This window comes from Amblyomma maculatum, chromosome 4, assembly GCF_055883805.1.
Source record: "Amblyomma maculatum isolate TAMU_Amacu chromosome 4, ASM5588380v1, whole genome shotgun sequence".
NCBI lineage: Eukaryota > Metazoa > Arthropoda > Arachnida > Ixodida > Ixodidae > Amblyomma > Amblyomma maculatum.
This window is the reverse complement of record NC_139347.1, coordinates 64,777,156-64,913,318: the sequence shown is the minus strand read 5'-3', so window position 1 is coordinate 64,913,318 and position 136,163 is coordinate 64,777,156. Positions and strand designations below refer to the sequence as shown.

The window sequence follows — 136,163 nt, the reverse complement described above, 5'->3', positions numbered from 1 at the left end:
GTTGCGGTGATGTAGAAACCAGTAGAAGCGTTTAGAAGAACTTAAGTAACTACTTAATACCATCTAAAAAGGTTTACAGCGACATGGTTCGCGACCTTGTTACATACTACCTTTTGGTTTAGTTCTTGCCTGAGCTGTTGTGTTCTAAAGCATTTTGTCCTTTTGTAGGCCTTTATTTTTTTCTTTTCATACCATTACTACTCTTCGTTATTCGTTTTTTTTTTTTTTTTTTTTTTTAACGATAACATCTCACTAGGGGGTTTAGTGAAGCATTCAGCTGCACCCCGAGGAAAACTTCATAAACGCTACGCCCGCATTGTGGCTTTAAGAAGCTTCCATGCCACCATTGTAAAGAAAGGCTCTATGTACTGAGAGCTTGGCTTGTCTGTGAAATGAACATTCTATTTGGACTCCGACTCGCACCCAATATGGTCAAATATCTTGATTTGACACGGACGGGCTGCGTAGGTGTTGTGTATAGCATTCGGCATGCAATGAAACAAAGTGCAGCAATTGATTTCACGCTACAGTGAAAGAAGCACGAGCGTTCGTAGAGTCTTTTGTACTCGAAACACCGGTTTTGTACGCTCACCTTCCGAAAGCAAACTTTAGGTCCTCGCAGCGAAGGTTCATACATAAGGGTGTCATCAGGAAACTTATATTTACGACGCAATCGCAGAGTTTATGGCTGCGCGATAGATGCGCCGATTTTCGATACTCTAGGCGCTACAATTAAAGAGAAGAAAGCAAGTCACATTCTTATCACTCTCTAGGAATGCCAGTGATGGATAGCTCACGATAGTGATGTGGCTGCAGATATATCTGCTTAGAGAACACCGTGCTTTTGAAAAGCCCAGATTTAACTTTCGCGTTTAAACAAGTTCTCCTTCACACTGTATGCAGGGTGGTGCATCCTCTGTACGAGAGCAAGTCATTCTTTCAGAAGGGCGTAAAATGAGTTTTGGTTGCCGCTTCATTTCTCGTTATTTTCTTGCTCTTTGTCATTTCCCTGTTTCTGACATGAAACGGCAGCCTTTCTTGTTATGCGCGGCATTACTCCGAGCAAACGTGCTCGTTTTTGTTCTTCTGGAGGATTGAGTCTCTGTTGGAACGAATATTTAAGTACAACGGGAGGAAAACCACTCCCATTTGAGTAATCTCCGGGCGCACACTGCTTAAAAGTCGTGTGCCTCCAGCAGAGTCATGTGCTCAGCCATTATTACCTCACATACTTTTAGTTTGGGGCCTCATTACAGGCGCTCTAAACACAGTCAAATTAGGAATGTTTAAGAATGGTGCGAAGCGCACAAGTTTTCAACTGCAGGATAATTATGGAATTAATAACTCTATTTCTGCATCGTCGTTGTGCTGTACCTAAGTACAGTTCCGTGGATATCGAGCTATGATACCTAGCTATCAGAACGACGCCAAAGCGGGCGCCTCGGGCATGAATCCTACAAATGACCAAAGCACTCTGGTTTTCGGTAACTAGCCTCGACCTAACTGCTCTTTTTTTTTATTATTGTTGGTGCACAGAATAAGATACTCTCCAGAGTTTCCTTGCCCAAACACACATGCACCAGCTACATTGCCGTGGGACTAGATCTAAAGCGGCTCTTTCGTCAAGCTCGCAATCTACATCTGCCGCTGAAACACCTTGCGATGTTTTTATCCTCGGCTTAGACATAATCGCGACAGATGCTCACTTTCGTGTTTGGGTCTAGGATACCCATGCTTATACTATACGCTGTCTTCCGGATGCACGTGAAGCGCTTTCGCATCTGTATTGTTGTTCACTACGACTGAAGTTATGAGTCTTTTTAGCGTGAATTAGAACCACCGTCTCCGAAGCAGACCGATGTCAAACTGCCGAAATTAACCTTTATTTTCCTCGCTTGCGTACGCGTCGGCTGGCTACGAGTGCGCACAATGTGTGCCATATGCATTAAATACTTTCGTGACACGTCATTAATCACAATAACCAAAAAAAATATTTTTTATTAAAAGGCAGACCTTTGCGAGTTTCCACACTGAAACTAGCTTTGTTTTCCTTCTTGCACCTTTTGTTTGAGATGGTTTGAGATGTACTGTATCGGGCGATTCTCTCAACATCCAGAATTCAACTCTGAGTTTAGCATTATGCGCGCACTATTGCTCTTGCTTCTTTTCAAGGTTGCGGTGCGTATGCAATATGTGTGCAGAAGCCACTAGACATCAAAGATCCTGAAACCCATCAGTTGTGAACGAAGCTGTAAAAATGTCCCATATTTGAAAAAAAAGGGGGGGAAAAAAATCCCACGAAATGGATCAATATTTACCTTACAGATTGACGCCTGGCTTTTGGTGCATCGTAAGAATAGTTGGTCGAATTTTTAGGCAGTTTTGCAACTGATGCGATTCATAAACTCTGGTATATGGTCTTTTTCTCAAGAATATAGCAAGCTCGCAACCTCGTGATCCCCCCCCCCCCCCCCTTTTTTTTAATTTTTTTTTATATATATATTTTTTTTTGTACCTCTCGCACCGAAAAGTTTCAAGTCTCACGACAACGTGCGGAGCCGGTCGAGCGGACTCTCGCCAGTGATTCCGGCTCGCCGGGGGCTCTGTTCATTTCATTCATGTGATAGCCGAACTGGTCACGTTGTGCTAGTCATACTGTTAGGCGTCAAGAATAAATTTACTCTGCCCCACTTCTACTGGCCACCTTTGTACATAAAAGAAAAGCAATCTCATATGATGTTGGCATTTGAATCTCATCCGCATCAATAAACTGTGTTTCTTTTTACGTTCACCCTTCTCTGTCTTTCTTTCAGGAGAAAGCGCTGGTGTCAGGACTCGACAGCTTATTCCAGCTCGAAGCCCGAGCCACGTGCCGAGGAACACACCGCGAAGCGATTAAGTGTATGTACACATGAGACGAATGAAGCCGCGTACAGCGCGTACACTATTTTCCCGAGGTGCCGGAAACGAAGTATGACAGCGAATAGCCGGATGCGTTGCACCAAACGAAAACCTTCAGGAGGGAAACATGGCCAGTTTCACTCACATCAGCGACTGTTCAAAAGCTGCACCCCGAGAGCGACGCGGTAGGTCTCAAGTAATTTTTGGCTAGTCACCAAGAAAGGACCAATATACACTGTAACTCGTCGCAAAGACTAGCAGAGCGCTGCCTTGTCGCCAGGCTGGTACGAGACAATCCAGTGGGTCCCGCCTCTTGCTGTCATCATGGCTGGTTTCAGTGTTGAGGTGAGCATGGTGGCGGTATCGGGTCACTCCGTATACAGGCTTGTCAACAACAGACGGAGAGGAGCTCGCAAGCGTATAGATGTCGAGATGGGTGATGGGAGGATAAGAGGATGGCTTCAAACGAAGAAATACGGTAACCGGTGGTCCGCCGTGACGCTGAACTAAAGCGTCCCGCCGGGGTGGCGCAGTGGTTGCGGCGCTCGACTACTGTTCCCAAGGATTCGGGATCGAATACCGGCCTCGGCGGCCGCTTTTCGATGGAGGCTAAAAGCCAGGCGTCCGTGTGCTTTGCGATGTCAGTGCACGTTAAAGAACCCCAGGTGGTCGAAATTTCCGGAGTCCTCCAGTACGGTGTCTCTCATAGCATGAGTCGTTTTGGGACGTTAAACCCCACAAACCAACCCAACCAACGCTGAACTAAAGCAAAATTTGTGAAAGTAAGAACTGTGTGCCGATTTATGTGGTCCGGTTAGCCGTACGTAGAGATCATATCAGAAAAGGCCAATCTGAAGGAGATCTTGTAAATTGCGGGGGAGGCCTGAACTTCGGCAACAACTTACAGGAATGCACAGGCACCGAGGAGCTGCTGAGGGGATCCACATGACTCAGCTATAGTGCGATGCATTCCCAAACGAATGATGCAACTTTAGGTGCCGCGACATCAGGTGAGGATGCGGTCTATGCATAGCCCGCCATATGGTAGGTGGCGATGCCAACTACCGCACGCATATGGAGGAAAGGAGTCGTGCAAGTCGATGCCGGTGGCTGCGAATGACTTGGCAGAGTATGGAAAGCTAGGGCTCTGCGGCTGCATAATTTTGTATCACAGGACTGCGCAGCGTTTGAGAGGTACAGTTCTGAGGCGACCTGCGCCGTCAGGATGCGCCTAATAGTCGCGGAGGCCGACGGGTTCGTCAACCGCTCCTCGAGGGTGGATGAGGAGAAAAAAAGACAGGAAGGAGTCGCACGCAGTTCAGAAATTTGGGCAATGCCAGAGGATGTGAGGGATGTGGGAACGGTCCAATTGAAAGATAAATGACGTGCTAAGAGAATGCGTTGCAGTTGCATCCCTGGTGGAGCTGTTTGCACAAGAGAAGTTAGGGCGAGGCCAAGGGTATGGACTGAGATCGTTGCAAAGGTCGCAATATTGAACGAAGGTGCGACAATCAGCCTGGTTATTTGCGTACAAAAAGAAATGTTCCACACATACTATTTATCATAGAGTTATAAGGTCTTAGGTTACGTGCAAGCCCATCCAAAAAGGATATAAAGCTCCGTTCATTTAAGCAGTACGAAGGTACCTGCGTAGCATCGGTGTAACGAATCTGACTCGGAATTAAGTTTTCAAGAGGGCTGGATTCTGATCGCACCCTTTTCAAACCACGGAACAAAGGCGGTCCGCGGTGACGTCGAAAAAGGCATACACTGCCTGACGACGCCACGCCACTCGGAGGACAGGCGGCACCAAAAATCGGGAAAAAGCATTTACATGATGTGACACAAATTCACTTTTTTACATAAATAATAAAAGGACAGATTTGCAAGCATTGGGGCTAGGCTTAAAATAAACGCAGTTTGGTCACAGCTCAACTATAAAAAAATTCAAACATATTCCAGACAACAATAAGAGTACTCCACTTTTTAAGCTCATTTATTAGCATTTTCTTAATGTTTTTATATTTGCAAATAGAGAGAGTGCTATGTATAATGCCTATAATAATGGTGTGCTGATTAATCATTTCAGGAATTTGTCATCCTAACCTCTGAAGACCATAATTTGTCCGCGCATGAGGTGTTTCCATTCGTTGTTTTCGAAGTTCATATGTGCTAATCTCTCTCTCTATCTGTCTACATCGAATAGATCCCATTTATGTCTTTCGAATCCCACATAGTTTTAGCAGATGTCACCGTAACTCTGCACCGAGTCGCTTGAATGCGTAGTACACAAACTACGTCCTACCTAAAATCGGTATAGCCAGCCGCCCTGTGCTCTACATGTGATGTATGGGAAGACTTCCAACATTTGGTAACCTCCTGCGCGGCTGCGCGAGCTACAAAAGCCATAACTTTCCCCAAGGACACACGGTTGATAGAGACTCTGGAAACTCGTGTGTATGTGATTACGTGTGTGTGTGTTTGGGGGGGGGGGGGGGGGGGGGGGGGGGAGTGCGTGTCACCGATTTCCTTCATTTTTTCATTCCCCTTCCCTTCTCTGTCACCCTCATCGGCAGTAGCTATGCTCAGCACCAGGCAAACAACTCCTTTTATCATTAAAATATTCCCCTCCCTCCTCTCTCTCTCATATGTGCTAATCTGCGATGTGGGTTTTATAAGGCTATTTAATCTAACTTGCACCGCCGTAATGTTTCGAGACATAGCTTGCATGTGTGCAGTTGACTTATTTCGAATATGCCTAAGGCCTAAATAAAGGCCGGCAGCTTTGTGAAAGCGGTAAGTTCCCGATAGTCCGCGATTGCTCGCTTTTCTATTACAAGGAGAGACTTTTAGATTTGTGAGTGCGTGGTTAACCATACAAGTGAAAATTACCTTAAACGATACGTAGTGTATTAGTGAATAGTATATTTGTCGCTTCCCAGTCAAAACTAATGAGGGAGTAATTACTCACTGACATCCACCCAAGCGCATCCAAAATATTCTCGTGTCAAACCGTGTCAAAAATACGACAAAATATTCTGTAGTTCCGTCGTGAACGTCCGGTTTTTCTGTAGATCTGTAGTACGTTTTTGTAGTTCTGTAGTTTTTCTGTAGTATATTTCTGTTGTTTGTAGTTCTGTAGCACTATGTTGTAACTACATAAATTTCTGATGTTACTACAGAAAGTTCTGTTATCACAACAGCTTGCCCGTCAAGAACCACACAGAAATTCTGTCGTACCAACAGAAAATTTTCTGTAGTTTTTTTTTTTTTTTTTCCGACTGGGTTTGTAAACAGCGGGTGATAATACCTCAATCGGTTTAAAATGCCTACAGCTCAATAAAGGTCACAGTTCCATGGTACGTTTTTTTTTTTTTTTTTTTTTTTTTTTTTTTTTTTTTTTTTGGAATAGAACGCCAAGAAAACGGATTTGTGAGCACTGCTGTAGCTAAGTTTTCAAAATATAAGTTTAGGTTGTTAGGAGCTTTTACACCTTTTACCCTAACGAGAATCAATTTTGCTTTACTAACATTTAATGGTATCCTGTTTGATTTCAACCATGTACTCAAGCCTGTTAACCAATAATTAGTCTATCTGAGAAAAAAAAAATTGGTGTCGTCAGTGTAAACGATTAGGTTTTCGTTGTATAATTACGACATCATTCAGGTATAAAAGAAAGAGAAAGGGTTATGTTAAATCCCTGGGGCACAACATAATTCACTGTTTTTAAGTGTGAAGCTGCACCATTTATGACGGTACATTGCTCTCTTGCAGTTAAATAGCTTTCAATTAATGTCAGAGACACGCCACGGATGCCGTAAAAATGTGAGCTTTTTTCATAGCAGGTGATGAATGCAGTCAAAAGCCTTCCTAAAGTCGAGGGAAACTCTCAGGGTGTATTCTTTTTATTCTATGTTTAGAATTCTGTCCTTTATCGCAGTGAGTGCAGCTTCTGCTGATTTTTTTTTCCTTAAGACATATTGTTCTTTGGCTGTTATGTTTTATGCAGTTGGAAATCGAACAAGTTGTTTGTTGATAATCTGCTCATCTACCTTTGCAAATACCGGTAGTACTGATATGTGTCTATACTTTGTTAGTTCGTTCGTATGGCCGCCCTTGTGTACAACAGCGACTTTGGCCAGCTCCATTTCATTAGGAAAAATGCCTATAGATAAAACAATCCTGTAAACGTGGAATAGTGAGAAAGTGATTATTTCAGCCACAGCCTTTAGCGATTCCAGGTTGTTTTCATCGGCTCCTGATACACAGCCATTATTCAGTGCTATAGAATTGCATCCAACGCTTCACTCTCCTCAGCCGGCGCTAAAAACATGGTGTTTACGAACTTTGATAGGGTGAACTGCTCACATGGTACATCGGCTGATTCCTCACCGCATAATCCTACTGCAATGAAGTGATAATTAAATAAATAAGCTACTTCCGTATCATACAATTAAGCGTCATTTTGATACGAGACCTTTCTTTTTCTTTAAAAATTCTTCGAGAGTATCTCCCTGACAGTTTGCCACATTAGACGTGAATTACATATAATTTCTATGAGCTTAGCAATTTAATATTGAAAGCTTCATCTTTTAATATTGGCATCTAACTTGTTTCAAACTTTTTTAAGCAGCGAATACCCAAAGCTTATTTTTTGTTTGATTCTTATATGCAGCTCACGAGTTGACTACGAGGTTTCCTTTCTTTTTCCATTTAACCAACCGATCGAGTAGAAAACACTTTCAGTATGCGGACATAAAGCAAGAAAAAAAAAAAAGGTCTCGTAGGTTTTATAGCATCTGTTTCCGTTAAGGTCGCGTCCCGCCTTTCATTTGAGAGAAGGTCTTTAAATTTAATATTTCTGAGCCACTCGTGCACGTCCATGCAGCTTGGTTAAGCGAGATTTCGTATCTCTATCGGGTGTCCTTTCTCATAGGACTATTTGCTAATGATTACTTGAGGTATACTACAGGAACAAATAAAAAAAAAAGGTTGAGCAATTCGGCGATTAGCAAATTCCCCCCCATGCACAGTCGCCAAAATATTTAACTGGTGTGCATGACGGCCGCCTTTTCTCTTCTCCTGCGCCTTAGGGTGAATAAAATTTGCCAGAAGCTTAAGATTAAGCAAGGACTTGGTGAGCCTTCGCTTATACTTGGACTTTTGGCAGGTTATCTCATCTGCAAAACTCAGAATCACAGAAAATGTGGCTATCATGCACGGCAGTAAAAAAATTAAGAGGCTGTACGTGTACTATATATGCTCCGGGACTAAAACCGGCAATCGGGATCTATTAACGCAGCAACACATAGACGTTTTTACATTTCGCCTGCCCCGAGATGCAGCCACCTCAGCCGGGATTCGATTTCACGATCTTGCGCTCAGAAGCCGCACGTAACAGGAACTTAATAAGCGAAGGAAACCACGCTCCTGGAAACGTTGATAGATTCAAGCCTTCGGTGCCTCACAACTGTACTGTACCCTGAGGATAAAAGAAAGAGAGAAAGGAAAAAAAGAGCAAAGAAAGAGAAGTAATGGTTCGTTGGAAGCCAGCAAAACCCAATTAAAGAACCTCTAATTTAAAGAACGGAGAGACCCCGTTATAGCGCTCAGTGCTCTAAAAGATTCTACATATATTACTAATATTAACTCAAGACTCCCGTTTCACTGGCCGCGGCCATTTTCGTTCGTACTCTCCTGGTCTTCGCCGCTGCTCGAAGGGGCTCCCGACATGCTTCCGACTATAGGGGGTATTCACTGACGCGCTGTGCGCGGTGCATTGCGGGTAATTGAGGCACAGTCGGCCATTTTTGTGTCCACGGAACGAACAGGGCGAACGTACGTATCAAGTGCTGCCGTGCGGTTCTACAAGCAGTGGCACCCGCAGCTATATGTTTTTTATTGAGCTATCGTAGACTGTAATAGACGCGTGCACAGTGTGAACAACGGAAGCTGAAGAGCTGCGCGAAAGACCTCGGCATTTTAAGGTTCCGGAAGTATACACGAACAACTCCACCCGAACGATACACGTCCCCGAGATGCGACGCCACGTATGGCTGGCACGGCACAATCGCACAATTATCATGGAATATGAGAAATGTATGTCAAAATGGGCTGGACTGGAATCTTCCGGGTGCGCTCTAGCAGCCAGCTCTTGTCACTATCTGTGCATGACTGTTCTTCACGCACTCGAAAGACGCATTTCCGGTAAAAGAGCAGCGCGGCAATGTATCGCTTGCAGTCATGCGCATGCATTCAGCGCGCCGCCAACACCTCCTCGTCGTGTTTTGTTGAAATAAAATCCTTCAAAGAGAACTCGCTAAATTTTGTGTTACCGTACTTGCCTCATTCGATCAGAAGAAGTCGGATGTTCGCATCGTCTGTGTCGGCTGCTTATCAAAGCAGACCGCATGCAGATTCGGCGAAGGAACGTAGGCGGGCAGAGTTGTTTTGCAGAAGGTTTGAAGAACTTTATAAACAAATTTATCTCTAATAATAAATCAAGTTTAGCTTGGCCGAAACTGCGCTGTATTTCAAGAGTTTCGTTGCAAAAGGTTATTTCGAGCCCGCAAGGCAACGAGGTGGCGCTACCGGTGTCATCGCTGTGGCGTGTGGCAGCGGTTTCTTTTGCTTCCTTACCGCCACAGAAGATGCAAACATCCGACTTCTTCTGATCGATTGAGGCAAGTACACCAAACAAGTTTTGTATAAAAGATACTGACTACCAAACGCCATTTCTATGCAGAATATCGGCTACAAAAACTCAGCGGTTTAGTTGGTATAAACGTTGGACGGCACGCACGTAACTGCACAAAGAACGAGTTCGTCTGCTTCAACCGCGGCTCTTAACCCAGCCGATTGTAACGTAGTTGCGTTCTTCGAGTGGTCGGTAGGCTTGCGATTGGTTTGTTGTGATGAAGCTCGTCTGTAGGACAAGGAATTCATGAATGTCGCACATATTTATGCGTGGGCACAGGCCGACGCTTACCGTGCAGTTGTGCATATCGACTGCACACGGGTTGGTACCAGTTTTGTTTCGTACAGGTCTCTGTCCGCATCGCGCCCACTTTGCTGATAAATCGAACTGTCACTCATGATACCGATTGAGTTTTCATAACAACGGTGCTGGCATGAGGCAGAGTGACAGAGCAAACGGATGCGCACGAACAGCTAACCTAACCGCCGCCCCGTACTAGTACTAGTCAAAACAGGACGCAAAGATGGCGTCGGCTGCATACTGACGTCAGCTGTGGCGTCATGTGAATACCTCCTATAGACCAACACCGTGTTTACAAACAAAGGGGGCGCTCGCGGCGTCGTAGCCGACTGGGGGTGAAAAATAGGGTTAGCGCCCATAGGAATACATGGAACCGAAATATTTCTAAGTAGTTTTCTCATTTCACGGGGCACCTGTGATGTCGTTATTCGGTACAAAACAACTATGAACATCCTAGAACAGATAGTCAAAATATGAAATCTCATTACCGAGGCGAAGTATTTTTAAAACACCGCGAAACATGTTGGGATGCGAGTTGGGAGGGCGACCCGAAGAAATACGTGTAGACACAACTTACCGGAACATTTTTCTCATTTCGCAGAGCATCAGAAGTGGTGGCCGGTCGTTAAACGTTGACGAGAGCTTTGAAGAAGTATGCTGCGTTATTTCGGAGGTGGTCTACTTTTAAAACTCCCCGAATAATCTACGTTGTGAATCGGGACACCCCCAAAATGCTCATGTAGCGAATCACGTAGTTTTGTTTACAGTCAGATATGCTGCCGCATGGAGTAAATTAGCTTGATTATACTGTCCCTCAAGTCATACATCCTGGACAGAATTACATTTAAAAGGCAGTACGAAAATACGCCGTACGAAAATACAGGCCGAACGAGAGTCGCGCATTGCAGCAGACGACAGTGTACAGCGGCCGCCTCCAGCTCCGGAACGTCTGCTAGCGACAGCGCCGGTGGTGCGTTGTCATCTGCAACTGTGCGCGGTCAGTTTATCGTGCTGTGAATGGTCCCGCAAGTCGTCAGACTTGCAGTACTTGCAAGGAAATGTAGTGTGCCATGCAACATGATGTCGGGGCGCGATACAAGACGTTCACCAATAAATGAGAAGGGTTCAACGCTGCTGAACCGAGCAAAATGTTGCGGTAAGTTGTGTTTACATGTATTTCTATGGGTCGCCCTCTCAACTCGCACCCCGATAAGTTTCGCGGTGTTTTAAAAATACTTCGCCTCGGTAATAAGATTTCGCACTTCCACGATCTATTCCGGGGCGTTCATGGTTGCTCTGTACCGAATAACGACATCACAGATGACCCGTGAAATTAGAAAACTGCTTTGGAATATTTCGCTTCCATGTATTCCTATGGGCGCTAAGCCTATTTTTCACCCCCAGTCGGATGGATGGATGGATGGATGGACGGACGGACGGACGGACGGACGGACGGACGGACGGACGGACGGACGGACGGACGGATGGATAAGGCTGAACCCTTTGAATCGGGCGGCGGCGCCACAGGCCGCCTAGCCGTGAATAGTAATATGTGGACCTATTCTTGCCTTCCTTTCAGTCACCAATCAGCTAACTTTCGTTTGGTTATTTCTACCCTTTTAAAGTCTATTTTCCCTTCATTATCCTTAAACCCCAATGCTTTGGCTAAATCTGGCCCATTGCCTTGAACTATAGGGCGGAGCCCTTTACAGGAAATTATTAAGTGTTCAGGCGTTTCCTCATCCTCCCCACACACCCTGCACAGCGTGTCTATTTCTTGGTACTTGACTCGGTACGTCTTAGTCCGCAATACTCCTGTCCTAGCCTCGAACAACAATGGGCTGCCCCTAGAATTATCGTAAATGTTTTCTTTGGCTATTTCCTGCTTGAACGTTCGGTACATTTATAATGCTGATTTAGTCTCCATCCCTGTTTTCCACAGACCCCTCTCTGTTTCCTTAACCGTTTTCTTAATTGATAATTCCTGGCTGGTCCCTCTACTGCTGTCCAAATATTTGCTTGCCAATTTTCTTGTCCGCCTTCTCCATCTTGTGTCAACATTCCTCATGTAGAGGTAGCTGAAGACTTTGCTAGCCCACCGCTTTTCTCCCATTTTTCTCAATCGTTGCTCAAACGCTATCTTGCTGCCAGCTTCCCTGCTCTCAAAAGAAGACCATCCCAGGTCACCCTGCACACCTTGGTTTGGCGTATTCCCATGAGCTCCCAAAGCAAGCCTACCCACCCCGCGCTGCTTAATTTCCAACCGTGCTCGGACCTCTGATCTCATACACAGGACTGCATTGGCAAAAGTCAGACTAGGAACCATCCCCCCTTTCCAAATCCCTCGCACCACTTCATACCTATTGTAATTCCAAAGCGCCCTGTTTTTCATGACGGCTGCGTTTCTACTTCCCTTAGCTGCCACATATTTTTCATGCTCCGTTAGGTATTCAGCTCCAGTATTTATCCAAACCCCAAGATACTTGTACTTATCCACTACTTCCAGCATGTCCTCCTGTATCCTATGTTCGCCGGCCTCATCATCATTAAAAATCATGACTGCCGATTTTTCCTTGCTAAACTGCAGACCTAACTTATCTCCCTCTGTACCGCAGATATCCATCAACTCCTGCAAATCTACCCTGTTGTCAGCCATCAGTACTATATCATCTGCATACATTAGTCCTGGTAATGACTGTGGGATAAATTCTCCTTGCTTGAATAAAGAAAGGTTGAAGCCGAGTCCACTCCCCTCTAGTTTAGCCTCTAATCCTTGCAGGTACAGCATGAACAACAAAGGTGACAGGGGACATCCCTGTCTAAGCCCCTTCTTTACCTCTACAGGCTTCGACACCTTTTTTTCCCATTTTATTAGCATTTGGTTATCCTTATAAATATCTTTTAGAAGATTAGTTACTCCGCTTTCCACACCTAACACATCCAGAATACTCCATAAGTCTTCTTGAAGTACACTGTCATAGGCTCCTTTGATATCTAGAAAAGCTAGCCATAGGGGTCTGTGTTCCTTTTCTGCTACCTCGATACACTGTGTCAATGAGAACAGATTGTCCTCTAACCTCCTTTGTTTCCGGAAGCCATTCTGCAGCTCTCCCAGCACCCCCTTGCTCTCTACCCATGCCTGCAGTCTGTCCTTTATAATCTGCATCACCACCCTGTAGACCACTGATGTTACTGTTATGGGACGGTAGTTGCCTATGTCAGCTTTGTCCCCCTTTCCCTTATATATCATGCTCATTCTACTTAGTCTCCATTCATCAGGAACTTTGCCATCCATTAACATTTTGCTCACCACCTCTCTTAACGTTTCCTTAGACTTTGGGCCCAACATCTTTAATAACCTAATAGGAATACCATCTGGGCCTGCTGATGTGCTACTTGGTACTCTCTTCTCAGCCCTTTCCCACTCTCTTTGTCCAATTGGAACAATTGCACTAACCGGTCTATCGTCCTCTACTAAGGCACCTACTATATTTCTTTGTTCTTTAAACTTTTCTGACATCGTTAGTCGTATATGCTCTATTGCCTTTTCCCCTTCTAGCCGAATACATTGATCTGTAACAATAGACCTCTCCTCTAGGCTAGTCTTATTACTCAGGGAATTCAAGTGTTGCCAGAATTTCTTAGCTGCATTTTTATTCCTTTTGTTTACTTCTGACAGCCACTGGGACCCTTGTCTTCTAATTTTCTCATTGATTAAGCAGGATGCCTCCCTTCTACATTTTATGTATTTATCCCGTCACGCTGGCGAAAGAAGCGCCACCGCATCGTGCTTACGTCACAGAGGCACTCTACACGCCGCCGAACGATAGCATATTTCCTATAGGAACGATACTTTTCAATTTCAATTTTGTATTTTTCTTTTTTTTTATTCTTTATTTTTATACACAGATACCGAAAGACAAACTTTTATTGGGGGCAGGCGTGAGATATTCGCCAAGGTGAGCAGCCTGCTCAGTCCAGGAAGCCATGGGCATGAGCCATCTCTCTAGCCCAGTCGACGAAACAACGCTGGTCATCCATAGGCATATATTGACTTTCCATTCATTTTTTATTTTTTTCAATTAATTGATCATTTCAACACTATTTTCTTATCATCAAGCAGGCATCAATCCTGAGTATTTGACACCTTTGAGTTCTTCTTTTTCCAATTCGTCATTTTTCAATTATTTCAATTAATGAACTGATAAATGATCTTAATTAGAATCATCAAGCATCGGCGTTTCATTCTGAGCATTTTGACATATTTAAACCATTCTTTTTCTAATTCTTCATTTTTCATGTCTTTAATTTACAAATTGATGAACTAATTTTAATGGTTTCATTAACTCGTCAACGCTTGTCAGATAACAATCAATCATCGATCACTAAACCACAAATTTACCATGATACAATTATTTTACGCATCTCCCGATTATTTTCGACACGCGGCGTCGACAACTAAAACTACGACTACTAGTATGTTTGGTTATATTTGGGTAAAAAAAAAAGCGCACTGTTTCTGCATTACTTTTGCCTTTTGTCACCACTGCTGTCACGTAACATGACGCGAGAGACTTGCAAAAACGAGTAGCAGCTACGAAAGTTCACAACTCTATCGATTGCAGCGCCATACGTAAACAAGTGGTTCGTCTGCACACAGGCGCAGCAGGGGACACGTGTGGCTAACTGAGAAATCTCAAGGTCTATAGCGTGCTGCTGCTAGGTGCTGCAACGGCAGCGGTAGCAGCGGTGATGGAGCAGTGGAGCTAGGGTGGCTGGAGCATCCTACCGGCCTATTATTCCAAAGGTCACTTTGTCTGGGCATTGGTCATCATTGACCGGATTACAAGATGGGCAATTGGCAGCTCGAAATCCTTAAAATGGGCATATACATGGCGTTCCCAGTCGGTCTTTTTTACGTGTTCAACCAACCGAAGTTCTTCGAGGAGTGGGTGATAACGAAAAAGCGCGAGTGCTTTCAGCCTGCAGACCCTGCCGTGGAACAGCAGCTCAAAGACTGTATCAGCTCATTCAAGACCAAGAAGCGAGAAGAACTTGTAAAAGAACTGACGGCCATTTCCGGCGGGGTTGATGGTCAAGATCCGACAGCAAGTTAGCGGCACGGGCGCGCCGATACATGGCAAAGTGGTGTTAATCTTTGGAAACTCCAAGCCGCCACACGCTGCCGAGATGACCAACAGTCATTACATGTGCATCGTGTTCTCCGTGTGCGGCTTCCGTGCGGCTGCTATGCGGTCTAGTCCATCGCTGTAGCCACAGTAAATGTTTTGAAAAACATATTCGAAATCTTACCATCCTGTGTGCATTTTTTTTTTTTTTTTTTTTTTTTCAAATATTCTGGTGGGTATGCATGCTTGTATAAACTTTTTCGATCGTCACCTTTACCTTCGTTGAGCTAGTGCGGAAACAACCTCGGCCTAAAATTACTAGCTGTTTAACATTGAACATGCAATCGAAATTTGTGTTATGCTGTAGCAGATTCCCCTAAAACCCATAAGCAACCTTTAGCTAGCAATTATTCTGCCAACATTCAGTGCTGCTAATGTCCCTTGAATGAGTTTTTTCATCCACTCAAACATTTGCCCTCAGCCATATGACTGTACCAGCTAGTCAGAATGCAGAACAGTCTGTCCAAGTACTTTACAAATTACGTTTAGTGATATTTATCACTGTGTATGCATTTCGTGGCATGTGTCACAGATTTGATATAAACATTACACCTCTTGGACCATTCGCTTTGTATCTTCGAGACAAAAACTTCACTGCCTGGCACATCACAGGTGTTCAGCAGCAGTAACAGCAAAATCATGACTACTTTGTACCAGTTTTAAAATGCAAGCATTTATCAATTATGCCAGCCGAAGCCACAAGATCGTAGAAAAAGTATGAATGGCTAGAGCTCTTAAACTTGGACAGACGACAATTTAATTGCAGCATATCTGTGTCGATGTTAAGGTGCTCGATAAAAGCTTCAATGCATAATGTAATGCTGAAGCTCGGTGCATGAGGCAGCGTGAGCTCAGTGGTGTTAGAAAGTGGGGTATTTAGTGGCTGATGAACAGTGTCAAAATGTTCATGCATGTTAAGTGCTCTGCATGCCATATTACCACTGTACTGTGGCATGAGTGTTCCAACTGGAGGATTTCACAAAGGCAGTTGATGGCACAGCCCTGGATGCACATGAAGTACACCAACTTGTGAACTTCGAAAACGTCTACGAAATAGAAGTCTCAGTTGGCTCATTCTAGATGCATTCCGGTATATACTGAATTTGATTGTAGATTAACTGGAAATGCAGCCTGAGCATTAAGCTTTGAATACAAAATGCAGGCATCTGCACACTTGAAAATCTAAAAAACAAGCTTCTTACTCTGTATAGCTAGTTCACACTGAAAATTGATGGACGGATTAGAGTTCAAGGTCTGTTGCGTCAAGTAAAATTACAAGGGAAATGTACGTACAAAGGAAAAACTTTGAAAGCAAGTGTGCTTGTTACTGTGTGCAGAAAATGCAATTGGTTTTGCAGGCTCAGGGCTGCAATTTTTGTCCTAATTCTAAAAATAAATAGTACTGAAGGTCTGGGACTGAAGGGTGATGGCAGTTTTACAGGCAGGGAAAAAAGAAATGTACAAAAAAATGAGTGGGTGGAACAGTGTACCTGCAGACCTAGTAGATTGTTCCTACATAGTATTAATTTTCATCATCATCCTTACACGTGGAAACCGAAAAAGTTGTGCCGATGGGTCAGTGATTCATTCCACCGTCAAACAACCATAAGTCCGCCTCGTGCAGCAGAGGCCCATATGGGGGCCAGGCCGGGGCAAATCTTGTACTTGTTAAAAAACAAGAGTGTACCCAGTGGCACCAGGGATCGAACCTCGGTTCTCTTAATACAAAAACTAACTGTACTTATCCTTGGCTTGATTATGCTGACTGTAGGGCAAAGGCGTCTCCTATGGCTCTCCAATTAGTTGTGCCATGTGCCAGCTATGGCAACCTAATCTCATGCCTGCTTAACTTTCTGCCATTCATTGCTGTGCTTGCCACCTCTTGGGGTACAGGCACTTACCCTTAGCGACCATCTGCCTTCCTGCTTTCACATTTCATGGCCATTTCATCTTGTCTTCAAACAGAGTGCCACTGATTCACGATTTGCTTTCCGACATACTCTAGCCACTTCCCATTTCTCAACATCACATCTGCAATCTTCCTTCCATAGCTAGCTGTGTTGTCTTCAATTTACGCTGAACACAAGTCAATAATGCAGCAACAAATTCTCCTCAAAAAAGGCCCTCGGGCCAGTAGTGTTTCTCACTTGTAACTCTGCCGCAGTTAATGCCCTTGTGCCTGCTACTGTGACATCACAGAGGTTGTCATCATGGCTAGTCTCATTTTAATATGATTAATGTCGCCTTCATAGTAATCGATCGGTATCATTGGCGGCTGTTTTTGAGCCGTTAGGCACAGCATCTGCCCAAAGCAACATGGGTTGCACGCTAGTCCATAGTGGAGGGTTCTGGTTGAATGATGACTACCCTCTTTAATGTATACAGAGTGCACACTTCATAGGCACCTTCAGTCACACCTCAATTGAAACATGGCTTCCATAGCTGGATAAACCTACATTTTTGTGTTCAGCAGTCAAGCATCCTATCTAGTTGTGTCTGACTACAGTGCTCTATTTTAAAGGCAGTTAGCATGCTTTCTTAGCCAGGCACTGTAAATTACTGACCTAGTACAAAATTAGTATGTAAAGAAATACTTGCATAAGAACCAAACTTCCGGACAGCTTTGATGTAGCACAGTGTCATGGATGAATCGGCGATGCACATTGTGAATGGCAAACAGAGCATGGCACTAAACATTAAGCATTCTTCAGAAAAAAGAAAGTACAGCTTAAAACATTAGTTGCAGTTTAACTCCGGTTAACCCTAGTTGAACTGCAAAAGCAACGGCGGAAGCTTCTTTTGCTTCATACGTTATTCCCCTGTCACAAGCCGCTTCCTGAGGATTAATCAACGGCAGGATTGGCAGAAAAGCGGCCGCCATCTTGAAGGCTGGCAGGATGAGCGACGCAAAACAACTCGTACTTTGGGCTCCAGGGCACGTCGGAATTGCCGGGAATATGCAGACCGATCTCATAGCTCGAGGTTAAGCAAACTGAGGAAGGTCAGAGGCTGAAGAGACCGAGGCAGTGACTCGTACCTATGCAGACATTTTGGTGCACTACCGGGGAACCAGAAGATGGTAATCTCCGCACCACAAGTTGTTAAACAGGGAGCAGTCGATGCCTAGGTGGCAGCTACAAACAAATTTTTATCCACGCCTGTCTTTATACAGCAAGATACTACATCCGACCGTACACAGGGACACATGTCCCTGGTGTGGACAGTAACCGACAATTTATCATATTACATGGGCCTGCCAGAAAATAGATGCAGTGCTATAATTCACAAAGCCACGCCATAGCAGTGGGAGGCTGCACTGTCCAGATCGGAATCGAAAGACCAGCTATGGCTGATTGAACGGGCCAGCCGGGCAACAAAGGCCGCGGGAGTCCTGGAATGAGGACCAAACCATGGGAGCTCCACATTATTTATTTTTTTTTTTGCATTATATAAAGTTTGCTCTCTTTCTCTCTCCCTCCTGTCACACCCTATCAGTGTAAGGTGCTACATTATTGGGGACACTTAAGCTCATCCTTTTAGGGTATGACGCGGGAGCGTAAGCTACCGGCCTACATATAAAGTTACGCTTCAACTAAGCTGTATGGACGTGCCTGTGTGTCGTAGGAGTAACGAGAATGCGAACGGTTCTGGCAGGCTGATTCTGACATAACCCTCCCATACGAAAGGAACGACCTGAGTTGGCAGCTCTTGCCCGTGGCATAGGGGTAATGTGAATTTAAATGTCATGGCAGGCTTGATTTTTTTATGAGGAGACTGTAGCTACACTTCTTCAGGGCTAGCTGCGGCCACCCGAGGTCTCACTTTGGCTGTCGGAGTGTTGCTTTCGCAACAAAAAAAGAGCATCAATATTAAAGTTGGTCGTTGTTGCATCCTTCCCTCTCCTGTCATCTTCTCTAGCACTGAAATACATGTTTTGGAATAACAGATAATTTTCAATTTGTAAAATAAGCATGTCCTCTTGAGAGCATGACGTAACAGATTTTTATTAATAAAAATCACACACCTGGTTCAGATCACTGCAGAGTGCACAAAGAAACTACTAAAAGGTGACGTGCTTGTAAGTGAATATATTACAAATGGTGGTCCTCCATTTACCTAAGATCTATTTCTCATCGACCAGAATTTCCACCTCCTTGGCCTTCTGGATTTGAAGCACCAGAGATGAGAAGAAAGATGAGCAGTGGCATGATGTACATCCACTGGAATGTAAAAATGGATTATTTGCATAGTAAAACAGGCTTAAGCAAATAAAAAAAAGATATACAAGTCTTGAACCACCTGCCTCCCACAAGGGAAAATTATGAAAGTGATCAACTGCTAAATGGCACTTGGGAAAGTGAATTATTTAACTATGGCAAAGGCTACAGCCAACCAATAAAACTGGTTGGTTGTGTCTATACAGGCTATACAGCTTAAAATGAGCTTTTAGCAAAGTTGTGCATAATAAAGTTGCGCATAGAAGTGCAGCTTAATCAAATTCATCACTACATGCACCATTTAGCACAGGAAGATACTTACATATTTGGCAAAAAAGGAACGGTTATCAGCATTTTCTCCACGTGCTCTTTCTGCCTTTTCTTGCTCCAGGCGTCGAATATATGTTTGTGTGTCTGGTCTGTAAGAAATAAACAAGAAGGTGAGGAATCGCATCGTGGCAAATGTGGTCACGAAACGGTACTGAGCAGTCACTATTACACTGGCTCTTTTATTATGTTATTAGCCATCATATGGGCAGATATGCAGATAGCAATAAGATGCAGGTGAGACACACATTTTATTCACTGTGGCTGAACAGCAATGTGTCAGCGGGGCTCTAAAAAAACTGCACAGGTTTAACACGGCCAAACCTAGTATAACGTGTAAGAGCACTAGTTTGGCATAGAATATCTCTGTAGACGACAGATGTAGACATCATTGTTTTTGCTGTCTTCTTGCCCACTGTTGGGCATGCTGATTTGCACGGCATATCTCGGCCTCTGACAATTGCTACAAAAGGATCAGGCTCAATATACATTTTAAAACAGACTGATATCACCAGGCTTATCAGCAAGATTATCCAGTTAAACCATGTGACACACACATCAATGCTGACATCACACACACGTTTAATGTAAGCGACCACAAATGTCTATAACTTTTTGACAGGTGACATCACAGAAACCGTCGACGAATCATTGCCCGGCCATGTCACCTGCCAACTACCACCTGCCAGCAACACACCCAAAAGGCCAGAAGTCGGGGCTTCGGTCATATCTCCTGTTTTTTTTATTTGCCCCATGAAGTAGTGCTTTCACACTAAATGTGGGCACACTAGCCAGCTGTTGCACAGTATTTAGTACCTGAAGCAGAGCGGTTACAGTGCATGATCTGCATCATTTGCCTCTTTTGCTTTGCCAATCTTCCGAAATGCCACAAAGGCTTCTTCCTCCCCAGTATGCCTTTCAATCTACCATTTCATTCTGGCATTAGTGGCCTCATTACTGCAATCCATTCCAATTCATCAATGCGCAAGAGACAAAGCTTAATTTATCAAATGTGCCTTCTCCTTGAGAATGTCTTGAACATGAGCGTCCTTCTGCTAATCCTATCTCATGAAACTTTTTTTATAAGAGTACAGATGCTGTAACATGTTAATATATTAGTGACAGCTAGTTGCATGCAAGATGTGCCCATCAAGACAGTAGAGCCCACCCTGTTCAAAAGCACCGCATATCGAGACAGCTAGCAAATTCAAGTTGGCAGGGCACACTTTCAGGCCCGCAGGTTTGAACGATATACCATCATGATCATTTGAGCTTATCAGATGACGATCAAGTGATCCTTTTATGCTTTTTTTAGGTGCCCCATTATGACGTACTACTGCAGCTACATGCTTTACAGTGTCGGAAACACCAAAAAAGTTTCAAACACAGTTATCAGTGTAAAAAATTTGCCAGGGTTTAATTCCACTTATCCCATGGTTTTGCATGGTGACTTAGCATCGAGAAGCTGGCGCAGTGATGCCAGTGTACATAAAAGGCCCTATGTAGTGGAAATCATTCCATCGCCCTCCACTACAGCACCTTACTGTCTCTTTCACTCCTACCTTCTTCCCTTCCCATAGGGCGCGGCTCAAGTGTTCTGCGAGAACAGTGAAAAACAGTGTGCCTCACCTTTCCTATACACTAATTTGCTATTTACAGAGTTTGCAAGACACCCACGTTCTGCCCAATGTCAGTGCACTGTCAGTGTCAGGTGGTCAAAATTTACAGAGCCCCCAACTATAGCATCTCTTATAGCCTGAGTCACTTTCGGGCGTTAAACCCTATAATCTAAACTTACTAGACTAAATGTGTTTAGTGGGCTTGTTTTGGGGGAAAGAAAAGCACAGTATCTGTGTGATTCCTCGGTAGGCACCAACACTAAGCAGATATGCAACATTAGATGATTTTCCTAGGCTCCGGATTAGCACTTTTGCACTAAAGACATAAAAGAAGAGACACTGTCGATGGTGTTTGCAGACAAAGCCTAAATGATGTGAAACCAGCCTTGTGTGGCCACAGCACATAAATGACTGAAATATTCGCAGATCAGTATTACTGGTTCTTAGCAGGCATGCCCATAATGCTAGCACCATAAAATCGCAGGCTCTCTGATGTAAGCGAATACCCCCATACACTTTGTTTTCTTTATAGGATACAAATTTGGCCCATAATCACCAGATGGCTTGCACAGATGCCACAGTGGCTGCCATGTAAGCAGATGGAGAGCATTGCAAAGACTCGTGCACTCATCAAAACCGCTTATTTCTACTTGCTCCAGGTTGCACTGTGCAGGCTATGCGTGGTTCAACACAAAGGGGCCCTTGACTACGTCTGTGAGCCACCAATCAGCAAAACAATGGGCAATCTTTAATTCTTATTCTTACCCTGGGCCAACGTTGACTACTGACACAAATAGAGTGCTGTTGAAGTTCACCAGCTTGTGGTCCGGAATATGCGCACCAGTGCAGTGCTGCCCGATGAAGTCAGACACCCCAAGCAGTGCGCCAGATCGATCCAGCGTCAGTGTGAAGTGGTCCTTCAGCTCAGACTCGTAAAGAGAGCACTGCAATAAGAAGAGCAAGCCTATAAAATAACTGATCATGGTATCAGCAATGCACAGTAAAGTTTGGAGCAGTCAGATAAGCACATGATTTTAAGATATAGCATTTTTGTGCAACAGCTGGGCATAGGAATCCAAGAAAAAAACAGTACTTTGAATGAGTGCCATTAGTTCACTATCATATTTCAAACAATATATGACGCTGAAGTTAAAAACAAGAAAGAGTGGCATTATGCACCTAGGCCCATATTCGGAGTTTGCGTCGTTATCGAAGTGTCGCTATCTCACGTGACCTCAAGTAATCTGATTGGTCGAAACGGCGGAACCAGATGTTGCCACTTACGGAACCGGAAGAGGCGGCATCATCATGATCCGGCGTTTCTACCAATGAGATGACTAGAGGTCGTGGAGATTGCGACACTTTCGATAACGAAGCAAGCTCGGAATACGGGCCCTAGAATCTACACGCATCATCTAGGACATATTAGAAAAAGAAAACAACATAAAACACAAACGGTTGTTAATTAAGAAGTGATCTATCGTGGATGAAGAGGGAAATTTGTAACGCAGATCCTCGATTGCGTTAGATGCTTGCAAGGATTTACGTCGCGTAGACCTGGCATAACCATCAGAAAACAGCATCTACTGCGCAAGGTGTAGAACTGTTCGGGTCAGATATCGGCTTACAGCTTTTGCAAAAGATGACACAGCGAGCGAGGCATCATTTTGATCGTGGGCTACCCGCACTTTGTACAGGCCGTTTTGTTCCGCAAGCATCTGCGAAGGAAAAAAAAAAAAAAAAAAGAGACAGAGAGAACAACTTGTATTTTTTTTTTTTTTTTCAACTGCTTTTGCGATCTTAACATTCAAAATCAACGTATACTGACTCTCAGCTTGGCCACATCGGAATCTGAAAGCGGCGTCTGGTGAAAAACGCTTTCCGATGGTCGGGCAAGAGGAACAGAGAGGACACCTCTCGTGACATACTCAATCTCGGAACCTGCAAAGACAACTGTTTGTTTCCCCTCTAACGCTAGCGACGCTCATTTCCAAGAATTTACGTACCAGAGTCAAACGAGTGAGACACTGTGAACGTCAGCTGCTTGTCTTCAATGTCATTCTGCAACAGCAAAAACAGCAATGTGAATATGATTGCGAATGATCGCAATAAAGGTACGCTCGTGTTGCCCACGTATTTCTCTGTCCTTGTTCGTTTGCGCTAGCACATGATTGCAACGCGCCAACTCGGCCAATAATCTGTGTTCTTGGGATAGAGGTGCACCGGTTTCGCATGATGCAAGTAAGTGATAAACACTGAAAACCAGCCAAGCTAAATGAAATACAAGAAGCACGACCAATCAGTGTTCTCTCGAAAAGAAGGTGACCCTACCGCACGAACGCATCCAGCTACAACGATAAAAATCGTGACTGTTAGCATAAAGTTTGGCATTTTTCAGAATCACGTTCGCCGATGCTGGATTGGATATGAATCTGTCTGTAGTTGACTATGACGTGACTGGTTGCCAACTTGCAGTAGTTTTCGAGCTGCATCTCGCGACTCAGTTGCACGGCAGGCACTATTTTGTTGATTTGATTCCGGCGTGGAATAGTTTCGGCACATGAGGTTCTTTAATGTGCACTGAGATCTGAAACGCGGCCACCGCTGTCAGGTTCCAGTCCGCATCCTGGACTGAGGCCAGTTGTCATGTTAGTTATCAGTAAAAGCTTCCTAAGGAGAAAACCTTATACGGTTCGTGTCATGACCCCTGTCCTTGGAACCTACTACGGAAGTTGTGCGCATAAAGTGGGACCAGAGGTTGTGTGGGTTTTAGGGAGAGAGAGGTTAGAGGATTCGTCCCAAATTATGGTCAAGGCTTCTAGTCCTAAATTAAGGTTGGAGTTTGAACCCCGCGTAACGTGTAGGTTTGAGTCCCTTGCTCAACAGTGACTGTGATAGCAACCGTTGCCACCGAAGTGACGAGTGGGGCAATTGCATGAACAGATACTCCTGTGCCATGTCCCCCCCCCCCCCCCCCCCCTTGCCTTATTGTCTCTAGGGTTCAATTTGCTCTTATGCCATCACTAACAGTAACAGGCTTTCAATTGGCGCTAAACTTTCCCATTTCACATCAAAATTGATGCAACCATTCATGCAGTATTGCAGTCAGTGTCATACTAGTATTACACTGCCCAATTGGCATGCATCTGCTAATCTATATAATTAGTAAGAGTGATTTTTATAGATTTATGTGCCTCTGTTTGAATGCCCTAATCACCTCACACAACACGTCACCAAGCGCAGCAAGCGTTTTCGAATCGGACGTCGCTGCAAGAGCGAGCTTTCTCCTTCATACACGTGTCCGAAGTGTCCCGAACTTTTTCTCCTCCTGTGGTGGGCTTTACACATGAACCCATACTCTAAAGCATATGTATTCAGATGTGCAACCATATACGGTACAAAGGACAAAATATTTTATAATTTATTTATCTATAAATAACGCCTTTTTATTAACAAAAACAATTTTATTACAGCGTAAATGCGATCTGACTAGTCTAAACTGAAGCAGTCCTTTGGCAGGCGCTGCAAAATCAGTGGATCAAAATCCAGTTGCTTGGGGCATTGTACGCCAGCAAAATTGGACAATGCAGCAGCAACGAGATGCAGTCACCTGCAAGAAAGAAAAATTAGGCAGAAAAGCTTTCCGTGTGTGGATCTTGATACTGCAAAGGATGTATACAAATGAAGATAACTAAACACACAGATAAGTATACAGTCAGATGGAACACAATTTTACATGGTGAGTGCCACATATATACAATTCTTCTAAGAAAAAAGATAGTTTGTCATTAAAGCATTTCTTGGTATCAAAACGAAACTTTAACCATCAAAACATAAGCTAGATAATTTGGCAACTTTGCTTGCAGATATAGCAAAATGATCAAAACGTTGACTTTGTTTGCTGTTATGAGAGATCAGTGCAGTAACACGGGATTCGATTGACCATCCCCCATGGTTGCCAATTGAGTTTTATTAAGTTGCATCCCACTAAAATGCTTTAGCCTTTTTTTGGTAGCATTTACTTATGCTTAAGAGGAAAGCCATAAGCTCCCATACTCCTATTAACTGCTTCCCACTTTATGAGGACAAGGATAGATGTGTACACAGTGTGTACAAAACTGACAAAAAATGCTGACCAGAGTAACGACACTTTTTGCCCAGCAGTGATGTCATGATGAAACACGCAGCTAAATAAATGACAAAACATAGAAGAGAGACACACACACGCACACACAAGAAGGGAGCAGCATCGTCCTTGTCTCTCTCTCTCTCTCTGTGCGTGCGTGCGCGCACATTTTGTCATCTATTCAGCTGTGTGTTCCATCATGTCTGACCAACTAGTAACATTCTACTGTATTAGTTATGTCATGTCCAATAATTTGTTGCCATGCTGTAGTGATACGTTTCTAGAGCACAGAAGAGCTTTTTGATATTCACTTACACAACTGTGGGATATAAAATAGTGTCATACTCAAAACTCTGCACTGAAAATAAACACACAAACAACAAAAAAAAAAAGACTCATTTAACTTACTAGCATAAACAGCTTGAGACTGCTTTATAAAAGTAAAAATTCAACGAGAGTAGCGCTCTGTCAGAATAAGGTGGGCGGCTTGACGGTTGGCTGGTGGCTTCACAAAAAAAAAAAAAGAAAGGGGAGCATAAAAAGGGAGCATCGAGCTGCAGATGGTTGCTGGAGGACTTAGGTGGTCGTGGATACAGGTGATCTGAGGTCATGCGTCTTTGGGGTTGCCGTTACTGCGTTCACCACAAGAGACCTCCACAGTCTCGCCTGCCAACCACTGCCCTAGCTAACATCGCACATGCGTCCACCCAAACCAATTTTTCCAAGCCAAATGGTGCGTGCTTCCGTCCCTGCCATCTCCAGACGGTAAAACTGTTGTAACCTGAGGCCAGAGACCCGCAAACGTAAATATGTGCCCGACTTCACCGCTTCCACGAAATCATGTTTACAAAACAAAAATAAAAACCACCCGGTGCCAAGCAGGTGTCGAATTCATCAAACCCTTGGCCAACAGACTGGAGGATCGTATATTACCCCTCCGTGTAACCGACAGCTGCGGGGAACAACGAGTATATATGTGGAGGTCGAACTCAGCTGCCGCAAAAGTGAAGGAACAGGGCAAGCACAGACTTTGTGACACACTCCAAGAAAGTGGTGCTATTAGTAGCAAGACCAATAAGGTTTATTCTCATATTCAAGGAAAATGTCCTTCCCAAAATGTGACAAGACCTGCCATGGTGGATCAGTGGCTTTCTCATATGGCTACTGACCTCAAGGTCATAGGACTGAATTCTAGCCACAGCGGCACCATTTCAGTGGAGGTGAAACACAAAGTCACCCAGGCGCTGTGCAATGCGAGTGCATGTCATTTATTTCAAAGAGGTTGAAATTAATAAATACTCATAGCCATTTTTACCTACTGATAACTTGCACACAACGGATAGCAATTGTTGATGGAATCAACAACTTGCGCTGTTGGGTGCTAGTACTCCCATCAATGCGCGTCACCGCAAAGGCCACAGACTACAAGGACAGCGATTCATTGGCAGCAGTGGTGGCACAGCCAGCAGATCTTTCACTGCCGCTTGTCTATGCAGACTAGTCCATGCCATTGTTTACTTCTTCACAGTGTGTTCCTTGTGCTACTGCTGCTGCCACCGACGTGCACTTTTTTCTTGCTCTCTCCTCTTCTTTGCACCTTATCTCGCACCATGCCAAAAAATGCAAAACTTGCAAAAAAAAAAAAAAAGGTTGAGGACATGGAGACTAAGCAGTACGACTGAACATCTAACTGACTCTGTCTTTGGCAAATCCTTGCTAAAGCTGCTGACCCCTGGGCTGGATGTCAAAAAACTGAAAGAACAGGTTGATCCATTGGTGTTTAGTGGTGAGCATATGAACACCCTAGCTGAAGAACTTCACAGTCAAAGTGCATCGCTAGCTGCTGAAAACAAGCAGCTCAATGATGAAATCCATCCAAGACTATAAAAGTGTGAGAGCTAGAGCAGTATTCTCAACTGAGCAGTCAAAATCAAAAGAGTACTGCTCCCAAGGGGAAGACTGTGTTGCCTCATGCGAGTCGTAGGGAAAAAAGTCGGCTGTGCCACTTCGCCTCCTGATCTTGATGTTAATCATGTACCCACCAAAGAAAATGACAGGAAAAACATAATTCCTTGTTTATAGTTTAGAATGAAAAAGGCCGCTTTTGTAAGCAACTCACGAAAACCCAAGCTCTGCCTCAGTGACAATGGAAAATCGGGAACTTCTCCCTTGACCTCACACCAAATAGCAAGGTCGTCTTTTCCAAGGCACTGAAGATTAAGAAAGAAAAAGCTTGGATGTCCCTCTGGACAGACAATTGACAAATCAAGGCCCAAACGACTACTACCAGTCATGTTCTGCATATTCATGGTGAAGGGGATCTGTGAATAATAGACTAAGCTGATTGTTTCATTAGGTGATTTCTTCAAGAACTGACTCAATATGGCTTCTCTTTTAGTCCAGACTTCTTGAATAATTTTTGCTCCGCTATAGTGCTAGAAGCATGCGAAAACACTTTAATGAAATAGGTAACTTTCTTGTTTCACTTACTAGCACCTTTTCAGTAATGATGATGGTATGGCCCAAACCCTGTTCAATGGGTAATCACAGTGGGTTCTGGATCAGGCCTCAAAAGGCGTTCCATACAAGGCCAGTGCATTTTTAACATAAATCCCCGCCACCAGTGTGCAAAGTGTCGTTTGTTTGTTTCTACTGCCTTGATTTTGTAATTTGTGTCACGCACTCCACGGCGCAGTCAGAGTGTTATTGCCAGTATGTTATCATTGTCTCGCATGGCGTGCGTGGTCGGAGGGAGAGGTGGCAATAGATGTGAGCGCTCCAACACAATATGCTGGACCATCTCCACGGCAGTTTGGCATCGGGAGCATGTCGTGTCCTGCCTAGGGGAGAACTTGGCTCGAAGTTGTCGGGTGAGAAACACGCCAACCCTAGCCACAGGAGGCCACTTCCACTGTTATGGTAGATGGTCTCCTTTCTGATCACTGCTCTGTTGGTGCTCTAGAGTGCTAGGGACAACTCACATGCTGCTACCCGTCTCCACAAGGCTGTCTCAGTTTCTTTGATTTTTGTCACACACCTTTCGGCGGCAGGTGGGTTTGTGTGCTGCTGTCAATTCCACTCCGGATTCCTCGAACATTTTTTCAAGCCGCTGAGTCCGCTTGATCCACTTGGTGAGTAGGCAGAGAAGGTGCGCATACTTGAACATCTCTCTGGCCTACCTGCGGTCAGGTAGTGCACTGAGTCATCGCTTGAATAGGAGCTTGGCCTTGGCTTCATGGGCCCCAAATGTAGACCAACCGACGTCCCATTGGATAGTAGAATTGGGGACATATTGGTGTATGCACAAGGCCACACGTCCGGCTTCTCGCTGACAGAGTTCGAGGACCTGTCGTATTGGAGAGGAGAGGCACAGTACCGCTTTTTGCGAATGTCAGAGAGGGCACAGCCCTCAGCTTCCACAGTGCACGCCTCACGTCGAAACGTCTAAAAGTCCAAACGGCTCCGTACATGAAGTAGGTCCATCGCTGCACTGCCTTTGCTCTCAGCTTTGTCTCGTAATCATGGAGATAGTGCCTATCACTTGTGAGCAAGACGCACAGGCATGTGTATGTATCTGCCCATTCTACCTCGTTTTCCTGGAGTCACACTGGTCTTTGCTCTGTAGTGTCGGTGCTGGCGTCATTCCCCGCCATAACCGCTGACTTTCTTGGTTTGCATGTCAGGCCGAGTTTGTTTCCTTCTTCTGAGCATATGTCCAGAAGCGTCTGGAGTTTTTGGCTCGAGTTCACTGGAATAATGATATCATCAGCATTTAAAGGCGCCAGAAGATATCTTTCCTTGGTTTTCCCCTCCTCCATGTAAATAAGGTTGAAGCCAAGGCCATTCGTCTCCAGCCGTCGTGCCAATGGAAAAATGAACAGTATGAAGAGAAGGGGAGACAACGGGCACCTTTGTCTCAAACCTCGCTGCACCTCCACTGGTTTCGAGCAGACGTCACACCACCCATACGAAGGCCAAATTCCCCTTGCACAACTCCTGAAGCAGTTTATCCACTGAGCTGGGACTCCCAAGGTCCTTCAATACTGTCCAGAGTGTTTCGTGTACCCCCTGTCACTGAAACACAGTTATCACCTGATGACAGTAATAATTTGTATTCCCCACTTAAACGTCAAAATACTGCCACAGACCACCTACCATATAAAACAGAATATAAGTCGAGATTTTTTTTTCTTGAAAAAAGCAAGTTACAGTCGCCCCTCGTCTTATATAGCAGACTTCAGCAGAACGTGAAACACAGTTTAGCAACATATGGCACGTCTGCTCACGGGGGGTAAACTGCGATGCGGTGAGGAGGTTTTTCTACACTTGTGTAGCTACATTGTAGTGCCTAGGAGCCATCATGGTACTTGCATGGTTGCCTGTACTCACTGGTGGCTTTTGACAAATAAAATTAGCTCATTATTTTCACTTTACTCGCATAAAAGGCACTAAAAAGTAAACATATGCACAATTAAAGGTCAGAAAAAGATGCTTTAACCTTGCAATTTTTTTACAGTTGTAAAATTTCAGTGAGGCTGATAAAGCTGTCTTGAGATAGTTTTGTATCATTTCGTCTGCTGTAAGTTACCGTGTTTTACTACTTGCAGCATATACTGCACAAGTCATTTCCTGTCTGTCGATCATGCGCGAGAAACTCTATTCTCGGAGCCGTCAGCAGTTTAGCGACCCGTTCCTGGCGTCCAAGAGGACACCCGAAACCACCAGAAAAGCCAATACTCTTGCGAGAGTGGGTTTACCTTCGCTCGCAATATAAAGAGCACAATGAAGACCACCACAGCCACTGTCACATGACTTAACTACCATCCGTTATCTTGCCCAATAGGTGCACATAGCGCGGTAGAGCTCCGCACCACCTAATTTACCGCTGTTTCATGCACCGAGTATCAGCACAGTGACACCATTATGTGCAAAACAAGATGCCAAAAGGCTTCAGGCATTTTGTTTCATGTGCAAGTACTTTTTTTTTTTTATGGTTTCGAATGGGAATATTTTCCCATCTACGTTTCTTTTCCATATGTATGTATTTCCACAAAGATTTTCATGTCTCGCTCCGCAGGACTCGTCACCATCTTTACCAACCTTCTAACTCACACCATCATCTAACCTTGCCAAGCGAACTAGGAAATGTTAAACTACAAATAGTGAATTGCACCACAGCACCATCCCATGCACCGCGCTGCACTATATGTACTGCGATCTGCGACGCATGCGGCCTCCATGGTCCCCGTTTTTCCGATGCTGCCAGGTTGGTACGCCATAATTTGCGTTAGATCTGGCCCAAAAGTCGTGTGGAAAGTGCTGGCTACCATGCGCGAATTACCATCACGACTGCGAACACAATTAGCAAAGCAGTGGAGAGGGCTCAGACGGGAACGCCGCCACTGCTTTCGCTCTAGTCTTGGTTGTTTTAACTCTATGCCTGCTCGTGAACGGACAGCCAAAGCTGTATTGACATTCTGCAGGTGCTTGCTTTTTTGTTTTTCAGTCACTGCCATGTCTTTCTTTATGTGCGCTGTTTCATTTGACCTATGACAAAATATAATTCCTAGTTATCAAGGAATAGAGGCTGTGGAGGAAGTTTAGAGCACCTTTCCAGAAAGAAGTTTGCCAAAGCGAATAGCAATATAACCGCTCATTCAGCGGTACTTTGACATTTCAGAAAGAGCATGTGGGATTGGCGTGGACAATAGTAGGCTGTTCGCGTGCAACCTTTCAAGAAATGCTGCATAAGCAACACGCGTGATGGAACTAGATGATGCACTGAAAAAGAGCCGACCTTGATGGTGCTGCTGAAAGTTCGGAATGAGATTGTAGCTTCGGTGAGTAAGGACACAGCCGATATTGTAAATATATGCACTTCGGTTATTTTTCGCATTTTATTTCCTCTTCTTTTGTCACTTCAAAGTAAGGGGGTCGACCTATATATGGTTTATACAGCAGTAGTCATGGTAGACAAGGCTCGTATGCTTCTAAATTTACTTACAAAGACATTACCTGACCAATTGCAAATCTGTATAGATTAAAATATGCCCCTGCTTCCTTGGCACTGTCAACAGTAACTTTGCATCTGGATGCCTTTACCATTCACCATCATCATCAGAAGCTGATTTCTGCTCAGCCCTTGATGATAATTTACATACTCATTCACTCGAGCCCCAATGTGGTGGTGCAGTGGATACAGGACTCGAAAGTTGCGCCCAAGGGTGCAGAAAGGTTGCCTCGGCCACAGCGACCGCTTTTTGATGGAGGCAAAAAGCATGGCATCCATGTGCTGTCACACAGCACATGGATGCCATGCTTTTCACATGGATGTCATGGATGGAGCACATGGATGTCAGTGCACGTTAAAAAATCCCAGGTGGTGAAAATTTCCAAACCCTTCCGCTACAGCTTATCTCACAGCGTGAGTCGCGTGGCTTTGGGATGTTAAGCCCCACAAACCGAACAAAACCCCTTTTTATTCTAAAGCAAAGATGTCATTAGAGACGACATCAACATTAATTTACTTTATAAAACCTCAAGCATACCTTCAATATTTGAAGTGACATGTATCCAGTCTTGTAGCCACAAAACCATGTCTCGTTTGCTCAAGCCCATTGGATTCAAACCACGGAGGAAGCATGCCTGAACCACAAGACAAATACCAACATCAGTTATGAGAGAAAGAGGTAGTACACTTATACAGAGCGCATCACAGGAAGGTAATAAAATAAGGCATGTACCCATCGCAGCTCAGAAAGATCCATTTGGCCCAGCCCTTCTCGTGCCATAGCCAAATCCATCTCCCGTACAAAGCCCCCATGCTTCCAGAGGCGTCGCTTCCGGCCAAAAAAAAATGCGCTCTTTCCGTGAATCTTGCACAGTGCTACCTGAAAAGCAAACCGTGAACGCAATGGCAAATGGTCCTCAACAGAAATACTATCCTATATACCTTGCTTGTATCCTTACCAGATGACTTCTGCCCAGGCTTGACAAAGAAAGAGGTTTTGAGGAAAAGTACTGCTTGATTGCCAAGACTTCAGCCACTGTAGGGTGCGTTCCACTCCCAATCTGCATGAAGGAACAAAGTTGTAGCAGAAAATCTCCTATGCATGCTCTATGATAGTAGGCACATTGTACAGGCTGCTGGGCTACATAGGTAACACCATAGCAGACAGAATAAATATCGAAATTCCCTGCACTTGCGTGCAAAGCATTTTAAGAGCCTTGGGCGCAACTTTCTCATTAAATTGCTTTTATGGGAACAACAATAAATAATAGAGACAAGAGGGAGAAACAACAAGGCTGCTTTTTTGTTGCGAAAGCAACACTACGCTAGTCATCGAGCCATTTCGCGTGGCACTGCGTGGGCCAAGCTCAAGCTGCACATGCGCGAGGAAGCTGCGTGACGTCATAGGCAGCAGCTGGTGTGTCGGAGTTGCCGGCGCGGCCGCACGCTCCGCCGGTGCCAGAGAAGTGGCGTCATAACCACAGCCGACGCCAGCTCCGCATCACCCTCTCGGTTGGCTCTGTGGAGAAGAGGTGTGTGTGGTGTATATACGGCTAGGAGCGCGCGGCCAGAATTGGCCAACTATGGAGAAGGAGAACCCAGCCGCTGCTCAGCGCGTAGTCTAAGCTTTTGTAAGCGTAGCTATGCAGCTGTTGCTTTTGTAATTCAACTAGGTTTAACCGGAGCTAAACCACTGCCAATTTTTTCTCTTTCCTGCTTCGTTTTCTCTGTCACCTCTGTCATTTACAGTGACAGCCAATGCAGGGGTGCTCAGATCTATATGTGATGCACAATGAGGTCACTCTTCTTACCCTGCCAATCATAACCCCCCCCCTTTCCACAGTGCCACCAAGCAGCCACTTGATGACATCTCTTAGTGGTGCTTCTCTTCTTGCAAATATTAGCATGCAGTTGTCCCACTGCACCTTATAGACTTATTTTCACCATTTTAAAAACAACTGCACTTCCAAATAATGACAATTTTTACAGTTCTACTTTCTGCCACATGATCATTGCAGAAATTGGCAGAGTACAGCGCACCACTTCTACAGAGGGCTAACCTTGGGCAGTCTTGGTGACAAGCACACAGATGTAATAGTTACTTCACAATAAACTCCACAAAAGCCATGCACTGACCAGCCAAGGCAGAAAAAACAGCATTGCAAGTATCCTTTTCTGATGCCAAAAGCATTTGAAATGTGCACTCATCAGTTCCCTCCAGGATATGCCTAATTTTCTTGGTCTCATGTATGAACACATTCACATGGTGACAAAGGTCAATGACATCCTCGATCTGGCTTGTAAATGTTTGCCTGGTGCTGTGTACCTTCGTGCAAGCGGTGCTCGGTGCGAAGCTGCATACCACTGGATGACCGAACACATCCGTAAAGCTAGTTTGAAAGGGGTCCAGTAGGCAGGTCTGCTTCAGAGTTCGTGCACCTTAGCCTGGCAACATGTGTCAAATAGAAATTAACATTGCTGAGCTTGAGAATGACATCCCATGCTCAAACTCGTAGCATGCTCAAACTTGTAGGCGCATGCTCGTAGGATGCAATCCAGTCTTCAACATCCTGATCATTGGTGCTGCTGTAGGAGGGGGATCAATATGGTGTATGGGACCAGCATACACGATGAAAGGCATCAGAGCTGCTGGTACTTGGTCCAGCGTGGTCATTGCAGAGGTACCTGTCACTGGCAGTTTGTGGGTGCGAAGTTCCAGGTTGCCCTTGCGGGTGCAGGTATCCCACAACCGCCACCAATTGTAGAGGGGAGTTTCGTTACAGGGTTTCATGGTAGGGGCGAAAATACCACCACACAGTGTGCTGTGTCCAAACCAACATGTGCACTCCGCCATTTTCCTCCGTGTTCTTCACCAGTCCCACAGAGCTGGTACTAAGTCATTTTCTTCGCTATGATAGGAACAATTCAAACTGGGCATCATATGAAAATGAACAAAGAAAATAATTTTCTATATGGACACCTTCATGGTTTAGAGACGCTCTAATATAACTGCAGTTAGATACATGTTTCCATTTGCTTGCTTTGCAAGCATGAATACCTTAAAGTGCTGAAAATGTCATTTGTTTACATAATAAACTCGTGTGACATCAATCAGTGAAAAGAAATACTGTAAATGACACCTTGAAAGCAGTTCTGAATTACAACGTGGATGTGCAAGGACACACAGAAACTGTACAACTATTCAACAGAAAATGTGATAAGTTCTTCAAGTAATTTTTAGAATGCCACTTACAGAACTCTGAAAATGTGCGAACTTTCTGGCCACTGGACTTAATAATTTTACAGAGCGGTTATGAAGTAACTCACAGAGAACACATTAAGTACACTCCCATACACCACTGATGAACAGCAAATACTCTGCACTCCATGATCATGTTTTTGCTGACTATGTGTTAAACCCATTGTTGTCCTCGTCCCACATCCCAAAAAAAGGAAAGTGCAAGTGACTTCACAGATTGCTTTTGTTTTGTACCTTTTCCTCATTAAATTTACATCAAACATTCCAAAACATCTGCGTTACTAGTCAAACTTTTGGCGTCCTTGCCGTATTAATGTGACAGCGTTAAAGGCCTCACTCTCCAGAAAATTCGGTGTCTGAGTTAGCAGCACTGAAGTGAAATATCACGGGCATGGTTCTGGCAGGTGGTAGTTGGCAGGGAACATGACCATGCACTCAGTGGTTGTAGGGTGGTGCAATATCATGACACCACTTTTAGCATGTGCTGCCAACTCGGACTTTGCCTCTGAGATGGGTGGCAAGATCGAAATCAAGCCTTCCAGGTCCTTTCGATCCTCCATTAGACATGCCGCCCTTATAAGCCACAGAGGCACATTCGTACAAAATAACAGCTTGAGGGGCAAGTTAGTGCTGCATAGTACTGCTTTTGTGACTGTCCTGCTTGGATGATGGTTGTGTTATACTGGGACAATTGTGGTATTAGCTGCTCGGCAAAGAAGAGGTGTGTGGAGATGTACTTGAGTGTAGAATTGGTGACTGTCATGCTTGGACGATGTTTATGTTCTGCGGGGAAGAAAGTGCTACTATCTCCTTGGCAAAGAAGAGGTGTGTGAAGAAGATGTACTTGGCTGTAGAAGAGGATGAGTAGTGAAGAGGAAGTGCGTGTTCAGATCCATATTACAGTTGGTAGTGTGCGCCTGTGTTGTGTTTCTTCTCATGTGATTGTGTTTTTTGCGCCACATTTCTGGGTACATCCGTACAACTTCATTAAAGGAGGTATTTATGTCGGGTGGTCCTTGACAAAACGGGGTACCTTACAATTGTACAGTAATGAGCGTGTGAGATAATCGAGGCACAAATAAAAGCTACTGATTAAGAGAGAAGTGAAGTGAACGGATGCAAATGGGGATCTGCGTGAGGAGCCTGCAGACAAGAACTAGTAATGCTACCACCTTGCCACACTTTTGGAGGCGGAGTTTAAGTGTCCCTCCACTTTTTTTTCTCGCCATCACTGCAGCACCAGGAAATACAGTCAAGGCGCAAAAATTTACGCACTCAGAAAAGTCAGTGCCGCACTACTTTAGCTCAGCTTTTTGACCATACCAGTTGGGAAACTCCGCTTCGAAAAGTGACTAGGTTGAGCAGGCAGTTTTTCCGGTGTTTATGACGTGTGGCCCTATCTAGAAGCTGCCAATAAAAGCTGTTTGCTATTGCCGCAATTACCATCTAAAATCACTTTGTTTTTCTTTTCCCTCTAAGTTATATCTACGACTCTTACGCCTAAGGATTTCTACTAATGCACCGCTTCAGCTGATTTTATTTGACAGGTGATTGTGCATTTATAAACAGTGTGAAAATTTACAACTTAGATATAGTTTACTTTAAAGACCGCGGGCGCCGCCACTATCTGTACACATCAAAATGCTGATGAATCAAAACTGCCGTTTTTTGATACATGGGCCCTATGGGATGTTTCGCAACTGGTAATAAATATTAAAGAGCTTTGCTTTACCTAACAGCCAACACTGTGTTCAAATGCCTGTTGCTAATTACTTACTGTACCTCATGAGCAAATCAAAGACAAATAGAGCTTCGAAAGCTTGGGAATGTGTTATGGAGACATTTTTGTGCTATTATACCTCTGTTTTGATCTTTAATGTAGACCATCAACACCAGTTTTATGCATGCGACAAGACAAACGACAAATTACATTTACAATTGCTTCATCTGAAATTTAAGCTTTGAAATTTTTGTTTCCTGTACACAACATGTTTCATTGTGAACACACCAAAGCAACATTCAAAAGCATCCTGATGTACACACCAGAGGGAAGTGTGCTGCTTTCAAGGAATTCAATCAATCTGTATTTGTCATTATATACATTGCATTGGCTATAGAGGCAGAACCCCAGAACTTGAGCCGGAGTTGTGAAAGGGGTTCGTAGGATTAATAATGTCATGAAAGCAATCACTCAAAAGGAAGATAGAAAAAAAAAATGAACATTACACGGCTATAAAAACATCAGATGTTACTTGGTCAGTAAAAATAAAACATTCAAAATATTTACAGAATGTGCTGCTTTAGCTCTTTTGAAGATTTTTTAGATTTTTATGCTTTCTATGTGTGGTGGTAGTGTGTTCCAATAATTTATTGCAGTACATGTAAAGGAATGAGCGCCATAACTATTTCTAATGTATGGGACCTGTAGAGAAGCTGTAGATGATCGAGTGGAGTAGCTACTGTTTCGTCGCAGATGTTTCACAGAAGGGCAAATCACTGTTATTCAATATTTTAAACATAACATTTTTAATACATTACTGGATGCTATTGTGGACGTTCAAAATATTAAGATGCCGAAAGGTTGAACTAACAGCGTTTTTATTTATAAAATATGGGTATATTTCTGCAAACCTCTGAACATACCTGTTGAACATGTGAGCGCTCCTTTAACTGATTATCAATCGAAACTCTGAGAAATTTTGTTTCATTAACTCTTTGCAAAGCGGTGCTATTGAGAAGAAGGTTGCAAGTTTTTTTTGCACTGAAGATTATGGTTCTACTTTTGGATGTGTGTGGTAGTATTAACTTATTTGAATTGTAGCCATAAAAACAGCTCTAGTAGTGTTCTTTGAGCCAAAGCATCAATGATATCCTCATTCTCAGCTGTTATAAACATGTTGATGCCATCAGCGCATGGTGCACAGTCCTGTGTTAGGCATGATGGCAAGTCGTTAAAATAGGTAAAAAACATACGAAAACCTTGCGCATCCCCTTGAAGTCAAAGCGCCATGCTTTGCTGCTGTTCCTGACCATAGGAAAGAAAGTACACTGAACATGACATTCACTACCAGTGGCATTGTGGAAATGTGCGAATTGTGAATGGGGCTAGTAAAATTCCAGCTGCTCAGGCTTGCATGTGTGGGCATCATCATGCATGCAGCTTCTTATTGGATTGACGACTGTCACCCTAACATGAAGAAACTCCAAAGTACACAAGTGCTTGTCAGTGAATTCAGATTCTCAAAGTTATATCATTTGTTACTGCTTGTTCTGGGGGAAAAAAAAAAGCAACAGATTACCATTAGCCTGTTCCTGAAGAAATACCTTCGTTTAGCAAAAATTTTAACCTTATAAGAATAGTTGGTGCATTAAGCAAGTCCGCTCAATACACAGAAAAAGTGGCTGAAGTCGGAAAAAAATTACTATTTACATGCACAATTAAAACACAAGCTATGACATGCCACTAATGGCTCAGTTGTGGCTGACCACAAAATACTGTACACCATGGCATTTCATTGCAAATATGAATGGAGATCACCTTGTGAAACACACTGAGCAGTACTTTGCCCTCTTCTCCCTTGGGCACCTTGGCTTGGAGGTGACGAAACACATTACGAAAATTGGAGACCTGCATTTAAAAAAACAGAGCTGTCGCTTTTAGACAATTGAAAGTGAAAAAGTATAGATGCGCAAAAGCAAGGGCAGGCTGCTACCTTCTTTTTCTGTGCTGCAACAGAGTAGTCAACACGCTGCTCTAAGCTCCAAAACTGCCAGGTCAGCAGGTGCCTTGGAAAAAGGTACCTGCAGAAAGATAAAAGCATCAAAGCAAGGTGCAATAATCTGTTAAGAGTGAGTGGTGTCCTGCAGAGGCACCACATTCATGGCGGGATTTAAAAAAAAAACTCGCCATCAGCACCCAACTCCTATTCGCTACTGAATAAATGCCTGTTATAATGCCCTCCACTCAATCTGTCCCTGCGCTGCGTCAGCCACTTCCACCCCAACACAGCAAACTTTCTTATATTTACTTCTGGCCTTCGACCAACGATGGCTGTGCTTTGCTTCCCTCACAATTCACTCCTACCGTAACAGACCATTAGTAGTCTTGAGAATGGACCCGGTGCATTGTCTTCCTCTAGCTGTTTGTCTGAGTTTTTATCTTCTCAATTCCTTCATCACCAATTCTAAGTCAGCTGTGTTTGAGTGTGCTACCTCTAGTAGTATGTCCTGTATATTTTTGTTAAATATTACTGAAATCTGCGCTCACATATTTGTTTTGTTAGTTTGTTTTAGTATAAGAAGACCTATGTTTCTATGCACTTACTGTATCAAGATGTTCTATCAGCGACTAACCCAGACGTCTCATTTCACCACCTTATATACATCCTGACCTACATCTATACACTTGCTTTCTTTGCTTAATTTCTACTACAATACTGTCAACCTCAATTGGTCCTCTATAAAGCATGCTGCTCTCTTTCTACCTATCTACCTTAGTTTCAGTTTATATGTGCAAGCTCTTTCGTTAGCCCTAAACTTTCAGTCATATGCGCAAGTACTGGCAGAGTGCAGGTGTTGTATACTTTTTTTAATATGCGTGACTGCCTTTCAAATGATTTCAACCAATTTTTTTTTTTCCTCCTGATAATGTCTTTCTCATGCTTTGGTACTATCAGCACTACTTAGCGTTGGCAGATGCACTTCCCGGCTCACACTTCACACCCTATCATAAACTGATGCAACTTTCCCTCACTGTTCAATGTTCAATTACTTCATCTTTAAAACTACCCTTTCATTTTCCCTGTTTAATTTTCCAAGCACGTGCTATAATGATTTGCACTGTTTGAGCTCATTTCGCATTAACAAAGTAACTTGTACTTTCTGCTCTTCATTTCGATATGAAAGTATGTGAAGCAACTTTGGTCTGTCATTATGAATTTTATGTTTGCTGCCATTCTTGTTTCCGTATCTGCAATGTCACAACGAAATATGTAAGTTACTGCGTAGTCCTATAATAGTTAACTAGTGTTGCTTAATTCTTCCAAGACATTTTATAGGTATTGAGTGCAAAGTAAAGATGGAGCTGATGGGCTTGAGGTAATGGGCCTAATGAATAGCTTTTCACCCTCATCTGCAATGTCTTCCCTAAACATAAAACCACTCTCATCCCGCCGCAAATATGAGTCTATAAAACTCCTCTATTCTATAGTGCATTCTGCCGTTTGCCTTTCAGATGGACAGCATATCTCGTTTTCAGAACCATAGGCAACTAGAAGCCATCATAATCTCAATACCCAACCTTTTCTAGCTCTTACTAACAAACAGTTTCTTTCCTCACACTGTGGAAAGTTGGAACTCATTACATGGAAACATTCATTCACTACCAACTTCTGTTTTTGCATCGGCAATTGAGTCTTAGCATCTTAAGGTATTGTGTGTTGTGTTTATTTATTGTTCCTTTGCCCTTGATATATGCATTGTATCACATTTTGTGTACCTACCCCTGCTATAACCCCTGAACTGGACTATGGTATGTTTAAATAAATAAATAAAACATGGTGCTCCAAGCGCATGCCACACATTTTTGAGCTTGTACCAAAGCACTTAGGCTTACAAAGCATATGATTCACCCAAGGTTGCAAGTGGTCGCTTCATCTAGTCTCATCCATCTACAACCGTGCACGCTATGAAATGTCATTAGCACGATCTTTTATGCCGAAGCAGCTAATTCAATAGCAGATGCTCAAGGTATGGAAATGTTTAATTTCCTCCATTACGATTAGAATGTGACTGTGCTGTCAGGTCCCATTTACATCACACATTTGCTTCACCTAGCTTTCATGGCTGCGCAAAAGTGGTTGTTTGCAAAAACGATGCCCGCTCAGGTAAGTGATGCCGAAAAAAAGAGCCTTAAGCCAAAAAACAATCTCCACAGTATTGCTCGAACCAAATTTGGTCCGAAAAAAAAACTTTTGGACATCATAGAGTCCGAAATGTCAGTCGTGAAAATGTACACGCTCCTATGGGCCACGCGATGGTTCCTGAATAAAGTCCGAAATATTGCGCAAGTCCGAATGATTGGAGTCCAAAAAATAGGTCGGCTACTTAGTAAGCGTAGTTTATCAGAGAATGTTTACATTATGGTAAGGTAGCAGGCAGTGTGTATACAATGTATCTACTGTAAGAAAATATGCGGTTTACATGCTGCCACAATACTACACATTGAACTACTGCATAGTTTGGCACCTTGAGTTAAATTTTTTTCAGAAGACTTTTACAGATAACTACAATGCACTACGGGGAAGAAGCATGGATGCTGACAAAAAGTGTTCACCTTAAATTGAGGTCAATGCAGAGAGCTATGGAACAAAAATTGGCAGGTTGGCAAGAGTAGTGTTAGAGACAGAAAGCATGGAGAGTGGACCCAAAGCAAACATGTGTTAATGATATTTCATGCAAAAACCAGAACAAATGGTCACGAGCAGGCCATATAATGCAAAGGCAAGATAATTGGTGGTCTCTAAGGATGACAGATTGAATTCCAATGAAAAGGAAGAGTATAAGGAGGCGGCAGGAGAAAGTTAGGTGGGCAGATGATATTAAAAAGTTTGCAAGGGTTATGTGGATGCACCTGGCACAGCAAAGGGATAGTCACAGGGATATGAGAGAGGCCTTTGTCTTGCAGTGGCTGCAGTCAGGCTGACGACGACGATGCGCTAGTCCACTGCACACTGCTTAAACATCTCGGTGATTACAGCAGCCCAGCCACTGACATCTAAGGGGATATACGAATGATGTTGCATTGTCATGTGATTGTATGAATCATATTACCATTCATCACTTCTGAACATTAACACTAAAAGAACGGTGGATCTTTGCTCATTCAAAAAGCTGTAATTTTTACGCTATCACACAGACACAAGAACGGCCTTTTCACAAAATAATTTCCCACTGCCATTTTCAAATTCCCCCACACCCATGCAAACTTACAAAGTAGAACTTCTTGTCATGATAAGTCTTATTATGGTCAGCACAGAACAAAAATTCATGCAAAATCTAAAACATAAATTGTACTACTGTGCCAAGGCACTGATAAAAATGAGCTCTCATAAGCAGTGTTGCTGGCTTACACAAGAGGGAACATGAAAAAGTTTGTTCCAGGCAGAGATATCACCAGTAGTGTGGGTGCCACCTTGAGTATATCCCGGGGAACCTGAAAAGCCCAAGAATAAAATTCACTTGCATACTTTATTGAACAGAGCTGTGCTCAGCTTAGCAAATACTATATATTATTCTGCACTCCAATATGCTGCGGCTTTTTGCTAAAAATCTGCTGAACCCTGAGAGGTATATTTATTTAAAAAGATGATGCAACTTAGTTTAGGCTTCACTGCAGTGAACAAGTTGTAATGCTGTTATGTGTAAGCTTACTCTGACTGAGGTTGTAGATTTAGCTCCTGGAAACAATGACTCCCCCCCTCCTATTAAAGGGAAGCACCATATGACTAGGGGCCAGATTTTTCAGTTTAAACCAATGAAAACAGATGAAAGCATGCTGAATTCAGGTTTTGAAACTCTGGATTTAAACGAGAAAGGCCAGTATTCTTGATACACGAGGCATAAGTAGCTGGCTGTTGCATTTGAATAACACTCAAAGTTGAAAGTGAACTAGTTAAAGAAGCCAGGGTCATGATTTTTTGGTAGCATTCTTAGATAAGCAGTGCAGATGAGCAATTTTATGTATTGTTCTGCTACGTTACATGGCTCTTAAATACCTTAAAGCTAAATACTGTTTGTTCACTACCATGACCAGTTGGCTAAGCAGATTTATCAACTGCTTGCAGAACGCTGATACAAAACCGTGCATGGCTACTGTGAGGATTGAATGTTAATTCTATCGATGCCATCAACATGTAGCTCACATGATCTCTCACCCACTTGCTGGACAGGGATACAGCTGAACAATAACACGTCAGCCTAAAACTTAGAAGGAAACTTCCACTGGAGTTTTTGTCTGCCAGTTATCTCGTTTATTTGAGTTATTTCTTCAATGACAACAAAAATTGCTTATACAAGAACAGCTTTCGGTACATACTATGATTTGAATATTATGTACCTGCAAATAAACTGCTTATGCTGATAACAAAATGGCCAAAGTACTCTAGGTGGCTTTCGACCACTCGGGAATGCCACATTAAACCAAGAAAGGTCCGCAATTCATTCGTTGAAAATAATATTGGCAAAAAAAAATTTTGATTCTGAAATGAATACTAAAAAATCCATCGAATTTTTAAAAAATAAAAACAAAAAAAGTCCAACACCTGCATATAAGCATTTTATAAGCCACTTTGTATTAAAAAGCAATATTTTTCCGCCGAGATGGTATACCAAGGCCTTAAGGACCTTTTGTTTGCTAGGCTACACTGCAAAATACTGCAGTTATTAGATATCATTCTGCTGAGCAAGTATGTGAAGCTTTCACAGCTGCATTTTGTCCATTTTACTGTTATGAAAGCACGCCACTAAGGCATTGTGCTGGTTTAAAACTTGATTACCTTCTCCTTCTTCATGCTACACCAAGTCGTGTGTCCTGACACTGTACCAACCTTCTTTGCTTTCGCTAGCGAATGGGTCCCATTACATACAATGAACCATTAACAAAACTACTCAATGTGTCAAAATCCTTGCACACCCTAGACCTTCTTGCAAGTGCGTTTCATGTGCTGTCCAAGATGCCAAATGGTTTCCATCAGTTCTTATGACTCGATTTCATACACACACATACACAAAAAAGAAGGTACATACGTAAGCACAGGATACTTTACATAAGAGCATTCCTGCCTTCATTTGTATTTTGCTTGTGTGCAGACTAAGGATGTTTAGAAAAAGTTACCATAGAAACAAACCTGGTAGTACAGCTCGAGCTCTTTCCTAGAAAGCTCGCTCACGGACTTCCCAGCTCTTAAGTCTTGGGATATCTTCATGTAGTTTCGAACATCTTGGTACAGATCCCTTGTACCTGCGTCATTTTTGCATGTTGAGGTAGGGGTACACCATTACTTCACTCATAGATAATTTCTTGCGCAACACGACTACGGGATGCGAAGGCTTGTTCTTTTTTGTTTTAACCATTTACATTAATTCGCAAAGCATGTAAGGGCAACTAGCAAAAAAGGCGAGGTAGAGATGATGCAAATGCATTAGGCGCACCTACCTCCACAGCCGCGCGTAACAATATTAGTAGTTAATTATAGCTATTTATCACAGCTTGACTTATATAATCCAACTAACGCTTAGAACAAGCCTTAGAAATAGAAGCGAAGGTAGTGGCTGTTGACAATTTCGAATAGTACATCCTGACTATGGTTCCGGTAGAGCTGGGAACCAAAGGAACCTATCAATACTAGAACAGGGCACATCAATGGATCGAGCAACACGTTGGAAGCAGAAACTTACCAATTAGGAACACTTGATGCAGGCGATAAGCGACAGGGAATTTTTTCAATATTTTGTCGTATCCTTCAAGAAAAAACTTGAATTTCGATATCACATACTGCCCCGTTTTGGCTAACGGTTTGACGATGGCATTTGGTGACTGCTTAGACGGAGCTGTGCTGGCCCTCGAAACCGACCCCGCAATTCTGGAAGATAAAATCAAAGACGTTAATGTTGCAGAGAAAGCCCTGAAAAAGATTAAAAGATCGCATCAGTGAGTCGTATGCAAGACTTCAGGACAATATCATTTGAAGCATAATACGGTTGCCGCAACGTAAACGAAATACTTTCAGTAAACACAAAAAGAGGAAGCACAGAAATAAAGTATGGTCAGAGTTGGAATACCGATAATGAGAGGACCCATTTTTGATACGGCCGAAACCACTGCGCGCATTCCGAAACAACCAGCACGGCGCCGCCATAACAAAGAGTAGGCTACAACGCGAAACAAAACGGCAAAACCAAGGGCGGCAAAACTCTCAAATTGTAAAAGCAGTTCTTACAAAATATTTTATTATTTAAAATTTTATTTCAAAGATTCTTTGTACATTTTCAATTAGATTTTTTTATTTTATTCTTGCGCTTTCTTTTCAATTATATTTTTTCTCTCACGTCTTCTTGGCAGCTGGTTCAAATGCAGCCGAGGAACTGTGGAGCAAGCCGGCAGTTTCGGGTCTGCGTTGCCTTGAAATTTGCAGCGTGATGACGTTAGTAGTGACGCTTGTAGATTCGTAGCCGGTCGCTTGCACAGCCATATTTTGGTGTAAAATGCAAGTAATGTTTACGCGCAGTTTTGGCTAAACAGCTAGTCGCCGCTTCCCATTAGTTGTGCTCCTTCGGTTAATTGGTTTCACATCAGTCCCAAATGCAGCGTCCCGTATCGGAAGAGTCTGCCGCCACAATCAAATTGTCCCTGCGGTTAGTAGCGCTCGCGACAAGCTGATAGAGACGACGCTATCGGTACCGGTGCGCAGAGCGAAACCGGGTGTCTTGCTTCTTTTTGTCAGCTACGATATAGAGCTTGGGATTTCTGGCAGGGAGCCGGAGAAGTCCGCGGCACCGATGGCGAAGATTTTCCGTGCAGTCATCATGGGCCCTCCGGGATCTGGGAAAGGCACAATTTCGGAGTGGATTGTGCGAGACTTCGCGCTTAAGTATCTTTCTTGTGGTGACCTGATGCGCCAGAATCTGCGGACCAAGACGCAGGTGGGACTGGAAGTGGAGCCCTACATGACGAAAGGCAAGACCGTCAATTAATTTGTCTTTCGTACTGCTAAGTTTGATGGACTTTCTCTGTACACGTTGTGCAAGGAAGCTCCTAACGCACGGCAGGCCGAAAATTTACTCTTGCTTGAAACATACGCCAGTGCAATTTTCTGGCAATAGCCGACAGCCAAGGGGGTACATCGGTACTGGCGCTTTTGGCGCGACGACGTTAAAGCTCTCGTTTAGCGAAAAGCCCGGCATCGGTGTTGTGAACGAAAAATCGCGAGTGTGCCTCTGGAAGGTGATAGTTGGCCAGTGATTGGTCGGCGGTTTGTGTGACGTCACGAGAGCACATGGCATGATCATGTTGGCAGGAGCTTCACGAAGAGTGAGGTGGGAATTAACCCGGGACATTTGGATTCCAATCAGATGCGCTGCCCATAGGCCACACAAGCATGCTTGTATACGACTTTGGTTTAAAACGGGGCTTTATATCTGTGTCGGGTGGCTTCTCGCAGTATATGATAGTTTATGACACCGTGCTAACGGGCATGTAATAGAGGCACAAATTAAAGGATAGTCTATTTAGTGAGTAGCAAAGTGCATGCATGCGAATGGTTGTTCGCATGGGAAGCTGCAGACGAACGCCATTAACTCTGCTTAATCGTCCCCTAAACTTTAGAGCTCAGCTCTTAAGCACGCGTTTCTAGTTTGACCGGTGGGCGGCCTAATCACAGTTGGCACTGGCCAACATTGAGTGCAAAATCCTGCTCGCAAAATTCTGCTCGACCTCCCACACCCCGCAATGGTCATGTGGAACGCAGACGCTTCATCTGATGAATGGTAGTGTTGGGGTCCTGAAGGACCCCTTAATGGGACCCCTTAATGGGACCCCTTAACGGGACCCCTTAACTTAGGCAAAGCATAACTGTTTCCCCAAATTTTGATGCACGTTCAGAAATATGTGCGGTAGAGTAATGCAAAAAAAAAAAAATAAGGACAGTGTTATTTCATTGTGCCACAGAACCATCAAGTAGTAGCACGTTTAATTGCACTTTCATTTGTTTTCATAAAATTTCGCTGTTCACTGAAAAGTCTCAAATCCTACGTCCTTTCGAGCATGTGCACCTATATAACTCGGATAGCAGCTGCGCAGTCTTGACTGGTTTGCTGAGCAGAAAGTATAGTGTCATGTCTTGCTTTTGGGTGTTAAGAGCAGTACATTTTATTGGCATGAACAAGATCATTTTGCTCCCCAGTGATGTGTATTGCAGGCCACAGCATGTTTTTCATGGCATGAACTGATCTTGGAACATTGTTTGAAGTATATCATTGGCAGCAAGAAGAGTGGAACGAACAGTTTACATTTGAAGATTACTGCGCTGGCAAAGAGATTTACTAATAGCATATAGCATATTTTTACAAGGCACTCAGCATAGCATAGAACTGCAGGAACACTTTCTTAGTAAAATTTAACTATCTCATCAGTATCCCAGTCAATGAATTTAGTGCACTGCATAAAAATTGACTTTGTTCATACATTCAGACCTCCGAAAATTGTTATATTTGGCCATTGCTATGGTTTAATCCAACTAGCATTCTCTTTCTTGCAAACTAAGTAATATATTGCACATGCTTGAAGAGCTTCGAATATGTTGAATAATATCACAAAAATGTTGCATCTTATGATGATAAACAGTATCTGAAAAATGCTTGGTATGGGATATAATTTTCAAACCTTCACAGTTTGAGCGCATAACATGTGGTATATCTGTTAGGTAGATTTCTTGCAGTGTCATTAATGGCAGCATCAATGGCAATCCAGTGTTAGAGGAAGTAGGCCCAGCCAGTGCTGCAAGTCACATGCCTAAGCTGGCAGCAATTAGCATGTGCACATGTGGGAAACGCTACTTGCACATGTCACATGCAACTGAGCGCGGGGTGTACTTTGATCTTGCATTGCCACTGTGAGTGAAACCTTGAAGAGCGATTCGAAATTGCTTGTTTAACATCCTTGTTCGTGCTCATGTGTTAAAGAAGTTTATTTCCTTCATCTTCCAGGCCAGCTTGTTCCTGATGAGCTAGTCACGAAACTTATACTCCATGAGATCAACACTAACTTCAAGAATGAACACTGGCTGCTGGATGGTTATCCACGCACAGTGCCACAGGCAGAAGCACTTTATCAGGTTTGTGTGTAAACTTTCTTGTTTGAGGAAATACTTGCTATTGCTTTCATTGAGAGTTGCTTAAAGCTGAAGGCATCATACAAAATATTTTTACATTTATAGGTTTCACATGTAATGGCAGATGATTTTTATGTTAGGTGCAAGCAGTTCCATAGTTTATGCTTTAGATATTGTATGGGCTCAGTATGTATTGCATAAGTATATACAGTAATGTTTGTAATTTTCTCATCTAAAGCATTTTTTATATTGCTAGATTTTTCTTGTATTTAAACGTCAAGGGAACACATAAATTATCTAAGTTGTAGTAGTCACTGCATATTCTGAAATTCAGCCCACAAGATGGAAATAGCCAGCAGGTACTTTCAGGTCATGAATAGGAGCTCTGATGTCAGGAAAGTAAATAATTGTACCTTGTCAGTACCATAGCCAGATTTTGCAGTACTCATCTGTGGAACAGAAAATTGTGGGCTGACATGAAGGCACAGAATAAAATTGCAGACAACAAAGGGAGCAACTGTGGAAAGGAAATGGGGGTCAAGGAATGAATGCAAGCTAATGACAGCATGGCTTAAATTAAGATATGGAAATGAACATGGACAGGGCATGTAGTACGGAAAATATGTAGCTGATGGTCCCTTAAGGTAACTAGATTCCAAGCAGAAGCAAATGTGGTTTGAACTAGGATGCAGAAAATAGCGAATCGTAAGGAAATCAATGGGGCATGGGTAGCCACAGCCACAGTTTGTGCTGTACAGTGGTGCAACTACTGCACCATTTGCAACATGCATCACCAAATAAGGAATTTTGGTGCATGCTGTTACAAAGTGCAACTCGCACAAAATCAATGAGTGGACTGCCATCTAAAGCAGCTGTGGTGTAGTTGCAAGCATCTTTTTCAGGCAGATCACAGAACAAAATGCAGCACCGTGTGGAACGGCACCATGTAGTGCCATGGTACAGCCGGTGACTGGTCTGGTCATGCATGTGCTGGTGAAGAAAGCCAGCAATCTAGCGTCTGTGCTCCAATGGCGGTACGGACTAAGTTGTGGGGTGCTTGCTTGTGGAAGCTGTGTTTTTGAGGTGACTGGTTTCACTAGGCACAATTTCCCTGCGTCCGAATTCATAAACTACATATTTTTCAGCCATATGGGTCAAGAATGAAAGTAGATTATGTATACCAATAATTTTTGGATAAATTCTGAGTAACAGTTCTTGGTCCTAATTTTTTTTTTCACTTGCTATGTAACGGTAATCATCAATATATATGCAGATCTTTTTTCAAGGATTATAGTTTCTCTCTTTTAATACTTTGTTGGTACGTTCCCGGTTCATACGATTTCCCATTTTCTTACACTCAAAATCCTGGACAGTAAAACACTTCCCATAGAGTTACATTTTCTTCTCCCTGCGTTCCCAGATAACACGATTTCCTGGCTACTGCGTCCGAAATTGCGACAAATTGTGATCATATAATACGTTTCGCGATCAACTGGACATGTTCTAACGAGCGCTGCGCGACATGAAAAACTTATCAGTGGCGCTCACTCGCCACAATTGCTTTCCTGCAATGCCTAGATGCAAAGGGGCGAAGCATCACATACACAAAGAAAGAGCCAACGAGCGCACATACCAGGCGCCCGTTTCTGTGTGAACATGACTTCATTACAAGAAGTGCGGCGAATTCTTTGTGGTGCTTTGACATAGGGGTGAACCATTTTATAGTTAAAACTATTCGTTTGCATGCGAGTGGGCCGGGTTTGGGAGAAGCAGCATCAACAAAAATGCGATGACTGTGAGCCATCGCGATGGCTTCTCCACATGTCACTAGTGTAAGAGGGCGAAGCATTCGGAAACAACCAAGGAAGTGATCCCAGCTCGTCATTGCCGTCTACAAAATGGATTTGTTACTAAATGTCTTCCGCGCTTAGGACAGTGCAGATACGTACTGAAAATGAATTCTACGAGAGCTAAAAAAAGAAGTTTTGCATACTTGATGTCTATAAATGCTAATCTACACTACTATGCAGTGAGAGTCTCAATCCTAATGCCTTTGTACCTCATTCAGCAGTTAAATATTTCAAACCGAGGCAGTTCGGATCATATGTTTTCGCACATAATACGTATTTTCCCCCGCAGATTAAAAAGCGTATCAACGAGGTTTTACATATGTCCCTTTGGTTTTCTTGGCAGTTTGACTTTTTTGTTGTGAGTGCAGGACAAATCAAACTTCAGAAGCAAAAAATTTTGCTTTGCGTCGGAAGCTTATAGCATTTCTGTCCATATTTTCATGAAAGTATCTTGCAAGGTTCCAGAGTTGTGTTCACCATTATTTATGAAAATACAGCCCATAGGTTTTGTGTGGCAGCTTAAACTACTTATAACAAGCGGTGTAAAAACTTGAAAAGCAAATTTTTTCCGTCGCACGTCGGAAACTTAGTCTGTTCCTGTCAACATGCGTGTAGTGGTACCTTATAATAATTTTCATTTGCCTCCGAATTAAAAAAATATCCAAGAATTACATACTCGAAAAACAGAAACAAAAAAAAAACAATTCTATGCTCTACCTCTTACAAGGCAAATTCACAGTAATGTCTGTATGATGTTTCATGCCTTTGTGAAATGCAATGAAAATCTATTGAAGCGAGGTAGAAGTATTAGTACAATTAATTCTAGTTTTGTTTTGGACAGCTTCTATTGATCTCTTTTTGCTGAGTGTGAGGGCACCCTCTCTAGTGCCTGTTTCCTTGCTGAACTCCTCCTGGATCACAGAACAGATTCTTGAGAGCTCGCTGGCTCACATGAATCACTTTTATTGTGCTGGGAACAAAGACACACAAGTGTTCGATGACGGTGTACTGCAACAGCAATGCCACCTACTCTTAAAGAATGTTCCATGCATGTACTGCTATGGTTTAAAAAAAAAAGAAACTCCTACTTGTTTTGTGTAGGAACTGATACATCTATCATTTTTCAGTTTTTGTTTAATTAGGTTTAGGCAAGACCACCTTTGTGGTCACTGAATTATGTGAGCGGCGCCCTGCCCTTTAGTACCCTCCTACTGGGGATATGAAACTGCCACTTATGCAGTGCCTGAAGTGACTACAGGGTGCAATCTTTGGTAGTTGAAGGGTCATCCTTTTATGTATAGAAAATGGTACCAGTAAGATAACCTAAGTATTTGAGGCTTTGCATCACTGTTCATAGGAATAGCAATGAAACGTCATTGCCATTCAATGCACTGCGATGTATTACAAAGAATTTATTTGAAAATCACATTGGTCAAGGGTATAACGAGACTAGAGAGCAGCAGCATTGGAGACGCATTTAGGATGGTTGAAAGTGGGCTTTTCATGAGGTATACCTAAAAATGTCGTCGTCATTAAACTGTCGTCAACAGGCAGGGCAACAGGAAGGAAAATTTGTCTGTCCTAATGAGATGAATGGACTGGTAGCGCTACTTGCTGAGAAGCAATTAAATATTACTGGTGTAGTGACTAGTTTTTTAGTTTTCTGGGTAATGTTGATACAGGTCCATGTTGGCTGGGTTTGGTCATCTAAGTGTGGCGCTCCGTTATGAAGGTAGGTTTCTGTTTGTCACAATAACCAATTGAATACCATTAATGCTACTGAATTGCATAACTGCTGCTATTGACATATGCTTACAGCAGATGGCAAGGCTGTGCATGCTTCACTGTTGAGTTTACACACTTGACTTCTGGTGATTTTGGGTACTCTCTTCTGATGTCGCGCCCTATAGAAACCAGTACTTTCGTGAAAGCAGTGTTGTAGAAAACTAAAGAACGCGAAGGCATGTTTTCTATAACTTTAAGCTAAGGTACGGAGCCTGAGGCCATGTGACTCTTATCAAGAAAGAAAACATGAGTGGAGAACTTGGTGCTCTTGTTAAATGTATTCTCAGGTGTTTGGTGACCATAGCCTTTGTTCTTTATGTGTGCCACTATCCTAATGTTTTTGTAAGTGATGTTGCTCAGACTGCAACTATAAACAGAAAATTGTATGTACATCCAGAACACAGACCTGTCCTGTGTGTTGAACCTGGCTGTGCCTGAGGATAAAATCACGCGGCGAATCGAGGGCCGCTGGATACATGCAGCGAGTGGCCGCACATACCACACGGAATTCAACCCCCCCAAGGTTCCCTTTAAGGATGACATCACTGGCGAGCCACTTGAGCAGCGACCGGATGACAAGCCTGCTACGGTAAGCACTACACCAATCTTACAAGGCAATAAAAGAACAGAGGAAGAAAAATGTTTCTCTCACTAATAATTAGAGGCGGAAGCTTTTGTGTAGCAAAAAACTTCAGTAATTTCAGTGAACTTTAGTGATGTTTGCTCACTCTAAAAGCTGATAATTTCGAGTTTTGTGGCTTCATTAATGTTTTTCTTGAGGATCAATGAGAGATGTGTTTATTGCTAGCAAATTTTGATCTAAAGATAGAAAATGTTTTTTTTTGCCACTTGATTCAAGCTCATGAAGTTAAGAATGAAAAGGGTTCTGTGATTGTTATTCAGTAGAAAATCCTAGTCTCATACATTCCTGAAAAGAAAAAAAAGTACTGCTCTGGTGTCATTGCAGTTAGCTTGTGAAAATGGGCAATAGTGGTGATATATGTATTTAGTTTTTAGCCTTTTCGTAGCTTGTGTGAGTTTTATTCAGGTTAAGGCAGCCTCTTTGTTTTCTATGATACTAGCCAACTTCAGTAAGTCGTCAATGACCTCTTGAAGTTATCATGATGCAATGGCAAATTTCTCACTCTGTTTTTATTTCTATACACTGTGGGAACCTTGCCATTCTGTCTGCACGCCTTGATGATAACACAGCGGACAGCACTCTATCAGGTCTACTGAGAATAATGGTGGTCAAGCCTTACTGCAACTTTTCAAAGGGCTGAAGCTAAAAATGCCGGTGTATGAAACTTTCGACAACAACTTGCTGAGGGTTTGAGTGATGCATTAACATTGTAGACAACTTTCTGTCACTGGAGCAGCAAGTGTAACAGTGTTGTTTGTGCTCTGTTATGTGCCGGGGCTTCTGATTCACCTTCCACATTCCTTTCGCTGCTGGCATCACTTCCAGTAACTGTATATATGGCATTATTTTTACTAGTTTCTGTAAATGGAGTTTGCCAGTGCTAGGAGCTACTTCATAGTCTTATGGCAGGAAGCTCACAGTCAGCTGATGCATGTAGTCTTTTATCATATATATAGCAAAGCAGCTGCAATGACGCAGGACCTTCTCAGCATGTTCAATAACAACTGCAGTAGGAAAGAGAAAACTTTCCAGTTTAGGGTGGAAAGAACATTGCTTGACGAAAAGACTGACTTTGTCCAATCTGGGCACTGTTTCTTAGTGGCTAAGTCACAGGCAGAATGGTTGCTGACAAGTTTATTGTAGAGCCAACCCCGCCTGCTCCTTAATGCTACCACCACCACCTCTTGACGGCTGCAGGTGCGGGCACGCCTAGCGGCCTACAGGAGCCAAACTGAGCCCCTCCTGGCGTACTACGACAAGAAGGGACTGCTGCACGAGTTCCATGGAACCAAGTCGAAGGAGATCTGGCCACATGTCTATAAGTACCTCAGTAGCATCCGCAAGCCTGTCCAGGCACTGAGCATCGACTGAACAGGCATGTTCGAGGCATGCATCACTCTCGACAGCTGCTTAGAAAAGAACCGCAGTGTCAAAACAAGGACAGGCATGCAGTATGCATGTGCATCCCTCTTCAAACATTCCATGTCAGAGTTACTTGTCTCTTAATGTAGAGAAAAACAGTCTGACAAGAAACAAACAGAACATATTGGATTGTACGATGTGATGTTTCTGTCTAAAATGGGCGATAATGCGAAAAAACCGCCTGGATTAATGGCTGCCCCGTCACAATTGTTATTCATGGGCGTAAGCTCCAGAATTTTGTTGTGACTGGCCTGGCAATGTGCCATTCTTCCCAATGTTTGCAAGTGCTTTTTTTTTTTTTTAAGATGTTTTTGCGACAAAGACAATTTTCAGCACAATTTTTATCTAGCAGCAAAAAGGCAATGCTGCCTGTAGTTTTATTTCATTTTGTATTACTCTTATTATTATTGTAGGCTGAGAACACGTGCAAGTATACCTATGGGCTTAGGTAGATTGTTTTTGTAAGCGCTCAAATGGAAAAAAAAGACCTCTTAGCACAAAACCTTATTTTTGATGTGTAGGGTAAGGCATATCTGACTGCTGCTTGGCAAGTTCGGACCTAAGTGGCTCAGCTTTCAAGATGGTCTTGGTTGTGAAGTTCTTCAGTAAACTAGGCAATCTACTTCAAAAGTAGCTAATGTGTTAAGCACCTTGCAATCTACTTTTCAGCATAGATGTGTTGCAAACTTGAGCAGTAAACATTTGCTGTGGGCCTCATATTGCACTCTTTCAGACTCTGGGCTTGGTAAAAGTAAGAAAAAGGTGATTCCGAAAGAGCTATAGAAATGTAGTGAATGGGCTTGTTAGCAGACGTTAATGCTAAGTGGCAGTGTGACGGACGGGACACGAACACGAATAAGTTGGCCCTTGGTGTCTGTCTCTTTCTGTTTATGTCCCATCCTTGATGTCATTTTGGTATATACCATAAGCTACGTTGCGTGCAAATTGTAAGAGAATGTGCTATGAATTAAAACAGTGTTACATCATGCAGCGGTAAAGAAGGTTGTAGGTTTAAATGCAATTCCTTATAATATTTTGCTTCAGATATTCCTATACAGCTGCTGATTATCATTCAGTGGGAAGGAAGAAATTTTCAGATTTTCGTAAAAAACAGGCCAAGAATCAGCAGAAAATTTCCACACGATTTTTATTCTGTCTCTACTGTATCCTGTTATAGTCAGTCGATTGTGGATATATTGAGTATATCTTGATTGTTGCCAATGTTGAGCAGTAAAAACTTCCCCTTGAAAATCTCACTCGAAAGATAGATGAAATATTCTATAAATTAAATGGTGCACTGCGCCCCTGCAAGCGGTGTTTTTCGTGTTAAATCTCTTTTTCTTTTTTTTTTTTTCCACTAGAGATATCGTAAAAGACACTGCTGCTAGCTTGTAGGCTCAGCTTAGCAACACGCAACATGTAGCAGGCTACCAAAACACTTGCGGAGGGCATGCTTCCCTAGTGTTGGTACACCATACTCCTACTTGTAGGTTGGTGGTATAATCTTACTCATTGTTGTTTTTTTGTATATCGAACTATTTTGCAATCTCTTTCGAGTTTAATTTGTCCAGGATCAGCTGTGTATGCATGTGTCTCGATCCTCGTGTGCCCATATATCTCTAGAAGTACTCTGAAGGTGTAGCTTGCACTTGTTTTGCTAAATTTCTTTCACATTTTAGCACTTCAGAGCACTTATGTTTGCTAAGCAAGCAAATGAAAACGTGCAGTTTAACTGCTGCCATATCAGAACGGCTGTAAAACGCAAAGATGTCCATTTTAAATCTATTTTCCTGAATTCATTTTGAATGCTTGTTTTGAACGCGTTTCTATGCATGATGTTTCAGGTCTCTCTACATTTTTATTGCATCTTCTTTAGAGGACACGGCGCCTTGTACAATGAGAAATTCTATAGCGATCAGGCCATGTCTACCGATATGCTCACAGTACATGAGTGGGACGTTAAAGTATCCGCGCTGTCTATTTAGATACTGCAATGTGAAACCTATGGTGGTTCAAATTAGTACTTGCACATGCCGGATGATGTTGCATGCAGTATTTTCACTGCGCACAGCATATTGTGTCTGCACCGTTTACTACACAGCTGAGATAGGAAAATGATTGTGTTAGGTAGCAGGCGTCTAGGGGGGAAAACAAACAGTTTGCACTGATGAATCAGCACTTCCTGAAATGCTTTTCGTGTCATGTGGCTGATATTTTTTACGATACGAAACATACATTAGTAAAATTGCTGAGGTACGAAAATTACTTTCTCTTTACTTTAGGTAGCCAGAATATTCAGTGTGCAACGATATAAAGGATTTCGTTTGTAGTACATTCAATTAAATTTCATAATTTGTTGGGCTTTTTGGTGACCCACAAATGCTGCATTGTTTAGCAACAAACTTTAGCCGGCTGGTTATGCAGCAGTTCATTGTCTTTATTACTTTATTCACAAGGATGAACTGACTGACTATTTATTTTAGCTCGCATTGCACACCTCTAGTAATATTTAAGGTCACTGTGGCCATCTCAATCTTTATGAAAAAGATCTGCAAAATTTTTTCAATACTAATTGTGCACCCTGGTTCGAAGTCCTTCTATAGCGCTAGTAAAAATGTAGTTACTATTAGTGCTTAGAATATGTGATTCATATAGAATAGGCTTGTATGGAACCAGGTGTATAGCGTGGGTGCCTTATCAGAAGGGAAAATGGCACAGAAAGCTTCTTGACGCTAGATGGTGAGAAGCAGCTGTTGAGATTTTACAAGCTATGGAGCACATGTGGTTGTAATTGTCTGCGTTTGTCGTGTGTGTTTTCATTTTGTACATGATGCAAACTATAGTTACATATTTACAGTTGAGGAGTCAAAGTATGCTTTCCTTTTCTTTTTGTTTTGGTGGAGTTTGCACGGGCCTGACAACAATTTTTACTCTTGATTTGTTTTAAATCCATTGCTGTGACATGAGCAGAACAATGTGAATAGTTTATGCTCTATTTGTGGCAGAATTTTAATGTTTCGAGAGTTATCACAGTTTTGTTAATTACTTTGGGTTTGACTATGCAAAACTTGTGACTTTGCTCTGCAGTTGATATATTTATGCAGTCTGCTCACTTGTGCAGCACATTGCATTCCTTGCAATCGTTATTGCTTCTTGGCACATTTTTCAAGCTTACGTTTGGAGGGAGCGCGGCGTAAGAATATGTCAGTGTTTTACACTCGCCACGGCAGAGTGTGTGCACTCGTGGTAGTCACACCCTAGAACATGTACTGGCCGCAGTACCATAGGTGTGAGTATGGCGAGGTGGCAGTGCAGAATCATGACCCACTGCCACTTGACGTTGTATGCTGTACAGAGCTGCAGACAACAAGAAACATATGCCCTTCTTTCGGTCGTGTTTCAAGCTGTGTTTGTCTGCATTTTGTGTAGCCTCAGTGCACCATAATGCATGAACGTTCTGTTGATACAGCTGAACATTTTCATGAACCTTCAGGGCCATTCGCCATTCCTCGTACTTCTTTGGTATATTGACAGATGGCTCCACAAGCAGAAGGTTAGCACGGCAATCAAGGTCTGGTTGCTCCGTTGACCTGTAGTTTCAACACCTAAATGGTTCTTACACCACGAGGAGGAGCAAGTGCTGTCAAGTCCTTAAAAGAAAATAACTTTTTGGCAGTTAAGCCACTGAAAGTGAAGCCAGTTATAAGTTTTTTGTGGTGAGGAATCTAGTTTGCCATGTGTTTTGTGCCTCTCTTTTACAGGAAGCAAGGCTTATCCAGTGCAGTTTTGTATTTTTTTTAGCCACCAGAGGGCAGTGTAGGTGCTGAAAGACTGTTATATTCCAGATTTTGTGACAGATGTTTATTTAAAAAACGTCAACAGCTCAGTGTTGAGCTTTGAGACTCTGTGTTAGGTGCTCTAGGTATAGTGTTCCAGTGTTCTCCTTTTGTGTGATGTGCAGTATGGTCCACTGTTAAAGGGAACATGAGGTTGTGTTACTACCGCACTTTACAAAGCACTCCTGAAAGAGCCAGCAACAAACGATCGTACAAGTTGCAAGCGCAGTAAGCACGGCTGACTGCTCTTCCCGAACATGCACTTGGTGCCATCCATTTTTGCCAGTAGTCGGCGGCAGTGCTTTGCAAAGTATTTAGGCCACACGATCTCATGTTCCCTTTAACAGTGGACCGTACTGTACAAGATGTGTGCATAAAATCCCAACATACTATCTACAGTATAGTAATACTAACTTTAGAACAAAATGGCTTCATGCATCAAACTGTGTTTTGCCTCCTGATATGTGCGGGACAACCTTCACCAAAGTTGTTAGGTTAGATTTTGGTGACAAAAGTGTGTCCCAGGGAAATTAGTTGGCGAATGTGATTACTAGCTATGGATGGATATATCACGCTACCGCTATGAATTCAACAGAACAAAATGAACACATGAAAAGCACGTGATAGGTTTTGTTGTGTTTTGCGGTACCGGTAATATCCACACCCAATCGTGTCTTTGTGCTTTAAGTGGTTATCGGTAAATAATGGTAATGTTACTGCATCATGCTTTTGTTGACAGCTTAGCCTGCCTTTTGGGATTGAGCACTCAGAAGATAGATTAATCAAGGCCGCTGAAAAGCAGAAGTAGCTTAGGTGCATTTTTGGCTGGTCATGTTGCACCTTGAATTATTTATCTGAATTGTCCCTTTGAATGTCATTAAAGCTGAGCAGAACAAGGTGCACTAAGAAAATGACACAAGCATTATTTTGCACCTTTTTTTGATACGCATACCTCCTTGGCATTGCTGCTTTGTACCTTATATGCATTGCGCTTGTTGATGATCTGGCTTAGTCATTGGCATTTCGGTGCATAAATACTTTGCTCACATTCAGTTCAATATCTGGCTTTGGCACATCTTCGCGAGTACCTGGTTTTAACTTCCACGTGGCAGTATAATGCTGCTAATACAACTGCCTTTCAAAAAATGTTTTTAGCCCTGGACATAAAAGCACCTCGTGGTCTTCCCCATTTGTAATGCTGTGTAATGCTGTGCTGTTATACAAATGTAGATTGAAGCATGAATGCCTCACCGTGAAGTTAAGACATATCTCATTCTCACATCTTGGTGCTGATGAAAATCAACATAAGTGAGTAATTTTATTATTGAAAAGAGCTGACCTAACTTGGACAGAAACTTTGATGATGTCACATGGTCAGAAAATGACCTAGCCATGTACTTTGTCACATGTCCGAATCAATCATTTTTCAGCATCACTGAGCGATGTTTTACCATTGTTTTTACGAGAAATGTTCTCTGAGTCTACTCTGACACCACATCAATCGGTGTAAGGGTTGACATACAATCAATGTTTATTTTTGATTTAAGCTTTATTTTACCTGTTTGTGTGCTATGATGCACCTACTATTTGCTTTTAAAAGCCAAGCTTGACGTAGACATACTTTCACACTACATAGTATGTGTTATTTGCTTGTGAAACAAGTTTTTATGAACAATCATATACTGACAGTGGTGGGGTTATGTCACTTTTGCCTAATGCACTGATGCCTACATTTATTACTCTAGTGCACTCTATCGGTCATTGCTACTTTTAGTCCCCGTGATAGAAGACATGCTAGGAGAGCAAAGCAGTCAGCATGTTGCTCCACATAGTCTATCATAGGCCACTCTGGAGTAATCTGCCTGTTTGTCAAATGTAATTGTAGGATGCGGCAGCTAATTTCGGAAATTGCTTCTTTGTGCGTCAAAGTTGGGCTTCCTTCTTGTGATTGTATGAACTGGTCAAGACGAACAAGAGTTCAAATGATGAAAGCGTATTATGAAGTTGATTCAGCTGATTTTTGTAGGTCTAGTATCGCTGAAGCTGAATAACTGTTGTGAAAAAACAGTGCTTCAAGTGGTGCGACATGTTGCATATGCCTTTCTTGTTTTTGAGAGTGCTGATTTCTGCACTGACGTGTTGCACTGTGTGAATTGTATTGCCTTGAAAAAGACATTTGGCTTTACAATGTAGAGTCTTTGTCAAAAGTGTAGAGCCCAGGGGGTCTGCCTCTGAGCCACTTCGTGCATCTTGTAATGCATTTCCAGTGTTCCAAATCTATTGGTGGTAAGAAGACTTTTTGTCCTAGCCTCTGCAATGGGAAGGAACAAGGGCCACTACACGGCTTGGAAGCAGACCCCTTGGACTCTACACTTTTGACAAAGGCTGTACTATAGCTTACTTAGCAGGAAACAAGATGATGAAAGGTTTTCAGTATTTTATGCCTTTTTTACAGAGGCTGCACTTTTATGAGAAAGTATTGTGCACTGAAGACTTATTTAGAATCTTGTTTTTGTTGATGCATGTTCAGAATTTTTATACTGGTCTTCTACTTTTTTACTTCATTATGCAGGACGGATATTTTCAGACTTGGTCCTGTTGTAATGTGTTTTTAAAGCAATGCACATTTTGTAAAATGTTGTTAGCTCTGTCTCGGTAAATTGCATGCAGTCTGTCTGATACATATTAATGCAAGTGTCTTGTGATAGTTCTTAATAAACCAGTTACAAGTGGCTTTGGAAGAGTTTGAATTTTGGATGAGTAGCTTTGCAAAGCAGGCAAGCACTTGCAGCATCTTGTTACTGTTTCATTAAAACTGTCAGAAAATCTTACTCATTTCTCAGTAATTTTGTGGGGTATCTACAAATTGTCATTTAGCTGTCAACTGCTTTTCAACCTTCAGTGATGATGATTCAGCCATTAAAGGGGCTTTATTGTATCTGTATTGAATGGATCAACAGAATCTCATTGTATGTCAATAAGTAAAGTTTATTATTTTTTTTTTTTTCAAAGGGTATAGGCTACTTGTCAGGGCATGTTTAAATTGGGATATAAAAAGCAGAAAGGATGTGGTGATACCAAAAAGGCACTATGGTTAACTTCAAGCACTTCTGAAAGAACTGGACTATCCTCCTTATTTTTCTGTTGTCCTGTCTGGACAGTGGCACTACGCATGTCCACTGCTATCTGGTCGAATCTGTGCAGTCGTTTAATGTCTAAATGGTAAGACCAGAACTCATGCCTGGGCTACCGTGATGGATGAAGGGATTTCATTAGTGCCTCCCTTTAAATGGGTTAGGTTGTGCTAACTTTCCTAATAAATTTTAGTGTTGACTTCGTCATTTTGTAGCCTTTTCTAGCTGTCAGTCTTGTTCAGACCTTTATTTTTTGCCATTCTAAGCTTCTTTCTTTGTTCTAAGCTGCAGCTGGATGGATGATAAAGTCGGCTCCTTTGAAACTGGCAGTAACAGGCAGCACCAGGCTAACATCGCCTTGTGGGATGTGTTACCAGCTATTAGCAAAAAAAAAAAAAAAAAAAAAGAAAATCGTCAACAGTACTTAATTTGCAGCTGGGGGGACAAAGCAAAACATCGAGCAGCGTAGCACTGTTTTGTTACGGCATTACTATTCATCGTATACCAAAAATTATGAATTCTTTAATAGCAATACTATTTAAGCCCAAGGTTGTTCCGTGTTGTGCGCAGCTGCATGTGTTCTCAGTAATGATGTCATCATGACTGGATGTGACATCATCATGACATCACGTCTGGTCATGTCTAATAACCGGAACTGATGTCATCATGATGGAATGTCCGGTCATGACCGATGACTTCACCAGGCGATTCACACATATGTGAAACTGACCCCACCGGGCATCCGTGCTGCACCTTTCATTTGGTGCTTCCTCAAACGTTGCGCTACACAGCATGCAGAAGTAGATGCAGTACAGCAGAAATTGGGTTTGTTTCAAATTGGTTTACAGGGAAGAAAAGGCGCAGTATCTATCACACTTCTCCGTTGACGACAACAGATAGAAAGGGCGAGTTTTGAAGTATAATCATCAATAACTTAGTCTAATCAAATGGCAAACAGGATTGCTGTGTTATTAGTCTTACACAAGAGTGTAATCTGGCCCAATTTTTTTTTAACAAATTTTATTTTGTTGGGGGTCACAGTTGGGATGTTTGAAAAGAGGGGCCCTGTTGTTTAAACCTCTTTGTATTTCTTTTCTTGTATGGTTTTCATCAAAGAGAACACAAGTAATTCTACTTTAGAAAAGTGGTATTATTTAGTCACAGCTCCTGTATCCAGCGGCAAATGTATCTCAACGGAAGCTCTAAAACTAATGGCTTGCACCTTCTAGTGCGGCATCCTTCATGGTTGACAGGTACAAATGGACCGACTACAACATCAGGGGATTAGGCTTACACCATTGGTTGGAGGCAACCACTGAAGGACGTTTGTCACATCATTCATGGAGTGTCTGGCTATGGGCGATATGTTATTTGATTAGAGATGGACTTTAAAAAATACTGTGGACAATTACGTTCAGTTCCTGTTTGTAAAATCTGATTCCATAACTCTTTCTGGGCATATTGATAATTGTCTGGCAAGGAAACATTCTGACCCAGAAAGTTGCATTTGAACATTTACAGCCATTAAACTCAAAATGACGTCTGCACCGAGACGGACGATGTCAGTGTTTTGCAAAAAAAAAAAGGGGGGGGGGGGGGTGGATGCGGAGCAGTTCTTGTGTTCGAAAAACTCAGATGCACGCACACAAAAAGGTCATGCGGGCTGCGGCCTGGCTAGACGCAGTTTTGCAGCGTTAAAAGCACGGAAGTTTAAGGCCAAATTTAGTTTTTCAGAGCGAACCAAACGCGAGAGGAGTGCGGAAATACTCGAGATCTGGCTGCACTGCTGAACGAGGCTGCAATGCAAAGCGCTTTGGATGTCCGACGAGCGAGCGGCGTGGTGTTCGGTAGTGTTCCCTAGTGCTCGGAGGAGTCGAACTCCATCTAGTGGTATCCATAGCGGCGACGATGTACCCCTCTTCTCCACGTCCTCTGCAAGCCGTGGCGCGCGCGCTGGCTTATCAAGTGCGCGTTTTTGAGAGGCCGGTTTAGCCTTGGCCCGGAACACAAGATAACCCGCCCCCCTCCCCATCCCCTCCCTGTCTCAAGGCCGGGGTCTCCCACCACTTCACTGGTCGACAAGGGTATGGCTGAGAACCGCTGGACTGTGAATGGCAATGTAGGCTAAGGGATCCGCATAATCATGGCTGATGCAGTTTGCTTACAAAACTGGCCACTAATGGCGAGACCAGTACTTATCTTTTTTTTTTTTTTTTTTTTCATTTTCTGCCGTATGAAAGGTCCGTTTTCTGATGAAGTAGCTTTTTTTTTACTATTGGAGTACAGGAATCGATCAGCGTAGATCAAATTCATTTTGTTCTTGGTGTTCTTTTAAAGTTACTCTATGCTGAAGTTTATATAAAGGTCTAAAAGTTGCAGAGACCTATAAGTGTCCCTAAAACACAGTAATCACGATGATATGCTCAGAATGTCAAAGTGCAGAACGACTAATATTATTTTTTGCCTTGAGCTTCGGTGTCGTTCGGCGTTAGTGTGCTGGGTAGCCACATGTGGCAGTATATATAACTGGTGCGAGAAAAGGTGTTTTCATGCCGCTCACACAAGTAGCCTTCAAGGTTTAATGGTGATTTATTAAAAATAAAATGCCTACGAAACACCCAGCGACGAACGGCGGCTCCCCTCTACTCGGCCGGAACATTAGCAGCCGCCTCCGTGGGAGAGATTTCGTTACTCATGCCCTACCCTCGCCAACATTTCCCTTCGCGTTGTCGCGTATACCTCTACTGTACCTGCGTATTTTTGAACCGAGTGCACCCATGTCCCGGATCGTCTGAAAAAGCGCTTTAACCACTATCGTGAAAGGAAATGAACACCCCAGTGAAGATCTAAAGTTTGGCAACACACTCTGTATATGACCAGTGACTTGCGTGGTGTAAGTAAAAGTGAAAGTGGATTCGAAGTGCTACTATACGCTTTCAGAAGCAAAAGCCAATTGTTATATGCAAGCAACGTGATCAGAGCTGCCCACTGTGTTCTTGACCGTTCTCACAGATAGTCTTACACTAGATGGTGACCCCCTGCACTGTGCCGTCTACTGTTCAGAAACGTGCCGTGCTCCTATCTCGCTTTCCTCTTCCCACTTTCGCCTTATCCTCACATTCCACTTTTGTCATGCTTCGTCTGTACCTATCGTTTTGCTCCGCGCTGTCATCGCACTTTCATCCTCCGCTGTGCTCAATGGCCAAGCCGCGTACGGCGCCGACTGGCCTGCGCTGCTCTCCAAAAGGAAAGAAGAAATGTTGCGTGCCGCGGCAGTTGCTTTCTATAGTGACTGCCACACTGATTAGCTGTGACAAAAACTAGTCCGTTACGTTTGACCTAAATAAAATACGAAGCATGATACGAAATTATAGCTTCAGAAATATTGATGGCTTTGGCATGTTTGATGTAGTTATACTAGAGATGTGCACGGGCTAGGGCCGGCCCGAAAGCCCGTGCCCTGCCCCACCCGCGGGCCGGGCTCGGGCCGGTCCTGGGTATATCCGACTATTATTCCGTACGAAACCGGAACAGCGCAAGAGACGCGCAGGAGGCTCTCTAGAGACGCGACGTCCGGTGAAAACGTGATGCTGCGGCACTCATTTCGAATTGCAAGCGGTATTGCTTTCTAAAGGACACAGAGCGACGGGCAAATGACAGGCGAGTACACAGCAAAGCGCTTTTCCTGTCTACTCGCTTGTCCTTTGTCCGTTGCGCTGTTTACCTGTGTACTCGCTTGTCGTGTTTGTCCTTTGAGCTGTGTATTTTCGCACCAACTAGCCCAACTCTCCATTTTAAAGCGGTACGGTACGTATTGCGACTCGTTACGTACATCATTTTATCTCGCAGCTGGGTGCTAAAGGAAAAGGTCATTACTAACTCGGTCGTTATTTTTTGAGAGCGACGCAGTGAAATAAAGTGTGCATGAAAGGTTACAGTAAAGAAGACAATTTGAATTTAGTGCCGTAGTCATTGCAACACGTCATCAGCGGATATTGAATCTACCAAGCTTCCTGCGCGTCTCTTGAGCACGTTTCGGTTTCGTTCGGCGAAAAACGTCCCATTTTCCCGCGCTGCAGGGCGTTAGGAAACCGGGTTTTCTTCGTTTCAAAAACTTATATGGCATCATCTTGTTCACGGCTTCGAACTTCCCTTTGGGACTAACCACCCAACTGAGATAACTTAATTACTGGAATTTAGTTACTGTATAAATAGAAGAGTTCTGCAGCAAATTGTATCTGCCGCGCGGCTGTAAATTTGTTCGTGCAAGTATTTTCTTTCTATTTCAATCTCACTATATCGAGGAATTTTTGAACGTTGTTGCTGAAACACCCAGTCTGTCACGCTCCCAAGATTTTTCAGCGGCTTTGAGCACCGAAGCTTAGGCCGACGGAAATAAAAGGGACAGGAAGAGGATAACAAGCACGCAGAAACGCTGGCAAACAGACGCGGAGGTGTCACGACTTTTATTTTCGCATTACGCATCCTTCAATGCAGATTTCTGTAGGATAAAAATGAAGATACTCATTGGCTAATGTTCACAGTCATATTAAAATAAATTATGTCCTTTGTACTCAGTGCCAGCGATGGCAACGGTGGTTGGTTTTCGAAAATTTGTGTCCTAACCCCATAATGAAATCGAGACAAGATTGTTTTTTTTTTTTTTAATTTTTCTGTACATCCTTATGTTGTCCGAAGTGAGGTTGCTTTGTGTGAATAAGCCTGTTACTTAGCACAGTTCTCAAACTAGAAGTAACGGTTGCTAATACAATTGCTTATATTTTGACATATGTGTATGCGTGGTTTGGTTTGGTTTGGTTAAACTTTATTTCCCACAGTAGGGGTCCTGAAATACACTCGGCTAGGCGCCAGGTGTAGAGGGCAGCTCTGAGGGGGGATTTCGCCCTGAAACAGGGCTGTGAACCCATTCCAATATGGTTCGGATTACTTCGATCGTGCGTTGGAACGAATATATAAGCGTACTGTCTTATGACTAACAAATCCGCAGTGAAATCTGGCACTGCTGCAGAAAGACGAAGAAAACTGCAGGTCTATACTGGCGATATGCAACAAGTTATCGTGCACGACGAACGTTTCGTCATGCATCTTTGTCACTTCTGAGAGGCTCCATGAATCAGCTGAGATGCTGCGTAGACCCCGCGTGCTTTCCATAAAACACGTTGCTCAACTAACGTCACAAATAACATTCCTCGTGTCCAGTTTCATTGCCCATAGTGTGCTTAATGTGACTGGCGTAGTCAATGCGTACGTTATAAACGACTTCAGTACTTTCAAGCGCGACCTCTTTCAAGCTTTGGGAGCTTTAGCATAGCTTTACTTTCTGCTGTTTCCGTCCACCTTAAATGCCCGCCTCTTCGTGCATGTACGCTGTTGGCTGCTGTCGGTGAGAGCTTAAGTATGCGGAAGCTGTGTGATAGAGTTTCGCAAACTCGAGAGAGAGAGAGATTACTTTTATTTGCACAACAGAGTGACTATCCCGCTCTTCGTGGGTTAGACCCGGAAGGTAGGACAGTCGCCTTAGTTGCAGGCCGGTAGTTGAACTTCGACGGCATCTTCGGCCAATCGAGCAATTTCTCTTTGGGCTCTTGGGTCTGAGCTTCGCAGAAGGGTCTCCCGCCAGGTGTCTTTAATTATATTTTTAGCCCTGCCTGGTGACTTCGCACATTCCCATATGTGATCTAGTGATCCCCTTTCCTTAGATAATGAACATAGAGATCTGATCGTATTTTCGACCATATGTGGTTCACTAGAACTGGGTTCGGGTATGTATTTGTATGTAGCTTTCTTCATGCTATTGCTTCCTCTTGCCTGCAGGAGTCATAGCGACGACCGCGGGTAAAATCCTCGATCAAAAGAGATTACAAAGAAACGTTGCTCCGCAAACTCTGGCATTCATTACAGGGATATACTGCAAAACATGTCTTTCAATCTCATCTCGAAACGCTGGCCGCATGACAAACTTTGTCTTCCGGGGGCCCATAGCCAGAAAGAGCAATATGAAAATTTATAAGGAGGAGGCCATGGCAGGAAATGTAAAAGCCTACTCGAAACCTGACAAAACTGACTTCAAGCAATAGAATATCGAACCTAACGAAACACTCTGGTAAAGCGAACGACTTGCAAACTAAACATATGAATCTACCTTCTTGGTTGTTTCGCTGTCCTCAAATTGTCCTTATTTCTACAGAAAATGAAGTACTGGCATGAGCAAGCAGCGCTGGTTGTCGAGGAATCATGTTTTTTTTTTTTTTTTTTTTTTTTTTTTTTTTTTTTTTAACTGTTGAGGGTCGTCGAAGAGTTAGAAAAAAAAAAAAGGAGAGTATCTTAGATGTCTCTGAAGAGGAGAATGAAGAAAGCCTACCCTTCCTCTCCTATCATTCGCCTCTTGTGATTTGCCTCTTATCGGCGTTCGCGTTGCAGTGCTGCATAAAATTATAATTGGTTTGCAGGAAAGGAAAGTCGCTGTATCTGTCACACTTTCTCCGACAAGTGTGAGTTTGGACGGTACACCATCGCTCGTGTCGCGTGGCGTTCCTTGGCGCGCGTTCAATGTGGCATCGCAGATGGCAGGAACGCTAGACAAAAACACATCTCGCGGAAATGACAGATCTCGCGCACAACTCTTGCAAACGGGATTTCGTTCCGATCGAACACCAGCCGAAGCCTTAGGCCCGGCTGGCCGCACCGCAAGGCTCTCCGGGCCGCTGCAGCCTGTGGGCTGCGTGTTTGGGGCCGTTCTGTGGAACTTGTTAATTGTGGTCTTTAACCTATAGTATGTACAAAGAAGTATTTGGATGGTTGGCTTGTGTGGTTTAACGTCCCAAAGCAACTCAGGCTGAGAGAGACGCCGTAGTGGAGGGCTCCGAAAATTTCGACCACCTTAACATGCACTGACATCGCACAGCATTTAGAACACTGCGCGGTTATTTCTCTCAACAGGAGGCCAGCCGATACCGACTTCCTTATGAAGAGGGATTTGTGCACGCACACATGAAAGGGCTTACTCGCAGAGCGCATAACAACTTTTATTTGCAATATGATATCAACAACACGCCATAAAGCGGTCCCAGGTGATAGCTGGGAGTCGCTTTTAAGGTATAATACAAAGTAGGAGCAGCGAAGTTTTACTCCCGGTCATGATGCTTGTCAGCTGCGTCAGGCGAGACTGTGCCACAAAGTGCTGAAAAAACAGGACTGCCTACGAAACAGAATGCAAAAGCTTGCGGCCGAGTTAACGCGGAAACGCATCCTGTATTTCGAATTCGTTCAGCGCGGCGCCATACAGTGATGCGTTTGGCACTTCGCCTGCTGGGAAGTCGAAACATCTTGCGCACGCTTTTGCTTCTAGGGTAAAAAGGCATTACTCATCGAACTCGGGCATCACTTTATGCAAATGCGAAACTCCTCAAGCTTGTGGTCGCACGCAACTTGCAGAGCGCGCTCATTCAACCATTCACACATGTCTTACGGTCGGCAGCTGAAAAGAAAGCAAAAAAAGTGAAGTGGAAATGGAGTGTGACACGACGATATTGGATATTAGGCACCTTATCTGTGACTTGCCTATATAGGATGATTGCTATTGCTAATGTTGGCTAAACGTCGATTTACTGGCAACCTCAGTTCAATGCATAACGTACAGTTGTAGCTATAGCTTAGCGACGAACGACTCAGGTGGCTTAACTACCCCTAGTCGAAATGGAAGACAAGCTCATCCCCCACTTGCTCTCGTGCCCTGATTCTCAACCGAACGTGGCAGTCGTAGCAGTTAAGACACTCAAGTATCATACAGATTGTCCAAACTGTTCACCGGCCAACAAAGTAGAACTAATATGACACAGTAGCTAATCAACCATGCCTAAATTGCACTGCGGGCTGCATGGAATAAAGGAAAGGTAGCGGGAAAATGAGAACGGAGGAATGCATCACAACAACAACTATACAACTTATGCTGCCAACCACTCCAGCTACACCAGCTTGCAGTCATTTGCGCGCCCATCCAAAAAAAAAAAAAAAGAATGGGGCATCTCTCCTTAATTTGCCTGCCGACTAGACAAAAGTTCTTAGTCGACTTTCCATTCTCGTGTGGCGACATCCAACGTGTTTACATCCAATACTTCATTCATGATCTCATTTAAATAGAAACAAGAAACAGTTCTCATCTATCCTCTTCGGTTCAACGGCCAGAGTGGTGTTCGTTATGCGACCTTCTTCACCAGCTGAGTCGTTCTGGTTCCTGTGCTATTCCTGGATGCAGTGGCGGTGCCGTTTGCCGTCGAGTTGTCCGGAGTGTCGACGTAATCGTAGTAGTAAACGTAGTCGATGTACTCCACGTCGTTGTTGCTGTTCGGTGGCGTCTGTTGGCCTTTGGCCGTAGAGTTGCCTTGCGCCAGCGTCAGTGAGGCGTCCTTCTGTAGGGTCGTCTGTACTTTACTCGGAGAGTTTCCGAGGGGTTGCTGGGAAGTTTCAGCCGAAGTGGGAACCGGAGTGGTTGGCGACGTCGTGGCGCTAGTAGTTGCGGGCTCGGTGCTCGTAAGCAGAGGCACCGTTGATTTGGCAGACTCTACTGGTAGTGTCTGGAGCGTCGTTTGAGTTTGAGGGTTAGTGCTGGTCACGTCTGTACTCGCTGCGGATCCCGTAGTCGTCACTGTCGTCGGTTGGCCGGTACCAGTGGTTGTTGTACCTGTGGTTTCAGTAAACGTGACGGGCCTTGTCGTTTCGGCATTTTTCGTTGTGGTTGTCTGCTGTACGGTTGTAGTCGACGGCGCCGCTGAGCTAGCCGTTTCTCTCGGAGGGGACGTCGTTGTACCTATTGATGCAGCCCCTGGAACATTGATGTTGGTCGTGCCAACGAAGACGTTCTCCGTCTCTCCCGCAGTTTGAAAAGAGCGAGTAACGGCTTGAGTTGTGTCTGGCTGACTAGATGTCTCTGATGGTGCTGCTGTTCTTGTGGTTATGACTCCGGCTGTGACTTCTTGCGTAGAGGCTGGCGAGGAAATGGTAGTTGGGGAAGTTGTGGTTCTGCTCAGCGTCGTTGGTGTCAGTGTGGATTGCGGCACGGTTGAAGTGGTCACCGTCGAGGCGGGCACGCTTGTTGTCATTCTGTCCTCGGGTTTCTCTGCCGAAAGATTCTCAATTGCGAGATTCACTTTTGCTCGCGACTGCGATCCCGCGCTCTTGACCAGCGTGAGGGTTGTGTCCGTTGCTGTCGCCTGCGTTGTGGTTTCCGTGGTGCCTTCGGTCACCGTACCCGTGGTCCCTCCGGTGGTTGCGGCGGTTGGAGTAGCAGTGGTAGAGGTAACCTCTGCACGCGTAGCCTCTTGCGTAGCCGCTTCGGTTCTAGAAAATGCCGTCGTCGTATCCTGGGGTTCCTGTTTCGTCACACGCGGGATCTCTACAGCCATTTTTGTAACCAGCTCTTTCTGGAAGTCCTGGTTGTCGGGGTCTGGTGTTGTGGCTTCTGGATCATCTTTCGGCGCCGGCTGGTCGGCCTGCAGGTCGGCGACGAACAGCGAAGACTCATTGCTGTCTTTTTGCTTGGTTAGTTGTTCTTTAACCAGCTCCATCATAGATTCGGGGATCCTCCGTCGGTCGCTAGCCCTGTCTTGACCGAGTGATGTCAGATTACGCTTTTGACCAGGAACGTAGTAATCGATATAGTCGTAGTAATCAAAGACGTTGTCAACCAGAGACCTCAGGATCGTCGGCAAGTTACCGCTCTTCTTACCGCCCTCACTTTGCTCCTCCTTCGTGGTAACTTCTTCGGCTTTTTCGGTCGTCACAGGAGTTGTGGGAGTGGTTTGACGAGAAAGCTCTGTCGAAGGAGATGGTGTAGTTCCAAAGATAGATTCTGGCACTGTAAGACCCAGCGATCTAGTTGTAGTCTCATCGTACATTTCTGTAGTAGGTTCGCTGGGTGTTTCCGTTGTGACTGTTGAAACAGCGGGTTTGTTCGTGCGGTCAGAATCGAGGGCCGATGTTCGGATCTGCTCGGTGACATCTTCCGACGTGATCTTCCGTGTGGTAGTTTTGGGGCTTTCCGGAACTCTGGTCGTCGTCGGTCCCGCTTGAGAAGATGGCACAACAGGAGCATCGTTCAGGAAGAACTCTTCATCGTCCTCAATAGGCAGCACTGTGAGGTTCCTGACCGGTTCTTGTTGCAAGGAGTCGCTCTGGAAGCCGGGTCCGCGGATGATCTCTACCGGGGGTTCGGTTGGCGTCCTCTGCACAGGTGATGACGTCGTTACTGTGCCGTCAGTGGTGCCGAATGGAGTGGTGTCCTGCGTTGTGACACCGGGACCCTGCGTAGTCAGCATCACCACCTCTACGAGGTCGTCCATGCTTGTGGGGCCGTGGAGGGCGCCATCGACTGCCCCCGTTCCGTTTGCGGCAGCGCTGGCATTAGCGGCGGCTTCGAGCGCTTTGATGCGGTTGAGGATGATTGCATCCAACAGGGTCGTGTTTTGCACCTCCAGGAACCTGTAACGAAAAATTGAGCCTTTACTTTTCGCACTGATAGGGCGCACTGATAGGGCGAGGTGGAGAGAGTTCGAAATATGCAACTATTAGATTCAAGAAAGTCCAGCTTTCTGGGACAGCGGTTTTAATTGTGAGACAACGGTGAAATTTCGTAAGCTATACTGTTGTGAACATAATAATGGAAACGATCCAACATTCGCATATGCGTAACAAAATTTTCATTCTCTAAAGTTTGTCCTGCGCTCGTACCGAACTTAACTTTGCCATATAAAACCAATCAAGTCCAGCTCTCCCGGGCGCCTTTCAATTTTGAGGCAGCTGTGGGATATTGTAAGCACTGTAGTGCTATAAAAAAAATCAATGGGCAGCGTTTTTGAAAATAACTGTAAGGCATCTGCGGAGTACTGTAAGATAACTGTGAGGCAATTGTTAAATATTGTAGGATACATGCTTTTATGAATATATTGTTACGTGGTCCGGCGGCTGTTGTACAGACGCCCGCTGCAGCTTGCACAAGGCTGGTACCCTGCAAAACCCGGCTATTGTGTGGTATACAAAGAGCGCAACTGTCATTAACTCCCCTCGCTGCTCGAAAAAGAACGTAAAGTTGTGCTACTATAACACCAGACGCATTTTAAAGCTCGAAGCAAACTTATAGTATCAGCTGTCGGAGGTGTATACGAAGACAGACTGTGAGACTATACTCGCTGAGAAAGCTCACCCTTTCGGCGCAATAGTTTAAAATTTCATCGGGCGTGCTGCTCCATCGACAGACAGTGAAAGGATTTTAAATCTTACCATCAGTTTACTGCATGTGCTTCAGTACCTGTGCTCAGTTTTATTGCCTACAGGCGTTCAGCAATTAGTCTAATTTGCTTTTTTTTAACTAATATTTTTATCACTAAAACAAAGCGTTTCACATATTTGCAACATACAATAAATGGTTATGCCCAAAAGCGTTGTACCTCGTATTTTCAGTGATTAAGCATTACAAAGTTAATTATTCCCTTCCCTTCCAATGCACTGTTTCACGCTGTGTTGAATTACATGGAGGCAGCATGGCACGTGAGGAGCGCACTCCATAACGCAGTGAGCGAAGTGAGAACAAAAGGTTCGCGGTGAAGAGTATAAGAGGGAAGGAAGGACGTGCCTCTTGAGGACGAAAGGTATCTTTCTCAGCTCCTTGTCGACGCTGACGTGCGGCGTGAAGGGCTTGAGCTGCGTCTGCGTGGGCGGCGGCTGCTTCTTGTGGCGCTGGCAGATCATGCGCGGGCAGCAGGCCGGGAACGGCAGCCGCTTGTCTTCGATGATGTCGCACAGCAGCGTCGGCCGGTTCTGCAGCCGCGGGCACCTGCGACACAGAGGGGAAAAGGCGTACAGTATATGTACACGACTGCGCGTAGAGCGGTCACATCATGACCGTGGGGACCATGGGGGACACTACAAATAAGTTGCACTTTCAGTACACACGTTATCTGGATTTCACTTTCTAGTATTTCTAGTATGCTTGAGACGATTGCCATTTCATCTGCGGCAAAGCTAATCTAGCAAGGCGGTGGGAAAACGAAGCTGGCGAAGAAACAGGCATTTATACCCGTCGGATAAACGATTCTACAGCTGGTTAACTGACCTGTGACTAATTTTTTGCGCTCAAGATGAGAGGCGAGATTCTGGTATCCGTCGATAACAAATATTTTGTATATGATTTAATGTTTTCTTAAACATGTTACCGGAAATTGCTGATTTGAAAACGTTGCAATTAACTTGTAATGATCAACACTTTCTGCAGAAAATGTTGTCGGAGTTCGGAAAAGAGCAATTTTTGAAGTTGAGAGCGTTTCAACCTGATATCCTCAATTTGATTCTGATTTATATTATAATTATAGGAAATAAAAACCCGACGCAGCTGAACGTAAACATTTTACAGGCAGTCTTAAAACAATGATTCCCGCTTTGAACGCGCTAGCAGATGTAGTTTACAAATCATTTTGATATGGTTGTCGGATGAAATTTTAATGATTTCGTATTTATGAAAGAGCACTGAACAAGAGTGGAGGGGGAGCCCCAGTTCGTAAGCCGAACCAACGTTTCGACAAGTGGGTTTGTCTTCGTCTGGGCCCAGACGAACAGGCGAAGACAAGTCTACTTGTCGAACTGTTGGCTCGGCTTACGAACAGAGGCTCCCGGTCGTTCCTTGTTCAGTGCTCTTTCACACTGTGATGTCATCTTCTTTCTCTCGTTCTACTCTGGATCTTCGTACTATTTAGTAATTTACTAATATCTCATCTCCCACCTGTATGGATACTTAATCGTTTGCTCTTTTTAAACGCAACGAACTTCGTCAACATTAGGGCATGCCCAATTAAAGCATTTCTCATTCCCCACGCAAACGACAAACTGCATTTGAGGTCAGCATATAGAGCTCTTCCTTAATTATAGACGCAGTTTGATGTCATTCTGTGCGAGCTATAGTTTGAAACCACTGTCACTTCATAAAAGACATGTAAGGTTTCATGCTGCTCGCACAGAAGCACTGTGCTGGCAGTTTGCGTTTGACTCCAGTCTTTGAAGCGTAATTTCCTCTCCTCAACGGTAGGGTCCCGCAACTTCTTTTAAATGCGCTCTTATTCATTTTTACAATAATTCCGCTATCTGTCGCCAGGTGACGCTGCTCAGAGGACCCTATCGTTGAGAGAACGAAATCACGCGTCCTTTGAAGCCGTGGAAAAATGTCTCCACCTGGAACTAGGTATGGCGTTGTGGAGGGTAACAGCATGGCAGCTAACACATGCTACTGTGACGTGTCTAATGACGCTTATTTTTCCTCGCTGCTCTTTGTTCGAAAGCCGGCTGTTGCATCTATGAGCGTTGAAGCGGGATTGTTATGGCGGCGCCCGGAGACATGCTCGCATAGGTTTGTGTGCCAGATTAACGGACGCATCCTGCACACACATGGCAGCGAGTTAGGGCCTGAATGGGCTCTGGAGGCATCCATTTAACCCGATGTACGGCTACGCTGGAACGTGTCTGCAATTATGAATCTCCATGTCGCCAGTGATAGTGGAAAACGTGCCTTTCTATCTTAAAACCGTTCGTATAGCTCATCCCTTTTGCCGACAAAACTTGACAGTAACGCCAACCGTGTCTGTCCTTGAATTTTCTTGCATTAAACTCAGCCAGACTTTGGGCCTTTGCTTCACGTTACGTGTACGAGCTTCATCGGGTAACCTACTACTTTTGTTAATTTTGTGTGTGTGTGTGTGTGTGTGTGTGTGTGTTTGTTTGTTTGTTTGTTTGTTACATGTATTTTTATCCGAAAGCGTTCTTTTTTCTTCTTCTTTTTTTTAGTCTTAGTGCCTGCTAAACGCCAAAAGAATAACAGCGATAAAATAACAGCGGTCATGTCTCAAAGTTGTAAGCCCTAATATACGCGAAAAAAGTAAAACAGCAGTAAAATCCAGGCATCGCTGTAACTCGCACAATCCATAAATGCTTATCGCTAAGATGGGATGATTAATAAGGGATATAAGCGGAAGAAAGTTAAATTCGCGGATCAATGGGCCAAACTCTCATAGCATATACTGCAGTTCCGCGCTTTCCACGATGGCCGGCTATTTTCATCCCCTAGCTGCCACGGGGGCGCGCACACGTACTCGTGGAGCGTGCAGCGTGTCCGAAGCTCAGCCACGCCCATTACTGGCCAAACAAGGCGAGTACGTGCTCACGCGCCGCGCATCGTGCGAGCCCCGGACGGTCGAGGGGCAAGACCGATCGTGGTGTCTTTTGTTCGCCATCGACCATAGACCGGGTCTCGGCAGATGAATCGCCGATAAATGCACGGCGGAAGCGAACGGCAGCCGACTCGCCTCGCGTATCGCACACTGTCCAGCCAGCCGTATTCGCGCACGCTTCGTGATCGTCGTTTTAGCTTGTGCGTTTCGCCCTCACCTTTGCGCCAGCGGCCTCTCGAAAGTGGCTGGGACGGGTGCCGAAGTGGCTGGGACGGGTGCCGCACCCGATTGCTGAGCGTTGCGATACGCGGCTGCTGCGGATCGCCGCAACTTTATGTATACATCGAAAGTGGGTCCTGATTGGTACGCGCACGAACTAATGCGTGTAGCATATTTTCCGGACTACAGTCCCCACCGAGTTATACCAAGTTTGGCTTAAACAAAGGTGAATATTTTTGGCATGCGAGGCGGATGTCTGTTAGGGTTCGCCCGGTAAAGTTATGAGGTGCGGCGAGCACACGGGCGCTGACAGGGGCACAGGGGTCCTTGGCTATGCATGCGCGGGTTGAGAAAGGTATTACAGTCGTCACAGGCATGACCTGCGTTCATTATAATAGCAACAACAACGATGACAACCATAGCAATAATTGGTTTAGTTTGGTTTGTGGTGTTTAACGTCCCAAGGAACTCAGGCTATGACAGACGCCGTAGTGCAGGATTCCGCTGTGGTGTCTGGCCTTAGCAGGAATGGATAGATACACCAAAGATCTGCGATAGCAGTGATACAAACTCCTAATAAAAGAAAACTATGAGTGAAGGCACGCACAAAGGTGGCGCTCTAACTCTGGACGATGCCTGAAAAGATGCTGATAGGGTTGAAGCGATGCTGGCGGTAAAAATGAGGAAATTTGAGGTCGAAATCACCTTGTTTCACGCTGGAAGGAACTTTGTACGTGAATGATATATCTTTGCTAGCTTGTCATCGGCTGTCAAGATAAGCCGAGTCAGTCACGAAAAGTTCCTCGCTAATAGCGCTGGCGGAGTTTTGTGAAATCGGCCCTTGTCTCCTTGATGACAGATCTAGGATTCACAACGCTGAGCTCGCTTTTTCCAAAGAGAGCCATTCAATTTCTAGACGCAGACTTACTGAAAATTTTAATTGCATTTAGTAATGTAGATACCTGCATTTATTTACAGACATCTCTAGGTATACTTTACCCGCTGATATCCGACATAGCGAAAACGTATTTTCCTTCTTTGATCTGCGAACTATACTTCGGCAAATACGGCACGCACTACCACTAATAGTTCCACCATTGCCACCACCCTGCATTTTTCGAGGGCGGGTCTGCCTAAAGCGCGGTAGTCATCTTCCTCGTAGTTCGGTGTCGCGTCGGCCAAACGCGTCTCGCCGGGACGCGAACTGATACGTGCTTGCCGGACTATAGCTATTGGGGCAACGCTTCCAAAGTGCTCCGCTTTGGCGTCGATCAAGGAGGACACGAGGCCACGTGGTGTGAAGAGCAAAAAAATGCATGCCGACGTCCAGCCAACTGGCTGGATGGACCGAGCGGAGCTCTTCCTGCTTGCTTGTATTCTTTCGCTGCCAAGTTTCGGCCAAGTCGAGCGGGTTCTCTCAACTGGCAAACGTATGCAGGGTGCAGATACGTATACTTGCATGACGGGCTTAACCGTCCCGTTGGCGCAGTGGCCTAACAAGTACCGTCCTACTGCCGGCCAAGAGTTATCGCGCCTGAATGAAGCTTCCTCGGTGCGGACGGCTGTTGCTACTTTTACCTCTTGAAAACACACCCCCGAGGCCCCTGCCTGTCACAGTTTAAGAACAGGGTTTGCTACAAGATGTCAGTTGCCGTCACAATTAACATTTTATATTCCACGTGAAATTCCGCGCCATCATGCATGCTTTTTACATAAACTGCGTTTAAACGTGGCATTCAAGCACAGGTACTTGCATATAATTGGACAGGTTGACTCCCAGGAATGTTCAACTTGTGGCACACCCGAGACTGTGGACAATATATTATTGGTGTGCCTAGTGTATGCACGTGAAAGAAATGTGCTAGCCGCTTTCTTGAAGTGTTTGGACAAGAGGCCTCTGTCGGAGGAACTGCTGCTAGGCGCTTGGAAGGACAAGGGGAAGTGTGCCCAGGCAGTGCGGGCTCTTTGCCGTTTTTTGTGCTCCACCATACTCGATTCGAGCTTGTAAAGCCAACTTCTGTGTCTGTGTATTTTTTTATATGCCTTCTCCCACATCGTCACCCATCATGATCCTCTTTCTTCTCCCCTTCCTCAGTGCAGAGTAGCAAGCCAGATTTTAATAATTCCGGCCAGCCTATCTGCCTTTCCTTTGTCAATCTATAACGCATCCATTCGCCTCCCCTTCCATTCACGAGTGTGCTTGCTGCCGGCTGCCTGGGTCACATGACCACATGTCGCTCATCTTCATTAGACACATCAAGGACGTGTATTAGATTCATTGGTCATATGTGACGTCATTTAGTTTTGGTTGCAACAGGAGTACTGCTGTTCATGAAAAAGTAAAACGACGATGCCATTACTGGAAAACGCTTCCGATGCAGCACAATTATTGTAAGCAAGAATAACCCAGTGCTTTCGAGGCAACTGCGTCCACAGCGAAAACCTGGGAAAGTACACATGTGAGTCACGCACAAGACGTCGGGAAAAGCGGCGTTCTTTCACAAATCTTCGTTTCTGCGTGCCCTAGCTGGGACGCCTACGCGCGCATTGGACACTCAGCGCGTGTCCCAGTGCGCGGCACGGCGGTCAGCCCGAATAGAGCGCGCGCTGCCAGCAGTTTCCTCTGCGCACAAAGAGCGACCGGCTAATTACGACCGGGGCCGGTCGGGTCGCATAGCGGGGGCACAAACGCCTCGGCGACGAGGGGACGAGAAGAACCGGGAGCAGCAGCAGCAGCAGCCGAAGAGTCTTTGTTCTTGCGGGCTGTGCCCCGCAGGCCACGAGCGGGGTGAACACTTCCTGAGGCACCCGTTCCGTCCCCGGCGGCTTCCGTTCGCTGTGTTGTTCCAGCCCGACTGAAAGAAAAGTGCCGCGAGCGTCGTCCTGTTTTCCTAATAGCAGCTCCGAGGAATGGCTGGCGCGCGAAAAGGACGTGGCCAAGAGGCATAGGAGTGCGAGCCATCGTGGCGAGTGTGGACGGAGTTCTGCGGACGGTCGATGAGCGCCGCACATCTATAGTGGCCAGAGAAGTCTTCGAGATCGTGGGACGAGATTTAGGCGACATCAGGCCTCCCATTCTGATGAAACGAGAGGCAACGTAGGCTTAGAGCGTCGCTTAGCAATTTCGAAAATAGTACCTAAGGTCTATGTGTCAGGTTCATACATCATATATATACAAGCATGTTTGATGCATGATCTTGACACATATAGACCTTAGGCCCGGCGGTACTATTTTCGTGCGTATTTGGGACGTGAGTCTTCGCTCTCAAGTCCAATGACGTAGCGAAATTTTGCTCTTTGAGAAATAGGAAAATGAATGTCGTATAAAAAATTTGGTTGCCACTTGAGCTACATTTTTAAAGGTTATTATAAGAAGACATGCCAGCTCGCCTTGCGAATGCTCGTTCGCGTCCATGCGCTTTTCTAATCGTTTAACCAACAATCTCTTCATGTATGCCTCTGCTATCTCACACACACACCCAGATTACCCGGCATATAGATATAAAGCCTTAATAACGTGTTTGCAGGGCCTATATATTTAGCGTATGAGTCGAGATCCAAGGGTGTCATATTCCATTTCCATCTCGCCCTCCTACATCAGCTTGTTGGCAGCTCCCGCCAACTCAGCCATGTTATCGTAGAATATTTAGGGGATGCTCCCACGGTGCTGCAGATTTGTGATAAACGAGTAATTATACTAACCCACATCCACCCAAGGGCAGTCATGCGATTTCAAAGAAAAGCTATACAGCTTTATCAGAAACTGCGAAGTTTCTCCAAAGTTTCCGAGAAAGCTGTATAGATATCCTTTATAGCCGTATGGCTACTCTTGGGTGGGTGCCAATGAGCGATTACTCCTTTATTTCAGCCAGGTCACGTGGTCTTATGGCGCCGCACAACTCGCCGCCGCCAGACCTCAGCCTCTTGGAACCCATCTAGGGACAGCGTTGACTGCACGAAACTACAGAGGGCAGCGATAACCTTCAATCAGTAGAGAATGATGGCCCCACTGAGGCCCCCTAGCAGCGTGTTCCTGAAGTTTCCGCATAGGGATGAACCGATGCAATTTAAATAACCTATGGCCAGCCTGAATACCCTAAACAACGCACTGCTATATACACCTCATGAAATGTTGCTGACAGCCCAAAGAGTACGAAAGCAGGCTAATCTCGTTCCTCTGTAAAGGTGCCATGTATAACGGCAGCTGACTCGCGACAGTATAGCTGTCCGGAAGTGAACTGGCGTGCTGTACGGGCGCTGAGCAACAAGTTGCAATTAGAGCATACCTTCAATTAGTTAATTACGTGGGGGCCACCTGCAGCGCCGCATCGTGTGAGACTTGGCTATTAATAAACTTAATGAAGGGTGGCTAGAGACAGGGTGCGCGTAGCGTTGCCTTCGCTACTATAAGGCATGCCCAAAGTGCACTTCTCACGAGACGAGCATCTGTGGTGCGAACCGCGCGTCTGTCCTACAGGAAAGGACGTAGGAGAAGCAAGCATGCAGGTCGGTGACAGCTATAAGGCACGCAGCGACTGTTTCTAGTTTTCCTTTTTGACCCAGCTCGGAAGTGTCAGATGTCGAGACGACTATGCTCTGACGGCATTAGGTAGCAACGTGCATAGCCTGTTTGACACTTAAAGCTTCATAAGGTTACACGTAGGAGATGAAGGCGCCACTGGCAACGCTTGAGAGTGCTCGAGACTTGAGACTCCATGCGAAGTGATAGCGTAATCGATAACGGGATCGGCTCAACTAGCTTTTTGCCGAATGCGACGCTTTGGCTTCGGAATGGCATTGGCTTGCCTTGTTCACGCTTTTTATCTCGACTTCATTTATTTCTGGTTCACATGTTATTCTCGCGGCCCAGAACGAACATTCTAGAAACGTTCGTGCAGGTTTCATTCAGATTTCAGAGATAGATGACAGGCTGTTTCCCTCGGAGGAAGGAAACAACTTAGGAGATGCCCTTGCTATTCCTAATGCATTGGAGAAATTGTGGTGGAAGTGGCGTTAAAATGTAAGGTTAGCCAAGTCGGGTCATTAGCAACGGCATCGCTGTTGCTATGAAAACTCGCGTCGCTAAGAGCCCTAGGTACGTGAGCGTCGCGGAGGGATAAAATACGCGGAGTGTAAAGGAGGAGGAGAGACATTGCAGCTTTCGGTTGCGATGTGGCCATACCGGCTTCAAAAAAGTGACGTCAGGGCCTCTCCTAAGTATTTTCCTTCCTCCATGCTGTGTCCCCACTGTGCACAAACTACCTGCCATGGCAGACAGAAATTTTAAATTATTTTCATATTTCAGGAAAGTAAACACTAAATTTCACTTGGGTACTTGGCTGCAAGCTATTCTTCAGTAAAAACATGCATTACTCGTCGTCACGGTCTTAGTTTTAACTGCAATTCATTGTTTACAGATGCAGTTAAAAAGTAAAAATGTCAGTACATAAGAGCGAGAGGTCCTTTGAACAGTTCACACGCGTTTCGAATGTATGCACTTTTTCGCTACTTATTTCTCAAACGAAAGAAAGGAAGGGCGCAAAATTCTGCGAAGCATTTATTTATATGGCGTCTCTCATAGCCTGAGTCGCTTTGGGACGTTAAGCCCTATAAACCAATTTTTGAACGTAATTTTTTTTTTCACATATTGTACGGCTGCAGTTTAACAGTCAATATATTCATGAATCCAACCCTCGGCAAACGTTTTTTTGCCATTTATTTTCAGGAACACACTCCACTGGTTTGCTCTGGCAGTCTTAGCTATTCAGCACGAGTGCAGGGAAAGCGTTTACATGTCGGACGCTTAGACCATTTCTATCAACGTGAGCGTAACAGTATCGTGCGACATTGCACAGCTGCCCCACATTTAAGCCATGTCCCAAAACGCTGGATTTGACTCTTTGCTTCATCACCACCTCTTCCTAACACGGATGATATTGCGGCATGACACATCTCTGGGTGCATTTTAGGCAGCCTTTTTCGTACTTTTTGTTTTATTCACACGGCAAAACCACGTTTTCACTTCCCAGGCATGTCTCTGCTGCACTTGTAGGCCTTTGTGCCGTGATTTAGCCCTTAAATTAGCTTCCACGGCCTCCGATGGCTGTACGTTTCCTACTGGTATGCGATGACGGGCACATTTCCTTCTCTCCCACAAACACAGAGTGGATAGTTTTGATGGTAAACAGTATTTTCAGTAAAAAAAAAAAAAGAAAGGACAAATCAAGACCGGTTATATGAGAAGGAACAGGACCACGCATATTCAAAATTATGCTCCTCCGACGCACCCTGCGCGTCTCAAGCATTACAGTGCTCGTTTGTAAAGTGGAAGCATTGAGTTCCGTGGGGAGAAAACAGGTTCTCACGGCGTGTATACTATAGAGAGGCTAGCACGCACCAACCGGTGCAACAACGCGTTTTACAAAGAGAGATAGAGAGGGGCGACGGCAGAGGGCACTCAGTGGGCGCCGCGCACGCACACACAGACCACATTAAGGCGAGCACATCTCTTGCCGGCATGCGCGAGCGAAAGGACACGAGTTTTACAACGGAACACTCTCCGCTCGTTTGTCCAGAAAACAGAAGAAGAAATAGAAAACATAACTGCGTATCTGGAGCGGCTTTAACGGGCAACGACGCTCTCTATCACACAGCTCTTTCTCCTTTCTGATCTCGGGCTAGAATATATTCTGTATAGTTCAAGATTACCTGTTTCGTTCGCTATATTGTATGTATTGTATGCCGGTACTTGCGTGCGTGTGTGCGTGTGCTCGACAAGTATGGTCAGCCGGAATGAAAAATGTAAAGCATAAATATGGCAAGAACGAAAGAAAAAGAGATGGAGAGGTGCGGCCTCCCAAAGCTTTCACTGAGGGCGTGCCATGGTGTGAACGCTGCTGACGGCACATCAGGAAACGGTTCTTTCTCACAGCGGCCGGATAACGGGGCTTGGCCAGGTAGTGGGGGCCCCTTTCCTTTTATGGTGCACCAGCTTGTCCTGCGCACAGTGCAAGCACGCAAGGGAAGCCTGCAGGTTCGCGCCCGCTTTCGGAGACGCGAGCGCATATGCGCGTCACCGCGTGTTATACTTGCGTCACCTGTTCTCGGCTCTACAGAGTCGAGAGAGGGGGCGCTGTGTAACCATGGTTACACTGCGCCCCCTCTCAGGTTGTCTGTAACGTAACGTAAGAGGTTTGTGAACGTCTCAAGGTGTTCGGGATCGATTGCATGGATTTCAACGAGCTTGTTATAGGGAATGTTACACATGGTTTGCGATATAGCCGCAACTGCTAGCTGTACCTCAATTTACTGTAATGCGTCGATTTTGCAAGAGCTTCGTTGGCTGAGGAACGTCCTAAGCCTTCAAAATATGTAGATGTAGTACCCCCCCCCCCCCCCCTCCCCTTTTTTTTTCTTGCTTGTCAGTGCAAATGAAATGGCTTTTTGGTCAACAACAAAAGGTTGTTCAGCTCCGTGCACTGTCTTTGTCCACATGAACTTTGATGCGTTTGGTTTTCTTCTACTGGGGATACCTTCCGCGGTGGAGCGCGGAATAAGGAAATGAAAGGAGTGAAATGCATCAGTGCATGCATGTCTTGTAAATACTATACCACGGCTGATAAACCGGGGTCATGCTGGAACAGCTTGAACCGCGACGCCTTGACAGACCTGTGACGTCTAGCTGAGCAAGGCCTTTTCTCGTTCTGAGCTCCGGCGAATTCTGGAAAGTTTATTCTTGGCTATGCCGAGGGCTCGTTTGTGTACCCAAAGGATAAAATGCGCAGATTTGTCAGGCTATTTTTAGCATCTTGCTCAAAAACTTTCTCGCGTTCCTCAGGCAGGCAACCAGCATCACCGGCCCGGCCTGCCAGAACCAAGCCGAACCCAACAAATCGGACTGACCGTTACGTGCCACGGTTACGCCTCAGTTCCACGCCGACGAAGTGCGAAACTGACGCATAACGCCAGGAAATGTGGAACAAACACCGCCTTGGGCTTTTCTTCGATTTGAAGCATTTTGCGAAACTGGCAGCCCTCGACTAAAGGAAGGGTCAAAGGTCTTCCGCCCGCAGCAGCAACAACTAAAAGCTCTAACGCTTTCGCTGTGAACGCTCGTCCGCGTCATTTACGCACGTTAAGCCGCATTTCATTTTGCTCGGAACAGCTCCTCGCCCCCAATGACGCTTGGCACACGCTTTCTTCTTTCGTTACGCCAACGTCCCGGACTTGTTCCTCTTGGCGGCAGAAGAGGAGCAGCGCCGCTTCCTCAGCAGCAGCAGCAGCAGCAACAGCAGCGGCGGCCGCTCCGTTGCGTGAACTGGATGGACGTAGCAGCGGACGGTGCAACAGGAAACGAGGGTGGCTGCTCTGTGTGTGTGCGCGTAACGTTGCACTGGGGCGGCCGGCCCGACCACGCCGGCGTCGATACAGCGAGAGACGCAGGCTTCCTTATTCGAGCGTCGTCGGCATTCTTTTCTTCTTTTCTCCTTCGTTCTCGCTCTTAGCGCGTGCAGCGTTCGCACACACGAACGCATATTGGGAGAAAGCGAGGAGCGCGCGCTCCTCTGCTTGCCTCGTTCGGACAGCGCCGGTCACGCGTGTTTGTTGGGCGTCTCGGAAAAGAAAGGAACGGGCGCCAGTGAAAACAAGCCGAGACAAAGAAAGCAGAAAGGAAGCACGAATATAAAAAAAAAGTGAAAAGCAACGTTCTTCGCATTGTTGCTTTCATTATTTTCTCTCTTGCTTTTTCCCCTTGACGATTTCTCACGCCATGGGTTCGACAAATAGATGGTGGGAGAAGGGAATCGCGGTTGCAGCAGGAGAGCGAGTTCGTGCCGAAACGTCGCCCTGTCACGAGTGTGGACGCGGCGGAGACAGACCGTGCGCCAAGCCGACGTTCCCCTCAGTCCGAGTGGCTAGCACGGCCGTACGAGGTGTAGTGCTACAGGGACGAAGGTCGATTGGCGGCGGCGCTTACGTTGGCTGTCAGCTGAGACAGCGGGAAAGACAGATGCGAAATGCACGTATATATAGCCAGCCTTCGTGCATACATGCGGCGTATGCGCGTGCGTGCGTGCGTGTTTGTTCGATTGACACTTCTTCGCGCCACATTTAGTCCACTTCTCCGCATCTTGAGTGCTCTTAGAGACTCGATTCTGCGTCTTCATTGATTTTGAGTCTGGCAGCCGGCCATCTTCGCTGCCAGTAGAGTTTATGTGTCGGAGTCACAGCTACTGATGTTCGTTTTGCTACACGGCGGATGCACTCAAGTTTGCTTGCCTTGTTTAGCAGCTACTACCTTGGAAGTTCTCATAACCTAGAGCTAGATTGAAAATAAAAATTAGGAGTGTGTTGCGGCAAAAAAACCCCCAGAAAACAACAACAACAGAAGAATAACAAAACAAGTAATGAATTTATGTCGCTTTCTTGCTGACAATACTGTGATACACAGGTGCCCTAGCTTGGAGCCTGTTGCCACGAGTTAAAGCAGGGAAGAACTATACTCAGGTAGCTTTTTGGAGCTGTCAACCATTGACTGCGACGACACAGGGATGTACGAATAGTATGGCGAATCCAACACAAATCGCCCAACTTCTTTGCCAGAGTCGGATACAAACAGTGCAGCTAAAAAATCGAATTGAATGCAAAATAAATATTTATACTAAATCAGCAACCGTGCGAAACCAGAAAGCGTCAGCGGTGGCGTTGTGGTACAATGCTGTCTATTATGGAGTCAAATTAAGTTATAGCTGAGGGGTCGTAATACGAAGTCAGCCTTTTAGCTCCATGAACATCGAGTTATATGCAAAGGAAAGCTGCCTATTCATCTTCGTGGCAAAAGAGAACAGACTAAAACCACATTTAATTCAGGCCACGAGGTCGGTGACAGCAACGTATGAGCCATGACCACGGAGATACGGGCATCAAGGTGCACGATTTGCTGAGGTTGCCTCAGACTTCTGCAAACCCTGCCTAGATGCCCAATCATGGTGATGCCCTGCGCATCCTCCAGTCTTGGAGGGCATTTATACATGCATTATGAAGGTCGCCTCACGAATAGACTGCGTAGTAGCGCTGAACGCTTCCCATCCCGCGCATACTCATCTCAGCACTATATGGTACGCGGCGCTGGTATAAGCTCTGTTTCTGAAACATTTGTTTTTGGGGTTTAACGCCTCAAAGAAGCTCAGGCTATGAGGGAGGTCGCAGTGCAGGACTCCGGAAATTTAGAGCACCTGGTTGTTTCTAACGTGCACTGACATCGTGCAATACACGTTCGTCTTCCATTTCGCTTCCATCGAAACACTGCCGCGGCGGCCGCGGGATCGAACGAGCGTCCACGGGATCAGTTGTCGAGTGAGTGCGCTAAACCGCGGTGGCTTCTTCTGTAACACTCATCGGAGAATATTACGATGGCCTTATTTGAGCTTGACGCGAATTATCGGAAAAGTGTGCGAATAATTGGAGACGTAATCGATTAGTTTCGAAAGCTTTGGGGCGTATGCGCTATTTGACTCTGTAAGAACAATCAAATAGGTGAATATTCGAAGATTCTTACACCTTTATCGCGATATATGTGCTTCTATTACCCCGCCGGGGTGGCGCAGTGGTTACGGCGCTAGACTACTGTTCCCAAGGACGCGGGATCGGATCCCGGCCTCGGCGGCCGCTTTTCGATGGAGGCGAAAAGTAAGGTTCCCGTGTGTCAGACGTTCCACCAGCGACGAAGGACGAGGTCAAGAAAGCACTAGAAACTATGAAAAGGGGGAAATCAGCTGGAGAGGATCAGATAACTACAGATTTGCTGAAGGACGGGGGGGATATCGTGCTAGAAAAACTGGCCACCCTGTATACGCAGTGCCTGGTGTCATCGACGGTACCGGAACCATGGAAGAATGCAAACATTATCCTCATTCACAAGAAAGGGGACTCTAAGAACCTTAAAAATTACAGACCAATCAGCTTACTGTCTGTTACGTATAAGGTATTTACTAAGGTAATCGCTAATAGAATCAGGACAACCTTAGACTGCAATCAAGCAAAGGATCAAGCAGGGTTTCGGAAACGGTACTCTACTATCGATCATATCCATACCATCAATCAGGTGATAGAAAAATGCTCGGAATATAACCAGCCCTTATACATAGCATTCATTGATTACGAAAAAGCATTTGACTCAGTTGAAACCTCGGCGGTGATGCAGGCATTGCGAAATCAGGGGGTAGACAAGCCGTACGTGAAAGTGCTGGAAGATATATATAGTGGCTGCACAGCAACCATAGTTCTGCATAAAGAAAGTAAAAAAATTCCCATAAAGAAAGGTGTTAAGCAAGGAGACACAATCTCCCCAGTATTATTCACAGCTTGTTTAGAGGAAGTATTCAGAGGCTTGGAATGGGAGCAGTTAGGGATAAGGGTAGATGGAGAATACCTCAGTAATCTGCGATTTGCTGATGACATTGCCTTGCTAAGCAACTCGGGAGATGAACTGCAAATAATGATTGATGACCTAGACAGGAAAAGTAGAAAGGTAGGCTTGAAAATCAATATGCAGAAGAGTAAGGTAATGTTCAACAGCCTCGGGAAAGAACAGCAGTTTACATTAGGTAGCGAAATACTGGAAGTAGTAGGCGAATATGTCTACTTGGGACAGGTAGTAACCGCAGATCCGGACCACGAAAAGGAAATAACAAGAAGAATACGATTGGGATGGAGCGCATTTGGCAAGCACCCGCAGATTATGACTAGCAGCTTACCGGTATCGCTCAAGAGGAAAGTATACAACAGTTGCATCTTGTCTGTACTCACCTATGGGGCTGAAACGTGGAGGCTAACCAAGAGAGTTCTACTTAAGTTGAGGACAATCCAGAGGGCTATGGAACGAAAAATGGTAGGGGTAACATTAAGAGATAGAAAGCGTGCAGAGTGGGTCAGAGAAATAACTCAAGTTACCGACATTCTAGTAAAAATTAAGAAGAAGAAATGGACATGGACAGGACATGTAGTGCGAAGAGAGGATAACCGATGGTCGCTGAGGGTAACAAACTGGATTCCAAGGGAAGGAAAGCGTAGCAGGGGGTGGCAGAAAGTTAGGTGGGCGGATGAGATTAAGAAGTTCGCAGGGGTCAAGTGGATGCAGCTAGCACAGAACCGGGTTAAGTGGAGAAATATGGGAGAGGCCTTCGCCCTGCAGTGGGTATAATCAGGCTGATGATGATGATGATGGTGATGTGCTGTGCGATGTCAGTGCACGTTAAAGAACCCCAGGTGGTCGAAATTTCTGGAGTCCTCCACTACGGCGTCTCTCATAGCCTGAGTCGGTTTGGGACGTTAAGCTCCAGAAACCAACCTATGTGCTCCTATTTGCACGTCACAACCCCGGTGATAGATGAGTTAACCACTCTTGAGATGCTTTTAGGGATGAGGGATGTAGTTCTGCCTCTCTTGTGCTTTGTTTACGCCGCAATACTGCGTACGCAACATCAGGGTTACTTATCGATAGCGTCACGTATAGGCCGCTCAGGAAAGAGAAGACAGTGGCCGCATTCCGAAGTGATTCAGTTCCTTTCGTCACCGAACGCCTTTATGTCGCATTGAAATGGCTTATTGTCGTAGCAGAATGACGTACAGAGAGGCATCGAACACGCGAAAGCACCGACTGAGCGAATACGGACGCATGCTCGCTCTCATCGTCGTCGGTGGCTCGCACGCAGCCACGCACGACCGTTGCTTCGAGCCGTGAACTAGGCCAGAGCTGGCTTCTCGGAGCGTGTAAATCGAGAAGCGAATGCAAAATAGGAAGTCCGCGCAGAAAGCGCGGAGCGTTGCATTGCCCGCTTCACCCACCCTTCAACAACATCGCAGCAATTTCATTGTGACGCTCTATAGAGCGCACGTAACGAGACGCTGTGATTCGTATATAGCGGCGGCTCATTGGAATTCTTCGTGTCTACATACGTAGTGCGCCTACGAGCCCCTGGTTGCCTGCGCGGTATACAGCTTCCTCGGACAATCGGATGCCACCCGGTTCGCCGGGGAAGGCGCGTTACGGTTCAGCGCCTCGGAAGCCCATAAGCTGGATCGAAATAGAGCTCTATTACATCGGTTCGAATTCTGACACGAGGAAGCGCTGATCACGGAAGCGTTACGAGGTTCGGTCACTTGCACGAAGACAATACGTGAGTATGCGCTGGGTGGTTCAGGTTCACTCCTGGATGGGTTGTGAGAAGGTCCATCGCCACCACCCCTCACCTAGCCCTAATTTATTTTTCTAATCAACAGGCACATTGTCATGTTGATAATCTATAGCAGTGAGATCAAACATGGTGATAAAGAGCGTGGGAAGCAGCTGCTGAAATATTGTTTCCTGACGCCGTGGCATCTATCATGGCTGCATAGAGAGCCTACAGATGTGTTATGCTTATACCGCCGTTATTCCGAATGAGTTCTTAGCGGTGGTATACGTTCGACTCATGGTACCTTTCTTTTTACGCACGCATGTCGTTGCCCTGATCACTTGCTTATTATTTGGTCGTGGGGACTTTCAAAAACATACATGCTAGAGTGGCGGAAAGTACTGTTTACGTAGGTAGTAGGCTCGCCGAAGTTAAACAGGGAGGGGGGAGTACGAGAAGTACGATCCTTGTACTGCTGGCACGACCAAATTGGCAGCACGGAGCTTGGCGTTATTTCTGAGAGAGAAGCAATGCGACCACAAAGATCGCCGCTGTAAGGCGTCCATTGTATGAGGAGTCCTTTCGTGTGCATGAGATGAGTTTGGTGGATGTGATACAAGGCCGCTTATTCTGCAGACATTTGCTGTTCACTCCGGTGAAAAAAAAAAAAAAAAAGCATTATTTTATTCGGTTACTTTGCAAATTCTAAGATGTCAGCCCCTGATAGCTTGCACAAAACAACGACGCACTGTATGTGTACCAAGTACATGATCTTGAGGTCGGTGTCATCGCGAGGTTTTGCAACGCGGTAACACGTTTTGAAAGTGCTCGGCAAAAGCCGCGGCGCGACGGCCCCTTTTTTCCGCTTTTCGGAATTCTGTCCTGCGGCGCATGCCTGTCCTCTCGCTCGCTTTCAGCACGGCACTCTGTGTAGTGTAATAGGCATGCGGAACACGTTTGCCAGCGCATGTCAGCGGTTGCCGCAAGGCTGACGCCATCGACTGGCTACAGGGCGGTGGCTCGTATACTCGTATAGTCCCGGAGATAGCCGAAGCAACATGCACAGAAGAAATAAAGATCTGAGGGAGAACGCGACAGAAAAATCTAGCGCAACTCGTTTTGCACTGTTTTGTAGTGTGGAAGATGTGCTTGGGCGGAAGGCGTCGTGCCAGCAAGCACGAATGCGGTATAGTCGTGTCACCCGGCCATTCGATGCATCTGGCGGTGTTGTGTAGGTCGCAAATAAAAAGAGGAAAGGAAATTAAGGAAGGAAGGAAGTGAGTGAAACGGTTTGAAGAGAGAACCCAACTAAGCGAAATAAAGTAGCGACACCGCCCCGGTCACCGATTTCGCCGGCATCAATCTGCGTGACCATCGTGGTTGCCAATAACCAGCATTGTTCGAGGCAATCATTCCTGCCCGTAGCTAGTGGGCGAGAGAGTTTGTGAGTAGCCAGAACAGAAGCGCATGTATTCGCTGCGCTTGAGTCGGCAATTGCGAGCGCATTGCCTGCTCGACGCGCGGCGCGCACCGGACTGTGACTGCAGAGGCAAGAAGCCGATTCACCGACGCATCGATTGGGAACCTGCAAAAATTTCCCTGTCCGTTACCTTCGGTTTAGTAATCGGCAATGCCGGCTGGTTCCGGTCGTTTGGCTAGGAGTGACGTTAACCACATCCGCAGTGGCAGCTGACGTTGGAATTGGCACTAACGTCCTGAAGCGCGTCATCTGCGCTCTGACTTCGACTCGTCCTCGTTTTCAAGTTCCCTTTCGCTCTTTGACGAGATGATGATGGGAGGAGTTCGCATCCGAATTCTTGCCCAAGCCACGTCTTATAGGGGGAACGAGTTGAGGAGGAAGCAAATAAAGGAGAGGAAAAGACTGAGAAAGGAAATCAACCGTAATAAATTTCGACAACTTGCTGTGCTCATCATAAACGGCTGACAAACAGTGAAACTGGATGGGATAAGTTCTACCGAGTGCATAATTATTGTGTTTTGACTAACTTCTCCGTGCGTCGCTTGACGTGGAACACAAAGGCTATAGTGCTTCACAGAAGCGATAGATGGCTCACATGTCCACCGAATTAAGCTTCAGTACTGGACCGCTTGCGCTTTAAACACGGATAAGCCCGTAAAGGAGTGAAAAGGGAGTAGAGTAGCATCTCCTCTAGAGCACTCCCTTGTAGTTCCATGTCATCGTCTCCATGTCTCCAAGCTCTGGGGTAGATTTTCATCGCCAGAAATACAAAATATCCATGGTCCCAAACGGGAACTGATTTTTATTTGAACACATGCGAAGTTCTAGCCATTACTAATATTTTAGCTGCGCGGTTTTAATGTCTTCTAATCGCTAACCTCAAAAGGCCTACTTAATCCGTTAGAAGTCTCCTGCTGTTGCTAATTGCGTGAAGTACATATGATTTCAGGATGGAATGCGCCTCTAATGCCAATAGTATAGCATTCCGTACATTTAGTAATGGAAATCTACCCCAGAGCTTGGAGAGAATGGTGTGAACAACAAGGGAGTCACTTTACACCCTTTTTTACTGTCTTATTCGTGTTTAGAGACAGGACGAGGCACGTTAGAGGAGTTCACGCATGCCACTGCGACAAGGCTGGCGCATGCCAAGCCATCCGGTTTGTTGCGTAACGCTTAGCTGCGAAGGCCTTTGAATGTGTTACTCTTAACGCGATACACAGTCGGGCTATGTCATGCTTTGCGCCAAAACTACGAACACTATTCATCAGGGAAATCAAACGGTGTCATGGCGAGCCGAGCCTGTAGTCAGTACGTTTGCATCGAAACGAATTCCTTCTTGTCCGTTCTCACGCATCAAACCGCTCAGCCTGCAGTGGCCGCGGATCCCCCTAGAGTATACATGCAGTGCTATATACCGCTGATGCGACGCCCTATAGAGCAATTACGCTGGAAGTCCGTGGAAAGGTCGAACCTTGTGCCGTATACGGCCGGGCTAGCTCATATGCAAATCATCGCAGCGAGTAGTCACGAATTGCATAAGCGAAGGCAACACAAGCCCATGACTTTTGGGTTAAACGCCAATTGTTCGCGAATACGCCGTCTTTATACACAGCTGACTGCGTTCCCGACGTGTATTACGTAAGGACCATTAGAGATCTCACTGCCGGGATTGTGTGAAAGTTCCCGAGATCAAGCCATTTTTGCCGCGTTACTTTCCGTATACTGCGGAGGTGTCTGGAGTTTTCGTGGAGTACTAGGAGGTCATGCCGCTGTGCTGTCTTCGCCAACTGGCGTAAGCACTGACCTAGAATTTACACTCTAGTGTGAAGATACGAGCCCACGATCGTGGCTTAAAGCTTTTTTGCCGTGTGAGGTCAAGGCAGCTTCAGGGAAAAGGAAGATCCATCTAAGTTCTGGCAAGCGACGGCTGCTGTGCGCGTCGATCGTTACATAAGCAACATCAGTAGTTTAACTATATGTGCCCTGAATGCTTTTTCCCGAGGTTCTGTGCCGAAAACGCGCGCACGTGTATCTTTCACAGTGTTGTTATACATTATCGTAGCCTAAAAATATTTCTGTGAACTAGGCGAATTAAAGCATTTAAATTTTCACTTCTTTTTGATCGATATTACTGTGCGCGAAGAGAGGATAACCGATGGTCGCTAAGGGTAACAAATTAGATTCCAAATGAAGGGAAGCATAGCAGAGGGCGGTAGAAAGTTAGGTGGGCGGATTAGGTTAAGAAATTTGCAGGGGTCAAGGGAATGCAGCTAGCACATGACTGGATTATAATTGGACGAGTGTGAAGGAGGCCTGACCGCCCTGCAGTGTGTATAGCCTGGCTGATGATGACTCCGAGCATCTCTGCACAAGACCTACCCTTAAAGCTTTTGGAACAACCTGTCATATGACAGGTTGTTCCAAACCTGTCATATGACAGGTATGACAGGTATATAAGTAAAATGTCACCACTGTGCAGGCTCACAAGTGGCATGTGCGCTTGGACTGCGATGTCTTCAGCAGGTTCTCGCGTTAACCAGTGGCTCAATGCAACGGTCAATAAGAATTAAACGCAATAACAGAATGGCTTTCCTAATCTTTTACGCGCACCTTGACGTTGCGGACTATTATGAACCTTTCCTAATCGTTACCGGTAGCACAAGCTTGGCGCCCTCAATGGCTTCTAAAATAGTTTAAAGTTGTATTTTGCTTCTGTGAACCAATTAAGCCTTAATGTTACGAAAGCTAGCATTGCCTGATATTATTTTTTTTCTCCCTCAGCCAGAGTAGTCAACAGTTTCAGGCGCTTATCTTTCACAGCGTGCAAAGGCAATCAGATTGCTTAACGCTCTTTTGACTGATCCGTCCTTAGCCCAGAACAAAGAGTTAAGCGTCCATCGGTAAGGACCACAGTGTCACCAGACCGTTAGCCACACGCCACTGTGCCACACCACCATCACTCGCGTTCACGCCCCCTGGAATAGGCGTCGCTGCTTCTCTGCCCGCACCATGTCAGGTTGGGCCCATAAGCACCAAGCGTTGAGCCTCGGAATGATGGATGGCATTTCTTCACCGCAGCCAGCCTTGTCTAACGGCAAGACGGGTCGGAGACGTCGAGGCATCAATTTCGCCTCGGCGGACACTGTCACTGCGTCTGAATGAAACCATTTGTCACTGCTTCTTGCAGTCGAGGCACCTCGCCTAACGGCATCTTTTTACCTCGCCCCCTCTCGCTTCCCCAGGTTGGTAGCCAAGCCCCTCCGCGGGCGCAGGCGACAGAGGACTGCCGTGGGCCATTCCTTGCAAAGAGCGAACCGGCCCATGCAGTTACGTGGCCACCTAAGCGTTTTGAATCTGGTTGACCCGGGCGCGCGAGGGTGGATGCAGTCGGCGCGGCTGAAACGAACGCACTCTGCGAGCATGCGACCATATTGACTTTGCCCACCTCGCTCTTTCTGGGTCATCCCCGGACTACGAGGCTCGATGTAACGTATTCCCGCGAGAAGACTGCCCTTTATGCTGAATTTCTTATGTCGTTTTCGCTTTCTTCTTCTTCCGTCGCTTCCCTCCTCGAAATGCCTTCGGTGCAGAGGTGACGGACGAGTCGCTTTTGCGGCGAGTGGCCCCTGTAAGGCAATAACATACATGCGGCGCGGCGCTTATGGTTTACGGGAACGTGAAGTGAGGTTGGGTCGCCTATTAGACAGGATGTTAGTGCGAATTTTGACGCCTGACTCTGTCTGGCTCCGTATCATTATGCGTGTGCGGTCTCCGCTTGACTACACCGTTGTGACCTGCCTCGGGAAGCTCCCACGCGCGGTCTTTCCAGTCTTGCGATTGCTGCGGATCTGTGTAGTATATACGTCCTTCGGGATCATAATTATATAATGGGCGGCCGCATATTAAGCGTAAATGCTGCGTTATTTGCCCCCGTTGTTGCCGTGGGTGGAACAATAAACACATCTCTTGTCTTTATGGCCTCTCTCTTGCCTCTCTCTCTATGGCGACTTGCCTAAGATACGAAGTGAAACGCAAGAGGGGCTTTAAATTCAGGTCAGACATATGCAATACGGCGTACGTATTTTAATTTTCTCTTGCGTTTTAGTGTTGTCGTGACTACCCTCGCATTTAGATAGAAGGATGAGCTCGGTAGAAGCAGTGCTAAACGCATTATCTGCAGCCTTGGGCAGTCAGAAACCCGTTGTTCATACTCCTGAGAAATTAAAGCGAAGGCAAATTTAGGATATGTTTTTATGTACGGTTGGGACCAGTTGGGACGAGTTTAGATCACACTCAGTAGTATGCGGCGTTGCGGTCAGCGCAGGCGCAAGACAAATGATTATTCAGAACCGATTAGAGGAAATGATATAGAAGAAATAAGTAACGAAGAATGGCGCTATTTCATACGAATATAACGAAACGTATTCGTAAGAAAATGAAATCTACCTTTCTTTGTCTATAAGCGAACCTCAAGTGACTATCCGCTCTACGTTTTTGCCCGAACATGACATTGTACCGACAATACTGTTCACAAATTCTAAGAAGGTCCAGTGCACGACGGCATTGCCTTCCGACGACACTATCCTCATCATCAGCAAAGATCGTTGCTAATAATGGCCCTACTGAAAAATGTTGTACGATGCAATAACCTTTTACAGGTAATGTCATACAAAATAAATTCAAATGTCGTAGAATGTCGAATCTTAGCATACATTTTGTACGATATATTGGTGAGAATGCGTGCCATTTTTATGCTGTTTGTATGATGTTGCATGATGAATCCTGCAAGGGGTTACTACATGGTACTTTTTCCAGTCAAGGAGACTATGTCCGCTGTCCATAGCCGTGTGCTGTGCAAACTACAACCATCCTGTCTCGGCAATTCTATCAGTGCCGCAGTGATTGCCCCCTTAAGGTCCCCTTAAGGCCCTCTTTAGGCCCCCTTAAGTTACCAAATACTTCCACACGAAAATCAGTGTAGCGATATTGCTTAGGCGCTTCGAATTTTAACGATGCTGGCGCAGCTTAGTCTACTCCATCTTTTGCAACGGGAAATGAATAAAACCTGACTCGACTTGACTTGACCCGGTCAAATTCTTTCCGCTTTAGATTTTATTATCTTACGGCCGTAAAAGATAAATGTGTGAAACTCGCAGGTAAATCATGCGTAGTTTTTCTGTGCTAGCATCCGAAATGGTCACCTGTTCACTAAATTAAGCCGCGACGGTGTTCAGGCTTCTCCGCAACGCGTAGAGCTGAGCAGTGGGGGGGCCAGATGATGACGTCACGTGTGGGGGAGCTACATTTACAACGAATGACTGTTTCCTTTAATGCAGAAACCCAACAGCTTCAAAACTAAATCCCGCGAAGCGTTGTTTGATGGACATGGGCAGAGGCAGCGAAAGGCGGACGTTTCACCAACAAATGACGTCATTACGAAGCCTTCTTTGCACTGCTCTAGTGCATTGACAAGACAGAAAATTGGCGCCATTTTAATCCGAAATTATGGTCAGAAACCAGACTGCATCCAGAAATACTTGACCTACTTACTTACAATATTCATATATTCGAATCGTGTCCCGTCCCTGCGTTTGTTTCATAATTCACACACCGATTACGTGCCCCTCTTTGCAAAAGGGTAAAGCAATAAAAAAAAAAAATCTGAACATGCCCGTTAATGGGACACTGTGGAGAAAGCCATTTGCATGTAACGGTTTCGCGACGTGCAATCTTACAATTACAGCACGCGGAAAAGTCAGTAGCAATCGACAGTGTTTAACTGATAGGATGATAATAGTATTAGTAAACATATCCTACATGAATTATAAGGGAGTGAAGAATGGTCCTGACAGTGCGAAGGTTGTCAGCAATACACTGACACCTTCGAAGTACACTGCACACGTCTAGTGCTGCAAATAACTGCGCTGCTCGCAACATTTATTTGGATAGGGCTAAGAAAATACAACATGTTCACGCAGCAAATGAAACGAAAAGAATAACGAGGGAGCTCGAAGTTTGTCATTAAGAACAATGAGACCTTTCAGAGGCGTAAATATTGGTGTCATGGGCTTGAACCCGCTATCACACGCGGCATAGTTAAGTGTTCCGATTCTGCTGTACCGGCATGAGATTAGTCTTCCTTACGCTTGACCCATTTTCTTTGACCATCTTTCGCGACGAGGGAGAGTCTAGCGACCTTTGTTTTTCTGTTCCTGTCGCACCGATCATCGTTTAAAAAGACATCACGAGATAATCCTCAGTCGCCCTTCAATCACTCTCAGTAAGCCAAGGCGAAAGAGAAGATCTCGGTAGGGCCAATGAAGATACTCCAGCGCATACAAAGCGCCTCGACAAACTACACACCTACAACACTGGTTGGGAAAGGCTTGGGAAAGATACAGCTCGCGTAACTGCGTCACGGTGCGTTACAAGAACGATATTACAGTGTTTATGAGCCCACGACGTCTGGGAACTGCAAGCCGATCGTCGGTCATGATCAGTCCGTCTCGTTTTCTCGTTTGTCGATGGTAGCCGCAGACACTACGGCAACACTTAACGGTGTATTGAGCTGTCACTACCCACTGCCACACTCTTTGGAAAACGTGACCCTGAACAATTCTTGTTGAATTGAACACTTCGATCAATATTTGTGTTTCGCTTTCTGGGGACGGTTCTGTACGGGAGGATATTCAGAACTTTGGCGGTGATCGACGCGTTTGTGAAGCGGGCAAGCCGCGTGATGGTTTCCTGAAACAACATGGGTAAGTTCGGACAGCACTACAAGGTCAGTTATGGCGCCAGCGCGAAGTGACGAACTCAGTTTTACTTATTCGCTTTTCCTTTCCTTTTTGACACTCTGAAGTAGCATATACTCCCTTCCAAACTCAAGCGGCAGCTACAGCGGCACCCACACCCGTCGCCATTTAACAGGAGTGCGCGGCTCTTGTAATGAGAGCTGTCCGTTATCGGCCCGGAGAGCCTGGTGCACGTGTGTTCGCTCGGCACACACTACTCCCACGTTTGCGCCGAGACTTTACCGGCTCTCCATCGTGTCGGCGCGCGCTGAAGTACTCCGCGGAGACGAAACAATTAGGCCCATCGGCGTCTGACACGCGAGCGCTAACACGGAGGCTGCGTCGTGTCTCTCCTGACACGGGTGCGAGTGAAACGCGCGTCGAATCGGCGAGCTATGCAATAACGCCGTGCCTCTCTGCTCCGCTGTGTACCGGCGCCAGATGGCATTCCAGTTTTCCCTGTATTTTAGGTCCATTCTTTAATAACGCTAAGAATTCAATGCAATCTCAGACGTCTCGGTTTCCGAAGAGGTCTTGACTGAAAAGGCCGAAAGCTGCATTTTGTTCCCCGTTCAACTCTGCGGGTTCTTTCTGGGTCGTGAAAGAGTCTGGAATACAATGGCACCCGATTTTCGCAAGAAGTGGGTCGTTGTGCGGACTCATTATTCTGAAAACAGAAAATAATTTACGCTATATTTTTGTAAGTAAACGGGCCGAGTTTATCTTGTTCATTCCATACTTAGGGGAATCATTCAGTAGCTTATGTTGCCAGACTCATTGGTTCTGTACTCTTAAATTGAAAAAAGAAAAAGGTTCTGGCGTTGCAATTATGGAAATCGCCAAGGAAGTAATTACTCATTACCGTCCAACCAACTGCAGCCGTACGGCTACAAAGGAAAGTTTTACAGCTTTCTCAGAAACATTTTAGTTGAAAAATATGGCCCTAGTTGAAATATAGCTTGAACCCGGTACCATGGCCTGTACATGGCAGTCGCGCTATTAACTGACTTAGCCAGGACTGCTAGCACATCAGATTGCAGGGTGAAAGTGTATAAAATCAACAACTTGAAGTGTGAAAGGTGTCGGTCGAATCTTTAGGACCATTTCCAAGGTGGAGTAGTTTCGCAATAATAATTACTCATTGTCATTTACCAGGGAGCAACCATACGGCTGCGAAGGAAAGCTAGAAGGAAAAAAAGAAATATTTGTAGCCGTACGGCTACTCTTAGATGGACGCTCATGAGTAATTAATTCCTTATTATTTATTGTGCCGCATAGAGCCGAGTCAGCGTATGTGTGTATATGTGCATCGTGCATGACACATCTGATCCCACTACTATATTATGGAGTCATTAATTTTCATGCACAGACGCAGGCGCCATATTTCGCAGGCTTTCCTTTCCTTCGTTTCTTTGCTTATTGTCAGCGGCTGGCTGTGACGTCGAGACTGGCTTCGTTATCAAGAGTGGGGGTGACTGGGAGTGACCAACCCAAGATAGGCCGGGAGAAAGGAAGCAAGGATTTTGCAAAATGTGTCACGTACCGTGCAGATTCTTAGTGCTGCTCGGCTATTGAGTGCAAGCAGCCATGTGGGGCCGACCTCAAGTAAAATAATTATTGTGAGCAAAATGTAAAATAATATGTGGGTGTGTGGCCACATGATCCCCATGGTTGTAGAAGAGCGCGGCGCTCTATAGTGCGTGCGTAGCATGCGTATATATATATATATACTTACGCGTAATGCACTTCGAGTAGGATTCCGGAGTCGTCCATCTCGCAGGCCGCCCTGCTGCAAACTCCGATGGCCCAGCTTTCATTGACTGCCCTCGCCGAGCAGCTACTCACGTCGTAGCACATGCCCGGAAAGTCTGCGATGAAGAAGAAGGAACACGCGAATGTTGAGTATGCACACATTCAAAGCAAGGTCACTGTGCTCTAGGTAAAGCTAACGGGGGGCATTGCATCGACCACCGCATAGTTTTGAGACTGAAGGCGTGGCCACCTTTAAAGCTCGCTGCTGGGAATAATAAATACGATTTTTTTTTCTTTCTCGATCACAAGTAGACTGCACTAACTTTGCACTCGTGCGCTGAAAACAAAGTTTCGCTTCATTTGGCTCATTTCAAATTTTCGCTTATTCCGCGTCGGCCGCAACTCCTTAAAATGAGCGTGCGCACAAGCCGGAAAACGTTTCCGCATTGAGAATCTTAACCGAGATGGCTACTCCGATAGAGGAATATTTAAACTGATCTTTTTGGGTGTATTAAATCGGGTAACTACGGGGCGAGAGATAATTCCCCATGAACGTCTGACTGAATTGTTACAAATTCTGAAAAAGCGGAAACTCGGGGTATTAATATAAAATATATTTTTTCTTCCTTGCCTTCCTTTGTTACTGAGACCCGAATCCCGATTGAAACTTGGTTCACCACAGAACCTCACCCCAAAGTTGTAAAGTACTCCTAGGAGTAAACACGCATGTGTCGTATCTTGTAAGAGCATCGCGAAGGCTACCCGCTGTGAATTCAATAGTAAAATGCGCAGCTGTTCTATACCTCTCCAATAACGACGAGAATAAAGCGAGACCGGAGAAAAGTAGCGTCCAGGCTCGCTTAATGTGCTGCGACGCATAGGCTGAATAAACACTATACCAGCTGTGCAGAAAATGCGATGTACGCTCTCTACAACTTGATTTATTCAGCCGGCCTCTGCTGCTTGTCTAAAAAAAGAAAGAACACAGTTACCGAATGCACCCGCCTCTTTGCATCTGCTACGCCATGTTGGGAGCACAATAGACTTTCGTGTCCCTGTCATTTTCAAGCTATTTATAATCACGCAAAGTTGCGAAAACATATGAAGAGAGAGCACTCGAAGCAGTTTGTATCGAAGTCAGGTTAATATAGTACTTTTACACTTTTAGACCCCTGAGAAGAAATCTGAGAGAAGACGAAAGGTTCCTATTTGTGGAGACCCTTTTCGGGCCCAATAAGTCACCGGCTTATTTCCGCGTTAAGGTGATTTGTTGCTGGCCTTTGTGCCTCATGCTGATCAGTTTAGGTAAAACGCATGAATTATATTCTGCCTTCTCAGCTCTTATTTGAATGCACGCGTCCTTTTTTTTTTTTTTTTTTTTTCTATGGGCGATAACAGGGAATATAAAGAGAGCGAACTGTTACCTTTAACGGCGCCGTTGCATAAAAAATGCTACTTTTCCCTATTACATTAATCTTTGTGCAAGGCGCCCCGAAGGTCCTGTCCACTCCAAGAAAATATAAATTGGATAAAAAGGAAAAAAAGGGAAAATTAGCGAAGCAGCATCGAAATTGTTGATTGCGTTCGGGGAAAAACGAATTGCGAATGACAAAAAAAAAAAAAAAAAAAAAAAAAAAAAAAAAAAAAAAAACGAAACGAAAGCGGGAAATTTTGTAAGTCCACCTTATACAGTATAGAGCTAAGGTCTGCGCAGAATAAGCCTGTTGCGTCTAAAGACGCTTTGCGTCTTATCGAACGCGCTGGTTCGCGCCGATTTCTTTTTTTAGCGCGTCCTCTCGCAGTCTGCCCAGAGCAGCATTAGCGCCAGCATTTGACTAAGGGGGCTTTTTAAAGCAACCGCTTCGATTCTGGGGGGAAAAATGGGCGTCTGTGTGACCTCGTTTGTCAAGGAAGGACCGGTTCGTGGAAACTCACTTCTTTCTTTTCGTTCTGCCGCTTGCCTGAGCGGTAATGGAAGGCGGATTCTCGACGCCACTTGCGGAGAAAGTTTCTATACAAGACACGAGGGAAGAATCCCTGCGTTTTGCCCCTCATTTCTCTTGCAGTCGCTAGCGAAAGCGAATGAAATGACGTACTCGCTTCACATGGAAACCCGTTAATTGGGGCAGCGAGAAGCCTAAATTTAAGCGTTTTATATTTATGGATAATAATGGGTAGTATTTGACCCGCCTATTTAAGAAAATTAGATTTAGAAAGCAGGCACCTGGCAAGGAGGCTGTTGTTAAAATTGCCGATATAAAAGAATGGGCCATAAGCGTGAGTAGCGTAGGCGTCACTGAAAGTTAATGTGCAGCAAGTTAGTTTAAAGAGCTTTATTTTTTAAGACGTCCAACTTAAACATCTACAGCGTTAGGCTCATCGCGATCGTTAAATTTCTTTTTTTCTGTTTTTGTTCGTGTACGGAAAAGTAGGTGCAGTTCGGAAATAAAGAATGATGGATTGCAGACGAATCGAATTGCGCGAATCTTTGAGACTGTATGAAAGCTACGGAGTTGTGCGAAATATCACAGCCACACTTAGGTAAAACTCGGGAAAACACGACATGCGACCTTGTCTGTTCCATATTTTTCGCACCACGGTCAATCCAGATATTTCGCGAAACTAGGCAAAATAACAAAATAACTTGTTCAAAAAAGCCGGAGCAGGGTCGTCTTAGGAGCACTTCGCGAACGCACTCGAACAAGCTCCTTCAAGTACAGTCTTTACAGGAAAGCGTTCGGGGTTTTATATAAAGCTAATGCCTCGGGCATGACAGGGTGGGCAGTTGATTACTTCTTATTTTTTTTTCTTCTCGTCAGATTTGTGGATTCTCGAAACAGCAGTGTCTCCCATGGCCGTCGGTACCCGATCGTGTCGCGGAGTGGCGTGTTCGCGGAATGAGTCACAGGAGTCGGCGACGGGCGTGCTACTGCTAATCGGTTGCGCAATTCGGTCAGGACGCACTGGGCGGGAGCGTGGCGCACTAAGAAAGTTCCGCGGAAGCCCACCTCGCCACGTGTCATGTATAATCGTTCGTCAGGTTCGGCTGTGAGTCAGGTTTTTGCTGCCAGCAGGGAACAAAGTAAAATAAAAAGCACCGAAGAATTTGTGCGCAGTTTAGTTTTTTCGAGGTATTTTAAGCCATCTGGAGTTGGTTTTACTGATAAGCCCACTTTTACTGTTATGCGTGGGTAGTATGTATAAACTTACTAACCATTAATTATTCATTCGACGCACGTCTCTTGGCTTACGACGCGACAGTCGTTCGGCACAGGCAAAGATGTGGTGCACATATGGTACCATTTGACTTTCTTCAGACAAGCGTAGGTATCTCGGCAGCGCATTCATTGTTGTGCTGCGCTATACGTGACTCGTGAGTTCCAGACAGGGGAAAGAAGTCTGCAAGACGGGGGTTTTATTGTTTTTACATAGGCCCTACCATAGCACGAAAACAACGAGAGGACTTCCATCTTAACCAATTAAGATAGCTTCTCTTCTTGACATAAAACTTAGCAGGTATAGTTACGGATGCAGAAAAGGACTGCCGGCCTCACGCAGTCTTTTGGAACTTAATGGAACTTATTGTAAATGGCTGCAGCATCACACAAACGTTAACTCGGAGACGATATATATCTCGGCTTTTTTATGTGCTTTCTGCAAACCGCTAATCCTCCACATTGTAAGCCAGTTCTGGACAAGAATTTGTCACATGCTTCTTTTTTGTTGGTGTCTCAAGTTTCAGTGAAGATTCAGGATTTGCGACAACTTCATCGGCAATATTTTTCTTTAAGAAAATGACTGATGCGCTCAGGAAAACACACAACTAGAAAAAAAAAAAAAGGAAGTGAGGCTCATCGGAGGATTGTTGTTGTCGTTGTTGTTGTAGTGGCTGTAGGAAGAAGGAAAAGAAAATGCACGGGCCTGCTACTGGCTCTGTAGCTGAGCCACCTCCGCTGCCTTGTGCAGACAGAAGAGAAAATAGAGAAGAAAGAAAAGGAAGAGGGAGAGAAGGACACGCACCGCAACAACAGCCGTCGTCCACCACCGAAACGGTGGCGGGCGCAATGACGGCCTACAACAGATAAAAATTCTGTGGCAGGCCAGCCCCCGCCGCAAGCGGCGGTGACCTACCTGTCCCAGCCCCATCAGGGAAGTACACTCATCGGAGGGCAGCGGTATAAAAACACATCTAAAACATATGTCCGAACGTGTTAAAAAATGCCTTCCATTTGGTGCTCATAAAAAACCTGGGTGGCAGCGAAAAATCATATATCTTACGGTATTATACAAGATAACGCACGTTTTGTCTCAAGAATTGCCTAATACGATCGCAGACACAGGCTTCCGTGGTGTTGGATCACAGCAGGCTTTCAGATTCTGTGTCCTTCCTGAATACAGCGAATGTTTCCGAAAGCTTGCTTAGAAATTTATCGGCAAAATCCTAGTTTCTTATACTGTTCATAACATTGCTAAGCTACAATTAATCCACCATGAAAAGTAATTGGCTTCAACGTTTTATCAGCACTCCTCGCACGCACTGCAGATGCTTATTTGCACTCCGTCTCATATATTATACCGCGCTTCCGAAATCTATTTGTTCTTGATTTGGGCCGCACTGAGCAACGCCACGGCGGTGTTAATTCCGTCCGAACCACGGGACGCACCTGCTGTCGAAAATTGGCCATCACGAGTTAGCGCCAAGCGAAAGGAACTCAGAACACAAGCATGTGTAAAGCTTTAGGACGAGGCATCCGGAGGCCGATGCGGTAGGTCGGGTCCCAGTGCCCTCCTATAAGACTGCCGTTTCGAAATCCAAAGAAATCAAGAACGAAAAGAAAAGGGAGGTTTGGGGGGGGGGGGGGGGGGATTTCCACCGCGACGTGCTTGCCTGGCGGCCCGAAGCAACCCGGCTCACGCAGGGGACAACGAGGCGCTTCCAGAGCGAGGTCACGCGGTCCGCTGTCGTCCCTGCGTCCGGCGTAACGCGGTTGGGGGAAGCCTACGGCGGGAGCGCTTCGCCTCCGCCGTGGCTGTGTACGCCTGTTTTCCGCGCACGGCGGCTCGTTTGCTGCGCTTTCGGAGTGGAAAGAGTTGGGCGGGGGGAGGCCAGTGGAAAGCAAGACGGCCGCAGATGGCCACTTCCGGGAAGTCCGGCATTCCACTCCAGGTGAGAGGAGATCGCCCGAAGATGAGTGGGAAACACGACAAGCGCAGCAACACAAACGCCCAGAGCCAGCAGCTCTTGTCCGACTGGCGTGAGCACTTATTGTTCTGCTTTCGCTCGCAGAACTAGTACAGCGGCTTCGCGACGTTTCGGAGCAAATCGGTAATCAGCCGTTACGATGACCATCGGGGTGGCGCCGCCGCCGCTGCCATCGAAACTGGGCAAAGAGGGACGTTTCCGATGCCCAGCTGCGATGAAAGATTGACAGTGGCCCGCAGGTCTGCGGCAAAGGCCGAGTACTGACGCGGCTCGCTGTCTCCGGTAAAGAGAGCGTGGCAGTTAATGACCCGCAAAAGGTCAGTCATGGTCGAGACACATGACTCGCGTCCATCTGTGCTCGACATTTGCAAAACGGCTAGGGCGAATAGCGGGTGAGCGCTCCCATGGGACGCGTAAACGATGGAGCACTCAACGCTCACTGTCTTGTTGCGACATGGGCTCAGATCAACAATGAAGTGCGTCGCGTGGCCCTGTATGACCGAACGTGGCAGATGATTTCACTGCGAGGAGCACCTCTCACCTACGCCCGCAATTCATAATGGAGAAGCTGGAAGATATTTTTACTTTCTGTATTTTTTCTTTATGCAACCTTTGACCATTCCCTTAACAATTTCATAAATATGCCTTGCAATGTTAAGGAATGTCCTCACGCTTAAAATTGATATCCAAGAAAGCTGAACTTCAGAATGCAGTTTTTATGCATTTAAATTCTTTTTTTTTTTTTTTTTTTATGTCGGGATAGCATCCGCTTTGAGCCAGTGAGTAGTTACGGAATTTTCATTTTGCAGTATACGTTAATGCTGAAAACTGCACTGTTTGGGAATTTCTTCATGTCAGGAGGTAAAAGCGATTGTGCAGGATACATCAAAGCACTCATATAGCCTAGATCTGAGCCATAGTTAAACCGAATTTTGATCTTGTGCACATGCACTTCATTGTGGTTTATGAGTTAAGTAGTATAAAGGAAGGCTCCGCATTAGATTTGACCACCGCGGATGCTTAATTAGCATCAATATCTCAGTTCTCGGTGTGCTGCCGCAATTGGCAGCCGCTGGATATCCGTGCCTATCGTGTTACGTTTGACTTGCAAAAGAGTGGTTATAAAGCAAATGACAACACACCTGTCTCGCCTTCCTCCGTCCGCTCTCAACATCTTTCGTTTCACGGTAATTTGGTTTGTGTTGGACGAATTGCTGCTAGTTTAGCGTCAATTAGTGCATCGTGTGCATATTTGGACAGAGGTCTCGGTAGTTAGCTGAAAGGCACATGGGGGAATAATTTGGTTTTAGAAGTGGGATGAAAAAAAAAAAAAAAAACGTTTGAACGTGTATATCGTGTTGCCGTGTACGACTCGAAGAGAAATAATGCTTGTATCATAACTAAAACACACGCAAAGCGCCCTGTATCCCTGCTAGTCAAGTTGGAGGTCGAGAGGAGGTGGGCGTCGAGGGGGTATCGAATTCTTGCTCTTTGTACCTACCTGCCGGCGATATACGTGATACGACAACCGTGCGTGGACGTCTGTCACGCGCTGTCAGACTCGTGACAAGGCGTCTTCGAGACTGCTGTCCCGACAGCGGAGGCGGCGAGTAGCCGATACCGCCAAAGAGGAATGAAGCAAATGCAGCGGGTCGATTGAGGAGCATTACCTGCAAGATACCCCGTGTGCGCGTTGTTTCGATGTATAGCTTCACGCTCCAGCTGCGCTTGCAACAATGTTTCCTATATACCGTGACCATGTTTACCTCTTTTTTCGCGTGGGGCCTGGAGTGAGCGCTAGCCGCGTTAGCGTACGCAGTGACCGGATTTTGATTGCTTTTTGTGTGTGTGTGTGTGTGTGTGTGTGTGTGTGTGTGTGTGTGTGTGTGTGTGTGTGTGTGTGTGTGTGTGTGTGTGTGTGTGTGTGTGTGTGTGTGTGTGTGTGTGTGTGTGTGTGTGTGTGTGTGTGTGTGTGTGTGTGTGTGTGTGTGTGTGTGTGTGTGTGTGTGTGTGTGTGTGTGTGTGTGTGTGTGTGTGTGTGTGTGTGTGTGTGTGTGTGTGTGTGTTATAACAGGAGCGGGAGTAAAAGCAGGTACACGGAAATAAAAAAAAAAAAACATTTTGTTTCACTACAAGAACAATAAATAAATATAAAGTAAACGGTAAGGGATACTGGTGAAGAGGAAACTGCACATTTGCAGTTGCATGTTTTCGCAATGCAAGCCGTCTATTCGTTTGGTTCGAATGAATTCAAACAAAGAGTTCGCTTTTTCATTGCGATTACGCGTCAAGAGGAGATGTACAGGATGAAGCGCATATATTTTGAGTGTTCGGTGGTATTTCAGCCGCAATGCCACCGAATTAAAATGATTTTTATTTATTCTAGAGATAGAGCCGTCCTAAACATTCCTTAAAGGGCAGCAGCTGCATTACTTTTCGATAATTCTGCGATATTCAAGGATTCAAATCTCCATAAGCTGTCGGTAATACTTGGAAAGGGTTTTTGCGCTATCATTGAAACTGATTTCATAATCAACGGTTAAAATTCGAGCTTCTCTTCACAGCACTGAACGACTGCGCAGAAGCTCGGTGATGACGTCACGGACGGTAATATTTCTTCTTTTTATTACCTTCGCCCACATCCTGCAGTTCCTTTTCTGATGCCACCAAACTATGTTTCTGGGCCTACAATTTTGGTAGCCTTGTTTTTACTTCTTCAAACCAAGCTATTATATGCGGGAACATACCGGTACCGTCAATGACGTCATCAGGTGCCCCCCACGCGGGGCTGTGTGGTGCGAAGAAGCATGATAGCCGAAGTGGTTGTAATAGCTATTTGCGCCATTGCTTGAAATGCTAGCGCGAAGATATTTCGCATGCTTATCCTGGAAGCTGTAATATTTCGATTCCTGAAAACTCATCAAAATCTACAACCGGTGCAGTTTCCCTATAAGAACATATATGACGTAGGGCAATATAGTTTATGGCAACAGAGCCGTTGGATAGTTCCAAGTTGCTCTTAAAAGTATCGGTTACTGCGCTTCCCGGTATATACGTACTCGCGAGCAATCGTAATGAAGCGTTCATCTTCTAATGCTTCGTTCACGTGCAATTTGTTCGGAATGTCCATAATGCGAGGCTGTCAGGTGAAATTTGCCTTTCATAATAATTTCTTACTTTCAACGCAACGTCACTTCAAAGTCCATTAATTTAAAGTAATTTGCTTTCAGTTTTCTCGGCGTCAAGAGCAAACGCATGGCACCTTCTTCCCCTCATAAAAAAAAAAAATACTGAAAGAGAAACGAAAACAGTGCATAGATGTTACACGGACTGCACCGATCACAGGGAAAACGGTGAGCCAGCGCTGAAGTAACGGACATTGACTTACTTTTCCCCGTTGTCCCGCCATCTCGTAACTGAGACAATAAACAGGACGCTCCTCGCTTTTGTCATCCTTTGCTTATCTTTGCAGGAGTCATTGGCCGGCGTTCGACTCCAAGCAGCGTGCCCAGTACGAGGAAGACGACGCGCGAACCTTTCTCTCGTCCTAATTGAATTCGCCCGTCATGTTCTGACCGTAGTTCCACGGGGTAGCAAAAGCGAACAAGGAGGATGCGTTCTCAGATATATGGTCATGGAGTCTCGCCGGGCTCCTGCTGCTTTTTATTCCTAAATATGGCACGCGCTGCCGGCCTGAGCTATATCAGCTGTCTATTCGGGTTACGTTTTCCTTGTCTTCGCGTACTCGTGTCTTTTCGTTCGCTTACCGCAAGGTGTGTCATCCAGTTTTCGCGCTCGTAACGGTTGACCTAATTCATTTCATCCTTCACCCTAATCCGTCACAGGTTTCGTCACGGGATTGCTTGGCGGTTGAACAAGGATTTCTCACAGCGCGTTATGTCTCGCTGTAAAAGGGCATCCGCACAGACTGTTATCTCAAAACAAAAATGGCTTATTATTATTATTATTATTATTATTATTATTATTATTATTATTATTATTATTATTATTATTATTATTATTATTATTATTATTATTATTATTATTATTATTATTGTTGTTATTATTCGAATGATGAGTACTGAAATGCGAGTACAAATTGTTAGTTAAAGAGACCGAAACAACATACTGATTACGTATATCTCATGGCATATGATTGGGCTACAATGTTGATTGAGAGGACCCGTTATGTTAGGGCCGATTCGTTAGGCAAATTTCTGCAGCAAGCGCATGCTTCAAGGTAGCCGCCGTCAAGGCTGTGTTTCAAGCTATGCCTGCATATACGAGACAGATTACACCAAACGCACCTCTATGGTCCTGATGAGGACGACGGACGTCTATCGCGGCAGTGTTGCATTATTGCTCGCTTTTATTGTGCCGCTCCGCAGCACGTACCGTAATCTGCTGTCAGCATCGATACCTAGTAACACAGCAAGACTCGCTATTCATTGTAGCCTGTCAGCCTGCGTTCGTCAACCGCCGACGTTGTAATTCCACAATTAGGGCAATCTGAATAACGAGTCTGGTGATTGAAGGGCTAATTATGGAGTGCTCATATACTGACTTGCATTTAGCTACGATATCCTCATTATAGCTGCCGGTTAAGTTAAGCATGTGCACGCCGCATTTTTTTCATTGATTTCTTAGCGCTTTATGAGGCATTAAATCTTAGGCCGCACTACCGTAACTATTTGCAGCGTTCGATATACTGCATCGGGCGCTTACATGTGCGCCTGCTCTGTGCCGACTGGAGGAAGTACGCCAAAGCCGAACGTGAGTATGTGAGAAGAGTGAACCGTGACGTTTCGGGAAGACTGTACGCGTAGCTTGGTAGTAAATATTTACCGACACGCCACCTCAAGACGGGAAGCAGTGCGGAACGCACAATATAAACGTTACAACGACGCAGAGCTCCGGCACGCCCGTCTCTCGATCAGCGTGTACTCACGGGAGGGTTCGACGTTTGCAGCTTAATTACTGCGTTCGGAGAGAGTGGCGCCGCAGTGTTTGCCATCACCGACAGATCAGAGCCGAGCTGTGTTTCTCGCCGGCGATTAAGCAAAGCTTCCGGTGCCGCGCTGCCTCCCTTGTGACGAGCGAAATGACGTGCCTTGACGTCGATCGGCGGTGCGTTAGACCGCGATGGCGATCGCGTGGTGAGAGCGCTGGCTCAGCAATTTGCATCCGCCCAGGACGTTCGTCTCATTTCGCGTTCCTTCCTCAGACACGCTAGCTAGACGGAATTCAGCCGCGTACGCGAGAAAATGCGCGCACGCAACGAGTACACGAGACAGGAGCTACCCAAACGACTAAGACGAGATGGTTACGGTTCATTAGCACTGGCGCAGCGAACATTCCAGTACTCGTGCTTGACTACTACATAACCGGGCTAAGCAGCGAGCATTCCAATATTCGTGCTTGGCTACTACTTAACCGGGCTAAGTGACCCAGCGTAGTCACAGGTATTCAAACGGTGCAAAGGGTAATTAGAAAGGAGTGGTAATGAAGTAAGAACCAATGCAAAGGTATAAAGCGATTCATCTTTCACGTAATCAGATTGAAGCCAAGCGGAAGCGGACATATCCCGTCACGGAGCTTCACGGGTGAGGCTGTTAGCTTGACCCGATTCGCGGAGGATTGAGCAGCGTTTAGCGCGAGAATTCGGCCGCTTCAGAGCGAAAACTGTTTATCTGTACGAGTGTGACCTAAAAAGAAGACAAAATGGCGCGCTTTCAAAACTTTCAAAGAGAAGTGAAGAACGAGCAAGGGTTTTGTGCTGGCGCGTCGTCGTCAAAAGAGTTCAGATAGCGTGTCGATACCCTTGAACTATTAGAAAACACGATTAGGAATTACCGATTCCGGTGCCAAACCTAATTGACCCTCGATCCATTTAAGCCAGGGCAGACATACACAAGCACTGAGCAGTGTGCCCTAAACTTTAAAATTCTGCACTCATTAGATGCCATTGCAATGCAAGCTATATGCGCAAGGCTGCTTTGCTGAGTGTGTGGGACTCCCGGAAACATGACCTAGCTGCAAAATCAGATGCTGCTACGCTAAAAAACAAGCACAAACAAGAGAGAGAGAGAGAGAGAGAGAGAGAAAGAAAGCTGTGTGCACTCTCGGGTCTTCCTACGGGTTATTTTAATATTAATGCGTGACGAAGAATTGGGCTTAACAGTCGCGGCGCATGTGATTGATCTCGCCTCACTGCACCATGCGTATCGGCACGATAGCTTTTGCCCTTTAATGCAGACAGGCAGCCTGCCTACTCTGCTTACATTTACGGCTGCATCCAACCAGTGAGCTGTCATCGAAATGATGAAGCCGAACACGACGATTTTGGTTTCTTACTGTGGGTCTGCTTTTTGCTGAGAATATTGCAACGTGCGCCAGCGCGTAGATACAAACTTGGACATATCCTCATCGTTTATTCGCTTGTGGGCTGCCAAGGTAGCCAGACACTGAGGTAAAATTGGAAAAGGTGTGCAACTCGTATAAAAAACGTGTTCTTTTTTTTTTACGATCTGTGTGTCAGTAGTGGTCGTCGTTAGTTATTCAAGGAAATAATACGAATGAAAAAAAAAAAAAGTACAATACAATCAACAAAGTGTAAGCGGCACTCCAATCGATATCCGAAGTTAACGAGCTTAAACAACGTGAATTACCTCAGCCGCATGAGCTAGCAAAGTGAAATGATATTTACAGAATCAACGCAGCACAAGCAAAGAAAAAAAAAAATGATTGCCGCACTGGGCTTTCACCGAACGTCCTCGGATTACAAAAGGCTTGAATACTGGCAAGATGGAGTGGGAGGAATTGGATGATGGAGAAGACTGCACGTCCGCACTCAGTGCAAAAGCGAACTTTTGACTTGTAACTAGCGATTCAAAAGAAGATGAACCATGCTCAATACATTCGGTTTAAAACATTCTGATGCGGATTAGAGATTTTTGGCGCTGAATGTTAGAAATACGTAAGAAATGCGCGCAACTTTCATCTGCCCCTTTTCAAGACATCGTTCTCTTTTGGCCGATCGTAATCCCATGCTGTCGACTTCGGGCCTCGATCTATCATTGCGAACTAACCCGCCGTGCGCGGCACATGAGTTGAGCCCGAATCAATCGCACAAGGTCAGGAAGATTTGACCCGACTCAAATCTCAGGAGAGACCACAACTACAAAGAGCACAAAACTGTTTACGCGAGTGAATTATTCAGCAAGCAATGCAACACGCGCAGACAAGGAAGGTATACCGGATGACGGAGGACCAGGAAAATAAGGTGAAACGATGAAAATAAAAGATAAACTTGGTGGCTTGACACACATGGTGGGTTCTGCATCATTCTGCGTGCATAAAACCTGCAGTTTTGATCCACGAAGAAATTTTCTACCTGCTGCTTTGTGCTCCTGTTAAGAATGATTCGGTGTTTGTAGTATGACTATAGAGGCTACTGTTCAGGTCCATTCCTCGTAATATATTTCGTAGTGATAAAAAGAATGTAAGCATACTTTCTTTTACCTGGTACGGGCTTGGAAGACAGCAAGTACAAAAAAAGGCCGAGAAAAGAATCCTTTTATGGCGCTAGAGCTTTTCAATAAGTTGTGCTTCTTAATGGGGTCCTTCTCGAGAGATCAATAGCGCTCAGGCTGGAGGCGACGAATGGATCTCCGATCTTCACGTAATCTCCGCCCAGCAACCTTTTTTGTTTTTCTTTAAAAGGAGACACATCATTATCTGCGATGTTGGGCGTGTACCCTTCACTTCGCGAAGGCACGTCACGGAAGAAGAATAGAAGAAAAACGAGAAAGGGTAAGAGATTATAGAAAGAGAGAGGAGAAACCGCGGGAGCAGAATCATCTGTACAGAAAGGAAGAGCGAAAGGGCTGAACAGCTTCAATTCAAACCGTTTGGTTTCTCGAGTTGTCATCAGACCGGCGCCATGCGAAGCGATTTAGTCTTTGACTGACCTGACTGACGGACTGCTCGGCGTGGACGACGGTGGCGATCTAGTTCAGGTCGCTGCCGCCCCGATCTCGTATGTATGCTGCCGCGCCTCTCGCGATGATCGTCACGGGAGCGGACGCACGCGCCCCCGTTTCCGGGTTTGTCCATGCCGAGCCTCAAAACGCGCGCGGCGGGGCAGGGCCTAAGCATACAACCACGGCTTGGGAAGAGATACGTCCGCTGCCTTCGAACGTCCTCCAGCTTCTCTACTTTCTCCGCACTCACGACAGCCGCAAAAGAGAATGCGCCCATCGCGACAACTACATTTGGCTAAATCCAACGGTCGGTCTCCGTTGTGTAAAACGGTTGTCTCTTATTTCGAAGCGCCTCTCTTTCTTAATGCTATGCTTTGTCTGCAAGCTTGTGTTTGTCTGTGCGTGCTTGGCTTCCGTCGGCCCAATACGTCTTCGGCAGATCTGCGACGATGTTTGAAGTGAACAGGCTTGACTCGCGCTTGAGTATCGTTATGTCTGATGGCAGCCACCTCGAGGACGCCGCAGTGTCAAAGCGGACGTTTTTGGCTGATCCGTCCTGCTGCTCTAACGTACCGCACCATTGTGGATAAAACATGTTTTGGAAACGCCTTTGGTACTGCCGACAGATTGGTGGTAAGTGCCGGAGCTTCCGTCAGAACGGACAACGTGTGCATCGATCAGAATACTATACGCCTGCATCCTGCAGGCACGCTGGGTGCCTCTACTCACTTGTGCAAGTGAATTGTCAGTATACTTTCTTTAGCATATGCGATGTAAGAACATGCTGGGTAGGGAACCTCAGGTAGTCGAAATAAATCTTCAGCTCTACTATGGCGTCTTTCAGAGACCATATGTTATTTTCGGCCCACAATATGAAATTTGCATATGGATATATTCCTCTGTTCAGTGTATTGCACTCCCGCGCATATTAAGTTCAATACCAGGCACTCTAATCTGTCCCGGTGCAAGAAATGGAGCCTTCGATGCTTTCTTCTATCGTGTTCCATAAAGAAGGCGATGAGAACGAGGCAGCTTCCTTTGCTTTTGAACGTTTGTATAATGCGATCGTTCATGTGTTCTTTGACAATACGCGTACTTTTAATGCAGTTATTTCCCCAGTTGCGGAGTTCTTAGGGCCCGCAACTGGGGAAATTATTTAGTTCTGGGGAAATAATTATTTATTCTTTTACCTACTACTGCAGCTTGCTAAATGGATATAAGAGATGCATTATGTTTATACGTTTGTGTGCTTGAAAGCCGCCTTTTGGTTATTTACTTTCATCACAGTAAAGTTATTTGCATTGACTTCTAACAATGGTATTCATTTTACTTTTATTAAGCCGGGCATGCTTCTGGTTGATTGTCTACAAGTGTTTGTCGCGAGTTCATGACAGTGGCACCCATTTACATTTCACTATTTCCCTCCGCGATCTCTTTTAATGTTTTGTTTGGAACTCGCTGAGGATTTTCTTGCGGAAGCTTGAAATGCGAGACGGAGAGTTGCGAGGATCCGGATACCGAGGCGCTTAATATTCCATAAACGTAACCGCTCCTCCGCTCTCGACGGTTCTCTTTTGTTCTTTGAGATGGCTCGTGTACACTTTTACTTCCGCAAGTCGGGAGGATGCTCAACCGGCGCGGTCGCAGGCATTTGCCAATTGAGTGCCTTCAAGCGAGACTTGAGTCACGTTTCCCACGACTGAAGTGGCGAGCTGCATGAATATGTAGCCTCGGCGATTAAGAGCACTGCTTACTGCTGCATCGGGCTCCCATTAGCCCCTGTCTACTCTTGCTGTTCACTCATCGTGGTGGCTCACCGGGCGCAGCAGTTAATGCGGTGGTATTTCTTTTTCATTCCACTCTCCTTTTCTTTTCCCGACAGCTATTACTGCACGCATCTATGAATTTGTTGCCTTATTATCACCTGTGAGCTCAGCACGAAGTTATGTTTTTTTTTTTTTTCTTTTCGGCTAACCAGCTAGTCCGGGAGACAGCACTTCGCGCTCACGTTCCCCACTGACTATGTAAAAATGAAGGCGGAAACTAAATCGAGGCTCTAAATATTTTGTTTTTGCGTTCCAGTCCATTTATTCCGTCTTTTTCGGCAGCGCTGCGGACGCGCTCCTTCTCACACATACGCAACTCACAAACGCCGAACACAGGGATTCGTGTAGATGTGCAGATACATTGAAGCAGATAGAATGATAGTCAAGAAGAGCGCTTAAAAAGCAAATAAAAGAAGGAAATGCCTTTCATAATTGTACTTCCTCACGTCCCTGCCCCACCGCGTCGTTCGCTTCGGAACACATCTGATCCGTCTCCGTTTTACTTTCGAAGAACAAAAACCACATCGCCCGACGGCCTCGCACCCTACCCAGTCAGTGACGACCCTAGCAGCCGTTATGTGTAGGCGAGTGCTCAACGTATCCAAATTGCTCCAGCTGTTGATCCAGCCCATGAGCAACAAGCGGACTACCACGCGAAGACGCAACGCATCCGTGCGGCCAGTCCCGCTATAGCGAATTGGCGGCGCCTCACGCCGGCCGCGTTCTGCACAGCGGGAGCTGCCGGGAGCGCGGCCGATTGTTCTCCCGGCGCGGCCCACCGCCGCGATGGGCAGGAAGACCTTGCAAGGACGAAGGCGCGATCACCGCGGCACTTAACCCACTTCATCGCGCGCGCACCTCCTTCTCCTCCTCCCGTTGCTCCTCTTCCCTCTCGTCCTCCTACCGGATGTCCAGGGGCGCTGCTGCAGTGCGTCGGGACACGCTAGCGAGTTTGAGGTCCACCGAGCGCGCGGATGTCCAGTCTCTCGAGCAGAACAAAAGGATTGAAATTGATTGTTTTTCTCGGCTCTCAGTAATTGGTCTGCGCTGAGAGGTTTGCTCGGAGCCGAACGGCAGGTTTGCGCTTACGGGTCGGTTGTGCGAAGAAAGTCGATACATTCCGCCTTTTCTCGGCTCTCCATTTTCGGAAGCACATCTTTATTGTTCCGAAAAAAAAAAATGAAAGGCGAAATGAGAGATCTATTGTTTACTTTCGCAGTGCATTTAATTTGTTCCAGTTTTTGTGTGTGTGTGTGTGTGTGTGTGTGTGTGTGTGTGTGTGTGTGTGTGTGTGTGTGTGTGTGTGTGTGTGTGTGTGTGTGTGTGTGTGTGTGTGTGTGTGTGTGTGTGTGTGTGTGTGTGTGTGTGTGTGTGTGTGTGTGTGTGTGTGTGTGTGTGTGTGTGTGTGTGTGTGTGTGTGTGTGTGTGTGTGTGTGTGTGTGTGTGTGTGTGTGTGTGTGTGTGTGTGTGTGTGTGTGTGTGTGTGTGTGTGTGTGTGTGTGTGTGTGTGTGTGTGTGTGTGTGTGTGTGTGTGTGTGTGTGTGTGTGTGTGTGTGTGTGTGTGTGTGTGTGTGTGTGTGTGTGTGTGTGTGTGTGTGTGTGTGTGTGTGTGTGTGTGTGTGTGTGTGTGTGTGTGTGTGTGTGTGTGTGTGTGTGTGTGTGTGTGTGTGTGTGTGTGTGTGTGTGTGTGTGTGTGTGTGTGTGTGTGTGTGTGTGTGTGTGTGTGTGTGTGTGTGTGTGTGTGTGTGTGTGTGTGTGTGTGTGTGTGTGTGTGTGTGTGTGTGTGTGTGTGTGTGTGTGTGTGTGTGTGTGTGTGTGTGTGTGTGTGTGTGTGTGTGTGTGTGTGTGTGTGTGTGTGTGTGTGTGTGTGTGTGTGTGTGTGTGTGTGTGTGTGTGTGTGTGTGTGTGTGTGTGTGTGTGTGTGTGTGTGTGTGTGTGTGTGTGTGTGTGTGTGTGTGTGTGTGTGTGTGTGTGTGTGTGTGTGTGTGTGTGTGTGTGTGTGTGTGTGTGTGTGTGTGTGTGTGTGTGTGTGTGTGTGTGTGTGTGTGTGTGTGTGTGTGTGTGTGTGTGTGTGTGTGTGTGTGTGTGTGTGTGTGTGTGTGTGTGTGTGTGTGTGTGTGTGTGTGTGGATGGGAGTTTAGAGCCAGGAGCGTCCAGGCTGTTTATTTTATTTCGAGGCATTGTCCTACACCTCTTATCGAGACAAATTAAACAGCGCTGGATGACTTGAGCAGGTTCGAGCAAATTGCGCCTTGTACATGTATCGCAACGACCCGCCGATAGTTATGCGTGTGGAAGGATTTCACAAAAGCTTATTTTAATGTATGGAGAATGCTCGGTGCCGCAATCTGCTCTCTGCGAGCATGGTATGAACTAGCTCATAACTTTTGTTGGCGTGGTAAACCTGTGCAATTAAAGTAAGCCAGCTGAACTATATGATGCCGAGCAAAATATACAGAGTGAAACTACCATTTCACGGATATCTAACACGCTGCCCCAGACTGTCAGAACCACAAAGAGGCCGCGGTATACTGGAAGCCACGTTGCTGAGACCTTGGCACTAACCAGGAACGCTTGGTCATATGAGGATGCTCAGAAGCACCTTGGCGAGCCCGTTCGTCGCTTGACCTGCTCGGCACCTTGGCCACTGATGTTGACCTCTGACAGAGCATGCAGAGACCGGTTCGATACCTATGGGCTTCCCTTTGTTTCGCGTTTGTGACCTTGCCAAGCCGTGTGGGTGAAGCCTCTCTAAGATAGGCGGCGCTGTTCGAATGTATTTGCTCTACCTCTCCTATGTAACACGCTGTGATCGATCGTAATGATCGCGCTTTTAAGTCTTGAAGCGATGCTTGAGTTGTCAATAACTTCTGGCTCCTTTCCCCCATTGTTTTATTTCATATCAATGAAAGTGACGTATAGAAAGAACAAAAAGCAAATTGGCGACGATTAGGGCTCTTGGTAATGCAAAATTTGAGCGTAGCTCACCAGGTATTTTAGCTTTGAGACACGCTGAGAATATTTTGATGGAGACATGCTTATACCTATATACATGTGCAGCTTGAGACTACTCTAGGTATATTGTTCCCCATAGCCATCCTTCACCTGGCTTTCCCGGTTCTTGATTGTTACAAAAGGATCGAGGTAGCGGCAGTAGAGTAACACCAACTTTTGCGCGTTATTAGAAAGACTTCTAAGTACATCTGACATCAGTGAGCGCCAAAACGAAAGATATAGAAAACGCCAGAGGACAGGGTGGAGAAAGGAGAACTACTATGAACAAAGAGAACGTCCACTGATAAGGAATGGAGATCACTGGATGATATATTTGGTCATTATTCTATTTAACCAGCTTAATAACGATACTGACGGTATTGGTGCTTTCAACATTTTTTTATTTCTAGACCAGAAAGGAAAATGAAGGAAAGATGAGTCGCTTCAAGTTGCTCTCAGCTACTTAAGAAGCGGCATTCTGAATAGGCTATACGATAAGGGCCTCAAGCTCACACCAACGAAACAAAAACGCCTATTTCACATTCTTTCTCCCTTTCTATCGCATCCGCGAACCTCAAAGGTCGCTGTTTTATAAATTCACAAACACAAAAAAGCAAGAAATATGATACCCAATATACCTGATCATGATTTACAGAGGTTCTCTTGAAGTTTATTTGAATGATTTAACTTATGCGATATTACTTGCCGTTCGGCCTTTTCAATGTATAGCCCCCTCCAGAGAATAAAATACTTCAGAGAAAGCAATGGCTTCTTGCAGGCGTGGCTCGCTTGGCTTTTTTCGAAACAGGGGATCGCGTATTACATCTGCGAAGCCTACCCGACGTTCGAATAACACCGTTAAAACGCAGATTTCAACATTCTTCCTCTTTCTTTACGTTTGTTCCTTTCGAAGTCACTAAGCCCTCACGTTTTTGACTCGCATCGTTAGGCTAGATGACGTTTAATTACGCAATCGCTCTATACGACGAGTCCCGGTGCCATTCCCGCGCAGCCACGACGAACTGTCGACAGAGCCCGGAACAATGGACGCATCCTTAAACAAAGCATCATATATAACAATGAACAACGCAGGGTTAGTCGATGCTGTGGTATGGGTCCGGCAAGTGGGGTCGCAGAGCCGAAACGGTTAGCTCGGCCTCGCTCCCAGCATGCTCCCGAACAGCGGGAGGCTAAGGAGAGGGGTTGTACACATCGAACATTACCGGTGAGTTGTTTGATACTAGTTCTGTGCTCGGGTGCTCGAAGTGGGCTTAGATATGACTGTAGCGTTGCTGGAGCGTGTTTGACACGGAAAGGACACATTCCTGGAGCATCGGTCAAGGAGCTCATCCCGTTAAAGTCAGTCAGTCGTAAAAGAGACGAGAAAGCTGTCAGGAATGCGCAGTTACAGAACAGAGCGGAGCTCAGTGCGTGCGTGGCGTGTGAACAAGAGTGCCGTTTATGGAGACAAATCTGCCTTCACGAGTCTCCGGAGAGAAAAAAAGAGTTGAAAGGTTTATTTTGCTGTGAGAATAAACCAGGAAACAGTTTTTTCGGAACGAAAAGCAAAGGAAGTGTTTCTTTGCACTACAATACTTATAAACAGCAAGGTTCACATTCGCCGACGAGCCGCTCACGCCGGACGTAAAATCAGTAATTCATTGACCTGCCCGTGATTGTACCATTGTTCTTACGTGTGCCCAGTCTATTTCTTTAATTGCACCTCCTATTAAAAAAGAGTTCGAAAGTACAGGAAAATGCCATAAATTTGCTTGCTACCAATCTGTCTTCCTACTGTAATGCCTACTCATTCTTTTCATCTGCTGTTGCGCGCAAGTGTGGGTAATGAAGAAGCAGATCAGGAACAGATGATAAATAAATAAAAAGAAGATCTATAGGGAACGCTTATAAAAATTTTGTCTTTAATTCTAGCAGCATGGAGGGCAAACATTCAAGCCAAGCGTAATCACTGTTCGTGGTGGATTGTGGATTCGACCCACAATGGTTTTCTATTCAGTCACTATATTCACCGTCATCCCAAAGTGAAGCGTTCATCGCCCATTTTAAATTGCGGGCTGTCTATAACATTGTCACTACAGAAAAGCGAAAAAAGCAATTTTGTCAGATCCATTAATTTTATTTAGTGCTTTAAATAACTAATGCGCCGTATTGTAAAATTAGTTCTTGCTCTAACGGTTTCCATCTCCGCAAACATTTTTCGCATGGAGCACACACGACGCTGAGACTGAAACTGACAGCACGCCGTCATGTGCTAGCATCGTTCCTGAGCCTTATGACAATCATTCTGTGCGCAGACACATTAGGGTCTCATCGGGATTTCATCGGATGCCCCCACGAAGCGACAGATATAAAAAAGTCATCGTAAAATCCTAATAATGTAGCACAGCTGCATACTAGAATGACTGAAGGTGTTAAACATGAGCTGGAGAAAAGAATATTTTTTTTTAAATATAATTTGGTTTTAAAATAATGTATGCTGCACGAGTGTTTTTATCTTAGTTCTCCTTGCCTCACAAATAGTTTTAGTCTTCAAGATGTGATTGCAGATCCCCAAAACGTTCCGCAATCTCATCGATTTAGAACCGGATACATCCTGTCTCGTGCTGTAATGCCCGTACATTCTTTCAACCAGTGTACTTATCGGTAAACGTTTGTGAAGCCAGTTTTGGCAGCAAATGGCAAAAAGCGGTATACAATGCATTCCATTTTGTAGTACATGAAAAGAGTTCGTTTTGCCTTCAAGGCAATTTAGGAAAAGAAGGCAATATTCTCAAGATAAATATTGCTCATTATTGTAGCTTCTAGAAATTTACCTGTAAACACAAGCAGCTATATCCTAAAGAAGACAACCACCCACGTTTAACGGGGAAGAGTGGCTGGGCGTTACCGGGTCATCCGCAAAACGCAGCATACGCAATGTGGCCGCTGAATGGGATACAGGCGCCCCTCTCTGTTGTTGTGCTTCGACTGTGACGAATGAAGCGGAACACCGGGCTGCCTTGCTTGCTGACTGCGCAAACACGGCGGAAGACGACTTCCGGTGCTCGCCGGCGGTGAACGCACTTTGATCTCGCCTTCCTGACCATGCCTCGCCTCTGTAGGCGGGAGTCGGCGTGCATTGTTGCGTACGGCACACCTTGGCGCCTTTCGCACTGTAGAAGACGAGCAATAACGTAGCGTGTTAAAATGTGGCCCAATATTGGCAGCGCCCATGCAGTGCGTGTCCGCGTTGTCTTCAAAAATCGCTCCAGTTATTCGAATCACGTGCTCGTGCTAGTTCGCACGGTTAGTTGATCGTCTTGCTATTCTCTCTTGCAGCAGCTATGGGTCGCAGCGCGGAAACAATAACTGACGAATCACGTTCCGTCCTGCCGGCCTCTCTCTCTCTCTCTCTCTCTCTCTCTCTATATATATATATATATATATATATATATATATATATATATATATATATATATATATATATATATATATATATATATATATATATATTTTTTTTTTTCACGCAGCAGCAGTTTAGAAGAGACGGCAGAGCGATCGCTGCTGAAGCCCATCGCTTCGCTGGAAGCAATAACTAGAAGCTTTATAATTAGAATAAATAATTAGAAGCAATAATTAGATGCGAACGTGGTATGCAGTTCGAAGGCGACTTCGGCTGTACAAATACTGGTGTTCACTGTCCGATGCACTTTGGAGGGCGCAGACGCTGCCTGCCTGACAATGGGCTGTCTATATCAATGCTTCATCCGAGCGAACGGCCGGAATTAAAATTCTGGAAATTTTTTTTTGTCGTTCCTCTGGCCCTTACACTTGTTATGTCGTACCGTTACGAAGATCTTGCGTAACCACTCAACACTATTTTTATTATATTTTTACGTTAAGGCATACCTGACGCCCGCTTTGATTTCGCAAGCGCCGAAACACGGCCGTACTCGGCAATCATATCTCCGCTGCAGTTAGTTCTCAAGAGAAATATTTCCTTCATCTGAAACCGGATAGATATGAGAAAGCAACTTCTTAAAATGATCATTCTTGAATTTACATATGGAAAATATAGCCGGCAATCACTCAGTAAAAACAAAGCTGGTGTCTCAACTGTATAGGGCCGGTTGAAGATTAAACAGCGAAATGTAAAAAAAAAAAAAAAAAAGAAAAACAAAAAAACAACAGTAACACCTAGATGGCTAGGCAAGATTGCGTCACTCTGGCCGGTCTTGAACGCATCGGGAATGAGTTCGGAGCAGCTCCCCGTTCTATTCTTGTCAGGTTGAGTAGCCCTCGCCGATGTCCGCTTTATGTGAGGCAGAACGGTGCATTCAGGGTTCCTATATTCTGTGCTGGGACACGTGCAAGTGACCTGTTCGTAGCGGTCGAAACCAACTTACCATGAATCAATTTCTTCCTTTTCTTTTCTCTTTATGGTAAACGCTTGTAACTGCTTATTTTAACCACTAAGCCAGAAGCGGGTGCACTGTCGGAAGTGCACGTGAGAGCCGCTGCTACGTTGACAAACTACCCGGAAGGTTCGACAAACTGCGCCCTTAGGTCGGTACTTTGCTACAATCTCCCCGTGTTGTCAGAAGAGCTTCTGCCACTGTGCCGACTCAGAATTAGATGCGCTGATTCTCGGGCCGTTGTTTACTTACAGAAATTTGAATAATTTATTTAAACATTAAGCATGAAGTATTAATTCTAGTATTATTAGACATGAAGCCTCTGGTGACTGCATGGTGCGGTTCGGTTGGTATGGTGGTTATCTTACACGCGGGTGACGTTTCGACCAAAAGTGGTCATCGCATTGTGTTGGGCGATCAAAATGACATCCTCGCAGTTATAATAAAGGACATGCGCGCGTTCCAAAGTAAAATGATACGCCACGTTTGATGCTTATCAGCAATCTATAGGAAACAACGACTAACGCGCAGCCGGCTGCCACATAAAAGCCATCCTCTTAACTTGATCAATGGAACACAAGCTCAGCTTCGGCTATCTTGTTCAAACATGGCGCTGGGAGAAGTTGCGCAAATAGAATAAAAAAAGGTGCGCTTGTCGCAACATTAGTGAGCGCGTCTTCGAATACCTCTTGGTTCTCGCTTTATTTTCCCGTCCATTTTTCTTCTCCCTTGATCCTGGGCGCGACTTTGCCTTTTTCGCGGTCTTTTTTGAGATCTTGGACCTCTCTCCCGGTCTTTGCCCACTCGTACGGCAGTTTTTCGAAATTGTGGCACAATCCGCGAGAAGGGGCAAGGAAACTTGCTCGTCGAGGCACACACTTGTTCCATCCAATGAAAACAGTAGCTTTCCCCCCCCCCCCCCCCCTGCTCTTTCTTTTTCCCCCTTGAGATGAGAGAGGCAGAGAAAAGGAAATAATATCAACAAGGCACGCCGAAGCAATTTTCCGTCTCATCTCTTTCATTTGAATCAAAACGCATAGTTATCGATTATCGAAGCTCTCAAACGACCTTCAGGAGTTCTCTGGGGCATCACGTAAGCCGTCCATGAGATAGGAATCCCCCGCGGTGCACAGCATCCGCTGAGTCTGATATCGAGGTCACGGGTTCGGTTTCAAACTACCGCGTATATCTTTTTCTGTGGAAAATCAAACTCTGCTACACATTGAAGTTTTCTCTCAGAGAGCCAACCGCTTCTTCAATGTCAACATTTCCGCATGAGCCTATATATCTCTCGCAGAAAGCGCAGACAAATTAACATTTCTCATTTGAAATGATGCGTTCTTTGCATTTGTGGACATCCCTTGCCCACCGAAGGGACTCAGGCCAGGTCAAGGAGCCAAGCTTCGCGTCATTACGAAGCCACGACCTCCAATAAACAATAGAGTGCGTCTTCTATAAGCTTCAGCTAAAGCCAAGCCTTCTAATCGGGGATCCGCGCTCCTAACCCGGTCATTTTCGCGGATGTTTGATTATTATTCGTCTATATAGCCGACTCGTGGCTCCAGTGACCAAGTTCTAAATATGGACGTCGACGTTTCTGATTGCAGCCACAATTGATCCGAGCTACCCCGACGGGTTTTCAAGGGGCGGAGTGGTCGTCAGTGACCCAAGACGGCACAAGGGAACACCGAGAGTGTGCACACCTGGCAGGTGCACACGCATGCCTATATGAGTAGCGACTGCATCGCCGTTGACCGGTCTCGCACCGAAAAGACAGCGAGCCTGTTGTGATTCAATCCCAGCCGCAACCGGAAGGGAAGACCTTCCGCGCGAGATCGCAGATAACGCCGCTGAACAAGCGGGCGACCACCGCACGCAGCTGCCGCTATGTTAGTGCGGTGCAGTGCGAGTTGTCTGAGAACTGGCGCTCCCAGTGCCCGCATGGGACTCACGGGTAAGCCGCCGTTCTCAAAGTGATGAGCTCGTTCGCTGAAGCTGTGTATACGATGCACAGTATAGACATTTTTAATTAAGTCCCCAAACGGCATCGAAGCGTAACGAGTTTCGAAACTGCGCCCAGCACGTTGCGCGGATGTGATCGCGATTACGGTGGAATCTGGTTAATTCGAATTTCCGCTTAATTCGAAACGATGCTTTCGGTCCATCCGTCAGCATCAAGTGCACTACAAAGGATCGCCGTGATTCTAACTCAGCACAATTCGAGCCAATTCTCGGTCGCCTTCTAGCTCGAGTCATTGAGGACGGGGTACTTACTGTACGTCATTCTCGTGTAATGATTGGTGTGCGTTCGGTGACCAGTTCGATTGCGCGTCGCAGTGCACGCAATTAGACGAGCTCAACGGGCGCACTAGAGCCGAGCCACTCGGGCGTGCGTGCGACGATGCGACATGCGCCGGATATGCTTCCGGAAACACACACGCGCCCCTGCGGCTGCCCGTTGCGGTCAGTACCGGAAGAAGGCCGTGCGGTCACTGTCTCCTCCTCCTGGCTTGTCACTGCTGCCTGCCTGCTGACTACCACGGTGGTGGCATCCGAGCCGACCGGTGATATGCCTGGGACAGCTTAATGCGAGAGAACGGTATCACCCCTCACCTTCCTTGACTCCAACCATGGCCCCTTCCCCTTCCTCTTCTGTCCACTTCCTCCCCTGCCACTCTTACGTTCATCGAGCAAGCGTGGGAAGATCTTTTTTGTGGACCGTCAGAGAGTGCCACAATGTCCCTGCTGTTCATTTCGTGGGTGCGCTGACAAGTTGAGGCTTCGAAGCCCTCGCCTTAAGCTAAGACTGAGTATGCCTGCCTAGCGTCTGGCACTCTAGCACAATGCAAAATGGCTACGTGATGAGAAAGAAAAATGTGAGCCGGGCGTCAGGTCGCTTATTAGCGGTGGCTGCGGACACCTTTTTTTTGTTTGTTTTTGCTGAACTCTTGTATCTGGAGCAAGTATATATCCGGTTGCGTGGAGCTCCTTAATATATGGCGAACGATGCCGGTAACATTACGCCCTATAGATTTGAGCGCCCGTGCAACAATCTCTTCGTACATTGAATCACTGAAAGGGGAAATCGAGTGCAGAAGAAAATATATTTTACCATTCGAAAAGCAATAAGATAAGTAATCGTATTAACCCAAAATTACGGCCTAGTCAACACGCTGGATGAGGTCACACCAGTCATCGGCTTTAGTGAAACTGCGCTGAGAATACATTTCCCGGTGACATCCGACCAGCTTTTTGTTGCCTCAGATGCCACCGTCTTGTACAGTAGCACTTTCCTGCCACATACCGCTTCCATCACTTTACGTCAGCCCTTGTTTCCCTCTACTATCGCGTTTCCTTCTCACGTTATTCATTTCATAACATAGAGGAGCTTGTTTGTTTTCTTTTAAGTGCATCGAACGTCTCTCTAAGGTTATTTCTCTCTCGGAATTCATCTGGCGCTATAACTGATGTCTAATATATACCAGCTCTTCGCTAACTTTTACACGAATACCATTTTTTTATTCAAACGCTTTTACAAATATCTGCGGTTAACATCACTGACCATACAATGAGCAATAAGAAAAGTCACCGATAACACAAATTCCCTCTCACAGCCATAACAGCCACCAGAAACAAAATGAGTGAACAAATAATTCATCAAACAACATGAAGTCGTGTGCGCGTCGGGTAGCGTATACTCATAAAAACTATAGGTATACAGTTACGAACACAAGTAGCCTCAATGCGACATCATTCGGAGTTGACGTGCAGGGATATATGATTTAACAAGCGTCGCAATTTTGATGGTTATTTTTCACGCTCGCTTGTTGAGTACTAGTAAAGAGACAAATCACCGCAGGAGTAGAGCTTGCAGAGATAATGAACCTTGAAGACCAACTGTCTACCAAGATCGTACTTTTCGGAGCATATCGGAAGAGCGCGGAGCGAAACCGCCTCGATTTCGCGTCGGCATCACGGAATAGTTAGACAGCCCATGAAGCGACAGTAGCCAAGTCCGCATTGCGGTAGACAGGAAACGCGGGTATTCGGTTGTTTCGCTTTGGAGTTGCTTCGTCTTGGAAAACAGACGGCAAGCGAGCGGAAGTATTGCGTATGTGCCGCGGGAGTCGCATCGGCAGTTAAACCCCGACATTTCTAACCACCCTGTTCGCATTTTGCGACTGCTGGTGGTCACGGGAATGACCTCTACGTCTTGATGGCAGGGTTCCGAGACAGCCACCTCCGTATACAAGCGCCCCCCTTGTTCCTACGAATGAGGTTAAAAAACTCAAAGCGAATAAAAAGAAAAAAAAAAAGGAATGAACGAGTCCGCTTTGTCGGCCAACGTAGAGGGAACGTTCCAGGGAGTACAACACGTGCAGCGGCGCACTTAGACAAGTGTCGTCTTGAGCGAGTCGGATGATGTCACGAGTCAACTGCATGCTTGAAAGTCGATATGCGCTCGTGAACCGAGTGACAGCGCGCTATTCAGTTGCTCAGTTCCCCGTCGATATCAACATCGCGCTGCCTGGTCTGAGTTTAGACAGGGAGAGGTGTCGGTGAAAGACGGCAGTAAAAAGTAAATAACAGCAAAGAAGAAATGCGCAGGACTGCGGAGCGCAGGTTGACACGGGGGCGGTTCGAACTGGGACAGCAGCTTCATCCGGATGTCGCCCTGTGTGACGTCTCTGCGAAGGTGCTGATGCTACGATGCAAATAGAGAACGAGGTGGGGTGGGTCGTGTTCGCGAGCGTAGCGAAATTTGAATTGCGTTTCGCTATATACTACACACCTTCGAAAGAAATGCCAGCTAAGCGAAACAATAGGGCTTATACGGCTGCGGCCGTTGCGCATATTTGAGAACTGTGGGAAAAGGCTCCGATCAACCTGTGGCTCTTGACAGGAAAAAATCTGTCATTCCATCGTGGACACACTTTTTCTACGTTGCCACTGAATTATGGCCAGAGTGTATACCCGAAACTTGCGGAGGGACGATTGTCAAAGACGAGACTCAACATATGCTTTAATTTATAGAATCAGCGTTGTTCACGATACGAACGAAATAATGAATAAACTCATTAACAAGCGAATAAAAACGAGGCGATTAAAAAGATGGTGCGCTTTACAACCACCGGTATAGATAACGCATTTTACTTCACGTTGCTCTCAGTGGAATGTGTAGGTGTGCAGATTTTAGCACACTGACGATCTGAGACAGGTTTTCCAAGCTCAAAGATGGTCTTCAGCCAAGATATCCCTACTCATAACCAGAAATATCGGAGAAGCGTATTTTTCAACGAGGGAATGTTAACAGACTCAGCTTAGTTTTGTTTTGGATATTGAATCACTACAATCAACACGTCCGCCCATCGATGCATCCTCGTGACGCTTGCAGTTTTCTGTTATGATTAGCAAAAATGTACACCAAGTTTTCTTTGGCAGTTTTAGCTACTCGGCACGAGCGCAGACAAAGTTTAGAAGCATGGCTTTGCTGCGTGTACAAACCTTCGACCACTCTCATCAATATGTATGTTCATAACGGATCTTACCATATTCCATAGTTGCCTAACAATTAAAAGCGATGTGCAAGACAGCTTGTTTTTAGCTCTTACATTCCGTGTTTGAAACAAGACTTCCGGAAGAATGGGTGTTCAAAATGTCAAGCGAGGGTATTAATTACGATGTTACATTTGCTCAAAAAGATTCACAATCGAGACTAACCGCTGCACAATATAAGTCATTCTACGTGATAGATGTGGTGTTAATGTGATGCCCATGCAGATATGCCCAAGCGAACAAAGTGGAATCTCTTCGACCGTGGAATCTCTCTACCCGATTGCACATGTAGCCTCTGCTTTGGAGCTTAAGCGGAAGTTTAGGTATATCCGACCGCTAATCAAGGAGGCGAGCTCACGTTAGCAGCATCTGTGTTATTTGACCTCTGGATGTGGACGCGAAAGCAACGTCTCTGTGTGCCGTTAAGTGGTGTCACGATAACTTGCATGCAGCAAACTAAATCGAGCTATGACGTACCTGCTGCTTTTCAGCAGCCGTTGTTGGGGATCCCATCAAAGGGCTATGTATTCGACTCTGGAAGTGATAGCGGTAAATTACACGCCAGTTGATGCTTTAAGCTGGCGAGCGCATCGCCTAGACCTTGATCGCGTACAACCTTGACCGAGTGCCGTACGTCTCATGCGCTGGCTTCGCTTCTTTGGCATTCGTTAAACATAGACCACTCGTGGAAGGCAATGTTACTGAACGAGTCTTCAGAAGGGCGGAGAGCTCGGCTGGAGTTGGCCCCCACCATTGTCTGAGAGAAAAGCGTACAGTGTGTTTCATTTTTCGCTAGTAATAAATATGTCCGCTAAACGAAGCTTGCGAAATAGTGCACGATGCCACCTGATCCTGAACGGAGACTGACGAAGACACACGAAAATCCGACCGCTGCGCACTTCACACCACCGCATGTAGCCCGAAACAAAAACATTGAGGCAAACAAGTGTCAAACATCAATTGAATATCAGCCTATGTATATACCTGGGTTAGCACCACCTCACGTAAGGTCATAACACATGAAATGTTAAAGGTTTAATATAATCAAGCCAGTTGCAGTAGTATTAAATCATGATTGATTTATTTCCCTGAGCAATCGAGTGGAGGGAGCATATTTTTGCAAGCACATAGATTTGTGAGATTTATAACTTTGCATAGTCAAGGATCTTACTTTAGTTTGGGCTCAATCATGGCTGTGCGTGTTTAGGAGACCTCAGGTATTCGCGCTTAGAAAAATTGATTAAGATGAAAACGTTTTGTGCTTATTTCGCAAGTAACTAAGCGAATAACTCGGCGAAATATAAAGCTAAAACTCAAAGTGAAACCTCTTGTGCTTCACTCCACATTGCAGCTGCATTAAAAAAAAAACAAAAAAAAAAATGAAAAAAAAAAAAAAAAGATATACAGTCTACATGAGCCAATAAATGCCTTCCATACACTGAGCACGAATTGTAGAAAGATTACGACGAAACAGTCAGAATTTCTAAATGAAAATAAACTGAATACGCTTCGTGTAACTCATCGCGAAAGAGCCGCCACAGAGACATGCATTGGACCACATATGCTCTGCCAGGCTTCGATGGCGGGCACGCGTTTCAAGTCGCTTGATGTGACTTAATTAAAGGACAGGATCGCAAGCACAGAAAAAAAAAAAAAAAAGCTCGGTTAGAAAAACAACAAAAAGAGTTTTGATCGAGGAACTCGGGAAACAAGCTATTGAATGAGATAGGTACCTACGTTCTCACGTCGGCCATTGTAAGCCTCAGTGATGAAACAAAATACAGTGCAGATTCATAGGAAAGGTCGGAAGAGTTGTAGTCTTCCCTCACCAGCATCTACGCCATGCGATGCCAATCGAGGCCTCTAAATGAAATGTAAATATGTTGTTCAAATACTGTAATTCTTTCTTTAGACAGTTATAGCGATCTAAATGAAGCGTATAGTTGCGCACAAAATTCACATGAGGGAATAATTAAAAAAATGATTGTTAGGCCTCTCAATGCATGATGCAAGGGACGGCTAGAAGTTTGAATCTCGCATGATAAATTTATGCAGTTTTATGCGTACCTCTGGTGCACTCGGCTCGTGGCTTATGATCATTTTAATTGATTAAAGTTTAAACCATTCCAGGTCAAAGCCCGCAGCCAATGCCTTCTAAGTTTTCCTGTTTTTGTTTTGGTGGTAGACAGATGCCTGAGCGACGATAAGCACATTTTTCGAAAAGTTACGGGCCACTAAATTCCACCGCGTTGGCGCCAAACTAAGAAGGAATTCACCTTCATCGAAATGTGATATCAGCCTGGAGGAAACCGAAGTCCACACGTAAGGCGCAGTAGTCGACGACGCCTTCAAGGACGACAGTAAAGAAGGCAGCAGCGACACGCGCAGGTGGAAGGAGCCGTGCCCCGTATGACCCCAACGGAAGGCCCCTGTCGTTCCTACATCTGCCTTCTGTCGAGAAGCCGCCAACACGATTCGTGAACACTCCCTCCTTTCATTCGCTGGTCGACTCAAGCTTCGCCTACGGGTCTTTGCGAAGAAAGTTTAATTGCAACCGCCCGCGCAACTAAGAGCCCACCACGAATGCCCGTAGGCGAAAAGAAAGAGCATTCGAACTTGGCCGAGGAGAAAACACAACGCCGCCCTTTAAGACTAAAAGGCGTTCGCGTAATCTCCCATTAAGCGCACGGAAAATAATTCTTTTTTCTTTTCCGCCTTCACCCCCACAAATCACCGGCATAGTTTAAACGACGCGGCTAGGCTTTTAAGGATAAAACTACGCGCTAATAAGTACCTGTTACTTCCTTTTTGCTTCGCTGATTCTTAGCAGTTCAGGTACCGTTCCCCATGCGAAATTTTATGTCGAGTTCTTTTCCAAGTCGATTGAGTGGAGGTCCGAACTTAGCCGTAAACCGTGTATTGCTATAGGAAAGGTGCAGCGGATGAGTCTTCTTCGCACTTAGAAATGATTCGCTTGCAGCAAGCGGGTGACGCGGACGTGTGCCGTTAGACAACCTTGAACTCAAGGTGAACTTGCGCGGACGCTTCAGCGTCGATGAAAACGTTTTCACATCTTCCTTTCTCGCTCCTCGGGCAATGCGTCTGGGCGGAGGGGGGAGGTGAGAACGCGACCACGGCCAAGAAAACGCTGGAGGGAGGTCCGGTTTATTCTTTTCAGCGTACTTTATCGACCTCTTCCTCTCCGCCTCGAAACTCTTCCTTCACCACTTCCCCCGATCCAGAGATGATGTCGCAGCCCGATAAAGAAGCGGCAACGGCAGCAGTAGACACTATTTTGCCATTCGCAGCAGGTTCGAAGCGGGAAGGAACGTTGGATCGAATTCAAGGAAAGCATGCGCGGCAGTGGGCGGCAAAAAAAATGTGGATGACAGAAAAGCAGTCTTTGCGAGGTGTTCCTCAATTCGTGTTCTGTTTTCCCGCATTGCTGCGACACCTCAGAGAAAACTTGCGGACCATTGGCTATTCCTGATTTCTGGCTCGTTTGTTATGCGCCTGCCTTAGCGTGTCCTTTCTGTTTCACGCGCCAACGAAATGAATCGGTTTAGAAAGTCGGGGTAGCTGGAGACAGTAAACACAAACTGGCTCTACCGTGGCCATTGCTTGGCGGAATGGCGGAACGGCGACTATGTGTGATACATTTAAACTCTCCCGCAGCTCTCGCACGTTTCTCAACTTTGACCTATTCAAGGTGATGCGCGCGTTACTACATTTATGGCACTGCTCCCGGTAACTTGTCCAGGTAATACCACGTCGAAAAATCAAGTTTATACTCATTTTGCATTGAAGTTGGACGCGTTTAAGACTTCAGTCAAGGGTAGTGAAAAAGAAAGAAGCAAATGACGTGCACTCTTGGAAAGGAAACACCAAACTGCATATGTTTACTCCTGCTCCTTATAAAAATGCACTTAGTCAGGTTGGCCTCTGGAACTACCGCATATACGGGAAATTCAACCAACCCGTTTAACGATCTGCATGGCTCTAGCTGAGTGCCCAACCCACTCTTTGTTCCCTGTGCGCAGATGAATAGTCAAAATAGGACTGCTAAGCCTGCTTCAACGCACGCTCAAAAGCTTCAACTTCCTAGAGTTCAGAAAGTGCGAAAAGCAGGGCGCTAGCATTAAGATTACTTAAAAAAAAAAAAAAAAAAGGGATACCAGCAAAGGGCCCCACCCGTATATCGGCCGTTTTTGAGAACAGCCGCATTAAGTGAAACAAAACGAGACAAACAACGAAGAGCTGGCAACCAGAGCTGTCGTTCATAATCGAGGCAGTCTCTGTCTTTTCTTTCCTGCTGTCTTCGAAAAATGCTTCGCTTCGCACGCGGGGAGCGCTCCCTCAGGAAATGAAGACGTAAACAATGGTCACGCATCATCGTATTCGACCACTGCACAGTTTGGCTCTATTAGAAGAGAGAACAAAAGAAGCCGGGTGCAACACAGAAGGGAGTGTTAGGAGGGCGTTCCCTCGAGCATCTAAAAATTTCTCAGAGCCAGCGGACTATTAGCGCTCCGAAAGGGACAGCGAGCCTTATGTATCATACGCATACAGGCTTCGCATCTGAAATGGGGGGTGGGGGGAGGGCAGAGGCTCAGCTTCCGACAGCCATGCGTACGGAAGCAGTTGCGCGCTTGTCGTGAATGTGGCAGAACTCGCACCTTGTCTTTCACGCGTCCGGAGCGCGTATGCACGTGTGTCTGCCGGCACGAGGACTTCCTGCAGGCCAATTTTGCCGGGGCGTGGCGCCGCCCCTTGAATGCGCATGCATGTCCCAAGAGAGACAGACAGGAGCACCGGGAGTGCGCGACGAAGCGATATATACGTCTTTTGCGCAGGCTATGTTTAGGCAATGCAGTCGTGTCAGAGCGGCCGGCGCCATGCTCTCTTTCTCTCCCGCGAGAGCAGTAGGACGGCGGGAGTGGCAATTATAACGCGCGGTTGACGCTTTGCTAGTCGGAAAAGAAGAGCAGGTCCGGCTTCGGTACAAAGAGGAGTACGAGTTCACAATCCGCCATGCCTCAGAGTCATTTTTTTTTTTCTTGCACGCCGCTTTCAAAAGAGATCAGTGGTGGAAGATGCGACGCTAATTGATACTAGCAACACGCAAGTAAAGGAGAGAAAGGCGATAGAGTCTAGCTCCACAGTAGGTGTCTGAGAAAGCTTTTTGAGGCAATGTTACTTTGTAAAGTCCCTCATACGTAACGCGGACCCGACTGAAGAGCAACGTCACTCTTGCCGTCTCGGAAGGTGGATCAATAGATATGCACGTGCTCGCTCTTTCAGCTCGGATTAACTAAATTTCGTTAGGCTACCGCAACCGATTGGATGTGCGTAACGCAGTGCTGAAGCGAATTATTCCCGGTTTTGTGTCCTGAGATTCCCATGTTACAACGGCATTAACGCGTATGGAGATGAAAACAAAATCAGTTGCCTTTATGTCGCGTTGGACACGACGACCTGAAGAAGGACGACGACCTCAAACAAGCTCGGAGTTGTCAGATGTCTGTTATAAATAGGGATAACACAGCGTAGACGCAAGTTGCCAGGCTGGCGAGCTTAATAACAGCGGTCGAAAGCTCAGTAGTTAAACTGCGGGAGAAGCCGCGCTAATTATCCGCGACTCGACGCAAGAAATAGGAGCAAGCAGGATCTACAGTTCTGCCTGTGCTCTTTTGTATATCCAGTACGCGTCGTGCTCCTGACTAGCACCTTCTTGCGTGTTTCTCTTTATATGCAGGACACTTGGCCACAGTCTGTTGACGTGTATTTCTGCAGCGACTTGCTGCCATCGTCACTGCTGCATGGCGCTGACACCCATTGTTCTATTTAGAGACGCCATTTTGTGCTACGAAGATTGTGAGCTAGGCGGGATATAACTTCTGAATTTTATAGTTAAAAAGAGAAGCTCGTGTCGGTCGGCAATACTGGTCGGTGTCATGAAACAAAGAGCTGGAAAGGCTGCTCTTCGCAATGATATTGCCTCAACACTGGGGACTCTGCCACAGAATGGCACAGATGTCTGCACCTTTGGGGATAACGTCGGACTCGTAGGCATCGCAGTCCATTCCTTCGCTCTCTCTCGTCAGCTCCTGGAAATCGGTGCCAGCTAGGGTACTGGGCTAATCCTTCTTTGCCATAATGGATGCATTTAATCACGGCGCTGGACTGCCGGCGCATGCTTGTTGGGCTTGGCTCAACTCTGTATGCATGAAAACGCAGGTGCCTGTTGGCTAACCGCGTATCAGGCAGTCTGTGGGATGGTTTGCTGCGCCACCCACCAGGACTGACGGATGAGGGTGCGCCTTAATGGACTATTTAACTCTCATGACACGCGCGTCCATCCCACGCCGGTAGTGGTCTTTTTTCTGGGGGGAGGGGGGGGGGGGGGGGGGTGCAGGGTAATTGTCGCAGCTTCTATGCGACCGCATCGAAGCAGAGCCATCTGGATGCGGTCGAAGATCTACATTGCGCAATACTGGAAACCGTGTGCGCGACTGCTTGGTACGTCTTTGTTGTGGCACGCACCGTATGAGCACAATTGATCAACCGAGAGAGTGTGGCTGGTTTAGACAGAGTTCCGATTTCGAGCAAACGCAAAACGAGGGAACTTTTCTCTTCATTTTTTTTCCCCTTCTTGATCGTTTTCTTGATCGAATAAGAGAGGGCCTCTGCAAGGGATAACACATTTGTGAGTTGAGTATAAAATGCTTCCCGGGCTTGTTTTAAGTGATTGCTATCGGCGGTTAACGGAGAAGGATTGTCTGTGACTCAGAGCCATTGTACAAGTAATGCAGTGTTACAAGCACCCTTGTAGATCATTGTATGGCAGTTCAGAGAGTCTGAACTTTATGGATCAAAGAATCCTACCTATTCCGTTGAGCCTAAACATCATAATATCATCGATCCGTGACTTCACCGGACTCTGTCTTGCAACTAGCGTGTATCCTTCGTAAAATCCCTAAAATGTACTAAGTGAAGCTTTCTCTACAGGAGGGCGTTTGATATCGCTTGTATTACCATAGTAAAACTAATAAAGATATACAGTAGGTGTTGTTAAATATAACGAGGCAAGTAAGCGCAATGCAACTGTAGCGCAAGCGGGCTGTCAGTGCAGTGTAAGTACAGAGCAAATGCGGCAGGAGTGGAATACAAGTGGAATGTCGTATTATGGTTGCCATTCGGATCATGATGGTCGTAGGCACTCTCTCTCCAGGAACAACAGTGGACGAATTCTCGACACACTGAGTACTTTCTCCCAGGTCCGATGCGCGCAGTGAATGCGCAGCTTCGCGAAACATGCACGAAATCGATATAGTTAATCGTGTACACAACAAAACGGCTGCCATATACGCACGACGACTCGATCTCCCCGTCACCGAGCGCACTACACGTCCTTCCCGGCACTCAACAGTCCCAGAAAGGCCGAGCGTGACCGACCTATTCCGGTCGCCCGTATACGACACAGGCACGCGAGCACATCGCCGCGGGCTCCGCGTGCATTGCACGCCTTCCGTCCTCTTCTTCACTGTGGTCCCGATGCTCATGAAAACGACAGCGACCTCCCGGCGTCGCTGACAGGCGAGATGCTAGCAACGACCCCGGCGTTTTGTCTGGGGTGCGTCCAGCAAGGAGGACGCGCTGCTGCTCTGGTCTACCACGTTCAGACTGCGGGCGATGTGCTTCCGGACGGACCGAAACCGCCTCTAGACGGGGTGCGCCTTTGCGTGAGCGCGAACAAGAAATGGGTCGGCCGCGGTGAGGCTTCAGGAAGAACGGAGAGGGAGTTGCAAGGCAGTGCTGCGGCGCTGCTCTTCGGCCGTAATGCCTCAGCGTATCTTGAAGAACCGCGTTGTCTTCTAAGTGTACCTCGCCAGACAAGCACCATGCTCTGTGCCAACGGTACTGGAAACCATGGGTCTACGCCGGTCGTTGCCACCGCTTATCGTTGTTTATCTTTCTTTTTGCTCTCTTTTACCACCCTGTACTGACACATTACCATTACCGCAACGTTGCCTTTGTTATTAATGCTGCCACTAATACTGTCCGATGGGGAGCAGCAGACACGCGAACGGAAGAAAGTGTTGCAAGAAGAGTGATTAGATGCCGAGTGGTCTAGGATGAAGGGAGGCAAAGTAAATAAGGAAAACATACTAAGGAAGAAGACCAAGTGGGTGATTCTAGGTGGAAGGGACCAAGTCAGGAGAGAGTTGTGCGGAGCGGCAAAAGTCCTTTCGAGCGGGATTATTTGCATGATGAAGCTCTTATTCACCAAAGCGTCTAGGTAAGCGGCCTCCGCTGCGACTCACGGAGAAAAACGGAGCAACGTTGCATATGCTGCAACAACTCTATGGAAAGTACGAGCGGTTATTATTGGCTGAAAGTGCGAGGGCTGTCACGTGTATTTGGAGTATTCAATTTTGAGCTGCCGGCTCTTTTATGTGGCCTTTAAAACATTTAAATTTATGCTCATCATTGGCTCAACGACAAACGGGGATCATCATAACTTCTTTCCCGCATCCGCTTGCCAAGTTTTCCAGTCTCTGTTTAGCTGAAGACAAGTGCCAGATCGAAGTAGGCTTATCTTTCAAAGAGACCTGACATTATTCGAGACGCAACGCATAACGTTTGTCACCCTCGTCCTTTGGATGGTCATCAATTGCACTTGACGGGTATTCGATGCAAGGCAAATGCCCTTCGGGTCCATGATGCGCACTTGGCCTGTGTACGTGGTTCCTGCTTTTTGTGTATCTGTGTATATCGTAGCGCGAAAATTCTTGAAGTGCACACCTCATGCCTCAATCTATACGGTATATGTGACACAGCGCGAAAAGCTTTTTTTTTTTTTTTTTTTTTTTTTTTTTTTTTTTTTTTTTAGCGTTTCGCCTCCCGGGACAATATTGCTGTGAACGTATGATCAGTCAACGGGATTAGCGTGGAACACTCGCTAATACCACTGACAAGACAGTTTAGCCCTGCACGCCTGTCATTTCAGGTGTCGCTTAGAATGATTTATTGAAGGTGTATACGTTCCCGAATGCTTGAGTAATGTTTTTTTTTCTTGTTTTTCTTTAGAGCACGCGAAGGCCGCATTTATAATAGGCTGTGGAGTACCTTTTCTTGCCATCAAAGAACGCACACCGTGACGCCATATCTGTCGAATGGCCCACGTAGTCTTCATGTGGCATTCAAGCGGAAGCGCGGTGCCAGTGTACAAGGTCAGTGTTAAGAAATGCAAAACGAGGGAGCCGCACCCGATCGCCATAGCGCACGGAGAAAAAGAAAATTACATAGACGGTGGTATAGCATGACACCAAGTATCGCTTTAGACGTCCCTTTAAAGAGGGCTAAAAACCCGTTGATGATTGAGCCTTTTCGAGCCTTCTTTTAAATGACTATGTGGGCCGTTTCAGATGCTTTATTACGCTAATTTTTTATTATTCCCGCTACTGTGGCCATTCGGTCATGTAAGTTATGTACACATTAAAAAAAAAAGCAAAACACAAATCTATTAAGACATGTCGGTAAATGGTAACCTCCGTGATACTCCTCCATTCACACGAAAGCAAACTCTAGAGTCCGAGCGCTCAGTATAGGGAAATCTGGCCCCATATGACTATATGAAGCTGGAACAACCAGCCTGTTGTTGAGAGAGTGGGGCTATTAACGTATTTAGCCGCACCTTGATTGCTTAATTTAACAGAGGTTCAAATATTACGCTTGATTTTACATTGACATTTCATACTTCCAAGAACGCAGTAGCTTGTTAGTTGAAATAATGAAATATTAAGTGGCAAAGTAGTCGCCATACCGGCTAACGAACAGTGCTGACATTGAAAAATACTGCTGGTGAATCACAATGCAAAGAATAAGCACGTGCTCGCATCGCATGAAATGTTTCGGAGTGATGACGCTGAGGATTTAGCAGGAATTAGTAATTTGCTTGGGGTTAACAAACTTCCCTAAATAAATGTACGCATTTCTGATTTGCCTGACCACGTTAGTGGAAGTAATTATCACGGCTGTGGAGCGGTGACTCCCGAACGGTATCCGGACGACGGGAAGTCGATGCAGCGGAACTGCTGTGTTTAGGGTCTCAGGCAACCTAGTCTGTTTCTGCTAGACATAGCTTGGGCCTCGTGAAGCAGAAAAATTTGGTCTGGAGTCGCCAAGCAACTCGTACGGTCAAGCCTGGTCGTTGCGGGGCAGCTTGCAGGGCAATTTGGAAAGCGAAAGGCGGGAGTGCATTCACCTTCGTCCTGGTTACGGCATACTACCCGGTAATGACGACGCACGCCGCCTTTCAATTTGCAAAGAAA

At 45.5% G+C, this 136,163-nt stretch overlaps 4 protein-coding genes across 8 annotated transcripts; 1 reads left to right on the top strand and 3 right to left on the bottom strand.

Moving 5' to 3' along the window:
- Window positions 1-19,066: 19,066 nt before the first annotated feature.
- Window positions 19,067-23,714, bottom strand: EMC10 (ER membrane protein complex subunit 10). 2 transcript variants are annotated; one of them, XM_084599905.1, is made up of 7 exons: window positions 23,582-23,714; window positions 23,257-23,311; window positions 23,079-23,203; window positions 22,879-22,968; window positions 22,016-22,194; window positions 19,627-19,723; window positions 19,067-19,307 (listed from the first exon to the last, which is right to left on the bottom strand). In XM_084599905.1, exons 1-7 carry the CDS (start codon window positions 23,639-23,641, stop codon window positions 19,218-19,220), a joined length of 696 nt encoding a protein of 231 aa, XP_084456031.1. In that variant the 5' UTR covers window positions 23,642-23,714; the 3' UTR covers window positions 19,067-19,217. The 2 variants fall into 2 exon arrangements, with proteins under 2 accessions (XP_084456031.1, XP_084456032.1); XM_084599906.1 differs by having other exon boundaries at window positions 23,079-23,191.
- Window positions 23,715-24,662: 948 nt separating this feature from the next.
- LOC146191267 (LETM1 domain-containing protein 1) lies at window positions 24,663-44,573 on the bottom strand. Its single transcript, XM_084601755.1, has 10 exons — window positions 44,486-44,573; window positions 44,102-44,286; window positions 43,552-43,664; window positions 41,776-41,858; window positions 38,359-38,446; window positions 38,184-38,273; window positions 32,346-32,447; window positions 32,120-32,266; window positions 31,925-32,021; window positions 24,663-24,860 (listed from the first exon to the last, which is right to left on the bottom strand). The coding sequence occupies exons 1-10, from the start codon at window positions 44,560-44,562 to the stop codon at window positions 24,781-24,783; spliced, it is 1,062 nt and encodes a 353-aa protein (XP_084457881.1). The 5' UTR covers window positions 44,563-44,573; the 3' UTR covers window positions 24,663-24,780.
- A 205-nt stretch (window positions 44,574-44,778) lies between these two features.
- Ak3 (Adenylate kinase 3) lies at window positions 44,779-59,722 on the top strand. Of its 4 annotated transcripts, XM_084601752.1 has the most exons (6): window positions 44,780-45,058; window positions 45,148-45,380; window positions 47,408-47,535; window positions 51,565-51,756; window positions 53,008-53,185; window positions 56,767-59,722. In XM_084601752.1, the coding sequence occupies exons 1-5, from the start codon at window positions 45,006-45,008 to the stop codon at window positions 53,179-53,181; spliced, it is 780 nt and encodes a 259-aa protein (XP_084457878.1). In that variant the 5' UTR covers window positions 44,780-45,005; the 3' UTR covers window positions 53,182-53,185; window positions 56,767-59,722. The 4 variants fall into 4 exon arrangements, with proteins under 4 accessions (XP_084457880.1, XP_084457878.1, XP_084457879.1 ...); XM_084601754.1 differs by having other exon boundaries at window positions 44,779-44,847; window positions 45,178-45,380; window positions 53,008-59,722; XM_084601753.1 differs by having other exon boundaries at window positions 45,178-45,380; window positions 53,008-59,722.
- A 7,513-nt stretch (window positions 59,723-67,235) lies between these two features.
- Window positions 67,236-111,121, bottom strand: LOC146191265 (uncharacterized). Its single transcript, XM_084601750.1, has 4 exons — window positions 111,027-111,121; window positions 97,837-97,969; window positions 71,850-72,050; window positions 67,236-70,699 (listed from the first exon to the last, which is right to left on the bottom strand). Exons 2-4 carry the CDS (start codon window positions 97,956-97,958, stop codon window positions 68,419-68,421), a joined length of 2,604 nt encoding a protein of 867 aa, XP_084457876.1. The 5' UTR covers window positions 97,959-97,969; window positions 111,027-111,121; the 3' UTR covers window positions 67,236-68,418.
- Window positions 111,122-136,163: the final 25,042 nt, after the last annotated feature.

What these genes read in the sequence shown, in the direction of transcription:
- EMC10 (XM_084599905.1), bottom strand. Translation starts at nt 23,641, where the DNA reads ATGCCAAACTTTATGCTAACAGTCACGATTTTTATCGTTGTAGCTGGA. An exon ending in CCGATGTGGCCAAGCTGAGA is followed by an intron (nt 22,969 to 23,078) that starts GTCAGTATACGT and finishes TTTCCTTCGCAG; the next exon opens with ATGCTTGCGGAACAAAACGG. An exon ending in TGTCATCTTTTGCAAAAGCT is followed by an intron (nt 22,195 to 22,878) that starts GTAAGCCGATAT and finishes TTCTTATTGCAG; the next exon opens with TGCTCTCTTTACGAGTCTGA.
- Ak3 (XM_084601752.1), top strand. Translation starts at nt 45,006, where the DNA reads ATGCAGCGTCCCGTATCGGAAGAGTCTGCCGCCACAATCAAATTGTCC. An exon ending in GGAGCCCTACATGACGAAAG is followed by an intron (nt 45,381 to 47,407) that starts GCAAGACCGTCA and finishes TTCATCTTCCAG; the next exon opens with GCCAGCTTGTTCCTGATGAG. An exon ending in CGGATGACAAGCCTGCTACG is followed by an intron (nt 51,757 to 53,007) that starts GTAAGCACTACA and finishes TGACGGCTGCAG; the next exon opens with GTGCGGGCACGCCTAGCGGC.
- LOC146191265 (XM_084601750.1), bottom strand. Translation starts at nt 97,958, where the DNA reads ATGTGCTACGACGTGAGTAGCTGCTCGGCGAGGGCAGTCAATGAAAGC. An exon ending in CTACTCGAAGTGCATTACGC is followed by an intron (nt 72,051 to 97,836) that starts GTAAGTATATAT and finishes TCTGTGTCGCAG; the next exon opens with GTGCCCGCGGCTGCAGAACC. An exon ending in ATACCTTTCGTCCTCAAGAG is followed by an intron (nt 70,700 to 71,849) that starts GCACGTCCTTCC and finishes TTTTCGTTACAG; the next exon opens with GTTCCTGGAGGTGCAAAACA.
- LOC146191267 (XM_084601755.1), bottom strand. Translation starts at nt 44,562, where the DNA reads ATGGCGGCGCCGTGCTGGTTGTTTCGGAATGCGCGCAGTGGTTTCGGC. An exon ending in TTTTTCATGTTCCCTCTTGT is followed by an intron (nt 38,447 to 41,775) that starts GTAAGCCAGCAA and finishes ATCTTTCTGCAG; the next exon opens with GTACCTTTTTCCAAGGCACC. An exon ending in TGCTCAGTGTGTTTCACAAG is followed by an intron (nt 32,448 to 38,183) that starts GTGATCTCCATT and finishes TCCTTCATGCAG; the next exon opens with ATTGGGAGTGGAACGCACCC.